The sequence below is a fragment of the Pelophylax lessonae genome (genome assembly GCF_965119305.1).
Source record: "Pelophylax lessonae genome assembly, chromosome: 4".
Lineage (NCBI taxonomy): Eukaryota > Metazoa > Chordata > Amphibia > Anura > Ranidae > Pelophylax > Pelophylax lessonae.
The window spans coordinates 393,634,722-393,778,900 of NC_138771.1; positions in this window are offsets into that span (position 1 = coordinate 393,634,722).

Below are 144,179 nucleotides of genomic sequence, written 5' to 3' on the forward strand. Positions count from 1 at the left end.
AAATGTTTTTCAGACCTTTGGTGAACACATGCATTTATTTTTACTAAAATAGGGTTTTTAGACACTTGGAGGCCAAAATAGAATCATTTTGACCAAAAAAATATTTTCAGATCACTGGTTACGAAATGCAATTATCTTGTCTAAAACCGGCTTTTTAAGATTCTAAAAGACAAAAATACAGTCATTTTGGCCAAAAATGTTTCTCAGACCTTTGTTGAACACATGCATTTATTTTGACTAAAATAGGGTTTTTAGACACTTGGAGACCGAAATAGAGTCATTTTGACCCAAACAAATGTTTCAGGCGATTGGTTACCAAATGCAATTATCTTGTCCAAAACCGGCTTTTTAAGACTCTAAATAGAAGAAAATACAATCATTTTGACTAAATTTTTTCTCAGACCTTTGGTGACCAAATGCAGTTATTTTGACTAAAAGAGGCTTTTTATTCACTTGGAGACCAAAATAGAGTCATTTTGACCAAAAAAATGTTTTCAGATCACTGCTTACGAAATGCAATTATCTTGTCTAAAACCGGCATTTTAAGACTCTAAAAGACAAAATACAGTCATTTTGGCTAAAAAAGTTTTTCAGACCTTTGGTGACCAAATGCAATTATTTTGACTAAAAAAGGATTTTTATTCACTTGGAGACCAAAATAGAGTCATTTTGACCAGAAAAATGTTTTCAGATCACTGGTTACGAAATGCAATTATCTTGTCTAAAACCGGCTTTTTAAGATTCTAAAAGACAAAAATACAGTCATTTTGGCTAAAAATGTTTTTCAGACCTTTGGTGAACACATGCATTTATTTTTACTAAAATAGGGTTTTTAGACACTTGGAGGCCAAAATAGAATCATTTTGACCAAAAAAATATTTTCAGATCACTGGTTACGAAATGCAATTATCTTGTCTAAAACCGGCTTTTTAAGATTCTAAAAGACAAAAATACAGTCATTTTGGCCAAAAATGTTTCTCAGACCTTTGTTGAACACATGCATTTATTTTGACTAAAATAGGGTTTTTAGACACTTGGAGACCGAAATAGAGTCATTTTGACCCAAACAAATGTTTCAGGCGATTGGTTACCAAATGCAATTATCTTGTCCAAAACCGGCTTTTTAAGACTCTAATAGAAGAAAATACAATCATTTTGGCTAAAAATGTTTTTCAGACCTTTGGTGACCAAATGCAGTTATTTTGACCAAAAAAGGATTTTTAGACACTTGGAGACCAAAATAGAATCATTTTGACCAAAAAAATGTTTTCAGATCACTGGTTACGAAATGCAATCATCTTATCTAAAACCGGTTTTTTAAGACTCTTAAAGACAAAAATACAGTCATTTTGGCTAAAAATGTTTCTCAGACCTTTGTTGAACACATGCATTTATTTTGACTAAAATAGGGTTTTTAGACACTTGGAGACCGAAATAGAGTCATTTTGACCCAAACAAATGTTTCAGGCGATTGGTTACCAAATGCAATTTTCTTGTCCAAAACCGGCTTTTTAAGACTCTAATAGAAGAAAATACAATCATTTTGACTAAATTTTTTCTCAGACCTTTGGTGACCAAATGCAGTTATTTTGACTAAAAGAGGCTTTTTATTCACTTGGAGACCAAAATAGAGTCATTTTGACCAAAAAAATGTTTTCAGATCACTGCTTACGAAATGCAATTATCTTGTCTAAAACCGGCATTTTAAGACTCTAAAAGACAAAAATACAGTCATTTTGGCTAAAAAAGTTTTTCAGACCTTTGGTGACCAAATGCAATTATTTTGACTAAAAAAGGATTTTTATTCACTTGGAGACCAAAATAGAGTCATTTTGACCAAAAAATGTTTTCAGATCACTGGTTACGAAATGCAATTATCTTGTCTAAAACCGGCTTTTTAAGATTCTAAAAGACAAAAATACAGTCATTTTGGCTAAAAATGTTTTTCAGACCTTTGGTGAACACATGCATTTATTTTTACTAAAATAGGGTTTTTAGACACTTGGAGGCCAAAATAGAATCATTTTGACCAAAAAAATATTTTCAGATCACTGGTTACGAAATGCAATTATCTTGTCTAAAACCGGCTTTTTAAGATTCTAAAAGACAAAAATACAGTCATTTTGGCCAAAAATGTTTCTCAGACCTTTGTTGAACACATGCATTTATTTTGACTAAAATAGGGTTTTTAGACACTTGGAGACCGAAATAGAGTCATTTTGACCCAAACAAATGTTTCAGGCGATTGGTTACCAAATGCAATTATCTTGTCCAAAACCGGCTTTTTAAGACTCTAATAGAAGAAAATACAATCATTTTGACTAAATTTTTTCTCAGACCTTTGGTGACCAAATGCAGTTATTTTGACTAAAAGAGGCTTTTTATTCACTTGGAGACCAAAATAGAGTCATTTTGACCAAAAAAATGTTTTCAGATCACTGCTTACGAAATGCAATTATCTTGTCTAAAACCGGCATTTTAAGACTCTAAAAGACAAAAATACAGTCATTTTGGCTAAAAAAGTTTTTCAGACCTTTGGTGACCAAATGCAATTATTTTGACTAAAAAAGGATTTTTATTCACTTGGAGACCAAAATAGAGTCATTTTGACCAAAAAAATGTTTTCAGATCACTGGTTACGAAATGCAATTATCTTGTCTAAAACCGGCACTTTAAGATTCTAAAAGACAAAAATACAGTCATTTTGGCTAAAAATGTTTTTCAGACCTTTGGTGAACACATGCATTTATTTTTACTAAAATAGGGTTTTTAGACACTTGGAGGCCAAAATAGAATCATTTTGACCAAAAAAATATTTTCAGATCACTGGTTACGAAATGCAATTATCTTGTCTAAAACCGGCTTTTTAAGATTCTAAAAGACAAAAATACAGTCATTTTGGCCAAAAATGTTTCTCAGACCTTTGTTGAACACATGCATTTATTTTGACTAAAATAGGGTTTTTAGACACTTGGAGACCGAAATAGAGTCATTTTGACCCAAACAAATGTTTCAGGCGATTGGTTACCAAATGCAATTATCTTGTCCAAAACCGGCTTTTTAAGACTCTAATAGAAGAAAATACAATCATTTTGGCTAAAAATGTTTTTCAGACCTTTGGTGACCAAATGCAGTTATTTTGACCAAAAAAGGATTTTTAGACACTTGGAGACCAAAATAGAATCATTTTGACCAAAAAAATGTTTTCAGATCACTGGTTACGAAATGCAATCATCTTATCTAAAACCGGTTTTTTAAGACTCTTAAAGACAAAAATACAGTCATTTTGGCTAAAAATGTTTCTCAGACCTTTGTTGAACACATGCATTTATTTTGACTAAAATAGGGTTTTTAGACACTTGGAGACCGAAATAGAGTCATTTTGACCCAAACAAATGTTTCAGGCGATTGGTTACCAAATGCAATTTTCTTGTCCAAAACCGGCTTTTTAAGACTCTAATAGAAGAAAATACAATCATTTTGACTAAATTTTTTCTCAGACCTTTGGTGACCAAATGCAGTTATTTTGACTAAAAGAGGCTTTTTATTCACTTGGAGACCAAAATAGAGTCATTTTGACCAAAAAAATGTTTTCAGATCACTGCTTACGAAATGCAATTATCTTGTCTAAAACCGGCATTTTAAGACTCTAAAAGACAAAAATACAGTCATTTTGGCTAAAAAAGTTTTTCAGACCTTTGGTGACCAAATGCAATTATTTTGACTAAAAAAGGATTTTTATTCACTTGGAGACCAAAATAGAGTCATTTTGACCAAAAAAATGTTTTCAGATCACTGGTTACGAAATGCAATTATCTTGTCTAAAACCGGCTTTTTAAGATTCTAAAAGACAAAAATACAGTCATTTTGGCTAAAAATGTTTTTCAGACCTTTGGTGAACACATGCATTTATTTTTACTAAAATAGGGTTTTTAGACACTTGGAGGCCAAAATAGAATCATTTTGACCAAAAAAATATTTTCAGATCACTGGTTACGAAATGCAATTATCTTGTCTAAAACCGGCTTTTTAAGATTCTAAAAGACAAAAATACAGTCATTTTGGCCAAAAATGTTTCTCAGACCTTTGTTGAACACATGCATTTATTTTGACTAAAATAGGGTTTTTAGACACTTGGAGACCGAAATAGAGTCATTTTGACCCAAACAAATGTTTCAGGCGATTGGTTACCAAATGCAATTATCTTGTCCAAAACCGGCTTTCTAAGACTCTAATAGAAGAAAATACAATCATTTTGACTAAATTTTTTCTCAGACCTTTGGTGACCAAATGCAGTTATTTTGACTAAAAGAGGCTTTTTATTCACTTGGAGACCAAAATAGAGTCATTTTGACCAAAAAAATGTTTTCAGATCACTGCTTACGAAATGCAATTATCTTGTCTAAAACCGGCATTTTAAGACTCTAAAAGACAAAAATACAGTCATTTTGGCTAAAAAAGTTTTTCAGACCTTTGGTGACCAAATGCAATTATTTTGACTAAAAAAGGATTTTTATTCACTTGGAGACCAAAATAGAGTCATTTTGACCAAAAAAATGTTTTCAGATCACTGGTTACGAAATGCAATTATCTTGTCTAAAACCGGCACTTTAAGATTCTAAAAGACAAAAATACAGTCATTTTGGCTAAAAATGTTTTTCAGACCTTTGGTGAACACATGCATTTATTTTGACTAAAATAGGGTTTTTAGACACTTGGAGGCCAAAATAGAATCATTTTGACCAAAAAAATATTTTCAGATCACTGGTTACGAAATGCAATTATCTTGTCTAAAACCGGCTTTTTAAGATTCTAAAAGACAAAAATACAGTCATTTTGGCCAAAAATGTTTTTCAGACCTTTGGTGAACACATGCATTTATTTTGACTAAAATAGGGTTTTTAGACACTTTGAGACCAAAATAGAGTCATTTTGACCCAAACAAATGTTTCAGGCGATTGGTTACCAAATGTAATTATCTTGTCCAAAACCGGCTTTTTAAGACTCTAATAGAAGAAAATATAATCATTTTGACTAAATTTTTTCTCAGACCTTTGGTGACCAAATGCAGTTATTTTGACTAAAAGAGGCTTTTTATTCACTTGGAGACCAAAATAGAGTCATTTTGACCAAAAAAATGTTTTCAGATCACTGCTTACGAAATGCAATTATCTTGTCTAAAACCGGCATTTTAAGACTCTAAAAGACAAAAATACAGTCATTTTGGCTAAAAAAGTTTTTCAGACCTTTGGTGACCAAATGCAATTATTTTGACTAAAAAAGGATTTTTAGACACTTGGAGGCCAAAAAAGAATCATTTTGACCAAAAAAATATTTTCAGATCACTGGTTACGAAATGCAATTATCTTGTCTAAAACCGGCTTTTTAAGACTCTAAAAGACAAAAATACAGTCATTTTGACTAAAAATGTTTTTCAGACCTTTGGTGAACACATGCATTTATTTTGACTAAAATAGGGTTTTTAGACACTTTGAGACCAAAATAGAGTCATTTTGACCCAAACAAATGTTTCAGGCGATTGGTTACCAAATGTAATTATCTTGTCCAAAACCGGCTTTTTAAGACTCTAATAGAAGAAAATATAATCATTTTGACTAAATTTTTTCTCAGACCTTTGGTGACCAAATGCAGTTATTTTGACTAAAAGAGGCTTTTTATTCACTTGGAGACCAAAATAGAGTCATTTTGACCAAAAAAATGTTTTCAGATCACTGCTTACGAAATGCAATTATCTTGTCTAAAACCGGCATTTTAAGACTCTAAAAGACAAAAATACAGTCATTTTGGCTAAAAAAGTTTTTCAGACCTTTGGTGACCAAATGCAATTATTTTGACTAAAAAAAGGATTTTTAGACACTTGGAGGCCAAAAAAGAATCATTTTGACCAAAAAAATATTTTCAGATCACTGGTTACGAAATGCAATTATCTTGTCTAAAACCGGCTTTTTAAGACTCTAAAAGACAAAAATACAGTCATTTTGACTAAAAATGTTTTTCAGACCTTTGGTGAACACATGCATTTATTTTGACTAAAATAGGGTTTTTAGACACTTGGAGACCAAAATAGAGTCATTTTGACCCAAACAGATGTTTCAGGCGATTGGTTATCAAATGTAATTATCTTATCCAAAACCGGCTTTTTAAGACTCTAATAGAAGAAAATATAATCATTTCGACTAATTTTTTTGTCAGACCTTTGGTGACCAAATGCAGTTATTTTGACTGAAAGAGGCTTTTTAGGCACCTTGAGACCAAAATAGAGTCATTTTGACCAAAAAAATGTTTTCATATCACTGGTAACGAAATGCAATTATCTTGTCTAAAACCGGCTTTTTAAGACTCTAAAAGAAAAAAATAGTCATTTTGGCTAAAAAAGTTTTTCAGACCTTTTTGTGACCAAATGCAATTATTTTGAGTAAAAAAGGCTTTTTAGACACTTGGAGACCAAAATAGAGTAATTTTGACCAAGAAAATGTTTTCAGATCACTGGGAACGAAATGCAATTATGTTGTCTAAAACCGGCTTTTTAAGACTCTAAAAGACAAAAATACAGTCATTTTGGCTAAAAAAGGTTTTCAGACGGTTGGTGAACAAAATGCATTTATTTTGACTAAAAAAGGATTTTAAACACTTGGAGACCAAAATAGACTCATTTTGACCCAAACAAATGTTTCAAGCGATTGGTTACCAAATGCAATTATCTTGTCCAAAAACGGATTTTTAAGACTCTAATAGAAGAAAATACAATCATTTTGACTAAATTTTTTCTCAGACCTTTGGTGACCAAATGCAGTTATTTTGACTAAAAGAGGCTTTTTAGGCACTTGGAAACAAAAATAGAGTCATTTTGACCAAAAAAATGTTTTCAGATCACTGGTTACGAAATGCAATTATCTTGTCTAAAACCGGCTTTTTAAGACTCTAAAAGACAAAAATACAGTCATTTTGGCTATAAAGGTTTTTCAGACCTTTGGTGAACACATGCATTTATTTTGACTAAAAAAGGGTTTTTAGACACTTGGAGACCAAAATAGAGTCATTTTGACCCAAACAAATGTTTCAGGCGATTGGTTACCAAATGTAATTATCTTGTCCAAAACCGGCTTTTTAAGACTCTAATAGAAGAAAATACAATCATTTTGACTAAATTTTTTCTCAGACCTTTGGTGACCAAATGCAGTTATTTTGACTAAAAGAGGCTTTTTAGACACTTGGAGACCAAAATAGAGTATTTTTGACCAAAAAAATGTTTTCATATCACTGGTTACGAAATACAATTATGTTGTCTAAAACCGGCTTTTTAAGATTCTAAAAGACAAAAATACAGTCATTTTGGCCAAAAATGTTTTTCAGACCTTTGGTGAACACATGCATTTATTTTGACTAAAATAGGGTTTTTAGACACTTTGAGACCAAAATAGAGTCATTTTGACCCAAACAAATGTTTCAGGCGATTGGTTACCAAATGTAATTATCTTGTCCAAAACCGGCTTTTTAAGACTCTAATAGAAGAAAATATAATCATTTTGACTAAATTTTTTCTCAGACCTTTGGTGACCAAATGCAGTTATTTTGACTAAAAGAGGCTTTTTATTCACTTGGAGACCAAAATAGAGTCATTTTGACCAAAAAAATGTTTTCAGATCACTGCTTACGAAATGCAATTATCTTGTCTAAAACCGGCATTTTAAGACTCTAAAAGACAGTCATTTTGGCTAAAAAAGTTTTTCAGACCTTTGGTGACCAAATGCAATTATTTTGACTAAAAAAGGATTTTTATTCACTTGGAGACCAAAATAGAGTCATTTTGACCAGAAAAATGTTTTCAGATCACTGGTTACGAAATGCAATTATCTTGTCTAAAACCGGCATTTTAAGACTCTAAAAGACAAAAATACAGTCATTTTGGCTAAAAAGGTTTCTCAGACCTTTGGTGACCAAATGCAGTTATTTTGACAAAAAAAGGATTTTTAGACACTTGGAGACCAAAATAGAATCATTTTGACCAAAAAAATATTTTCAGATCACTGGTTACGAAATGCAATTATCTTGTCTAAAACTGGCTTTTTAAGATTCTAAAAGACAGAAATACAGTCATTTTGGCTAAAAATGTTTTTCAGACCTTTGGTGAACACATGCATTTATTTTGACTAAAATAGGGTTTTTAGACACTTGGAGACCGAAATAGAGTCATTTTGACCCAAACAAATGTTTCAGGCGATTGGTTACCAAATGCAATTATCTTGTCCAAAACCGGCTTTTTAAGACTCTAATAGAAGAAAATACAATCATTTTGACTAAATTTTTTCTCAGACCTTTGGTGACCAAATGCAGTTATTTTGACTAAAAGAGGCTTTTTATTCACTTGGAGACCAAAATAGAGTCATTTTGACCAAAAAAATGTTTTCAGATCACTGCTTACGAAATGCAATTATCTTGTCTAAAACCGGCATTTTAAGACTCTAAAAGACAAAAATACAGTCATTTTGGCTAAAAATGTTTTTCAGACCTTTGGTGAACACATGCATTTATTTTTACTAAAATAGGGTTTTTAGACACTTGGAGGCCAAAATAGAATCATTTTGACCAAAAAAATATTTTCAGATCACTGGTTACGAAATGCAATTATCTTGTCTAAAACCGGCTTTTTAAGATTCTAAAAGACAAAAATACAGTCATTTTGGCCAAAAATGTTTCTCAGACCTTTGTTGAACACATGCATTTATTTTGACTAAAATAGGGTTTTTAGACACTTGGAGACCGAAATAGAGTCATTTTGACCCAAACAAATGTTTCAGGCGATTGGTTACCAAATGCAATTATCTTGTCCAAAACCGGCTTTTTAAGACTCTAATAGAAGAAAATACAATCATTTTGACTAAATTTTTTCTCAGACCTTTGGTGACCAAATGCAGTTATTTTGACTAAAAGAGGCTTTTTATTCACTTGGAGACCAAAATAGAGTCATTTTGACCAAAAAAATGTTTTCAGATCACTGCTTACGAAATGCAATTATCTTGTCTAAAACCGGCATTTTAAGACTCTAAAAGACAAAAATACAGTCATTTTGGCTAAAAAAGTTTTTCAGACCTTTGGTGACCAAATGCAATTATTTTGACTAAAAAAGGATTTTTATTCACTTGGAGACCAAAATAGAGTCATTTTGACCAGAAAAATGTTTTCAGATCACTGGTTACGAAATGCAATTATCTTGTCTAAAACCGGCTTTTTAAGATTCTAAAAGACAAAAATACAGTCATTTTGGCTAAAAATGTTTTTCAGACCTTTGGTGAACACATGCATTTATTTTTACTAAAATAGGGTTTTTAGACACTTGGAGGCCAAAATAGAATCATTTTGACCAAAAAAATATTTTCAGATCACTGGTTACGAAATGCAATTATCTTGTCTAAAACCGGCTTTTTAAGATTCTAAAAGACAAAAATACAGTCATTTTGGCCAAAAATGTTTCTCAGACCTTTGTTGAACACATGCATTTATTTTGACTAAAATAGGGTTTTTAGACACTTGGAGACCGAAATAGAGTCATTTTGACCCAAACAAATGTTTCAGGCGATTGGTTACCAAATGCAATTATCTTGTCCAAAACCGGCTTTTTAAGACTCTAATAGAAGAAAATACAATCATTTTGGCTAAAAATGTTTTTCAGACCTTTGGTGACCAAATGCAGTTATTTTGACCAAAAAAGGATTTTTAGACACTTGGAGACCAAAATAGAATCATTTTGACCAAAAAAATGTTTTCAGATCACTGGTTACGAAATGCAATCATCTTATCTAAAACCGGTTTTTTAAGACTCTTAAAGACAAAAATACAGTCATTTTGGCTAAAAATGTTTCTCAGACCTTTGTTGAACACATGCATTTATTTTGACTAAAATAGGGTTTTTAGACACTTGGAGACCGAAATAGAGTCATTTTGACCCAAACAAATGTTTCAGGCGATTGGTTACCAAATGCAATTTTCTTGTCCAAAACCGGCTTTTTAAGACTCTAATAGAAGAAAATACAATCATTTTGACTAAATTTTTTCTCAGACCTTTGGTGACCAAATGCAGTTATTTTGACTAAAAGAGGCTTTTTATTCACTTGGAGACCAAAATAGAGTCATTTTGACCAAAAAAATGTTTTCAGATCACTGCTTACGAAATGCAATTATCTTGTCTAAAACCGGCATTTTAAGACTCTAAAAGACAAAAATACAGTCATTTTGGCTAAAAAAGTTTTTCAGACCTTTGGTGACCAAATGCAATTATTTTGACTAAAAAAGGATTTTTATTCACTTGGAGACCAAAATAGAGTCATTTTGACCAAAAAAATGTTTTCAGATCACTGGTTACGAAATGCAATTATCTTGTCTAAAACCGGCTTTTTAAGATTCTAAAAGACAAAAATACAGTCATTTTGGCTAAAAATGTTTTTCAGACCTTTGGTGAACACATGCATTTATTTTTACTAAAATAGGGTTTTTAGACACTTGGAGGCCAAAATAGAATCATTTTGACCAAAAAAATATTTTCAGATCACTGGTTACGAAATGCAATTATCTTGTCTAAAACCGGCTTTTTAAGATTCTAAAAGACAAAAATACAGTCATTTTGGCCAAAAATGTTTCTCAGACCTTTGTTGAACACATGCATTTATTTTGACTAAAATAGGGTTTTTAGACACTTGGAGACCGAAATAGAGTCATTTTGACCCAAACAAATGTTTCAGGCGATTGGTTACCAAATGCAATTATCTTGTCCAAAACCGGCTTTTTAAGACTCTAATAGAAGAAAATACAATCATTTTGACTAAATTTTTTCTCAGACCTTTGGTGACCAAATGCAGTTATTTTGACTAAAAGAGGCTTTTTATTCACTTGGAGACCAAAATAGAGTCATTTTGACCAAAAAAATGTTTTCAGATCACTGCTTACGAAATGCAATTATCTTGTCTAAAACCGGCATTTTAAGACTCTAAAAGACAAAAATACAGTCATTTTGGCTAAAAAAGTTTTTCAGACCTTTGGTGACCAAATGCAATTATTTTGACTAAAAAAGGATTTTTATTCACTTGGAGACCAAAATACAGTCATTTTGGCCAAAAATGTTTTTCAGACCTTTGGTGAACACATGCATTTATTTTGACTAAAATAGGGTTTTTAGACACTTTGAGACCAAAATAGAGTCATTTGACCCAAACAAATGTTTCAGGCGATTGGTTACCAAATGTAATTATCTTGTCCAAAACCGGCTTTTTAAGACTCTAATAGAAGAAAATATAATCATTTTGACTAAATTTTTTCTCAGACCTTTGGTGACCAAATGCAGTTATTTTGACTAAAAGAGGCTTTTTATTCACTTGGAGACCAAAATAGAGTCATTTTGACCAAAAAAATGTTTTCAGATCACTGCTTACGAAATGCAATTATCTTGTCTAAAACCGGCATTTTAAGACTCTAAAAGACAAAAATACAGTCATTTTGGCTAAAAATGTTTTTCAGACCTTTGGTGAACACATGCATTTATTTTTACTAAAATAGGGTTTTTAGGACACCTTGGAGGCCAAAATAGAATCATTTTGACCAAAAAAATATTTTCAGATCACTGGTTACGAAATGCAATTATCTTGTCTAAAACCGGCTTTTTAAGATTCTAAAAGACAAAAATACAGTCATTTTGGCCAAAAATGTTTCTCAGACCTTTGTTGAACACATGCATTTATTTTGACTAAAATAGGGTTTAGACACTTGGAGACCGAAATAGAGTCATTTTGACCCAAACAAATGTTTCAGGCGATTGGTTACCAAATGCAATTATCTTGTCCAAAACCGGCTTTTTAAGACTCTAATAGAAGAAAATACAATCATTTTGGCTAAAAATGTTTTTCAGACCTTTGGTGACCAAATGCAGTTATTTTGACCAAAAAAGGATTTTTAGACACTTGGAGACCAAAATAGAATCATTTTGACCAAAAAAATGTTTTCAGATCACTGGTTACGAAATGCAATCATCTTATCTAAAACCGGTTTTTTAAGACTCTTAAAGACAAAAATACAGTCATTTTGGCTAAAAATGTTTCTCAGACCTTTGTTGAACACATGCATTTATTTTGACTAAAATAGGGTTTTTAGACACTTGGAGACCGAAATAGAGTCATTTTGACCCAAACAAATGTTTCAGGCGATTGGTTACCAAATGCAATTTTCTTGTCCAAAACCGGCTTTTTAAGACTCTAATAGAAGAAAATACAATCATTTTGACTAAATTTTTTCTCAGACCTTTGGTGACCAAATGCAGTTATTTTGACTAAAAGAGGCTTTTTATTCACTTGGAGACCAAAATAGAGTCATTTTGACCAAAAAAATGTTTTCAGATCACTGCTTACGAAATGCAATTATCTTGTCTAAAACCGGCATTTTAAGACTCTAAAAGACAAAAATACAGTCATTTTGGCTAAAAAAGTTTTTCAGACCTTTGGTGACCAAATGCAATTATTTTGACTAAAAAAGGATTTTTATTCACTTGGAGACCAAAATAGAGTCATTTTGACCAAAAAAATGTTTTCAGATCACTGGTTACGAAATGCAATTATCTTGTCTAAAACCGGCTTTTTAAGATTCTAAAAGACAAAAATACAGTCATTTTGGCTAAAAATGTTTTTCAGACCTTTGGTGAACACATGCATTTATTTTTACTAAAATAGGGTTTTTAGACACTTGGAGGCCAAAATAGAATCATTTTGACCAAAAAAATATTTTCAGATCACTGGTTACGAAATGCAATTATCTTGTCTAAAACCGGCTTTTTAAGATTCTAAAAGACAAAAATACAGTCATTTTGGCCAAAAATGTTTCTCAGACCTTTGTTGAACACATGCATTTATTTTGACTAAAATAGGGTTTTTAGACACTTGGAGACCGAAATAGAGTCATTTTGACCCAAACAAATGTTTCAGGCGATTGGTTACCAAATGCAATTATCTTGTCCAAAACCGGCTTTTTAAGACTCTAATAGAAGAAAATACAATCATTTTGACTAAATTTTTTCTCAGACCTTTGGTGACCAAATGCAGTTATTTTGACTAAAAGAGGCTTTTTATTCACTTGGAGACCAAAATAGAGTCATTTTGACCAAAAAAATGTTTTCAGATCACTGCTTACGAAATGCAATTATCTTGTCTAAAACCGGCATTTTAAGACTCTAAAAGACAAAAATACAGTCATTTTGGCTAAAAAAGTTTTTCAGACCTTTGGTGACCAAATGCAATTATTTTGACTAAAAAAGGATTTTTATTCACTTGGAGACCAAAATAGAGTCATTTTGACCAAAAAAATGTTTTCAGATCACTGGTTACGAAATGCAATTATCTTGTCTAAAACCGGCACTTTAAGATTCTAAAAGACAAAAATACAGTCATTTTGGCTAAAAATGTTTTTCAGACCTTTGGTGAACACATGCATTTATTTTTACTAAAATAGGGTTTTTAGACACTTGGAGGCCAAAATAGAATCATTTTGACCAAAAAAATATTTTCAGATCACTGGTTACGAAATGCAATTATCTTGTCTAAAACCGGCTTTTTAAGATTCTAAAAGACAAAAATACAGTCATTTTGGCCAAAAATGTTTTTCAGACCTTTGGTGAACACATGCATTTATTTTGACTAAAATAGGGTTTTTAGACACTTTGAGACCAAAATAGAGTCATTTTGACCCAAACAAATGTTTCAGGCGATTGGTTACCAAATGTAATTATCTTGTCCAAAACCGGCTTTTTAAGACTCTAATAGAAGAAAATATAATCATTTTGACTAAATTTTTTCTCAGACCTTTGGTGACCAAATGCAGTTATTTTGACTAAAAGAGGCTTTTTATTCACTTGGAGACCAAAATAGAGTCATTTTGACCAAAAAAATGTTTTCAGATCACTGCTTACGAAATGCAATTATCTTGTCTAAAACCGGCATTTTAAGACTCTAAAAGACAAAAATACAGTCATTTTGGCTAAAAAAGTTTTTCAGACATTTGGTGACCAAATGCAATTATTTTGACTAAAAAAGGATTTTTAGACACTTGGAGGCCAAAAAAGAATCATTTTGACCAAAAAAATATTTTCAGATCACTGGTTACGAAATGCAATTATCTTGTCTAAAACCGGCTTTTTAAGACTCTAAAAGACAAAAATACAGTCATTTTGACTAAAAATGTTTTTCAGACCTTTGGTGAACACATGCATTTATTTTGACTAAAATAGGGTTTTTAGACACTTTGAGACCAAAATAGAGTCATTTTGACCCAAACAAATGTTTCAGGCGATTGGTTACCAAATGTAATTATCTTGTCCAAAACCGGCTTTTTAAGACTCTAATAGAAGAAAATATAATCATTTTGACTAAATTTTTTCTCAGACCTTTGGTGACCAAATGCAGTTATTTTGACTAAAAGAGGCTTTTTATTCACTTGGAGACCAAAATAGAGTCATTTTGACCAAAAAAATGTTTTCAGATCACTGCTTACGAAATGCAATTATCTTGTCTAAAACCGGCATTTTAAGACTCTAAAAGACAAAAATACAGTCATTTTGGCTAAAAAAGTTTTTCAGACCTTTGGTGACCAAATGCAATTATTTTGACTAAAAAAAGGATTTTTAGACACTTGGAGGCCAAAAAAGAATCATTTTGACCAAAAAAATATTTTCAGATCACTGGTTACGAAATGCAATTATCTTGTCTAAAACCGGCTTTTTAAGACTCTAAAAGACAAAAATACAGTCATTTTGACTAAAAATGTTTTTCAGACCTTTGGTGAACACATGCATTTATTTTGACTAAAATAGGGTTTTTAGACACTTGGAGACCAAAATAGAGTCATTTTGACCCAAACAGATGTTTCAGGCGATTGGTTATCAAATGTAATTATCTTATCCAAAACCGGCTTTTTAAGACTCTAATAGAAGAAAATATAATCATTTCGACTAATTTTTTTGTCAGACCTTTGGTGACCAAATGCAGTTATTTTGACTGAAAGAGGCTTTTTAGGCACCTTTGAGACCAAAATAGAGTCATTTTGACCAAAAAAATGTTTTCATATCACTGGTAACGAAATGCAATTATCTTGTCTAAAACCGGCTTTTTAAGACTCTAAAAGAAAAAAATAGTCATTTTGGCTAAAAAAGTTTTTCAGACCTTTTTGTGACCAAATGCAATTATTTTGAGTAAAAAAGGCTTTTTAGACACTTGGAGACCAAAATAGAGTAATTTTGACCAAGAAAATGTTTTCAGATCACTGGGAACGAAATGCAATTATGTTGTCTAAAACCGGCTTTTTAAGACTCTAAAAGACAAAAATACAGTCATTTTGGCTAAAAAAGGTTTTCAGACGGTTGGTGAACAAAATGCATTTATTTTGACTAAAAAAGGATTTTAAACACTTGGAGACCAAAATAGACTCATTTTGACCCAAACAAATGTTTCAAGCGATTGGTTACCAAATGCAATTATCTTGTCCAAAAACGGATTTTTAAGACTCTAATAGAAGAAAATACAATCATTTTGACTAAATTTTTTCTCAGACCTTTGGTGACCAAATGCAGTTATTTTGACTAAAAGAGGCTTTTTAGGCACTTGGAAACAAAAATAGAGTCATTTTGACCAAAAAAATGTTTTCAGATCACTGGTTACGAAATGCAATTATCTTGTCTAAAACCGGCTTTTTAAGACTCTAAAAGACAAAAATACAGTCATTTTGGCTATAAAGGTTTTTCAGACCTTTGGTGAACACATGCATTTATTTTGACTAAAAAAGGGTTTTTAGACACTTGGAGACCAAAATAGAGTCATTTTGACCCAAACAAATGTTTCAGGCGATTGGTTACCAAATGTAATTATCTTGTCCAAAACCGGCTTTTTAAGACTCTAATAGAAGAAAATACAATCATTTTGACTAAATTTTTTCTCAGACCTTTGGTGACCAAATGCAGTTATTTTGACTAAAAGAGGCTTTTTAGACACTTGGAGACCAAAATAGAGTATTTTTGACCAAAAAAATGTTTTCATATCACTGGTTACGAAATGCAATTATGTTGTCTAAAACCGGCTTTTTAAGATTCTAAAAGACAAAAATACAGTCATTTTGGCCAAAAATGTTTTTCAGACCTTTGGTGAACACATGCATTTATTTTGACTAAAATAGGGTTTTTAGACACTTTGAGACCAAAATAGAGTCATTTTGACCCAAACAAATGTTTCAGGCGATTGGTTACCAAATGTAATTATCTTGTCCAAAACCGGCTTTTTAAGACTCTAATAGAAGAAAATATAATCATTTTGACTAAATTTTTTCTCAGACCTTTGGTGACCAAATGCAGTTATTTTGACTAAAAGAGGCTTTTTATTCACTTGGAGACCAAAATAGAGTCATTTTGACCAAAAAAATGTTTTCAGATCACTGCTTACGAAATGCAATTATCTTGTCTAAAACCGGCATTTTAAGACTCTAAAAGACAGTCATTTTGGCTAAAAAAGTTTTTCAGACCTTTGGTGACCAAATGCAATTATTTTGACTAAAAAAGGATTTTTATTCACTTGGAGACCAAAATAGAGTCATTTTGACCAGAAAAATGTTTTCAGATCACTGGTTACGAAATGCAATTATCTTGTCTAAAACCGGCATTTTAAGACTCTAAAAGACAAAAATACAGTCATTTTGGCTAAAAAGGTTTCTCAGACCTTTGGTGACCAAATGCAGTTATTTTGACAAAAAAAGGATTTTTAGACACTTGGAGACCAAAATAGAATCATTTTGACCAAAAAAATATTTTCAGATCACTGGTTACGAAATGCAATTATCTTGTCTAAAACTGGCTTTTTAAGATTCTAAAAGACAGAAATACAGTCATTTTGGCTAAAAATGTTTTTCAGACCTTTGGTGAACACATGCATTTATTTTGACTAAAATAGGGTTTTTAGACACTTGGAGACCGAAATAGAGTCATTTTGACCCAAACAAATGTTTCAGGCGATTGGTTACCAAATGCAATTATCTTGTCCAAAACCGGCTTTTTAAGACTCTAATAGAAGAAAATACAATCATTTTGACTAAATTTTTTCTCAGACCTTTGGTGACCAAATGCAGTTATTTTGACTAAAAGAGGCTTTTTATTCACTTGGAGACCAAAATAGAGTCATTTTGACCAAAAAAATGTTTTCAGATCACTGCTTACGAAATGCAATTATCTTGTCTAAAACCGGCATTTTAAGACTCTAAAAGACAAAAATACAGTCATTTTGGCTAAAAATGTTTTTCAGACCTTTGGTGAACACATGCATTTATTTTTACTAAAATAGGGTTTTTAGACACTTGGAGGCCAAAATAGAATCATTTTGACCAAAAAAATATTTTCAGATCACTGGTTACGAAATGCAATTATCTTGTCTAAAACCGGCTTTTTAAGATTCTAAAAGACAAAAATACAGTCATTTTGGCCAAAAATGTTTCTCAGACCTTTGTTGAACACATGCATTTATTTTGACTAAAATAGGGTTTTTAGACACTTGGAGACCGAAATAGAGTCATTTTGACCCAAACAAATGTTTCAGGCGATTGGTTACCAAATGCAATTATCTTGTCCAAAACCGGCTTTTTAAGCCTCTAATAGAAGAAAATACAATCATTTTGACTAAATTTTTTCTCAGACCTTTGGTGACCAAATGCAGTTATTTTGACTAAAAGAGGCTTTTTATTCACTTGGAGACCAAAATAGAGTCATTTTGACCAAAAAAATGTTTTCAGATCACTGCTTACGAAATGCAATTATCTTGTCTAAAACCGGCATTTTAAGACTCTAAAAGACAAAAATACAGTCATTTTGGCTAAAAAAGTTTTTCAGACCTTTGGTGACCAAATGCAATTATTTTGACTAAAAAAGGATTTTTATTCACTTGGAGACCAAAATAGAGTCATTTTGACCAGAAAAATGTTTTCAGATCACTGGTTACGAAATGCAATTATCTTGTCTAAAACCGGCTTTTTAAGATTCTAAAAGACAAAAATACAGTCATTTTGGCTAAAAATGTTTTTCAGACCTTTGGTGAACACATGCATTTATTTTTACTAAAATAGGGTTTTTAGACACTTGGAGGCCAAAATAGAATCATTTTGACCAAAAAAATATTTTCAGATCACTGGTTACGAAATGCAATTATCTTGTCTAAAACCGGCTTTTTAAGATTCTAAAAGACAAAAATACAGTCATTTTGGCCAAAAATGTTTCTCAGACCTTTGTTGAACACATGCATTTATTTTGACTAAAATAGGGTTTTTAGACACTTGGAGACCGAAATAGAGTCATTTTGACCCAAACAAATGTTTCAGGCGATTGGTTACCAAATGCAATTATCTTGTCCAAAACCGGCTTTTTAAGACTCTAATAGAAGAAAATACAATCATTTTGGCTAAAAATGTTTTTCAGACCTTTGGTGACCAAATGCAGTTATTTTGACCAAAAAAGGATTTTTAGACACTTGGAGACCAAAATAGAATCATTTTGACCAAAAAAATGTTTTCAGATCACTGGTTACGAAATGCAATCATCTTATCTAAAACCGGTTTTTTAAGACTCTTAAAGACAAAAATACAGTCATTTTGGCTAAAAATGTTTCTCAGACCTTTGTTGAACACATGCATTTATTTTGACTAAAATAGGGTTTTTAGACACTTGGAGACCGAAATAGAGTCATTTTGACCCAAACAAATGTTTCAGGCGATTGGTTACCAAATGCAATTTTCTTGTCCAAAACCGGCTTTTTAAGACTCTAATAGAAGAAAATACAATCATTTTGACTAAATTTTTTCTCAGACCTTTGGTGACCAAATGCAGTTATTTTGACTAAAAGAGGCTTTTTATTCACTTGGAGACCAAAATAGAGTCATTTTGACCAAAAAAATGTTTTCAGATCACTGCTTACGAAATGCAATTATCTTGTCTAAAACCGGCATTTTAAGACTCTAAAAGACAAAAATACAGTCATTTTGGCTAAAAATGTTTTTCAGACCTTTGGTGAACACATGCATTTATTTTTACTAAAATAGGGTTTTTAGACACTTGGAGGCCAAAATAGAATCATTTTGACCAAAAAAATATTTTCAGATCACTGGTTACGAAATGCAATTATCTTGTCTAAAACCGGCTTTTTAAGATTCTAAAAGACAAAAATACAGTCATTTTGGCCAAAAATGTTTCTCAGACCTTTGTTGAACACATGCATTTATTTTGACTAAAATAGGGTTTTTAGACACTTGGAGACCGAAATAGAGTCATTTTGACCCAAACAAATGTTTCAGGCGATTGGTTACCAAATGCAATTATCTTGTCCAAAACCGGCTTTTTAAGACTCTAATAGAAGAAAATACAATCATTTTGACTAAATTTTTTCTCAGACCTTTGGTGACCAAATGCAGTTATTTTGACTAAAAGAGGCTTTTTATTCACTTGGAGACCAAAATAGAGTCATTTTGACCAAAAAAATGTTTTCAGATCACTGCTTACGAAATGCAATTATCTTGTCTAAAACCGGCATTTTAAGACTCTAAAAGACAAAAATACAGTCATTTTGGCTAAAAAAGTTTTTCAGACCTTTGGTGACCAAATGCAATTATTTTGACTAAAAAAGGATTTTTATTCACTTGGAGACCAAAATAGAGTCATTTTGACCAGAAAAATGTTTTCAGATCACTGGTTACGAAATGCAATTATCTTGTCTAAAACCGGCTTTTTAAGATTCTAAAAGACAAAAATACAGTCATTTTGGCTAAAAATGTTTTTCAGACCTTTGGTGAACACATGCATTTATTTTTACTAAAATAGGGTTTTTAGACACTTGGAGGCCAAAATAGAATCATTTTGACCAAAAAAATATTTTCAGATCACTGGTTACGAAATGCAATTATCTTGTCTAAAACCGGCTTTTTAAGATTCTAAAAGACAAAAATACAGTCATTTTGGCCAAAAATGTTTCTCAGACCTTTGTTGAACACATGCATTTATTTTGACTAAAATAGGGTTTTTAGACACTTGGAGACCGAAATAGAGTCATTTTGACCCAAACAAATGTTTCAGGCGATTGGTTACCAAATGCAATTATCTTGTCCAAAACCGGCTTTTTAAGACTCTAATAGAAGAAAATACAATCATTTTGGCTAAAAATGTTTTTCAGACCTTTGGTGACCAAATGCAGTTATTTTGACCAAAAAAGGATTTTTAGACACTTGGAGACCAAAATAGAATCATTTTGACCAAAAAAATGTTTTCAGATCACTGGTTACGAAATGCAATCATCTTATCTAAAACCGGTTTTTTAAGACTCTTAAAGACAAAAATACAGTCATTTTGGCTAAAAATGTTTCTCAGACCTTTGTTGAACACATGCATTTATTTTGACTAAAATAGGGTTTTTAGACACTTGGAGACCGAAATAGAGTCATTTTGACCCAAACAAATGTTTCAGGCGATTGGTTACCAAATGCAATTTTCTTGTCCAAAACCGGCTTTTTAAGACTCTAATAGAAGAAAATACAATCATTTTGACTAAATTTTTTCTCAGACCTTTGGTGACCAAATGCAGTTATTTTGACTAAAAGAGGCTTTTTATTCACTTGGAGACCAAAATAGAGTCATTTTGACCAAAAAAATGTTTTCAGATCACTGCTTACGAAATGCAATTATCTTGTCTAAAACCGGCATTTTAAGACTCTAAAAGACAAAAATACAGTCATTTTGGCTAAAAAAGTTTTTCAGACCTTTGGTGACCAAATGCAATTATTTTGACTAAAAAAGGATTTTTATTCACTTGGAGACCAAAATAGAGTCATTTTGACCAAAAAAATGTTTTCAGATCACTGGTTACGAAATGCAATTATCTTGTCTAAAACCGGCTTTTTAAGATTCTAAAAGACAAAAATACAGTCATTTTGGCTAAAAATGTTTTTCAGACCTTTGGTGAACACATGCATTTATTTTTACTAAAATAGGGTTTTTAGACACTTGGAGGCCAAAATAGAATCATTTTGACCAAAAAAATATTTTCAGATCACTGGTTACGAAATGCAATTATCTTGTCTAAAACCGGCTTTTTAAGATTCTAAAAGACAAAAATACAGTCATTTTGGCCAAAAATGTTTCTCAGACCTTTGTTGAACACATGCATTTATTTTGACTAAAATAGGGTTTTTAGACACTTGGAGACCGAAATAGAGTCATTTTGACCCAAACAAATGTTTCAGGCGATGGGTTACCAAATGCAATTATCTTGTCCAAAACCGGCTTTTTAAGACTCTAATAGAAGAAAATACAATCATTTTGACTAAATTTTTTCTCAGACCTTTGGTGACCAAATGCAGTTATTTTGACTAAAAGAGGCTTTTTATTCACTTGGAGACCAAAATAGAGTCATTTTGACCAAAAAAATGTTTTCAGATCACTGCTTACGAAATGCAATTATCTTGTCTAAAACCGGCATTTTAAGACTCTAAAAGACAAAAATACAGTCATTTTGGCTAAAAAAGTTTTTCAGACCTTTGGTGACCAAATGCAATTATTTTGACTAAAAAAGGATTTTTATTCACTTGGAGACCAAAATAGAGTCATTTTGACCAAAAAAATGTTTTCAGATCACTGGTTACGAAATGCAATTATCTTGTCTAAAACCGGCACTTTAAGATTCTAAAAGACAAAAATACAGTCATTTTGGCTAAAAATGTTTTTCAGACCTTTGGTGAACACATGCATTTATTTTTACTAAAATAGGGTTTTTAGACACTTGGAGGCCAAAATAGAATCATTTTGACCAAAAAAATATTTTCAGATCACTGGTTACGAAATGCAATTATCTTGTCTAAAACCGGCTTTTTAAGATTCTAAAAGACAAAAATACAGTCATTTTGGCCAAAAATGTTTTTCAGACCTTTGGTGAACACATGCATTTATTTTGACTAAAATAGGGTTTTTAGACACTTTGAGACCAAAATAGAGTCATTTTGACCCAAACAAATGTTTCAGGCGATTGGTTACCAAATGTAATTATCTTGTCCAAAACCGGCTTTTTAAGACTCTAATAGAAGAAAATATAATCATTTTGACTAAATTTTTTCTCAGACCTTTGGTGACCAAATGCAGTTATTTTGACTAAAAGAGGCTTTTTATTCACTTGGAGACCAAAATAGAGTCATTTTGACCAAAAAAATGTTTTCAGATCACTGCTTACGAAATGCAATTATCTTGTCTAAAACCGGCATTTTAAGACTCTAAAAGACAAAAATACAGTCATTTTGGCTAAAAAAGTTTTTCAGACCTTTGGTGACCAAATGCAATTATTTTGACTAAAAAAGGATTTTTAGACACTTGGAGGCCAAAAAAGAATCATTTTGACCAAAAAAATATTTTCAGATCACTGGTTACGAAATGCAATTATCTTGTCTAAAACCGGCTTTTTAAGACTCTAAAAGACAAAAATACAGTCATTTTGACTAAAAATGTTTTTCAGACCTTTGGTGAACACATGCATTTATTTTGACTAAAATAGGGTTTTTAGACACTTTGAGACCAAAATAGAGTCATTTTGACCCAAACAAATGTTTCAGGCGATTGGTTACCAAATGTAATTATCTTGTCCAAAACCGGCTTTTTAAGACTCTAATAGAAGAAAATATAATCATTTTGACTAAATTTTTTCTCAGACCTTTGGTGACCAAATGCAGTTATTTTGACTAAAAGAGGCTTTTTATTCACTTGGAGACCAAAATAGAGTCATTTTGACCAAAAAAATGTTTTCAGATCACTGCTTACGAAATGCAATTATCTTGTCTAAAACCGGCATTTTAAGACTCTAAAAGACAAAAATACAGTCATTTTGGCTAAAAAAGTTTTTCAGACCTTTGGTGACCAAATGCAATTATTTTGACTAAAAAAAGGATTTTTAGACACTTGGAGGCCAAAAAAGAATCATTTTGACCAAAAAAATATTTTCAGATCACTGGTTACGAAATGCAATTATCTTGTCTAAAACCGGCTTTTTAAGACTCTAAAAGACAAAAATACAGTCATTTTGACTAAAAATGTTTTTCAGACCTTTGGTGAACACATGCATTTATTTTGACTAAAATAGGGTTTTTAGACACTTGGAGACCAAAATAGAGTCATTTTGACCCAAACAGATGTTTCAGGCGATTGGTTATCAAATGTAATTATCTTATCCAAAACCGGCTTTTTAAGACTCTAATAGAAGAAAATATAATCATTTCGACTAATTTTTTTGTCAGACCTTTGGTGACCAAATGCAGTTATTTTGACTGAAAGAGGCTTTTTAGGCACCTTGAGACCAAAATAGAGTCATTTTGACCAAAAAAATGTTTTCATATCACTGGTAACGAAATGCAATTATCTTGTCTAAAACCGGCTTTTTAAGACTCTAAAAGAAAAAAATAGTCATTTTGGCTAAAAAAGTTTTTCAGACCTTTTTGTGACCAAATGCAATTATTTTGAGTAAAAAAGGCTTTTTAGACACTTGGAGACCAAAATAGAGTAATTTTGACCAAGAAAATGTTTTCAGATCACTGGGAACGAAATGCAATTATGTTGTCTAAAACCGGCTTTTTAAGACTCTAAAAGACAAAAATACAGTCATTTTGGCTAAAAAAGGTTTTCAGACGGTTGGTGAACAAAATGCATTTATTTTGACTAAAAAAGGATTTTAAACACTTGGAGACCAAAATAGACTCATTTTGACCCAAACAAATGTTTCAAGCGATTGGTTACCAAATGCAATTATCTTGTCCAAAAACGGATTTTTAAGACTCTAATAGAAGAAAATACAATCATTTTGACTAAATTTTTTCTCAGACCTTTGGTGACCAAATGCAGTTATTTTGACTAAAAGAGGCTTTTTAGGCACTTGGAAACAAAAATAGAGTATTTTTGACCAAAAAAATGTTTTCAGATCACTGGTTACGAAATGCAATTATCTTGTCTAAAACCGGCTTTTTAAGACTCTAAAAGACAAAAATACAGTCATTTTGGCTATAAAGGTTTTTCAGACCTTTGGTGAACACATGCATTTATTTTGACTAAAAAAGGGTTTTTAGACACTTGGAGACCAAAATAGAGTCATTTTGACCCAAACAAATGTTTCAGGCGATTGGTTACCAAATGTAATTATCTTGTCCAAAACCGGCTTTTTAAGACTCTAATAGAAGAAAATACAATCATTTTGACTAAATTTTTTCTCAGACCTTTGGTGACCAAATGCAGTTATTTTGACTAAAAGAGGCTTTTTAGACACTTGGAGACCAAAATAGAGTATTTTTGACCAAAAAAATGTTTTCATATCACTGGTTACGAAATGCAATTATGTTGTCTAAAACCGGCTTTTTAAGATTCTAAAAGACAAAAATACAGTCATTTTGGCCAAAAATGTTTTTCAGACCTTTGGTGAACACATGCATTTATTTTGACTAAAATAGGGTTTTTAGACACTTTGAGACCAAAATAGAGTCATTTTGACCCAAACAAATGTTTCAGGCGATTGGTTACCAAATGTAATTATCTTGTCCAAAACCGGCTTTTTAAGACTCTAATAGAAGAAAATATAATCATTTTGACTAAATTTTTTCTCAGACCTTTGGTGACCAAATGCAGTTATTTTGACTAAAAGAGGCTTTTTATTCACTTGGAGACCAAAATAGAGTCATTTTGACCAAAAAAATGTTTTCAGATCACTGCTTACGAAATGCAATTATCTTGTCTAAAACCGGCATTTTAAGACTCTAAAAGACAGTCATTTTGGCTAAAAAAGTTTTTCAGACCTTTGGTGACCAAATGCAATTATTTTGACTAAAAAAGGATTTTTATTCACTTGGAGACCAAAATAGAGTCATTTTGACCAGAAAAATGTTTTCAGATCACTGGTTACGAAATGCAATTATCTTGTCTAAAACCGGCATTTTAAGACTCTAAAAGACAAAAATACAGTCATTTTGGCTAAAAAGGTTTCTCAGACCTTTGGTGACCAAATGCAGTTATTTTGACAAAAAAAGGATTTTTAGACACTTGGAGACCAAAATAGAATCATTTTGACCAAAAAAATATTTTCAGATCACTGGTTACGAAATGCAATTATCTTGTCTAAAACTGGCTTTTTAAGATTCTAAAAGACAGAAATACAGTCATTTTGGCTAAAAATGTTTTTCAGACCTTTGGTGAACACATGCATTTATTTTGACTAAAATAGGGTTTTTAGACACTTGGAGACCGAAATAGAGTCATTTTGACCCAAACAAATGTTTCAGGCGATTGGTTACCAAATGCAATTATCTTGTCCAAAACCGGCTTTTTAAGACTCTAATAGAAGAAAATACAATCATTTTGACTAAATTTTTTCTCAGACCTTTGGTGACCAAATGCAGTTATTTTGACTAAAAGAGGCTTTTTATTCACTTGGAGACCAAAATAGAGTCATTTTGACCAAAAAAATGTTTTCAGATCACTGCTTACGAAATGCAATTATCTTGTCTAAAACCGGCATTTTAAGACTCTAAAAGACAAAAATACAGTCATTTTGGCTAAAAATGTTTTTCAGACCTTTGGTGAACACATGCATTTATTTTTACTAAAATAGGGTTTTTAGACACTTGGAGGCCAAAATAGAATCATTTTGACCAAAAAAATATTTTCAGATCACTGGTTACGAAATGCAATTATCTTGTCTAAAACCGGCTTTTTAAGATTCTAAAAGACAAAAATACAGTCATTTTGGCCAAAAATGTTTCTCAGACCTTTGTTGAACACATGCATTTATTTTGACTAAAATAGGGTTTTTAGACACTTGGAGACCGAAATAGAGTCATTTTGACCCAAACAAATGTTTCAGGCGATTGGTTACCAAATGCAATTATCTTGTCCAAAACCGGCTTTTTAAGACTCTAATAGAAGAAAATACAATCATTTTGACTAAATTTTTTCTCAGACCTTTGGTGACCAAATGCAGTTATTTTGACTAAAAGAGGCTTTTTATTCACTTGGAGACCAAAATAGAGTCATTTTGACCAAAAAAATGTTTTCAGATCACTGCTTACGAAATGCAATTATCTTGTCTAAAACCGGCATTTTAAGACTCTAAAAGACAAAAATACAGTCATTTTGGCTAAAAAAGTTTTTCAGACCTTTGGTGACCAAATGCAATTATTTTGACTAAAAAAGGATTTTTATTCACTTGGAGACCAAAATAGAGTCATTTTGACCAGAAAAATGTTTTCAGATCACTGGTTACGAAATGCAATTATCTTGTCTAAAACCGGCTTTTTAAGATTCTAAAAGACAAAAATACAGTCATTTTGGCTAAAAATGTTTTTCAGACCTTTGGTGAACACATGCATTTATTTTTACTAAAATAGGGTTTTTAGACACTTGGAGGCCAAAATAGAATCATTTTGACCAAAAAAATATTTTCAGATCACTGGTTACGAAATGCAATTATCTTGTCTAAAACCGGCTTTTTAAGATTCTAAAAGACAAAAATACAGTCATTTTGGCCAAAAATGTTTCTCAGACCTTTGTTGAACACATGCATTTATTTTGACTAAAATAGGGTTTTTAGACACTTGGAGACCGAAATAGAGTCATTTTGACCCAAACAAATGTTTCAGGCGATTGGTTACCAAATGCAATTATCTTGTCCAAAACCGGCTTTTTAAGACTCTAATAGAAGAAAATACAATCATTTTGGCTAAAAATGTTTTTCAGACCTTTGGTGACCAAATGCAGTTATTTTGACCAAAAAAGGATTTTTAGACACTTGGAGACCAAAATAGAATCATTTTGACCAAAAAAATGTTTTCAGATCACTGGTTACGAAATGCAATCATCTTATCTAAAACCGGTTTTTTAAGACTCTTAAAGACAAAAATACAGTCATTTTGGCTAAAAATGTTTCTCAGACCTTTGTTGAACACATGCATTTATTTTGACTAAAATAGGGTTTTTAGACACTTGGAGACCGAAATAGAGTCATTTTGACCCAAACAAATGTTTCAGGCGATTGGTTACCAAATGCAATTTTCTTGTCCAAAACCGGCTTTTTAAGACTCTAATAGAAGAAAATACAATCATTTTGACTAAATTTTTTCTCAGACCTTTGGTGACCAAATGCAGTTATTTTGACTAAAAGAGGCTTTTTATTCACTTGGAGACCAAAATAGAGTCATTTTGACCAAAAAAATGTTTTCAGATCACTGCTTACGAAATGCAATTATCTTGTCTAAAACCGGCATTTTAAGACTCTAAAAGACAAAAATACAGTCATTTTGGCTAAAAAAGTTTTTCAGACCTTTGGTGACCAAATGCAATTATTTTGACTAAAAAAGGATTTTTATTCACTTGGAGACCAAAATAGAGTCATTTTGACCAAAAAAATGTTTTCAGATCACTGGTTACGAAATGCAATTATCTTGTCTAAAACCGGCTTTTTAAGATTCTAAAAGACAAAAATACAGTCATTTTGGCTAAAAATGTTTTTCAGACCTTTGGTGAACACATGCATTTATTTTTACTAAAATAGGGTTTTTAGACACTTGGAGGCCAAAATAGAATCATTTTGACCAAAAAAATATTTTCAGATCACTGGTTACGAAATGCAATTATCTTGTCTAAAACCGGCTTTTTAAGATTCTAAAAGACAAAAATACAGTCATTTTGGCCAAAAATGTTTCTCAGACCTTTGTTGAACACATGCATTTATTTTGACTAAAATAGGGTTTTTAGACACTTGGAGACCGAAATAGAGTCATTTTGACCCAAACAAATGTTTCAGGCGATTGGTTACCAAATGCAATTATCTTGTCCAAAACCGGCTTTTTAAGACTCTAATAGAAGAAAATACAATCATTTTGACTAAATTTTTTCTCAGACCTTTGGTGACCAAATGCAGTTATTTTGACTAAAAGAGGCTTTTTATTCACTTGGAGACCAAAATAGAGTCATTTTGACCAAAAAAATGTTTTCAGATCACTGCTTACGAAATGCAATTATCTTGTCTAAAACCGGCATTTTAAGACTCTAAAAGACAAAAATACAGTCATTTTGGCTAAAAAAGTTTTTCAGACCTTTGGTGACCAAATGCAATTATTTTGACTAAAAAAGGATTTTTATTCACTTGGAGACCAAAATAGAGTCATTTTGACCAAAAAAATGTTTTCAGATCACTGGTTACGAAATGCAATTATCTTGTCTAAAACCGGCACTTTAAGATTCTAAAAGACAAAAATACAGTCATTTTGGCTAAAAATGTTTTTCAGACCTTTGGTGAACACATGCATTTATTTTTACTAAAATAGGGTTTTTAGACACTTGGAGGCCAAAATAGAATCATTTTGACCAAAAAAATATTTTCAGATCACTGGTTACGAAATGCAATTATCTTGTCTAAAACCGGCTTTTAAAGATTCTAAAAGACAAAAATACAGTCATTTTGGCCAAAAATGTTTTTCAGACCTTTGGTGAACACATGCATTTATTTTGACTAAAATAGGGTTTTTAGACACTTTGAGACCAAAATAGAGTCATTTTGACCCAAACAAATGTTTCAGGCGATTGGTTACCAAATGTAATTATCTTGTCCAAAACCGGCTTTTTAAGACTCTAATAGAAGAAAATATAATCATTTTGACTAAATTTTTTCTCAGACCTTTGGTGACCAAATGCAGTTATTTTGACTAAAAGAGGCTTTTTATTCACTTGGAGACCAAAATAGAGTCATTTTGACCAAAAAAATGTTTTCAGATCACTGCTTACGAAATGCAATTATCTTGTCTAAAACCGGCATTTTAAGACTCTAAAAGACAAAAATACAGTCATTTTGGCTAAAAAAGTTTTTCAGACCTTTGGTGACCAAATGCAATTATTTTGACTAAAAAAGGATTTTTAGACACTTGGAGGCCAAAAAAGAATCATTTTGACCAAAAAAATATTTTCAGATCACTGGTTACGAAATGCAATTATCTTGTCTAAAACCGGCTTTTTAAGACTCTAAAAGACAAAAATACAGTCATTTTGACTAAAAATGTTTTTCAGACCTTTGGTGAACACATGCATTTATTTTGACTAAAATAGGGTTTTTAGACACTTGGAGACCAAAATAGAGTCATTTTGACCCAAACAGATGTTTCAGGCGATTGGTTATCAAATGTAATTATCTTATCCAAAACCGGCTTTTTAAGACTCTAATAGAAGAAAATATAATCATTTCGACTAATTTTTTTGTCAGACCTTTGGTGACCAAATGCAGTTATTTTGACTGAAAGAGGCTTTTTAGGCACCTTGAGACCAAAATAGAGTCATTTTGACCAAAAAAATGTTTTCATATCACTGGTAACGAAATGCAATTATCTTGTCTAAAACCGGCTTTTTAAGACTCTAAAAGAAAAAAATAGTCATTTTGGCTAAAAAAGTTTTTCAGACCTTTTTGTGACCAAATGCAATTATTTTGAGTAAAAAAGGCTTTTTAGACACTTGGAGACCAAAATAGAGTAATTTTGACCAAGAAAATGTTTTCAGATCACTGGGAACGAAATGCAATTATGTTGTCTAAAACCGGCTTTTTAAGACTCTAAAAGACAAAAATACAGTCATTTTGGCTAAAAAAGGTTTTCAGACGGTTGGTGAACAAAATGCATTTATTTTGACTAAAAAAGGATTTTAAACACTTGGAGACCAAAATAGACTCATTTTGACCCAAACAAATGTTTCAAGCGATTGGTTACCAAATGCAATTATCTTGTCCAAAAACGGATTTTTAAGACTCTAATAGAAGAAAATACAATCATTTTGACTAAATTTTTTCTCAGACCTTTGGTGACCAAATGCAGTTATTTTGACTAAAAGAGGCTTTTTAGGCACTTGGAAACAAAAATAGAGTCATTTTGACCAAAAAAATGTTTTCAGATCACTGGTTACGAAATGCAATTATCTTGTCTAAAACCGGCTTTTTAAGACTCTAAAAGACAAAAATACAGTCATTTTGGCTATAAAGGTTTTTCAGACCTTTGGTGAACACATGCATTTATTTTGACTAAAAAAGGGTTTTTAGACACTTGGAGACCAAAATAGAGTCATTTTGACCCAAACAAATGTTTCAGGCGATTGGTTACCAAATGTAATTATCTTGTCCAAAACCGGCTTTTTAAGACTCTAATAGAAGAAAATACAATCATTTTGACTAAATTTTTTCTCAGACCTTTGGTGACCAAATGCAGTTATTTTGACTAAAAGAGGCTTTTTAGACACTTGGAGACCAAAATAGAGTATTTTTGACCAAAAAAATGTTTTCATATCACTGGTTACGAAATGCAATTATGTTGTCTAAAACCGGCTTTTTAAGATTCTAAAAGACAAAAATACAGTCATTTTGGCCAAAAATGTTTTTCAGACCTTTGGTGAACACATGCATTTATTTTGACTAAAATAGGGTTTTTAGACACTTTGAGACCAAAATAGAGTCATTTTGACCCAAACAAATGTTTCAGGCGATTGGTTACCAAATGTAATTATCTTGTCCAAAACCGGCTTTTTAAGACTCTAATAGAAGAAAATATAATCATTTTGACTAAATTTTTTCTCAGACCTTTGGTGACCAAATGCAGTTATTTTGACTAAAAGAGGCTTTTTATTCACTTGGAGACCAAAATAGAGTCATTTTGACCAAAAAAATGTTTTCAGATCACTGCTTACGAAATGCAATTATCTTGTCTAAAACCGGCATTTTAAGACTCTAAAAGACAGTCATTTTGGCTAAAAAAGTTTTTCAGACCTTTGGTGACCAAATGCAATTATTTTGACTAAAAAAGGATTTTTATTCACTTGGAGACCAAAATAGAGTCATTTTGACCAGAAAAATGTTTTCAGATCACTGGTTACGAAATGCAATTATCTTGTCTAAAACCGGCTTTTTAAGACTCTAAAAGACAAAAATACAGTCATTTTGGCTAAAAAGGTTTCTCAGACCTTTGGTGACCAAATGCAGTTATTTTGACAAAAAAAGGATTTTTAGACACTTGGAGACCAAAATAGAATCATTTTGACCAAAAAAATATTTTCAGATCACTGGTTACGAAATGCAATTATCTTGTCTAAAACTGGCTTTTTAAGATTCTAAAAGACAGAAATACAGTCATTTTGGCTAAAAATGTTTTTCAGACCTTTGGTGAACACATGCATTTATTTTGACTAAAATAGGGTTTTTAGACACTTGGAGACCGAAATAGAGTCATTTTGACCCAAACAAATGTTTCAGGCGATTGGTTACCAAATGCAATTATCTTGTCCAAAACCGGCTTTTTAAGACTCTAATAGAAGAAAATACAATCATTTTGACTAAATTTTTTCTCAGACCTTTGGTGACCAAATGCAGTTATTTTGACTAAAAGAGGCTTTTTATTCACTTGGAGACCAAAATAGAGTCATTTTGACCAAAAAAATGTTTTCAGATCACTGCTTACGAAATGCAATTATCTTGTCTAAAACCGGCATTTTAAGACTCTAAAAGACAAAAATACAGTCATTTTGGCTAAAAATGTTTTTCAGACCTTTGGTGAACACATGCATTTATTTTTACTAAAATAGGGTTTTTAGACACTTGGAGGCCAAAATAGAATCATTTTGACCAAAAAAATATTTTCAGATCACTGGTTACGAAATGCAATTATCTTGTCTAAAACCGGCTTTTTAAGATTCTAAAAGACAAAAATACAGTCATTTTGGCCAAAAATGTTTCTCAGACCTTTGTTGAACACATGCATTTATTTTGACTAAAATAGGGTTTTTAGACACTTGGAGACCGAAATAGAGTCATTTTGACCCAAACAAATGTTTCAGGCGATTGGTTACCAAATGCAATTATCTTGTCCAAAACCGGCTTTTTAAGACTCTAATAGAAGAAAATACAATCATTTTGACTAAATTTTTTCTCAGACCTTTGGTGACCAAATGCAGTTATTTTGACTAAAAGAGGCTTTTTATTCACTTGGAGACCAAAATAGAGTCATTTTGACCAAAAAAATGTTTTCAGATCACTGCTTACGAAATGCAATTATCTTGTCTAAAACCGGCATTTTAAGACTCTAAAAGACAAAAATACAGTCATTTTGGCTAAAAAAGTTTTTCAGACCTTTGGTGACCAAATGCAATTATTTTGACTAAAAAAGGATTTTTATTCACTTGGAGACCAAAATAGAGTCATTTTGACCAGAAAAATGTTTTCAGATCACTGGTTACGAAATGCAATTATCTTGTCTAAAACCGGCTTTTTAAGATTCTAAAAGACAAAAATACAGTCATTTTGGCTAAAAATGTTTTTCAGACCTTTGGTGAACACATGCATTTATTTTTACTAAAATAGGGTTTTTAGACACTTGGAGGCCAAAATAGAATCATTTTGACCAAAAAAATATTTTCAGATCACTGGTTACGAAATGCAATTATCTTGTCTAAAACCGGCTTTTTAAGATTCTAAAAGACAAAAATACAGTCATTTTGGCCAAAAATGTTTTTCAGACCTTTGGTGAACACATGCATTTATTTTGATTAAAATAGGGTTTTTAGACACTTTGAGACCAAAATAGAGTCATTTTGACCCAAACAAATGTTTCAGGCGATTGGTTACCAAATGTAATTATCTTGTCCAAAACCGGCTTTTTAAGACTCTAATAGAAGAAAATATAATCATTTTGACTAAATTTTTTCTCAGACCTTTGGTGACCAAATGCAGTTATTTTGACTAAAAAAGGATTTTTAGACACTTGGAGACCAAAATAGAGTATTTTTGACCAAAAATTTTTTTTCAGATCACTGGTTACGAAATGCAATTATCTTGTCTAAAACCGGCTTTTTAAGACTCTAAAAGACAAAAGTACAGTCATTTTGGCTAAAAAGGTTTTTCAGACCTTTGGTGACCAAATGCAGTTATTTCGACTAAAAAAGGATTTTTAGACACTTGGAGGCCAAAATAGAGTCATTTTGACCCAAACAAATGTTTCAGGCGATTGGTTACCAAATGCAATTATCTTGTCCAAAACCGGCTTTTTAAGACTCTAATAGAAGAAAATACAATCATTTTGACTAAATTTTTTCTCAGACCTTTGGTGACCAAATGCAGTTATTTTGACTAAAAGAGGCTTTTTATTCACTTGGAGACCAAAATAGAGTCATTTTGACCAAAAAAATGTTTTCAGATCACTGCTTACGAAATGCAATTATCTTGTCTAAAACCGGCATTTTAAGACTCTAAAAGACAAAAATACAGTCATTTTGGCTAAAAAAGTTTTTCAGACCTTTGGTGACCAAATGCAATTATTTTGACTAAAAAAGGATTTTTATTCACTTGGAGACCAAAATAGAGTCATTTTGACCAAAAAAATGTTTTCAGATCACTGGTTACGAAATGCAATTATCTTGTCTAAAACCGGCTTTTTAAGATTCTAAAAGACAAAAATACAGTCATTTTGGCTAAAAATGTTTTTCAGACCTTTGGTGAACACATGCATTTATTTTTACTAAAATAGGGTTTTTAGACACTTGGAGGCCAAAATAGAATCATTTTGACCAAAAAAATATTTTCAGATCACTGGTTACGAAATGCAATTATCTTGTCTAAAACCGGCTTTTTAAGATTCTAAAAGACAAAAATACAGTCATTTTGGCCAAAAATGTTTCTCAGACCTTTGTTGAACACATGCATTTATTTTGACTAAAAAAGGGTTTTTAGACACTTGGAGACCGAAATAGAGTCATTTTGACCCAAACAAATGTTTCAGGCGATTGGTTACCAAATGCAATTATCTTGTCCAAAACCGGCTTTTTAAGACTCTAATAGAAGAAAATACAATCATTTTGACTAAATTTTTTCTCAGACCTTTGGTGACCAAATGCAGTTATTTTGACTAAAAGAGGCTTTTTATTCACTTGGAGACCAAAATAGAGTCATTTTGACCAAAAAAATGTTTTCAGATCACTGCTTACGAAATGCAATTATCTTGTCTAAAACCGGCATTTTAAGACTCTAAAAGACAGTCATTTTGGCTAAAAAAGTTTTTCAGACCTTTGGTGACCAAATGCAATTATTTTGACTAAAAAAGGATTTTTATTCACTTGGAGACCAAAATAGAGTCATTTTGACCAGAAAAATGTTTTCAGATCACTGGTTACGAAATGCAATTATCTTGTCTAAAACCGGCTTTTTAAGATTCTAAAAGACAAAAATACAGTCATTTTGGCTAAAAATGTTTTTCAGACCTTTGGTGAACACATGCATTTATTTTTACTAAAATAGGGTTTTTAGACACTTGGAGGCCAAAATAGAATCATTTTGACCAAAAAAATATTTTCAGATCACTGGTTACGAAATGCAATTATCTTGTCTAAAACCGGCTTTTTAAGATTCTAAAAGACAAAAATACAGTCATTTTGGCCAAAAATGTTTTTCAGACCTTTGGTGAACACATGCATTTATTTTGATTAAAATAGGGTTTTTAGACACTTTGAGACCAAAATAGAGTCATTTTGACCCAAACAAATGTTTCAGGCGATTGGTTACCAAATGTAATTATCTTGTCCAAAACCGGCTTTTTAAGACTCTAATAGAAGAAAATATAATCATTTTGACTAAATTTTTTCTCAGACCTTTGGTGACCAAATGCAGTTATTTTGACTAAAAAAGGATTTTTAGACACTTGGAGACCAAAATAGAGTATTTTTGACCAAAAATTTTTTTTCAGATCACTGGTTACGAAATGCAATTATCTTGTCTAAAACCGGCTTTTTAAGACTCTAAAAGACAAAAGTACAGTCATTTTGGCTAAAAAGGTTTTTCAGACCTTTGGTGACCAAATGCAGTTATTTCGACTAAAAAAGGATTTTTAGACACTTGGAGGCCAAAATAGAATCATTTTGACCAAAAAAATATTTTCAGATCACTGGTTACGAAATGCAATTATCTTGTCTAAAACCGGCTTTTTAAGATTCTAAAAGACAAAAATACAGTCATTTTGGCTAAAAATGTTTTTCAGACCTTTGGTGAACACATGCATTTATTTTGACTAAAATAGGGTTTTTGGACACTTGGAGACCGAAATAGAGTCATTTTGACCCAAACAAATGTTTCAGGCGATTGGTTACCAAATGCAATTATCTTGTCCAAAACCGGCTTTTTAAGACTCTAATAGAAGAAAATACAATCATTTTGACTAAATTTTTTCTCAGACCTTTGGTGACCAAATGCAGTTATTTTGACTAAAAGAGGCTTTTTAGACACTTGGAGACCAAAATAGAATCATTTTGACCCAAACAAATGTTTCAGGCGATTGGTTACCAAATGCAATTATCTTGTCCAAAACCGGCTTTTTAAGACTCTAATAGAAGAAAATACAATCATTTTGGCTAAAAAAGTTTTTCAGACCTTTGGTGACCAAATGCAATTATTTTGACTAAAAAAGGATTTTTAGACACTTGGAGGCCAAAAAAGAATCATTTTGACCAAAAAAATATTTTCAGATCACTGGTTACGAAATGCAATTATCTTGTCTAAAACCGGCTTTTTAAGACTCTAAAAGACAAAAATACAGTCATTTTGACTAAAAATGTTTTTCAGACCTTTGGTGAACACATGCATTTATTTTTACTAAAATAGGGTTTTTAGACACTTGGAGGCCAAAATAGAATCATTTTGACCAAAAAAATATTTTCAGATCACTGGTTACGAAATGCAATTATCTTGTCTAAAACCGGCTTTTTAAGACTCTAATAGAAGAAAATATAATCATTTTGACTAAATTTTTTCTCAGACCTTTGGTGACCAAATGCAGTTATTTTGACTGAAAGAGGCTTTTTAGGCACCTTGAGACCAAAATAGAGTCATTTTGACCAAAAAAATGTTTTCAGATCACTGAAGCCGGTTGTGGACAAGATAATTGCATTTGGTAACCAATCGCCTGAAACATTTGTTTGGGTCAAAATGACTCTATTTCGGTCTCCAAGTGTCTAAAAACCCTATTTTAGTCAAAATAAATGCATGTGTTCAACAAAGGTCTGAAAAACATTTTTAGCCAAAATGACTGTATTTTTGTCTTTTAGAGTCTTAAAAAACCGGTTTTAGACAAGAAGATTGCATTTCGTAACCAGTGATCTGAAAACATTTTTTTGGTCAAAATGATTCTATTTTGTTCTCCAAGTGTCTAAAAATCCTTTTTTGGTCAAAATAACTGCATTTGGTCACCAAAGGTCTGAAAAACATTTTTAGCCAAAATGATTGTATTTTCTTCTATTAGAGTCTTAAAAAGCCGGTTTTGGACAAGATAATTGCATTTGGTAACCAATCGCCTGAAACATTTGTTTGGGTCAAAATGATTCTATTTTGGTCTCCAAGTGTCTAAAAAGCCTCTTTTAGTCAAAATAACTGCATTTGGTCACCAAAGGTCTGAGAAAAAATTTAGTCAAAATGATTGTATTTTCTTCTATTAGAGTCTTAAAAAGCCGGTTTTGGACAAGATAATTGCATTTGGTAACCAATCGCCTGAAACATTTGTTTGGGTCAAAATGACTCTATTTCGGTCTCCAAGTGTCTAAAAACCCTATTTTAGTCAAAATAAATGCATGTGTTCACCAAAGGTCTGAAAAACATTTTTAGCCAAAATGACTGTATTTTTGTCTTTTAGAATCTTAAAAAGCCGGTTTTAGACAAGATAATTGCATTTCGTAACCAGTGATCTGAAAATATTTTTTTGGTCAAAATGATTCTATTTTGGCCTCCAAGTGTCTAAAAATCCTTTTTTAGTCGAAATAACTGCATTTGGTCACCAAAGGTCTGAAAAACCTTTTTAGCCAAAATGACTGTACTTTTGTCTTTTAGAGTCTTAAAAAGCCGGTTTTAGACAAGATTATTGCATTTCGTAACCAGTGATCTGAAAAAAAATTTTTGGTCAAAAATACTCTATTTTGGTCTCCAAGTGTCTAAAAATCCTTTTTTAGTCAAAATAACTGCATTTGGTCACCAAAGGTCTGAAAAACATTTCTAGCCAAAATGACTGTATTTCTGTCTTTTAGAATCTTAAAAAGCCAGTTTTAGACAAGATAATTGCATTTCGTAACCAGTGATCTGAAAATATTTTTTTGGTCAAAATGATTCTATTTTGGCCTCCAAGTGTCTAAAAATCCTTTTTTTGTCAAAATAACTGCATTTGGTCACCAAAGGTCTGAAAAACCTTTTTAGCCAAAATGACTGTATTTTTGTCTTTTAGAGTCTTAAAAAGCCGGTTTTAGACAAGATAATTGCATTTCGTAACCAGTGATATGAAAACATTTTTTTGGTCAAAAATACTCTATTTTGGTCTCCAAGTGTCTAAAAAGCCTCTTTTAGTCAAAATAACTGCATTTGGTCACCAAAGGTCTGAGAAAAAATTTAGTCAAAATGATTGTATTTTCTTCTATTAGAGTCTTAAAAAGCCGGTTTTGGACAAGATAATTACATTTGGTAACCAATCGCCTGAAACATTTGTTTGGGTCAAAATGACTCTATTTTGGTCTCCAAGTGTCTAAAAACCCTTTTTTAGTCAAAATAAATGCATGTGTTCACCAAAGGTCTGAAAAACCTTTATAGCCAAAATGACTGTATTTTTGTCTTTTAGAGTCTTAAAAAGCCGGTTTTAGACAAGATAATTGCATTTCGTAACCAGTGATCTGAAAACATTTTTTTGGTCAAAATGACTCTATTTTTGTTTCCAAGTGCCTAAAAAGCCTCTTTTAGTCAAAATAACTGCATTTGGTCACCAAAGGTCTGAGAAAAAATTTAGTCAAAATGATTGTATTTTCTTCTATTAGAGTCTTAAAAATCCGTTTTTGGACAAGATAATTGCATTTGGTAACCAATCGCTTGAAACATTTGTTTGGGTCAAAATGAGTCTATTTTGGTCTCCAAGTGTTTAAAATCCTTTTTTAGTCAAAATAAATGCATTTTGTTCACCAACCGTCTGAAAACCTTTTTTAGCCAAAATGACTGTATTTTTGTCTTTTAGAGTCTTAAAAAGCCGGTTTTAGACAACATAATTGCATTTCGTTCCCAGTGATCTGAAAACATTTTCTTGGTCAAAATTACTCTATTTTGGTCTCCAAGTGTCTAAAAAGCCTTTTTTACTCAAAATAATTGCATTTGGTCACAAAAAGGTCTGAAAAACTTTTTTAGCCAAAATGACTATTTTTGTCTTTTAGAGTCTTAAAAAGCCGGTTTTAGACAAGATAATTGCATTTCGTTACCAGTGATATGAAAACATTTTTTTGGTCAAAATGACTCTATTTTGGTCTCAAGGTGCCTAAAAAGCCTCTTTCAGTCAAAATAACTGCATTTGGTCACCAAAGGTCTGACAAAAAAATTAGTCGAAATGATTATATTTTCTTCTATTAGAGTCTTAAAAAGCCGGTTTTGGATAAGATAATTACATTTGATAACCAATCGCCTGAAACATCTGTTTGGGTCAAAATGACTCTATTTTGGTCTCCAAGTGTCTAAAAACCCTATTTTAGTCAAAATAAATGCATGTGTTCACCAAAGGTCTGAAGAACATTTTTAGTCAAAATGACTGTATTTTTGTCTTTTAGAGTCTTAAAAAGCCGGTTTTAGACAAGATAATTGCATTTCGTAACCAGTGATCTGAAAATATTTTTTTGGTCAAAATGATTCTTTTTTGGCCTCCAAGTGTCTAAAAATCCTTTTTTTAGTCAAAATAATTGCATTTGGTCACCAAAGGTCTGAAAAACTTTTTTAGCCAAAATGACTGTATTTTTGTCTTTTAGAGTCTTAAAATGCCGGTTTTAGACAAGATAATTGCATTTCGTAAGCAGTGATCTGAAAACATTTTTTTGGTCAAAATGACTCTATTTTGGTCTCCAAGTGAATAAAAAGCCTCTTTTAGTCAAAATAACTGCATTTGGTCACCAAAGGTCTGAGAAAAAATTTAGTCAAAATGATTATATTTTCTTCTATTAGAGTCTTAAAAAGCCGGTTTTGGACAAGATAATTACATTTGGTAACCAATCGCCTGAAACATTTGTTTGGGTCAAAATGACTCTATTTTGGTCTCAAAGTGTCTAAAAACCCTATTTTAGTCAAAATAAATGCATGTGTTCACCAAAGGTCTGAAAAACATTTTTAGTCAAAATGACTGTATTTTTGTCTTTTAGAGTCTTAAAAAGCCGGTTTTAGACAAGATAATTGCATTTCGTAACCAGTGATCTGAAAATATTTTTTTGGTCAAAATGATTCTTTTTTGGCCTCCAAGTGTCTAAAAATCCTTTTTTAGTCAAAATAATTGCATTTGGTCACCAAAGGTCTGAAAAACTTTTTTAGCCAAAATGACTGTATTTTTGTCTTTTAGAGTCTTAAAATGCCGGTTTTAGACAAGATAATTGCATTTCGTAAGCAGTGATCTGAAAACATTTTTTTGGTCAAAATGACTCTATTTTGGTCTCCAAGTGAATAAAAAGCCTCTTTTAGTCAAAATAACTGCATTTGGTCACCAAAGGTCTGAGAAAAAATTTAGTCAAAATGATTATATTTTCTTCTATTAGAGTCTTAAAAAGCCGGTTTTGGACAAGATAATTACATTTGGTAACCAATCGCCTGAAACATTTGTTTGGGTCAAAATGACTCTATTTTGGTCTCAAAGTGTCTAAAAACCCTATTTTAGTCAAAATAAATGCATGTGTTCACCAAAGGTCTGAAAAACATTTTTGGCCAAAATGACTGTATTTTTGTCTTTTAGAATCTTAAAAAGCCGGTTTTAGACAAGATAATTGCATTTCGTAACCAGTGATCTGAAAATATTTTTTTGGTCAAAATGATTCTATTTTGGCCTCCAAGTGTCTAAAAACCCTATTTTAGTAAAAATAAATGCATGTGTTCACCAAAGGTCTGAAAAACATTTTTAGCCAAAATGACTGTATTTTTGTCTTTTAGAATCTTAAAGTGCCGGTTTTAGACAAGATAATTGCATTTCGTAACCAGTGATCTGAAAACATTTTTTTGGTCAAAATGACTCTATTTTGGTCTCCAAGTGAATAAAAATCCTTTTTTAGTCAAAATAATTGCATTTGGTCACCAAAGGTCTGAAAAACTTTTTTAGCCAAAATGACTGTATTTTTGTCTTTTAGAGTCTTAAAATGCCGGTTTTAGACAAGATAATTGCATTTCGTAAGCAGTGATCTGAAAACATTTTTTTGGTCAAAATGACTCTATTTTGGTCTCCAAGTGAATAAAAAGCCTCTTTTAGTCAAAATAACTGCATTTGGTCACCAAAGGTCTGAGAAAAAATTTAGTCAAAATGATTGTATTTTCTTCTATTAGAGTCTTAAAAAGCCGGTTTTGGACAAGATAATTGCATTTGGTAACCAATCGCCTGAAACATTTGTTTGGGTCAAAATGACTCTATTTCGGTCTCCAAGTGTCTAAAAACCCTATTTTAGTCAAAATAAATGCATGTGTTCAACAAAGGTCTGAGAAACATTTTTGGCCAAAATGACTGTATTTTTGTCTTTTAGAATCTTAAAAAGCCGGTTTTAGACAAGATAATTGCATTTCGTAACCAGTGATCTGAAAATATTTTTTTGGTCAAAATGATTCTATTTTGGCCTCCAAGTGTCTAAAAACCCTATTTTAGTAAAAATAAATGCATGTGTTCACCAAAGGTCTGAAAAACATTTTTAGCCAAAATGACTGTATTTTTGTCTTTTAGAATCTTAAAAAGCCGGTTTTAGACAAGATAATTGCATTTCGTAACCAGTGATCTGAAAACATTTTTTTGGTCAAAATGACTCTATTTTGGTCTCCAAGTGAATAAAAATCCTTTTTTAGTCAAAATAATTGCATTTGGTCACCAAAGGTCTGAAAAACTTTTTTAGCCAAAATGACTGTATTTTTGTCTTTTAGAGTCTTAAAATGCCGGTTTTAGACAAGATAATTGCATTTCGTAAGCAGTGATCTGAAAACATTTTTTTGGTCAAAATGACTCTATTTTGGTCTCCAAGTGAATAAAAAGCCTCTTTTAGTCAAAATAACTGCATTTGGTCACCAAAGGTCTGAGAAAAAATTTAGTCAAAATGATTGTATTTTCTTCTATTAGAGTCTTAAAAAGCCGGTTTTGGACAAGATAATTGCATTTGGTAACCAATCGCCTGAAACATTTGTTTGGGTCAAAATGACTCTATTTCGGTCTCCAAGTGTCTAAAAACCCTATTTTAGTCAAAATAAATGCATGTGTTCAACAAAGGTCTGAGAAACATTTTTGGCCAAAATGACTGTATTTTTGTCTTTTAGAATCTTAAAAAGCCGGTTTTAGACAAGATAATTGCATTTCGTAACCAGTGATCTGAAAATATTTTTTTGGTCAAAATGATTCTATTTTGGCCTCCAAGTGTCTAAAAACCCTATTTTAGTAAAAATAAATGCATGTGTTCACCAAAGGTCTGAAAAACATTTTTAGCCAAAATGACTGTATTTTTGTCTTTTAGAATCTTAAAAAGCCGGTTTTAGACAAGATAATTGCATTTCGTAACCAGTGATCTGAAAACATTTGTTTGGGTCAAAATGACTCTATTTCGGTCTCCAAGTGTCTAAAAACCCTATTTTAGTCAAAATAAATGCATGTGTTCACCAAAGGTCTGAAAAACATTTTTAGCCAAAATGACTGTATTTCTGTCTTTTAGAATCTTAAAAAGCCAGTTTTAGACAAGATAATTGCATTTCGTAACCAGTGATCTGAAAATATTTTTTTGGTCAAAATGATTCTATTTTGGTCTCCAAGTGTCTAAAAATCCTTTTTTTGTCAAAATAACTTCATTTGGTCACCAAAGGTCTGAGAAACCTTTTTAGCCAAAATTACTGTATTTTTGTCTTTTAGAGTCTTAAAAAGCCGGTTTTAGACAAGATAATTGCATTTCGTTACCAGTGATATGAAAACATTGTTTTGGTCAAAATGACTCTATTTTGGTCTCCAAGTGAATAAAAAGCCTCTTTTAGTCAAAATAACTGCATTTGGTCACCAAAGGTCTGAGAAAAAATTTAGTCAAAATGATTGTATTTTCTTCTATTAGAGTCTTAAAGAGCCGGTTGTGGACAAGATAATTGCATTTGGTAACCAATCGCCTGAAACATTTGTTTGGGTCAAAATGACTCTATTTCGGTCTCCAAGTGTCTAAAAACCCTATTTTAGTCAAAATAAATGCATGTGTTCAACAAAGGTCTGAAAAACATTTTTAGCCAAAATGACTGTATTTTTGTCTTTTAGAGTCTTAAAAAACCGGTTTTAGACAAGAAGATTGCATTTCGTAACCAGTGATCTGAAAACATTTTTTTGGTCAAAATGATTCTATTTTGTTCTCCAAGTGTCTAAAAATCCTTTTTTGGTCAAAATAACTGCATTTGGTCACCAAAGGTCTGAAAAACATTTTTAGCCAAAATGATTGTATTTTCTTCTATTAGATTCTTAAAAAGCCGGTTTTGGACAAGATAATTGCATTTGGTAACCAATCGCCTGAAACATTTGTTTGGGTCAAAATGATTCTATTTTGGTCTCCAAGTGTCTAAAAAGCCTCTTTTAGTCAAAATAACTGCATTTGGTCACCAAAGGTCTGAGAAAAAATTTAGTCAAAATGATTGTATTTTCTTCTATTAGAGTCTTAAAAAGCCGGTTTTGGACAAGATAATTGCATTTGGTAACCAATCGCCTGAAACATTTGTTTGGGTCAAAATGACTCTATTTCGGTCTCCAAGTGTCTAAAAACCCTATTTTAGTCAAAATAAATGCATGTGTTCACCAAAGGTCTGAAAAACATTTTTAGCCAAAATGACTGTATTTTTGTCTTTTAGAATCTTAAAAAGCCGGTTTTAGACAAGATAATTGCATTTCATAACCAGTGATCTGAAAATATTTTTTTGGTCAAAATGATTCTATTTTGGCCTCCAAGTGTCTAAAAATCCTTTTTTAGTCGAAATAACTGCATTTGGTCACCAAAGGTCTGAAAAACCTTTTTAGCCAAAATGACTGTACTTTTGTCTTTTAGAGTCTTAAAAAGCCGGTTTTAGACAAGATAATTGCATTTCGTAACCAGTGATCTGAAAAAAAATTTTTGGTCAAAAATACTCTATTTTGGTCTCCAAGTGTCTAAAAAGCCTCTTTTAGTCAAAATAACTGCATTTGGTCACCAAAGGTCTGAGAAAAAATTTAGTCAAAATGATTGTATTTTCTTCTATTAGAGTCTTAAAAAGCCGGTTTTGGACAAGATAATTGCATTTGGTAACCAATCGCCTGAAACATTTGTTTGGGTCAAAATGACTCTATTTTGGTCTCCAAGTGTCTAAAAACCCTTTTTTAGTCAAAATAAATGCATGTGTTCACCAAAGGTCTGAAAAACATTTTTAGCCAAAATGACTGTATTTTTGTCTTTTAGAATCTTAAAAAGCCGGTTTTAGACAAGATAATTGCATTTCGTAACCAGTGATCTGAAAATATTTTTTTGGTCAAAATGATTCTATTTTGGCCTCCAAGTGTCTAAAAACCCTATTTTAGTAAAAATAAATGCATGTGTTCACCAAAGGTCTGAAAAACATTTTTAGCCAAAATGACTGTATTTTTGTCTTTTAGAATCTTAAAAAGCCGGTTTTAGACAAGATAATTGCATTTCGTAACCAGTGATCTGAAAACATTTTTTTGGTCAAAATGACTCTATTTTGGTCTCCAAGTGAATAAAAATCCTTTTTTAGTCAAAATAATTGCATTTGGTCACCAAAGGTCTGAAAAACTTTTTTAGCCAAAATGACTGTATTTTTGTCTTTTAGAGTCTTAAAATGCCGGTTTTAGACAAGATAATTGCATTTCGTAAGCAGTGATCTGAAAACATTTTTTTGGTCAAAATGACTCTATTTTGGTCTCCAAGTGAATAAAAAGCCTCTTTTAGTCAAAATAACTGCATTTGGTCACCAAAGGTCTGAGAAAAAATTTAGTCAAAATGATTGTATTTTCTTCTATTAGAGTCTTAAAAAGCCGGTTTTGGACAAGATAATTGCATTTGGTAACCAATCGCCTGAAACATTTGTTTGGGTCAAAATGACTCTATTTCGGTCTCCAAGTGTCTAAAAACCCTTTTTTAGTCAAAATAAATGCATGTGTTCACCAAAGGTCTGAAAAACATTTTTAGCCAAAATGACTGTATTTCTGTCTTTTAGAATCTTAAAAAGCCAGTTTTAGACAAGATAATTGCATTTCGTAACCAGTGATCTGAAAATATTTTTTTGGTCAAAATGATTCTATTTTGGTCTCCAAGTGTCTAAAAATCCTTTTTTTGTCAAAATAACTTCATTTGGTCACCAAAGGTCTGAGAAACCTTTTTAGCCAAAATGACTGTATTTTTGTCTTTTAGAGTCTTAAAAAGCCGGTTTTAGACAAGATAATTGCATTTCGTTACCAGTGATATGAAAACATTGTTTTGGTCAAAATGACTCTATTTTGGTCTCCAAGTGAATAAAAAGCCTCTTTTAGTCAAAATAACTGCATTTGGTCACCAAAGGTCTGAGAAAAAAATTAGTCAAAATGATTGTATTTTCTTCTATTAGAGTCTTAAAGAGCCGGTTGTGGACAAGATAATTGCATTTGGTAACCAATCGCCTGAAACATTTGTTTGGGTCAAAATGACTCTATTTCGGTCTCCAAGTGTCTAAAAACCCTATTTTAGTCAAAATAAATGCATGTGTTCAACAAAGGTCTGAAAAACATTTTTAGCCAAAATGACTGTATTTTTGTCTTTTAGAGTCTTAAAAAACCGGTTTTAGACAAGAAGATTGCATTTCGTAACCAGTGATCTGAAAACATTTTTTTGGTCAAAATGATTCTATTTTGTTCTCCAAGTGTCTAAAAATCCTTTTTTGGTCAAAATAACTGCATTTGGTCACCAAAGGTCTGAAAAACATTTTTAGCCAAAATGATTGTATTTTCTTCAATTAGAGTCTTAAAAAGCCGGTTTTGGACAAGATAATTGCATTTGGTAACCAATCGCCTGAAACATTTGTTTGGGTCAAAATGATTCTATTTTGGTCTCCAAGTGTCTAAAAAGCCTCTTTTAGTCAAAATAACTGCATTTGGTCACCAAAGGTCTGAGAAAAAATTTAGTCAAAATGATTGTATTTTCTTCTATTAGAGTCTTAAAAAGCCGGTTTTGGACAAGATAATTGCATTTGGTAACCAATCGCCTGAAACATTTGTTTGGGTCAAAATGACTCTATTTCGGTCTCCAAGTGTCTAAAAACCCTATTTTAGTCAAAATAAATGCATGTGTTCAACAAAGGTCTGAGAAACATTTTTAGCCAAAATGACTGTATTTTTGTCTTTAAGAGTCTTAAAAAACCGGTTTTAGATAAGATGATTGCATTTCGTAACCAGTGATCTGAAAACATTTTTTTGGTCAAAATGATTCTATTTTGGTCTCCAAGTGTCTAAAAATCCTTTTTTGGTCAAAATAACTGCATTTGGTCACCAAAGGTCTGAAAAACATTTTTAGCCAAAATGATTGTATTTTCTTCTATTAGAGTCTTAAAAAGCCGGTTTTGGACAAGATAATTGCATTTGGTAACCAATCGCCTGAAACATTTGTTTGGGTCAAAATGACTCTATTTTGGTCTCCAAGTGTCTAAAAACCCTATTTTAGTCAAAATAAATGCATGTGTTCAACAAAGGTCTGAAAAACATTTTTAGCCAAAATGACTGTATTGTTGTCTTTTAGAGTCTTAAAAAAACGGTTTTAGACAAGATAATTGCATTTCGTTACCAGTGATATGAAAACATTTTTTTGGTCAAAATGACTCTATTTTGGTCTCAAGGTGCCTAAAAAGCCTCTTTCAGTCAAAATAACTGCATTTGGTCACCAAAGGTCTGAGAAAAAATTTAGTCAAAATGATTATATTTTCTTCTATTAGAGTCTTAAAAAGCCGGTTTTGGACAAGATAATTACATTTGGTAACCAATCGCCTGAAACATTTGTTTGGGTCAAAATGACTCTATTTTGGTCTCAAAGTGTCTAAAAACCCTATTTTAGTCAAAATAAATGCATGTGTTCACCAAAGGTCTGAAAAACATTTTTAGCCAAAATGACTGTATTTTTGTCTTTTAGAATCTTAAAAAGCCGGTTTTAGACAAGATAATTGCATTTCGTAACCAGTGATCTGAAAAATTTTTTTTGGTCAAAAATACTCTATTTTGGTCTCCAAGTGTCTAAAAATCCTTTTTTAGTCAAAATAACTGCATTTGGTCACCAAAGGTCTGAAAAACATTTTTAGCCAAAATGACTGTATTTCTGTCTTTTAGAATCTTAAAAAGCCAGTTTTAGACAAGATAATTGCATTTCGTAACCAGTGATCTGAAAATATTTTTTTGGTCAAAATGATTCTATTTTGGTCTCCAAGTGTCTAAAAATCCTTTTTTTGTCAAAATAACTGCATTTGGTCACCAAAGGTCTGAGAAACCTTTTTAGCCAAAATGACTGTATTTTTGTCTTTTAGAGTCTTAAAAAGCCGGTTTTAGACAAGATAATTGCAATTCGTTACGAGTGATATGAAAACATTGTTTTGGTCAAAATGACTCTATTTTTGTCTCCAAGTGAATAAAAAGCCTCTTTTAGTCAAAATAACTGCATTTGGTCACCAAAGGTCTGAGAAAAAATTTAGTCAAAATGATTGTATTTTCTTCTATTAGAGTCCTAAAAAGCCGGTTTTGGACAAGATAATTGCATTTGGTAACCAATCGCCTGAAACATTTGTTTGGGTCAAAATGACTCTATTTCGGTCTCCAAGTGTCTAAAAACCCTATTTTAGTCAAAATAAATGCATGTGTTCAACAAAGGTCTGAAAAACATTTTTAGCCAAAATGACTGTATTTTTGTCTTTTAGAGTCTTAAAAAACCGGTTTTAGACAAGAAGATTGCATTTCGTAACCAGTGATCTGAAAACATTTTTTTGGTCAAAATGATTCTATTTTGTTCTCCAAGTGTCTAAAAATCCTTTTTTGGTCAAAATAACTGCATTTGATCACCAAAGGTCTGAAAAACATTTTTAGCCAAAATGATTGTATTTTCTTCTATTAGAGTCTTAAAAAGCCGGTTTTGGACAAGATAATTGCATTTGGTAACCAATCGCCTGAAACATTTGTTTGGGTCAAAATAATTCTATTTTGGTCTCCAAGTGTCTAAAAAGCCTCTTTTAGTCAAAATAACTGCATTTGGTCACCAAAGGTCTGAGAAAAAATTTAGTCAAAATGATTGTATTTTCTTCTATTAGAGTCTTAAAAAGCCGGTTTTGGACAAGATAATAACATTTGGTAACCAATCGCCTGAAACATTTGTTTCGGTCAAAATGACTCTATTTTGGTCTCCAAGTGTCTAAAAAGCCTATTTTAGTCAAAATAAATGCATTTTATTCACCAAAGGTCTGAAATCCTTTTTTAGCCAAAATGACTCTTAAAAAGCCGGTTTTAGACATTGTTAGTTGATCTCTGTTCTTACACTTCGTTCCCAGTGATCTGAAAACATTTTTTTGGTCAAAATTACTCTATTTTGGTCTCCAAGTGTCTAAAAAGCCTTTTTTATTCAAAATAATTGCATTTGGTCACAAAAAGGTCTGAAAATTTTTTTTAGCCAAAATGACTATTTTTGTCTTTTAGAGTCTTAAAAAGCCGGTTTTAGACAAGATAATTGCATTTCGTAACCAGTGATCTGAAAACATTTTTTTGGTCAAAATTACTCTATTTTGGTCTCCAAGTGTCTAAAAAGCCTTTTTTTAGTCAAAATAATTGCATTTGGTCACCAGAGGTCTGAAAAACTTTTTTTAGCCAAAATGACTATTTTTGTCTTTTAGAGTCTTAAAAATCCGGTTTTAGACAAGATAATTGCATTTCGTTACCAGTGATATGAAAACATTTTTTTGGTCAAAATGACTCTATTTTGGTCTCCAAGTGTCTAAAAACCCTATTTTAGTCAAAATAACTGCATTTGGTCACCAAAGGTCTGAAAAACCTTTTTAGCCAAAATGACTGTATTTTTGTCTTTTAGAGTCTTAAAAATACGGTTTTAGACAAGATAATTGCATTTCGTAACCATTGATATGAAAACATTTTTTTGGTCAAAATGACTCTATTTTGGTCTCCAAGTGCCTAAAAAGCCTCTTTTAGTCAAAATAACTGCATTTGGTCACCAAAGGTCTGAGAAAAAATTTAGTCAAAATGATTGTATTTTCTTCTATTAGAGTCTTAAAAAGCCGTTTTTGGACAAGATAATTGCATTTGGTAACCAATCGCTTGAAACATTTGTTTGGGTCAAAATGACTCTATTTTGGTCTCCAAGTGTCTAAAAATCCTTTTTTATTCAAAATAAATGCATTTTGTTCACCAAAGGTCTGAAAACCTTTTTTAGCCAAAATGACTGTATTTTTGTCTTTTAGAGTCTTAAAAAGCCGGTTTTAGACAAGATAATTGCATTTCGTTCCCAGTGATCTGAAAACATTTTTTTGGTCACAATTACTCTATTATGGTCTCCAAGTGTCTAAAAAGCCTTTTTTAGTCAAAATAATTGCATTTGGTCACAAAAAGGTCTGAAAAACTTTTTTTGCCAAAATTACTATTTTTGTCTTTTAGAGTCTTAAAAAGCCGATTTTGGACAAGATAATTGCATTTGGTAACCAATCGCTTGAAACATTTGTTTGGGTTAAAATTACTCTATTTTGGTCTCCAAGTGTCTAAAAACCCAATTTTAGTCAAAATAAATGCATGTGTTCACCAAAGGTCTGAAAAACATTTTTAGCCAAAATGACTGTATTTTTGTCTATTAGAATCTTAAAAAGCCGGTTTTAGACAAGATAATTGCATTTCGTAACCAGTGATCTGAAAATATTTTTTTGGTCAAAATGATTCTATTTTGGCCTCCAAGTGTCTAAAAATCCTTTTTTAGTCAAAATAACTGCATTTGGTCACCAAAGGTCTGAAAAACCTTTTTAGCCAAAATAACTGTATTTTTGTCTTTTAGAGTCTTAAAAAGCCGGTTTTAGACAAGATAATTGCATTTCGTAACCAGTGATCTGAAAATTTTTTTTGGTCAAAAATACTCTATTTTGGTCTCCAAGTGTCTAAAAAGCCTTTTTTAGTCAAAATAAATGCATTTTGTTCACCAAAGGTCTGAAAAACTTTTTTAGCCAAAATTACTGTATTTTTGTCTTTAAGAGTCTTAAAAAGCCGGTTTTAGACAACATAATTGCATTTCGTTCCCAGTGATCTGAAAACATTTTTTTGGTCAAAATTACTCTATTTTGGTCTCCAAGTGTCTAAAAAGCCTTTTTTACTCAAAATAATTGCATTTGGTCACAAAAAGGTCTGAAAAACTTTTTTAGCCAAAATGACTATTTTTGTATTTTAGAGTCTTAAAAAGCCGGTTTTAGACAAGATAATTGCATTTCGATACCAGTGATATGAAAACATTTTTTTGGTCAAAATGACTCTATTTTGGTCTCAAGGTGCCTAAAAAGCCTCTTTCAGTCAAAATAACTGCATTTGGTCACCAAAGGTCTGAGAAAAAAATTAGTCAAAATGATTATATTTTCTTCTATTAGAGTCTTAAAAAGCCGGTTTTGGACAAGATAATTACATTTGGTAACCAATCGCCTGAAACATCTGTTTGGGTCAAAATGACTCTATTTTGGTCTCCAAGTGTCTAAAAACCCTATTTTAGTCAAAATAAATGCATGTGTTCACCAAAGGTCTGAAAAACATTTTTAGCCAAAATGACTGTATTTTTGTCTTTTAGAATCTTAAAAAGCCGGTTTTAGACAAGATAATTGCATTTCGTAACCAGTGATCTGAAAATATTTTTTTGGTCAAAAATACTCTATTTTGGTCTCCAAGTGTCTAAAAAGCCTTTTTTAGTCAAAATAATTGCATTTGGTCACCAAAGGTCTGAAAAACTTTTTTAGCCAAAATGACTGTATTTTTGTCTTTTAGAGTCTTAAAATGCCGGTTTTAGACAAGATAATTGCATTTCGTAAGCAGTGATCTGAAAACATTTTTTTGGTCAAAATGACTCTATTTTGGTCTCACAGTGAATAAAAAGCCTCTTTTAGTCAAAATAACTGCATTTGGTCACCAAAGGTCTGAGAAAAAATTTAGTCAAAATGATTGTATTTTCTTCTATTAGAGTCTTAAAAAGCCGGTTTTGGACAAGATAATTGCATTTGGTAACCAATCGCCTGAAACATTTGTTTGGGTCAAAATGACTCTATTTCGGTCTCCAAGTGTCTAAAAACCCTATTTTAGTCAAAATAAATGCATGTGTTCAACAAAGGTCTGAAAAACATTTTTAGCCAAAATGACTGTATTTTTGTCTTTTAGAGTCTTAAAAAACCGGTTTTAGACAAGATGATTGCATTTCGTAACCAGTGATCTGAAAACATTTTTTTGGTCAAAATGATTCTATTTTGGTCTCCAAGTGTCTAAAAATCCTTTTTTGGTCAAAATAACTGCATTTGGTCGCCAAAGGTCTGAAAAACATTTTTAGCCAAAATGATTGTATTTTCTTCTATTAGAGTCTTAAAAAGACGGTTTTGGACAAGATAATTGCATTTGGTAACCAATCGCCAGAAACATTTGTTTGGGTCAAAATGACTCTATTTTGGTTTCCAAGTGTCTGAAAACCCTATTTTAGTCAAAATAAATGCATGTGTTCAACAAAGGTCTGAAAAACATTTTTAGCCAAAATGACTGTATTGTTGTCTTTTAGAGTCTTAAAAAAACGGTTTTAGACAAGATAATTGCATTTCGTTACCAGTGATATGAAAACATTTTTTGGTCAAAATGACTCTATTTTGGTCTCCAAGTGCCTAAAAAGCCTCTTTTAGTCAAAATAACTGCATTTGGTCACCAAAGGTCTGAGAAAAAATTTAGTCAAAATGATTGTATTTTCTTCTATTAGAGTCTTAAAAAGCCGGTTTTGGACAAGATAATAACTTTTGGTAACCAATCGCCTGAAACATTTGTTTGGGTCAAAATGACTCTATTTTGGTCTCCAAGTGTCTAAAAAGCCTATTTTAGTCAAAATAAATGCATTTTGTTCACCAAAGGTCTGAAATTCTTTTTTAGCCAAAATGACTGTATTTTTGTCTTTTAGAGTCTTAAAAAGCCGGTTTTAGACAAGATAATTGCATTTCGTAACCTGTGATCTGAAAACATTTTTTTGGTCAAAATGACTCTATTTTGGTTTCCAAGTGCCTAAAAAGCCTCTTTTAGTGAAAATAACTGCATTTGGTCACCAAAGGTCTGAGAAAAAATTTAGTCAAAATGATTGTATTTTCTTCTATTAGAGTCTTAAAAAGCCGTTTTTGGACAAGATAATTGCATTTGGTAACCAATCGCTTGAAACATTTGTTTGGGTCAAAATGAGTCTATTTTGGTCTCCAAGTGTCTAAAATCCTTTTTTAGTCAAAATAAATGCATTTTGTTCACCAACGGTCTGAAAACCTTTTTTAGCCAAAATGACTATTTTTGTCTTTTAGAGTCTTAAAAAGCCGGTTTTAGACAAGATAATTGCATTTCGTTACCAGTGATATGAAAACATTTTTTTGGTCAAAATGACTCTATTTTGGTCTCAAGGTGCCTTAAAAGCCTCTTTCAGTCAAAATAACTGCACTCTTCTTCGAGAGCGGCTTTGATAGCCAGGAGTTCCCGGTCCCCGACATCATAGTTTTTCTCCGCGGGAGAGAGTTTCCGGGAAAAGAAGGCTATTGGGTGAGTTAAGTCTCTAGTTCCCTGTCTTTGGGAGATGACTGCCCCGACCGCAACGTCCAATGCGTCTACCTCCAGGAGATAGGGTAAGGCAGGATCCGGGTGACTTAGGATAGGGGCAGAGGTAAAATGTTTTTTAAGAACCGAGAAGGCGGACTGAGCTTCTGGGGTCCACTGGAAGTGGACGTTCTTCTTAAGGTCAGTAAGGTGAGTAATAGGGGCTATGATGTTAGAGAACCCCTTAATGAACCTCCTATAAAAATTAGTGAAGCCAATGAAGCGCTGTACTCCCTTTTTGTCTGATGGAGGTGGCCAGTCCAGAATTGCAGAGACCTTCTGAGGATCCATATCTATTCCTTCTGTGGAAATTATTAACCCCAGAAACGGGATACTGTTCTGCTCAAAAACGCACTTCTCGGCCTTGGCTTAGAGACCATGCTGGCGAAGGCGACCGAGGAGCAGTCTTCCATTCGTCGCCCTCTCGGATGCGCACCAAGTTGTACGCCCCACGAAGATCCAGCTTAGTAAACAGGATGGCAGATCTGAGTCTCTGAAAGAGTTCGGGGACTAGAGGAAGGGGATAACGGTTTTTAATAGTAACTTTATTTAAATCCCTATAATCGATGCAGGGTCGGAGGGTGTGATCCTTCTTCTCTACGAAGAAGATACCTGCCCCTGCTGGAGAGGTAGAGGGACAGATGAACCCCTTCTTCAGACTTTCATCTACATAGTCCTTTAAGACGTCCAGCTCACATTCAGAAAGTGGGTAAATCCGGCCGAACGGGATTTCGGCTCCTGGGAGCAAGTCGATGGGGAAGTCATATGGACGGTGGGGGGCAAGGTCTCTGCTCCCCGTTTGCTGAATACATCCAGGAAATCATGGTATGCTTTGGGCACCACAGAACATACATCAGGTTCGGATTCAAGACAGAACAGAGTCTTGGGGAATTCAGGAGGAGCGGGTAGACAGGAATTCTTGCAGTAAAGAGATGGGAACTGGATGGTGCCTGTGATCCAATTGACTTGCGGGTTATGTGCTTGCAACCACGGTAATCCCAGGATAATGGGAAATGAGGATGTGATAACATCCAGGCTAATCAGTTCCTTATGGCCGGAGGAGGAGACCATAGGAAGGGGAAAAGTTTCTTGGGTCACGGGCCCGGATTTGATGAGGGAGCAACGGACAGACTTAAAGAGTCAACCAGTGCATTGAGCAATATCTACGTTGCTATACATCATACCTACAGGATGATTGGGTGGATCTCCTCCCTCTGGCGGAATTTGCTTACAACAATGCAACCCACAGTACTACTAAGCAAAGTCCGTTCTACTTGAATTATGGGTTTCATCCCACTCTTCTTCCACCACGCATTCTGCCATCAAGTAACCCAGTAGCCTCGGATTATCTTACCCAAATAAAAGACTCTCTGGGTTTACTCAATACCACTATATCACACGCTCATAAGTCAACAAAAAAGGTACTACGACCTTCGTAGAAGACCTTCTCCTCGGTATGCTATTGGGGACCTTGTTTGGCTATCAACAAGAAACTTAAGATTAAAAATACCTAGCAAAAAACTTGGACCTCTATTTTTGGGACCCTTCCCAATTAAGAAACTTATTGGAAAAGCTGCAGTACAGCTCACCTTACCAGCAGATCTTAAGATCCATCCCATCTTCCATGTGTCGCTACTGAAGCCCCATGTTCCTAACCAAGGAATAAGGCCTACCATCTTGCCTCCACCTCCAATACAAGTTGAAGGCGGAGAAGAATATGAGATCAAAGAGATTTTGGATTCTCGCATCCATAGAGAAAGACTCCAGTATCTTATAAGATGGAAGAACTATGGACCCCAAGACGACACCTGGTTGGATACCTCTGATGTTCATGCACCTAGGCTTATACGAAGGTTTCACTCGAAATACCCAGAGAAACCAGTGCTATAGGCCTTCCGGAGCCGGCCTTAAGGGGGGTACTGTAAGATTCTGGTACCTCTGGTACCCTTAATAAATTATTTCCTTCCAAATATGCATCCCACCTTTCTTACTAGGTGGTACGCATACACCTTTAAGACAGATGATGTCATCGCTGAGCGCCGCAGAGCGGCTATTTCAACCGCCGGCGTTCTCACTCACATCGTTCGTTCAACCTGCCTTGTGTATCCACATGCCTTAAAGCCTGTCTTGCTGTCGGAACCTCCAGCTGGTTGCTTCTACCTGGAGCAGACCGGAACCTCGCTACTGATCCCTGTATCTCCCTACCGGATCTTCCCCTCTCTACTGGACCCCTCTACTACTAACATTTACTAGTGATAAGTACCCCACAGGGGAATCCTCCATAACCTACTTACACTATCTATCATCTGCACTGTTGCATAGATTGCTAGCTCTTGAGCCTACTACCATCTACTATCTGCACTGTTACATAGATTGCTAGCTCTTGAGTCTACTACCATCTATCATCTGCACTGTTACATAGATTGCTTGCTCTTAAGTCTACTACCATCTATCATCTGCACTGCTACATAGATTGCTAGCTCTTGAGTCTACTACCAGCTATCCCTGCACTGGGTTAGTCTATCCTGTAATTGTCATCTGCTGTCCTTACCACCTCGATTACTAACCTATCTGCACCTCTACCTAATACCATCTAGTACTCTCCTGAACAAACCTATCAAGTACTTACCATCTCTATCACTGTTCACACCTGTCCCTTCAGCACAACACCTTCATACTGTCATATACATTCTACCACTCCAGGAACATCTTATTGAGTGTATATATATCTGTATGTTGAAGCTGACAGGCCCACAGTGATGAGTCTGGAGAGTTGGATCTGGTTATTCAACACATCTCTACATGACTACTGAGTGGAGATTTTGCAGCTGCATATCCAACCTACTACAAAAACGCAGGAGCGTTACATGGGGTCACCCAGGTCCAACGTGTTTCGCCGACTCTGCAGACTCTGACTTAAAAAGGCTTTTTAGACACTTGGAGACCAAAATAGAGTCATTTTGACCAAAAACTTTTTTTCAGACCATTGGAGCCCAAATGGCCAGTTTTAGACAAATCAAGTCTAAAAACTGATTTTTAAGGCTCTAAAAGCTTTTGGCTTTTCCTTTATTCGTTGGCTTTCTTTTTGTTTCTCCCGAGGTGCCATATTGCCATGGCCAAGTTCAAAGGGGTCGAGGTTGGCATTTGTGATCGCCTACGGATACATCACCCTGAAAGCGCCCAAGCTTGTCTGATCTCAGAAGCTAAGCAGGGTTGTGCCTGGTTAGAACCTGGATGGGAAACCGCCTGGGAATACCAGGTGCTGTAGGCTTTTGGCTTTTCCTTTATTCGTTGGCTTTCTTTTTGTTTCTCCTGAGGTGCCATCTTGCCATGGCAAAGTTCAATGGGGTAGAGGGTGGCAGTGGTTATTGCCTACGGCCACATCACCCTGAATGTGCCCTATCTCGTCTGATCTCGGAAGCTAAGCAGGGTCGGGCCTGGTTAGTAACTGGATGGGAGACTGCCTGGGAATACCAGGTCCTGTAAGGCTTTTGGCTTTTCCTTTTTTGTTTTTTATTTAAAATTTTGTAATATAACACGTGAGTATCAACAACAGAAAAGGTACAATTAAATACAGACATTATGCAAATTAGGTCACTCATAGTATGGGTAACCTGAACTGGGGAAGGGCAGGGTGGGGGGAGGGGAGTCCAGAGTCAAAAGAGCATGGAAACTGATGGGGAATGTGAGAGTGGGGGAGAGTTCTTGGGCGAGTCCTGGAACGTAAATGTATATTGATCCATAGAGGGGTCGGATTTGGGGAAGGAGTACTTGACGTAATTGTCCCATTTCTGTAGAAATGATTTCCGTGAGGATGGGGCTGAAAAATCTGTGTTGAGGCGGTCAATGGAAAGAAGTGTGGAAAGCTCTGATCTGACCCGGGAAACTAAGGGGGAGTCGTGGAGATCCAATTAGTTAGGATTGTCCTTCTGGCCACCAGTAAAGAGGTAAGGATCCACAGACGATGTGGCGAGGCAGGGGTGCTAGACCACTTTTGGAGGCGTTTGTCCCAGTAACCGAACAGGAGCAATATAGGGTCTTTGGGTATGTGCCACTTTGTCACTTCCCTGATGAAGGTCAGTACCTGGTCCCAGAATGTCGTGATTAGGGATGATCGAACGGTTCGGGTCGACCATTGGTTCGGCCCGAACATTGGGTGTTCGAGGTTCGGCCGAATTTAGAACTTTTTGCCCAAAAAGTTCGGAATTCGGCAACCAGAACCGACCAAAATGCAATGGGACAGAAAATGGGCTTTAAAAGCCCGTGATTGGACCAGAACCATCAGTAAAAGCCAATTGAGGGGGCAGGAGAATGCTAGGAATGTGATTGGAGTGACTAGGGGGTCCATAGTCCAATCATTAGTGAATACGCCCCCCCAGTATATAAGATCGCCCTCGCCAAATTCCTAGCATTCTTGTACGGGACTTGAAAGAGAGTGGAATGCTGTTCTGTTCTAATGTGTTACAAAGTGTCATTTAGCTATTTTTAGTGTGAGGAAAGGGATATCTAGTGTAGTTAGAGTGCTCCTTTTACACTTTAGTTAGCTTCAAAAATTTAGTTTCTGTAGGGAAAGTGTTAAGTGTAAGGGGACCGTAGTGTAGTGTAGGGTTAACTGACAGTGACTGATATGGAAGGGTGACAAAACCCCTCCATAGCAGGGTGACCGCTATAGAGAAATGATCATTTCTCTGAGTTGCTTCGGAACTGGAATATGGCTTCTCACCAGCCAAGCATTTTTAATGCTGCAGGGGCTGCCACTGCCAGTGCTTTTTTGAGGACATGTTTGATGTCAGACATGACATCTGAACATGTGTATAGGGGGTATATACACACATATATGTCTGTATATATTTCAAAAGTTCGATCATCCCTACTAACCAGGCCCGACCCTGCTTATCCTCCCAGATCAGACGAGATCAGGCGCGTTCAGGGTGATGTGGCCATAGGTGATTATCACTGCCACCCTCGAACCCTTTGAACTTGCCCATGGCAAGATGGCAACTCAGGAGAAACAAAAAGAAAGCCAACGAATAAAGGAAAAGCCAAAAGCCTACAGCACCTGGTATTCCCAGGTGGTCTCCCATCCAGGTACTAACCAGGCCCGACCCTGCTTAGCTTCCGAGATTAGTCAAGATCGGGTGCGTTCAAGGTGATGTGGCCGTAGGCGATCACCACTGCCACCCTCGACCCCTTTGAACTTGGCCATGGCAAGATGGCACCTCAAGTTATTCGTTGGCTTTCTTTTTGTTTCTCCTGTGTGAATGCCTAATTTACCTCTAGCCATCAAATACACTATGTTCTTTGCTGTCAGTTAAACCCATGTGAGCTAAGTTTTGGGGCCTATACAGGCTGACACTTACTTCTGTATCCTGTGAAAGCCTAATGTACTTCCAGCCATCAAATACTACGTTCTGTGCTATCAGTTAAACCCATGTGAGCTAAGTTTTGGGGCCTATACAGGCTGACACTTACTTCTGTATCCTGTGAAAGCCTAATGTACCTCCAGCCACCAAATACTACGTTCTTAGTTGTCAGGTAAACTGATGTGGGCTAATTTTTGGGGCCTTTTATGGCCGACACTTACTTCTTTATCCTGTGAATGCCTAATGTACCTTCAGCCACAGAATACTACGTTCTTAGCTGTCAGGTAAACCCATTTGGGCTACTTTTTTGGGGCATTTTATGCCCGAAACGTACTTCTTTATCCTGTAAATGCCTAATGTACCTTCAGCCACAGAATACTATATTCTTAGCTGTCAGGTAAACCCATGTGGGCTATTTTTTGGGGCCTTTTATAGCCGACACTTACTTCTGTATCCAGTGAATGCGTAATGTACCTTCAGCCAAAGAATACTACGTTCTTAGCTGTCAATTAAACCCATGTGGGTTAATTTTTTGGGGTTATACCGGCCGACACTTACTTCTGTACCCTGTGAATGCCTAATATACCTTCAACCACCAAATACTACATTCTTAGCTGTCAGGTAAACAGATGTGGGCTAATTTTTGAGGCCTTTTACGGCCGACACTTACTTCTGTATCCTGTGAATGCATTTGGTCACCAAAGGTCTGAAAAAAATGTTTTAGTCAAAATGACTGTATTTTTGTCTTTTAGAGTTTTAAAAAGCCGGTTTTAGACCAGATAGCTGCATTTTGTTCTCCAAAGGCCTGAAAATGTTTTTGGTCAAAATGACTCTATTTTGGTCTCCAAGTGTCTTAAAAGCCTTTTTTAGTCAAAATAACTGCATTTGGTCACCCAAGGTCTGACAATTTTTTTTAGTCAAAATGACTATTTTTGTCTTTTAGAGTCTTAAAAAGCCGGTTTTAGACAAGATTACTGTATTTTGTCTCCAATGGTCTGAAATTTTTTTTAGTCAAAATGACTGTATTTTGGTCTCCAAGTGTCTAAAAAGCCTATTTTAGTCAAAATAACTGCATTTGGTCACCAAAGGTCTGAAAAACAATTTTGGTCAAAATGACTGTATTTTTGTCTTTTAGAGCCTTAAAAAGCTGGGTTTCTACAAGATTTGTCTAAAATCGGCCATTTGGGCTGCAATGGCCTGAAAAAAATGTTTTGTCAAAATGACTCTATTTTGGTCTCCAAGTGTCTAAAAAGCCTTTTTTTAGTCAAAATAACTGCATTTGGTCACCAAACGTCTGAAAAAAATGTAGTCAAAATGACTACATTTATGTCTTGTAGAGCCTTAAAAAGCTGGTTTTAGGCAAGATTTTAGACATTTGGCTCCAATGGCCTGAAAAAATGTTTTTGGTCAAAATGACTTTATTTTGGTCTCCAAGTGTCTAAAAAGCCTTTTTTAGTCAGAATAACTGCATTTGGTCATCAAAGGTCTGAAATTTTTTTTCTCAAAATTACTCTATTTTTGTCTTTTTGAGCCTTATAAAGCCGGTTTTAGACAAGGTTTTAGACATTTGGGCTCCTATGGCCTGAAAACATTTTTTTGGTCAAAATGACTCTATTTTGGTCTCCAAGTGTCTAAAAAGCCTTTTTGTTAGTCAGAATAACGGCATTTGGTCACCAAAGGTCTGAAAAAATATTTAGTCAAAATTACTGTATTTTTGTCTTTTAGAGCCTTAAAAAGCCTTTTTTTAGACATGATAACTTTATTTGGGCTCCAATGGCCTGAAAAATTGTTTTTGGTCAAAATGACTCTATTTTGGCCTCCAAGTGTCTAAAAAGCCTTCTTTAGTCAAAATAACTGCATTTAGTCACCAAAGGTCTGACAACATTTTTTAGTCAAAATGACTGTATTTTTTGTCTTTTAGAGTCTTTAAAAGCCGGTTTTAGACAAGATAACTGCATTTGGTCTCCAATGGTCTGAAATTTTTTTTGTCAAAATGAATGTATTTAGTATTCTGTGGCTGAAGGTACATTAGGCATTCACAGGATACAGAAGTAAGTGTCGGCCTGTATCGGCCCCAAAAATTAGCCATGGGTTGAACTGACAGCTAAGAACGTAGTATTCTGTGGCTGAAGGTGAGTGTCAGGTAAACCCATGTGGGCTAATTTCTGGGGCCTTTTATGGCCGACACTTACTTCTGTATCCTGTGAATGCCTAATGTACCTTCAGCCACAGAATACTACGTTCTTTGCTGTCAGTTAAACCCATGTGAGCTAATTTTTGGGGCCTATACAGGCCGACACTTACTTCTGTATCATGTGAATGCCTAATGTACCTCCAGCCATTAAATACTACGTTCTTTGCTGTCAGTTAAACCCATGTGAGCTAATTTTTGGGGCCTATACAGGCCGACACTTACTTCTGTATACTGTGTGAATGCCTAATGTACCTCCAGCCACCAAATACTACGTTCTTAGTTGTCAGGTAAACTGATGTGGGATATTTTTTGGGGCCTTTTATGGCCGACGCTTACTTCTTTATCCAGTGAATGCCTAATGTACCTTCAGCCACAGAATACTACATTCTTAGCTGTCAGGTAAACCCATGTGGGCTAATTTTTGGGGCCTTTTACGGCCGACACTTACTTCTGTATCACGTGAATGCCTAATGTACCTTCAGCCACAGAATACTACGTTCTTAGCTTTCTTTTTTGTATTTATTGTTCTTTATTTCAATTTCAAGGAGAATTACAACACAAAGTATAATATATACCTCCAAGGCATAAACAAAAAGAGAACGAGAACCACAATACAAGCCCCCATCCTCTTCCCAGTACACAATGTGTTCACATTCAAAGAAATATTCATCATTTTCCAGGGTACCAATAGTGCTCGCAATAAGAAAGAGAAAAAAATTCCTTGACGAGGAAACAGTTTGTCCAGATCGCAAGGCTCTTACCCAATCTTCCTTTTCACTCTTCCCTCTCCCTTCCTCTCCAAACATCACTGCTGCCCCCTTTAATCTACCTCTGTATTGTGTCTTCCGAGAAGACAGCTATGGAGTTCATCTTTCCGTCTCCTACACTATTCTTTTCTCCTTTCCACTCTTTTCCCCTCCCTCCCTACCCTCCCCCCTTCCCTCACTCATACTATCAGACAAACATCCACTCACAAAAAAAACAAAAAAAAAAAACATTTTTTATAAATTTTTTCTCCTCGTAATTAAGTTCCAGATACCCCATATCGCCTTATATTGTTCGTATTTGTTTTGTGAGGAAAGTACTAAATCCTCCATTTTATTTATATGCTCTAATTTTCGTGCCCATTCAGATACTGAGGGGGGATTTGTCCTCCTCCAGTATTGCGGTATGCATGCTCTTGCAGCATTCATCATATGAGGTAATATCGATCTTTCATATTTCTTCCTTGATAGCCCCGATATCTGCAAGAGGCAAAAGGCTGCATCTCCCTCAATTCTATAATCCGTTATTTTCTGAATTATACCCCCTACTTCCGACCAGTATTTCTTTATATCTGGGCAATTCCAGAAAATATGGTACAACGTACCCTCTCCCTCCCCACATCTCCAGCACCTATCAGATTCCTGGGGATACCACTTATGTAATTTATCTGGTGTATTATACCATCTGGTTAAGATCTTATAATTTGTTTCCTGAATTTTAGTGCACTTTGTTGGCCCGAATGTTAACCTACATATTCTCTGTACCTGTGCTATTGTTATATCCCTATTTAAATCTGATTTCCACTTTTCCACCCAATTTAAATTTGGTTGTTCTATTGGGGTATGTAAATTAAGTTGCGCTAATATGATCTATGGAGGTATAAAGTCCACAAAGTCCCAATGTTGATAACAAATGGAAAGTATCCTTGGTAGGGTCCTGAGCCCGACTCCCTTAAGAGTGTACGCTTACCAGATTGAGGCAAAATTGAAGCGGATATGCTTAATCTTGTCAATTTGATAGAAGATCCAGGCCCGTGTAAGCAATGAACTCGGAGGTCATTGGATCATGTAAAAATACAAATAAACGCAATAGCGTAAAACCCAACGACTAAATAGTATCACCTTGAGTGTGACTTATAATAGAAATTGGGAAAAGTGTAAGAAGCTACCACCAAGATAGCTAGGGAAAAAAAATTGTTTGGAGTGTGAAACCGTACCAAAATAAATGTGAAATAAAGTGAAAAAAATTTCAGTTGGAGTTGCCTCTAGCCAGACCAAATGATCTAATAAACCCAAGTGAATAATAACAATACTGAAGATAAGTGCTTGGACCATCACCAGCTAGACAAGCCTCTTACCAAAATCAAGTAAAAGCAAGTGTGTATAAGTAACTCCAAGTGACACAGGATGCAATGTCAGAAAAACACCAGTAGGGGTCGCCTCTTACCAGACTTTAATTCAATCAAGTGTGTATGGAAATCACTAGTCAAGGTCCAACCAAGAATTCTGGGACAGATCCTCACTTTCAGCCATGCGAATGGCCAATCAAAAAGGAAGAAAAGAGGCTCCCATAGCGTAAAACCATACAATTTATTAAAAGACAAAAGAATAACACTTACAGTGCAAACGAAAAATCAGGCAGGAAATGTGCAGCCGCCGGCCGGACGGCTTCGCTCGCCCGCACTCTCTAGATCGCTGTTGGATGACGTCAGTACGCCGTGCCCTGACGACGTTTCGTCACAGATGACGTTTTTAAAGGTGCGGACGGCGTACTGACGCCATCTATTTATGCAGAACGATGGATCCAAAAACCGGAAGCGAGCGAGCACCGCTCCGCCATCTTAAGTGGGGGAATCCAGATCCGAGCGGTAACAAGCGTGCAACCGGAGATTGACACCCAAAAAACTTATTATAAACCAATCTGGGAGTTATGATACCCCACAGGTGGCTAAACATATATGTTAGTATAGCAAAAAAAACAACAAAATAACGATAAACATGACCACTATTGGAGCATCCGGTAGATCACCATCTAGTGGCCAGAAAACAATATGGCAGTGATATGAACTTTGAAAATCACAACAGAACAACAACTTATTTGACATGCCAAATTAATAGAAAACCATATTCAAATAAGTATGAATTACATATGTAGCTAATCTTGTATTGAACCAGTTAAACATACTTCAGTAATTAATGAACACATAAGTATCCAGTAAAGTGAATCTAAACCCATATGATAGCATTAGGGTCCTATAGAGTACAGGCGCATATAGATCGACTAAATGCGATTGTGGTTGTTCTGTAGTGATATAAGTATATTGTAAACAGTAAACATTAAAATGAATAAAAATATAATAAATTAAAACTGGGAACCCAAAACAAACTAAATATAGTCAAGCATTGTCTATAAACGCATTTAATTCGATGTCTACATTGAGTCCAAACGGTACATATGTTTTGACTCGATGTATCCAGGTCATCTCCAGCTTTGAGATACCTCTGACTAGAGGTTCACCTCTCCAGTGGGGTACAAATTTGTCTATCCCTAGGAATAAAGTATTCCTGGGATTTTTGTCATGGACAAGGGCATAATGTCTACTAAGTGTCGGCCATAAAAGGCACCAGAAATTATTTTTTTTTCAAATTTTATTTTTATTTATTCAAATCCAGTTACATATACATGTTATTCCTTACATTTTAACTTCCAATAACATATCTTAACAAAAAAAAAAAAAAAAGGACATTCTATAATTATATCATAACTGTTTTTGAATCAACCTTTTCTTCCCATTTCCCTCCCTCTTTCCCCTCTTCTCCAAAAAAAAAAAAAAAAAAAAACACTAAATAAATTCCTCTCCCCTCTCTTCCCAATTGGCCTTTCATGGGGACCATAGAGATCACAATATACCTCTTGCCATCTTTTATCTAGTCAGCCAGTTATTGTTCTATCATTAATAATTGACATTCCTCTGACTTCACATACTCTTTCCATTGTTTCCATTTCTTCTCATATTTATCTGATTGCTGGCAGGCAGATAGTACCAGATTCTCTAGATTATTTATTTCCTCAACCTTCTTTAACCACATTTTTATATTGGGGGGATCAGTATCTCTCCACTTAAGAGGTATACATGTTTTTGCTGCATTTATAAAATGTGGCATAATAGATTGTTTATATCCTTGGATAGGTGTGCTGGGTGCATGGAACAGGAAGAGAGCTGGTTCTTTAGAAATTTGGCAGTTCATGATTTTCTGTATCATCCTCCAAATCTGTTCCCAGAATATCTCTACTCCGGGACAAGACCAAAATATGTGAAACGTTGTCCCTCTCCCTGTCCCACACCTCCCGCATCGGTCTGTATTTGTCCCAGAGATCTTATTCATTTTTGCTGGGGTATAGTACCATCTGGTTAATATTTTGTAGTTTAATTCTTGTATTCTAACACATCTTTCAAATTATATCTTTATTTCTTTAAATTCAGTTACATAAACATTTACTACATGTTAACTTCCAAAATTATAATGTACAAAACATCTATGTCCCGCATTCGGGACAAATATCTTTCATAATATTCTATAACTGAACCCAAATCTCCCCTTTTTCCTTATCTTTTCCCTCTTTTCCCTTCCCCCCTCTCCTCCGAGGTCCTAACAACAGACAGACTACAAAAAAAAAAAAAAAAAAAAAAAAAAAGAAGGGATAGTTAATACTCTGTTATTCTAATTTATCTATTTTCTGTATGCTAATGGGCTGGTTCTTGCTCTATGATTACAGATTGGCCTTCCTCTGAATTAGTATAATCTATCCACTGTTTCCATTTCTTCTCATATTTATCCGTTTGTTGGCGGGCTGATAGAACCAATTTCTCCAGGCTGCTTATCTCCTCCACTTTCCTCATCCACATGTTTATATTAGGTGGCTTAGTCTCTCTCCATCTAAGGGGTATGCATATCTTTGCTGCGTTTACTAGATGGGGCATAATAGATTTTTTATAATTTTGCACCGGTTTACTGGGGGCGTGGAGCAGAAAGAGAGATGGTTCTTTAAGAAAATTGCATTTCATAATCTTCTGTATTGTCCTCCAGATCTGTTCCCAAAACACCTCTAGTTCAGGACATGTCCAGAATACATGAAGCATTGTCCCTCTCCCCGCTCCACATCTCCAGCAGCGGTCAGTATTTGCTACAGAAATTTTATTCAATTTAACTGGGGTATAATACCATCTGGTAAAGATCTTATAATTCAGTTCTTGAATTCTCACACACATTGAAGTTGAAAATACTGACTTAATTATTTGATTTTCTTGTTCTATTGAAAATATGGTACCCATTTCCCTTTCCCATTCCCTCAGGAACGGAAGTTTTCGCAGTTCTGCTGATGTCATTATCAGGGAGTACAATTTTGATATAGTATGTTCCAAAATCCCATTCTGGCTACATATTTTTTCAAAAGGTAATACAATTTTGTCCCCCTGAGAAGGCATCTGCAACGTCCCTAGAAAGTGGCGTAATTGAAATGCTCTCCATAAATCTAGGCCAAAATGGCCTGAGACACTTGTTAGTTCCTCCATGGTTACCCATCCTGTCTCTGAGATGAAATCTGATATCTGGAATATTCCTCTCTCTGCTAATGTCTTAAATTTCTTATCCTGATATCCTATCTCAAAGTGGGGGTTACCCAAGACTGGATACAGGATGGAATTCTCCCGTATGAGTTTTTCCTGTTTGAATATTTTCGCGCATATTTTAATTGTGTTTCCTATAATAGGATGATTCTTCATGGATGCTGGTATAATTTTATAGCACCATGGAGCTCTTTTCAATAAGATCTCACATTGTGCCTGCTCTAAGTTTGGCCATGTCTTATATTTCCCATGACGGCACCAGTCAATCACTCTTCCCAGTTGAATAGCTTGGTAGTATTTCCTCATGTTCGGAACTGCCAGACCCCCCTCTGATTTTGATTTAAATAGATATTTTTTCCCTATTCTCGGACGTTTTGATTTCCAGATGAAATTCATTATCATGGTTTCGATCTGTGACAGGAATCGAGATGGGATATGGATGGGAAGTGCCTGGAACATGTATAGAAATTTTGGTAGTACACTCATTTTGACTATATTGCACCTGCCGATCCATGAATACATTCCCCCTTTCCATTTTTGCAATAATAGGTTTATTGATTTTAGTAAAGGGTTGAAATTTAAGCTAAATAGTTGTGCTATTTTTGGTGTAATCCGTGTTCCAAGATATTTTAGGGCCTTCTTTGTCCAATTCAACTTAAAATTTACATATAATTGTTGTTGAAGTGCCTCTGACAGTTCTATTCCCATTGTTTCGGACTTAATAAAGTTTATCTTCATATTCGATTGAATACCGTATCTCTCCAATTCATATAACAAATTGGGAAGTGATATAGTTGGATTTGTAATCGAGAATAAGACATCATCCGCGTACGCTGATATTTTATATTGGTCCTTCCCCACTTTGATACCCGAGATATCAGGATTCATGCGAATTTTGCAGAGAAAGGGTTCCAGTGACAATACGAACAGGAGTGGAGACAGGGGGCACCCCTGTCTTGTACCATTTGCAATTAAGAATTCTGAGGAGAGAACTCCATTTACCTTTACTCTAGCCGATGGAATTGAGTAACTCTGTTTTATCCATTTTAGCATTTTCTCTCCTATTCCTATATAGCGTAGGACAGCAAACATATACTCCCACCTAACCCTGTCGAACGCTTTCTCTGCGTCAGTATTTAACAGGACCGTTGGTATCTTATTCTGATGTATTATGTGTTCAGTAACTTGGTCGTGTTGTCCCTTGCCTCTCGGGTTGGGACAAATCCAACCTGATCTAAATGGATCAATTTTGTCAGGTATTTCTGCAATCTTACTGCTATAATCTTTGTAAAAATTTTGAAATCAGTATTCAACAATGAAATTGGTCTGTAGCTTTTACAGGAAGAAGGGTCTTTCCCTTCTTTGGGGATTACCGTTATATGAGCATGTATGGTTTCTTTGGGGATACTATTCCCTGCCCCCCATGAGTTAAACATATCTCTCATGAATTCTTTCAGGTATGGGATTAGCTTTTTATAATAGTGTATAGTAAATCCGTCAGGACCAGGTGCCTTCCCTACTTTGATATTTTTAATAGTTTCCATTATCTCCGCTGCTGTAATTGGAGATTCAAGAATCTTACTCTCTTCTTCTGACAATTGGGACATTTGTGAAGTTTGTACATATTCCTCCAACTGTGTATATGGAACTATCGGGGTTTTCAAATTATATAGGGTTTCATAATACTTTTTGAATTCTTGAGTTATCTGTTTAGGATAGGTGAATCTCTGTCCTGCATCATTTACTATATGTGGTATATAAGATGTCAGGTTTTGGTCTCTAAGCGATCTTGCCAAAAGCCTTCCACATTTGTCCCCTGATTCATAGATATTTTTTTTAGTTTTCTGAATTGCAGCTTTGGCTCTGAAAGATAGGAGTTCATTAATATCCCTTCTTATTTTTAAAAGTTCTGCCTTTCCCTCTGTTGTCGGTGCGTGCTTGTGTTTTGCTTCTGCTTTATGTAAGGATTGGAGTAAATGGTTTAATTGTTTATTTCGTTGTTTTTTGATCCTGGACCCATGTTTAATTAATATCCCGCGTATGACTGCTTTGTGAGTTTCCCATATTATACCTGGATCTGAGTCTTCCGTGGTATTAGTCAGAAAAAAGAATTCTATTTCTGATTCTACCTCTGCCATAGTCTCTCGGTCCTGTAAAAGACTTTCGTTCAATCTCCAAGTTGTTTCTCTCCTTTCTCTTTTGTTTGGTAACTCATAAGTTATTATAATTGGGGCATGGTCGGACCAAGTCACTGAACCTATCTTTATATCTTTTATAGCGTGTAGTTGACTGTGTGGAATTAGAAAATAATCTATGCGGGAGTATTGTTGATGTAGGGAGGAATAAAATGAGTAGTCTCTTTCTCCTGGATGTCTAAGACGCCATGCGTCTATTAATTGCCCTTCCTGTAATATTTTGGCAAACTTTTTTTGTACCCTAACAGGGATTGAGGATACTCCCCGTGATGTATCCTCTGATGGAATCAGAGGGATATTCAAGTCTCCCCCTATTATTACTTGTCCTTCTCTAAACTCATTGAGTATATCCATCCCTTTACCCAGGAATCCATCCTGTTTTGTGTTTGGGACATACATGTTGACTAATGTAACTACGGTCTCCCGTATAGTCCCTTTTATAAATAAGTAACGGCCATTTGGGTCATTCAAGATTTGCTTACATTTCCAAGGCAGATTCCTTGATATCAGGATGGATACACCCCTTGACCTTGCCTCCGAGTTAGTTGCGTGGTAGACTATAGGGAAAAAATTATTGCCTAGCCTTGGGCATTTATCCTCTCTGAAATGTGTCTCCTGAACCATTGCTATATCCACCTTTGATCTTTTCAAGTCATCTAATAAGATTTTCCTTTTTTCAGGCACATTAAGGCCCTTTGCATTAATAGATAAAATTTGTATATTTTCCATTGTATTAACGGAAAAAAGTAAAGATAAAAGAAGAGGTAAAAAAAAAAAAAAAAAAAAAAAAAAAGTTTTTTTATATCAAAACTTAAAACCCCCCAAAGGATGAGGGAGGAAAGGGGAAAGTACCCACTTGATCTCTCAGTTATAAGAGGTCACTAAATAGCTTTGCGCTGAGTTGCTCCTCCAATTATTATTGGTTCTTTGAGCAGTTTCCTAAATGGGGTTATGGTTGGATTAGGCTAGAGAGCGAAAGAAAAAAAACAGAAAAAACAATAAGAGGAACTCTCCCCTCCCGCTCCCGGGTCCCGACACAGATCATTTCCATAGTCTAATGGCATTTATTTATATACAATCACTCTCTCCTTCGAACCCTCCCTCCTCTCCATACATCTCTATCTCGCTCTTTAAGCTGAGGCTGGGAGGATGAGAGAAAAAAAAAAAGAAAAAAAAAAAATATATAATAAAAATAATCCCCCCCCTCCTTCTCAAAACCAGAAAAGAGGAAGGGGGGTGGGGGGGAGGGGGGGAAAAGGGCAGGCAGAGGGGAAAACCCTCCCCCCTCCCATCCCCCCCCCACCCCCCCACCCAGCCTCCCTCCAGGGCCCTGTTTCATACCTCCTTCATCATTCACTGGTTCCCTCCCCTCCCTTAGTATTCCAGTCATTGAACTATTAGTTAAATCCTCCTCCATCCTCCAAAAAAAAAAAAAAAGCAGGTGAGTGAACCCCCCCGTCTCCCTGTTTTATCACCCTCTTAGGGACCCCCTTAGTTCGGTCCTATTAAACTATTAAGTGCTTAATCTAAAAAAAAAAAAAAAAAAAAAAAAAAAAAAACAAGAGGTGCTGTGCAATAAAATAAAGTATAGATTGAATATTTATATTGTGTTTGTTTTGTGAAAACCACTTCTCCCTTTCTTATCTCTTATTCCTTCTAATTCCTCTATTTACTTAGTGTATTCAATTGTCTATTCATTTTGTGTAAAAAAAAACCGTACCCACATCAAAGAATAACAAAAAAAAAAAAAAAAAAAAAAAAAAGGGGGGGGGGAATCCCAAAAAAAAAACAGAAAAAACCCCCACCAAAAACTCTCACCCTCTTTACTCAAAAGAGAACCATATCTCCCCACCTCTACAATCGTGTACGTGTTTCTAGTGATATTTATGAAAAAACACCAAATAGCAAAACCAAACCAAAACAAAGCAAAAAACAAAAAATAAAAATAAAAGAAAAAAAAAATACAAGGAAAAAACCCTCCTTCAGCTTATATGATCAGTTGAATCCATGCAAAAGTTCATATTCTGTCCTAAGGGGTTAGGAACTCTACCCTCTGTCCCTTACCAGAAAAAAGAAAAAAGGGGGTGAGGTGTATATATCTTCAACAGTTGAGCAACAAGGTACAACATATTATTCACCCCTAGACAAGAAAGAAAAAAAGAATGGGGGATAAAATTGCGGAGAGAGGGGGATGCCAGGAGAACATAATATAAATTATAGGAATATGGCTTCCCTCTCCCCCTTCCAAAAAAAAAAAAAAAAAAGAAAAAAAGGGGGGGGGGAGGTCAGATTTCCCCTTACCCCCCACCCCATCCCCCTCTCCTCTCCATCTTAATCCTCAGTTTATCCAGGTTTCTCAAGCATGTATTGTCCTATTTCCGTCCAGCCTCCTTTCACGGGGTCCCCCACTTGGGTACCCCCTTGTTCTTGGGGGAATTGCAAGCCAGTCTTGTACTTGTACAGGTTCAGTACCAAGAAATTCAAATAAATTATGCAGGTCTTCTGGGGTACGAAGAACAAACGAGTTGCGTTCCTTAAAGAAAGTCACTGCTAATGGGTATCCCCATCTGTACTTGAATCCTAGCTGTTTTGCTCTTTCCAGCACTGGCCGTAATAAAGCTCTACGATATAAAGTGGATTTAGACAGGTCCGGAAGTATCTTTATTTTGGCCCCTACAATTTCAACAGTACCTGTATCCCAGGCTTTACGGAGGATCTCCTCTTTCTGTCTATAATAGTGTGTTTTACACACAATGTCTCGGGGTCTGTTGGGGTCAGTGCTTCTAAACCCCGCAACTCTGTGGACCCTGTCTATTTCCATGGGGGCCGTAGGGTGAGAGGTAGAAGCTAACAATCTTAGAAAAATATCTCTCACCTTCTCCTGTAGGTTTTCCCCTTCCTCCTCAGGGACACCTCTCAACTTCAAGTTACCCCTGCGGCTCCGGTCTTCCAGGTCTTCCATGTATAGTTGCATATTGATAGTAGCTTCAAACAGTGCTTCTGTAGTTTTCCTTATTCCAGCCACTTGTTCTTTAACTGCAGTGATCTCAGTTTCCTTTGATACAACTCTGTTTGATAACTGTGTCATGTCTTTACGGAGCTCTTGCATGTCTGTCCGGTGTGTCTCCTCAATCCGCATAATCAAAGCCTCTATTTCCGCTTTTGTTGGAAGTGCTTTCAATAGGTCTTTGATATCCGGACTCTCCAGCTCCTGTTGTTTAGTGGGGTCTGGTCCAGCTTCCCTCACTGCTGTTGCCCCCGAGCTTGTAGTTTCCTCCGGCAGCTTTTCCCCTCTCTCTGCGTGATGTATATCTTGTGTATTCAGTTTGATCTGTGTGGTCTGTGTGCCCGCACGTGCCGCCGCCATCTTGGCTTCAGGCGTTCCAGGCAGCTGATGGGAAAAGTACTGTTTGATGTCTCCTGATCTCCTCTGCGGGTGGCGCCTTTCCGCAGCCGAGCGGTCGCTGGTCGAGCGGGTTACCGGGCGGGTCCTGGCCGGTTTGCTTGTTTGCATGCCACGCTAGCAGTGCCGTGTCGGGCCGGTCCGGGAGCGTGGCGATCGGGAGCTTCGCTCAGACGTCCTCACATCACGCCCTCTCCAAGCCACTCCCCCCTAACACATCTTGAGGTTGAAAATACTGATTTGATTATTTGCTTTTCCCGTTCTAACGAGAAAGTAGTATCCATTTCTTTTTCCCATTCCCTTAAAAACGGTAATTTACGTCGTTCTACTGATGTGGTTAATAAAGCATATAGTTTAGATATTGTATGGTCCAACATTCCTTGCTGGTTACAAATTTTTTCATAGGTTGTTAAATCCTTATCTCCTTGAGTGGGGAGTTGTAGAGACCCTAAAAAATGACGTAGTTGAAAAGCCCTCCATAAATCCAGGCCAAAAGGGCCCAAAGGGTCCATTAACTCATCTATTGTTACCCACCTTGACTCTGATAGAAAATCAGATATTTGAAAAATTCCTTTTTCCAACAGGGTTTTGAACTTCCTATCTTGGTATCCCGTGACAAAACAGGGGTTCCCCAGTATTGGACACAACAAGGAATTTTCCCGTATCAATCTCTCCTGTTCAAATATTTTTGCACATATTTTGACCGTGTTTCCTATGATAGGGTGTTTCTTAATGGAGGCTGGTATTGTTTTACAACACCATGGGGCTCTTTTAAGCGGGATTTTGCATTGTAACTGTTCTAAATTTGACCATAACTTATATTCTCCATGTCTACACCAGTCTATCACTCTTCCCAGTTGTATAGCTTGGTAATATTTCTTCATGTTTGGGACAGCTAATCCACCCTCTGCTCTAGATTTAATTAGATACCTTTTCCCTACTCTCGGATGTTTGGATTTCCATATAAAATTCATTATCGAGGTTTCAATTTGCCTAAAGTACCGAGGTGGAATATATATGGGAAGTGCCTGGAAGATATACAAAAACTTTGGCAGTATACTCATTTTAACTATGTTACATCTTCCAATCCAGGAGTACATGCCTCCTTTCCATTTCTGTAACAATAGATCTACTGTTTTAATTAAAGGAATAAAGTTCTGTGTGAATAATTGAGAAATTCTGGGTGTGATCAGTGTTCCCAAATATTTTAGAGCTGTCTTTGTCCAATTTAATTTAAAACTTGAACTTAATTGTTGTTGAAGTGTCCCTGAGATCTCTAAACCCATTGTTTCGGACTTAGAAAAATTTATTTTCATGTTAGATTGAGCTCCATATATTTCTAATTCATGTAACAAATTGGGGAGTGATATGACTGGGTTGGTGACCGAAAACATTACATCGTCTGCGTATGCTGATAGTTTATATTGTTCCTTGCCTACTTCAATGCCTGAAATATCCGGGTTCGCTCGAACTCTACACAGAAAAGGTTCTAGTGATAATACAAACAAAAGAGGGGACAGGGGACACCCCTGTCTTGTTCCATTTGCAATCGGGAATTCTGTTGATATTATTCCGTTTACCTTTACTTTTGCTGTAGGCATTGAGTAGCTCTGTGTTATCCATTTAAGCATTTTCTCTCCTATCCCTATGTACCGGAGCACCGCAAACATATACTCCCATCTAACCCTGTCGAACGCTTTTTCTGCGTCGGTGTTAAGCAAGATACTCTGTGTTTTATTTTGATGTATTATGTACAGTAAATTCAGCAATTTAGTCGTGTTGTCCCTCGCCTCTCGAGTTGGAACGAATCCCACCTGGTCCAGATGGATCAACTTCTTCAGATATTTCTGTAATCTTGTAGCTAAGATCTTGGTAAAGATCTTAAAGTCTATGTTCAAAAGCGATATCGGTCTATAGCTTTTGCATGAGGTGGGGTCCTTCCCCTCCTTCGGAATTACCGATATATGTGCATGTATTGTTTCTTTAGGGATTCTGTTCCCTATTCCCCATGCATTGAACATTTCAATCATGAATTCTTTCAAATATGGTATTAACTTTTTATAATATTGAATAGTGAATCCATCTGGACCAGGTGCTCTCCCTGCTTTAGTGTTTTTTATAGTTTCCATTAATTCTACCGATGTAATTGGTAATTCAAGTATATTACTTTCTTCCTCCGTTAACTGTGGCATTTTTGACGTACATACATATTCCTCTATTCGATCTTGTGTGATTGTAGGGGTTTGAAGGTTATACAATGCTTCATAATACTTTTTGAATTCTTCTACTATCTCTTTGGGGTAGGTAATTTTTTTCCCAGCGTCAGTTACTATATTTGGTATATATGTTATTAGGTTTTGCTCTCTGAGAGATTTAGCCAATAACTTCCCACACTTATCCCCTGCTTCATAGAAGATCCTTTTGGATTTCTGAATTGCCGCTTTGGCTTTAAATGAAAGAAGTTCATTAATATTATTCATTACTTTTGTAAGTTCTATTTTCCCTTCAGCTGACGGTGCATGTTTGTGTTTTGCTTCTATTTTATGTAAGGAATAAAGTAAAAGGTCTAGTTGTTTCGTTCGTTGTTTTTTGATCCTTGCTCCGTGTTTAATAAGAATGCCTCTTATGACTGCTTTATGAGCTTCCCATATGATCCCTGGGTCTGTGTCTTTGATAGTATTAGTTTGAAAAAAAAACTTTATTTCTGATTCTACCTCTGTCATGGTCTCTTGATCTTGTAATAGATTTTCGTTTAGTCTCCAAGTTGTCTCTCTTCTTTGTTGTTTATTAGGTAGTTCATAGGTAATTATAATTGGGGCATGGTCTGACCAGGTTATTGAACCTATCATTGTGTCTTTTATAGAATGTAATTGATTATGTGGAATTAAAAAATAATCTATACGGGAGTATTGTTGATGTAAATTAGAGTAGAATGAATAGTCCCTTTCTCCTGGGTGCATCAGGCGCCATACGTCTATTAATTGTTCCCTATATAGTATTTTTGCAAACTGTTTTTGAACTCTTGGAGGAATTGAGGATGTACCTCGTGACGTGTCCTCAGATGGAATCAAAGGGATATTCAAATCTCCACCTATTATTAGTTGTCCCTCTCTGAAATCGTTAAGTTTGTCCATACTTCCCCTCAGGAAAATATCTTGTTGTAGGTTTGGGACATATAAATTAGCCAATGTAACTTCAGTTTCTCGTATAGTCCCTTTTATAAACAAATACCTCCCATTTGGGTCACTCAAAGTCTGTATACATTTCCATGGTAAATTTCCTGAGAGGAGAATGGACACGCCCCTTGACCTTGATTCTGAGTTCGTGGAATGGTATACTATAGGAAAGTAGACATTACCCAGTTTAGGACACTTATCCTCACGAAAATGTGTCTCCTGTATCATGGCAATGTCTACCTTCAACCTTTTCAAGTCGTCTAACAAGATTCTCCTTTTTTCTGGAGTGTTAAGACCTTTTGCGTTCACTGATACTATTCGTACAGTCTCCATTACTCAAACCAAAAGAGAAGGCGAGAGGAGGGGAAAAAAAAAAAGGAAAAAAAATTGGGGAACAGGGGAAATTCCCACCCTTGACCTCTTTACTATAAAGAGGTCACTATTGAGCTTTAAGCTAAGTTGCTCATCCAATTAATTATTGGTTCCTGAGCAAATTCCTATGTGGGGCAGTGGTTGGAGTAGGCCAGAGAGTTGAGACACTCCCTTCCCCCTCCCAGCCCCGGCCCGTTCTATATCTATGATTTGTCGGCATGCAGGTATGGTTTTAATTTTAATATTTACATATTTATCCCACCCCTCACCCCTAATCCCCCCCCATCCCACTCCATAAGAATGGGGGAGAGGGGGAGGAGAGAAGGGAGAGAGGGGGGGAGGAAAAGAGGACAAAACAACAAAAAATAAAAAGGGAGGAGGGGGGGAGAGAGACAATATACCCTGTATTTCTAACCTGGTATTGTCCCTTAACTAACTACTTTATATTAGTATTCTGCTTTATTTATTTAGCTGAGCCTCCCCTTAAAGACAAAAAACCATTGACCATAAAGCAAAAATCGTATAACTTTGAAAAAACCCACCTCCCCTCTCTCTCACGTCTCCAAGTAAAATTTTACTATACAGGCCACTCCATGTGTATATTGGTCTCTATCTTTGCCATTCAGTATTGGATCTCTCAAAAAAAAAAAAGGGAGACCAAAGAGGTGGAGGGGAGGGGGAGAGAGGGAGGGAAAAAGGGGGTCCAGCCAGATATACCCCCCTACTTGCCCTTGTTCATAAATATATTTAATCATTAACATATTATCTAGAGACTAGCACTAACAATAATATTCTATTCCTACTTCATCTAACATTATTCACATATAGCAACTAGTGCCGGCGATAATGATAATAATAATAATAAAAAAAAAAAAAGGGGGTCCCCTCGTCGTCCACTCACTTTCACCTTCTTTAAGGACCATTACTTATGGTCTTAGTGTATCATCATTAAAAAAAAAAGGAAGAAGGAAAAGTGATATTACCACTATTCCTAAGCTCGTGATTTTAAACTGTGAAGTTACTCTCTACTCGCTACTTCAATCCTCTTCCCATTTCCTCTTGTGTGTTTTATCTATTCATTGTAAAAAAAAAAAAAAAGGGAAAAAAAAAGGGGAAAAAAAACCACAAACAGAAAAAAGTGGGAAAAAAACCCCACATACAATCACAAACAAAAAAAAAAAAAAAAAAAAAAAAAAAAGGAAAAATGTGACACAAAAACACAAAGAAAAAAAAAAAAAACACCCCACTTATTTCGTGTTTTATGTTATATCTGTGAAATTTTAAAAGAAAAAATTAAATGAGGGTTCAGTAAGGGAGACTGAGGGTTCCACCTCTCCATTCTCTAACCAATACCTCATCCAGTCGAAAGAGTAAACAACCAAAAAAAAAAAGGAAAAAAGGACCGGGGCTAAAGAAAAAAAAAAAATAAAAAGAAAAGGGGGAGAAGGGGAGGGGGGGAGTCCTATTCGGACTCTTCATGCACATACACATAAACATTTTTACCAAATTTCCCCTTCATTCCTGTGGGGGTACCAAACCTTCAAAAAAAAAGAAAAAAAAAAGGAGGTAAAAGGAGGGATGTGCCAATATACTGTATGCCCTTCCCCCTTCAAAAAAAAAGGGATCCCTAAAGTCCTATATTCCCCCCCCCTCGACCCAGTCCTCTGTTCATCAGGGTCACTTAAACTTAAGCTTTTCTATTTTCGTCCATTTACTTTATCCCGCGGTCTCCCGTATGGTTGTCCCATTGTTCTAGGGGAGATTGTCAGCCAGTTCTCCACCTGTACAGCTTCCACTTTCAAAAATTCAAATAAGTCAGGCAGGTCTGCTGGGGTTCGAAGCAGAAATGAATCTCTCTCTTTGAAAAAAGTTACTGCTAGTGGGTAACCCCATCTATATTTGAATCCTTGCTGCTTCGCTCTTTCTAGCACAGGACGTAATAATGATCTTCTGTATAATGTAGTTTTAGACAGATCTGGGAGTATTTTAATTCTAGCCCCCTCATACTCAATTGAGCTTAAGTCCCATGCCTTACGGAGAATCTCCTCCTTTTGCGCATAATAATGTACTTTACATATAATGTCCCGTGGTCTGCTAGGATCAGCAAATCTGGACCCTGCTATTCTATGGACTCTGTCTATTTCCAACTGCGCTACTGTCTGTGACTGTGAAACTGGGGCTAGAACTTTAAGAAAAATGTCTTTCACCTTCTCTTGTAAATTCTCTCCCTCTGTCTCCGGTAGCCCCCTCAGCTTCAGGTTCCCCCCTGCGACTCCTGTCTTCTAGGTCTTCCATATGTAATTGCATATTGATCAGTGCATCTGAAAGTGCCTCTGTGGTTTTCCCAACCTCTGTCATTTGCTCCTTCACTGTTGCAATTTCCATCTCTTTTGCACTGACCTTACTGGAGAGCTGGGTCATGTCAGCACGGAGCTCCTGCATATCCCGTCGGTGTGTCTCTTCAATCCGCATAATCAACGCTTCTATCTCCAGTTTCGTAGGTAATGCTTTCAGTAGCTCCTTAATCTCTGGACTCTCTGATCCCTGTTGCTTTCCAGTCGTTTCCCTGCCCTCTCCTTCCACAGATGCTGCTGGTTCCATCGTATCTCCACCTGCCGTTTTCTCAGTTTTGTCTGCCGCCTGCGCTGCCTGTGCAGCCTGTTCACTCTGTGTACTCTGTTTGGTCTGAGTTCCGCCACGTGCAGACGCCATCTTGATTTCGGAGATCCCAGCTAACTGCTGTGGAAAGTATTTCTGAATATCTCCCGATCTCCTCTGTACTTGGCGGCGCTCCGCCGCAGCGCGGTCACTGGCCGAGCGGGTCACTGGGCGCGTCCTTGCCCAGTTGCCTGTTAGCATGCCGGTTCAACTTGCGTACCATGCCGGTCTGGGAGGGGTACATGCGGGAGCTCCTCAAGCGCACATCCTCACATCTCCGCCTCTCCGAGCCACGCCCCACCACCCGGCACCAGAAATTAGCCCACATGGGTATACCTGACACTTACCTTCAGCCACAGAATACTTCGTTCTTAGCTGTCAGTTAAACCCATGTGGGCTAATTTTTGGGGCCTATACAGGCCAACACTTACTTCTGGATGGGAGAGTCTTAAAAAGTCGGTTTTAGTCAAGATAGCTGAATTTTGCTCTCCAATGGCCTGAAAATGTTTTTGGTCAAAATGACTCTGATTTGGTCTCCAAGTGTCTTAAAAGCCTTTTTTAGTCAAAATAACTGCATTTGGTCACCAAAGGTCTAAAAAAAATTTTTGTCAAAATGACTGTATTTTTGTCTTTTAGAGCCTTAAAAAGCTGGGTTTAGACAAGATTTGTCTAAAATCTGCAATTTGGGCTCCAATGGCCTGAAAAAATGTTTTGGTCAAAATGACTCTATTTTGGTATTCAAGTGTCTAAAAATCATTTTTTAGTCAAAATAACTGCATTTGGTCACCAAACTTCTGAAATTTTTTTTAGTCAAAATGACTACATTTATGTCTTGTAGAGCCTTAAAAAGCCGGTTTTAGACAAGATTTTAGACATTTGGCTCCAATGGCCTGAAAAATATTTTTTGGTCAAAATGACTCTATTTTGGTCTCCAAGTGTCTTAAAAGCCTTTTGTAGTCAGAAAAACTGCATTTGGTCACCAAAGGTCTGAAAATTTTTTTGTCAAAATTACTCTATTTTTGTCTTCTAGAGCCTTAAAAAGCCAGTTTTAGACAAGATAACTTTATTTGGGATCCAATGGCCTGAAATTTTTTGGTCAAAATGACTCGATTTTGGTCTCGAAGTGTCTAAAAAGCCTTTTTAGTCACAATAACGGCATATGGTCAACCAAAGGTCTAAATTTTTTTTAGTCAAAATGACGGTATTTTTGTCTTTTAAGAGCCTTAAAAAGCCGGTTTTAGACACGATTTGTCTAAAACCGGCCATTTGGGCTCCAATGGCCTGAAAAAATTTCTTTGGTCAAAATGACTCTATTTTGGTCTCCAAGTGTCTAAAAAGCCTTTTTTTAGTCAAAATAACTGCATTTGGTCACCAAAGGTCTAAAAAAAAATTTAGTCAAAATTACTGTATTTTTGTCTTTTAGAGCCTTAAAAGGCTGGGTTTAGACAAGATTTGTCTAAAATCTGCAATTTGGGCTCCAATGGCCTGAAAAAATGTTTTGGTCAAAATGACTCTATTTTGGTATTCAAGTGTCTAAAAATCATTTTTTAGTCAAAATAACTGCATTTGGTCACCAAACTTCTGAAATTTTTTTTAGTCAAAATGACTACATTTATGTCTTGTAGAGCCTTAAAAAGCCGGTTTTAGACAAGATTTTAGACATTTGGCTCCAATGGCCTGAAAAATATTTTTTGGTCAAAATGACTCTATTTTGGTCTCCAAGTGTCTTAAAAGCCTTTTGTAGTCAGAAAAACTGCATTTGGTCACCAAAGGTCTGAAATTTTTTTTGTCAAAATTACTCTATTTTTGTCTTCTAGAGCCTTAAAAAGCCGGTTTTAGACAAGATAACTTTATTTGGGATCCAATGGCCTGAAATTTTTTTTGTCAAAATGACTCGATTTTGGTCTCGAAGTGTCTAAAAAGCCTTTTTAATCACAATAACGGCATATGGTCAACCAAAGGTCTAAATTTTTTTTAGTCAAAATGACGGTATTTTTGTCTTTTAAGAGCCTTAAAAAGCCGGTTTTAGACACGATTTGTCTAAAACCGGCCATTTGGGCTCCAATGGCCTGAAAAAATTTCTTTGGTCAAAATGACTCTATTTTGGTCTCCAAGTGTCTAATAAGCCTTTTTTTAGTCAAAATAACTGCATTTGGTCACCAAAGGTCAGAAAAAAATATTTAGTCAAAATTACTGTATATTTTGTCTTTTAGAGCCTTAAAAAGCCGGTTTTAGACAAGATAACTTTATTTGGGCTCCAATGGCCTGAAAAATTGTTTTTGGTTAAAATGACTCTATTTTGTTCTCCAAGTTTCTAAAAAGCCTTTTTTAGTCAAAATAACGACATTTGGTCACCAAAGGTCTGAAAAAGAAATCTAGTCAAAATGACTGTATTTTTGTCTTTTAGAGCCTTAAAAAGCCGGTTTTAGACAAGATTTGTCTAAAACTGGCCATTAAGTCTCCACTGGCCTGAAAATATTTTTTGGTCAAAATGACTCTATTTTGGTTTCCAAGTGTCCAAAAAGCCTTGTTTAGTCAAAATAACTGCATTTAGTCACCAAAGGTCTGACAAATTTTTTTAGTCAAAATGACTGTATTTTTGTCTTTTAGAGTCTTTAACCACCTCAATACTGGGCACTTAAACCCCCTTCCTTCCCAGACCAATTTTCAGCTTTTAGAGCTGTTGCATTTTGAATGACAATTGTGCGGTCATGCAACACTGTACCTAAACCAAATTTGTGTCATTTTTTCCCCACAAATAGAGCTTTCTTTTGGTGGTATTTGATCACCACCAGGTTTTTTCTTTTTTGGTGCACAAATAAAAAAATACCGAAAAGTTTGAAAAAAAAAAAAGTTTTTTGTTTAGGTTATAAAATTTTGTAAATGGATACGTTTTTTCCTGCACTAAAGAGCACTGATGACGCCACACTCACAGGCACTGATGAGGAGACACTGATGGGGTGGCACTGATGGGGTGGCACTGATGGGGTGGCACTGATATGCAGCACTGATGGGCACTGATAGGTAGCACTGATATGCAGCACTGATGGGCACTGATATGTGGCACTGATAGATAGCACTGATATGCAGCATTGGTGGGCACTGATAGGCAGCGCTGATGGGCACTGATAGGCAGCACTGATGGGGACTGATCGGCGGCACTGATGGGCCCTGATAGGTGGCACTGATGGGCGGGACTGATCGGCACTGATGAGGGGCACTGATGGGCACTGATAGGCAGCACTGGTGGGCAATAATGGGCACTGGTGGGCGGCACTGATAGATGGCAATAATGGGCACTGGTGGGCAGCACTGATAGATGGCATTGGTGGGCAGCACTGATAGGGGGGCACCACTGGCAGGCTCTCTGAGCCCCGTTTGCCATCCCTGGTGGCCATGGTGGGCATCCCTGGTGGTCATGGGTGGGCATCCCTGGTGGCTCTAGTGGCACCCCCTCCCCCAGGGCTGCACTGGTAATCTGATTACCAGCACAGACCCCCCCTGTGATCAGTGAGTAATCAGAAATACTCACTGATCATTCCGGCTGCAGAATAGATCCTCTCCTCTTCTCCTCACTGACAGCATCTGTCAGGAGGAGAAGAGATCTAAGCCGTTACAATGGCTGTATTGACATTACATGACGGCTGTGATTGGACACAGCCATCATGTGATCAGGAGGGCCAATCACAGGGCCCTCCTGCCGAGTCTTGTTGCTCTGTGTCCTCTCCTTCTGAAGGACGTTCCGGAACGTCCATTCAGAAGGACGAGACTCCCGCCCGGCCATATATCTACAATGGCCCAGTTGTAAGGTGGTTAAAAGCCGGTTTTAGACAAGATAACTGCATTTGGTCCCCAATGGTCTGAAATTTTTTTGTCAAAATGAATGTATTTAGTATTCTGTGGCTGAAGGTACATTAGGCATTCACAGGATACAGAAGTAAGTGTCGGCCATAAAAGTCCCCAAAAATTAGCCTGACAGCTAAGAACGTAGTATTTGGTGGCTGAAGGTACATTAGGCATTTACAGGGTACATTAGTAAGTGTTGGCCTGTATCGGCCCCAAAAATTAGCCCACGTGGGTTTAACTGACAGCTAAGAACGTAGTATTCAGTGGCTGAAGGTGAGTGTCAGATAAACCCATGTGAGCTAATTTTTGGGGCCTATACAGGCTGACACTTACTTCTGTATCCTTTGAATGCCTAATGTACCTCTAGCCATCAAATACTACGTTCTTTGCTGTCAGTTAAACCCATGTGAGCTAATTTTTGGGGCCCATACAGGCTGACACTTACTTCTGTATACTGTTTGAATGCCTAATGTACCTTCAGCTATAGAATACTATGTTCTTAGCTGTCAGTAAAACCCATGTGGGCTAATTTTTGGGGACTATACAGGCCGACACTTACTTCTATATCCTGTGAATGCCTAATATACCTTCAGCCACCAAATACTACATTCTTAACTGTCAGTTAAACCCATGTGAGCTCATTTTTGGGGTCTATACATGCCGACACTTACTTCTGTATACTGTGTGAATGCCTAATATACCTCTAGCCATCAAATACTACATTCTTTGCTGTCAGTTAAACCCATGTGAGCTATTTTTTGGGGCCTATACAGGCCGACCCTTTCTTCTGTATACCGTGTGAATGCCTAATGTACCTCCAGCCATCAAATATACTACGTTCTTTGCTGTCAGTTAAACCCATGTGAGATAATTTTGGGGCCTATACAGGCCGACACTTACTTTTGTATACTGTGTGAATGCCTAATGTACCTCCAGCCATCAAATACACTACGTTCTTTGCTGTCAGTTAAACCCATGTGAGCTCATTTTTGGGGCCTATACAGTCCGACACTTACTTCTGTATCATGTGAATGCCTAATGTACCTCCAGCCATTAAATACTACGTTCTTTGCTGTCAGTTAAACCCATGTGAGCTAATTTTTGGGGCTTATAGAGGCCGACACTTACTTGTGTATACTGTGTGAATGCCTAATGTACCTCCAGCCACCAAATACTACGTTCTTAGTTGTCAGGTAAACTGATGTGGGCTATTTTTTGGGGCCTTTTATGGCCGACACTTACCTCTTTATCCAGTGAATGCCTAATGTACCTTCAGCCACAGAATACTACTTTCTTAGCTGTCAGGTAAACCCGTTTGGGTTCATTTTTGGGGCCTTTTATGGCCGACACTTACTTCTTTATCCTGTAAATGCCTGATGTACCTTCAGCCACAGAATACTACATTCTTAGCTGTCAGGTAAACCCATGTTGGCTATTTTTTGGGGCCTTTTATGGCCGACACTTACTTCTGTATCCAGTGAATGCCTAATGTACCTTCAGCCAAAGAATACTACGTTCTTAGCTGTCAATTAAACCCATGTGGGCTAATTTTTGGGGTTATACAGGCCATCACTTACTTCTGTACCCTGTGAATGCCTAATATTCCTTCAGCCACCAAATACTACGTTCTTAGCTGTCAGGTAAACCCATGTGGGCTAATTTTTGGGGCCTTTTACGGCCGACACTTACTTCTGTATCCTGTGAATGAAAAAATAATTTATTCCAGATGACTGTATTTTTGTATTTTAGAGTCTTAAAAAGACAGTTTTAGTCAAGATAGCTGCATTTTGCTCTCCAATGGCCTGAAAATGTTTTTGGTCAAAATGACTCTATTTTGGTCTCCAAGTTTTTTAAAAGCCTTTTTTAGTCAAAATAACTGCATTTGGTTACCAAAGGTCTGAAAAAATTTTTTAGTCAAAATTACTATATTTTTGTCTTTTAGAGACTTAAAAAGCCGGTTTTAGACAAGATTACTGTATTTTGTCTCCAATGGTCTGAAAAAAATTTTTTGGGGTCAAAATGACTGTATTTTGGTCTCCAAGTATCTTAAAAGTCCATTTTATTCAAAATAACTGCATTTGGTCACCAAAGGTATGAAAAACAATTTTAGTCAAAATGACTGTATTTTTGTATTTTAGAGCCTTAAAAAGCCGGTTTTAGTCAAGATAGCTGCATTTTGCTCTCCAATGGCCTGAAAATGTTTTTGGTCAAAATGACTCTGATTTGGTCTCCAAGTGTCTTAAAAGCCTTTTTTAGTCAAAATAACTGCATCTGGTCACCAAAGGTCTGAAAATTTTTTTAGTCAAAATTACTATATTTTTGTCTTTTAGAGTCTTAAAAAGCCGGTTTTAGACAAGATTACTGTATTTTGTCTCCAATGGTCTGAAATTTTTTTGGGTCTAAATGACTGTATTTTGGTCTCCAAGTGTCTAAAAAGTCTATTTTAGTCAAAATAACTGCATTTGGTCACCAAAGGTATGAAAAACAATTTTAGTCAAAATGACTGTATTTTTGTATTTTAGAGTCTTAAAAAGCCGGTTTTAGTCAAGATAGCTGAATTTTGCTCTCCAATGGCCTGAAAATGTTTTTGGTCAAAATGACTCTGATTTGGTCTCCAAGTGTCTTAAAAGCCTTTTTTAGTCAAAATAACTGCATTTGGTCACCAAAGGTCTAAAAAAATTTTTAGTCAAAATGACTGTATTTTTGTCTTTTAGAGCCTTAAAAAGCTGGGTTTAGACAAGATTTGTCTAAAATCTGCAATTTGGGCTCCAATGGCCTGAAAAAATGTTTTGGTCAAAATGACTCTATTTTGGTATTCAAGTGTCTAAAAATCATTTTTTAGTCAAAATAACTGCATTTGGTCACCAAACTTCTGAAATTTTTTTTAGTCAAAATGACTACATTTATGTCTTGTAGAGCCTTAAAAAGCCGGTTTTAGACAAGATTTTAGACATTTGGCTCCAATGGCCTGAAAAATATTTTTTGGTCAAAATGACTCTATTTTGGTCTCCAAGTGTCTTAAAAGCCTTTTGTAGTCAGAAAAACTGCATTTGGTCACCAAAGGTCTGAAATTTTTTTTGTCAAAATTACTCTATTTTTGTCTTCTAGAGCCTTAAAAAGCCGGTTTTAGACAAGATAACTTTATTTGGGATCCAATGGCCTGAAATTTTTTTTGGTCAAAATGACTCGATTTTGGTCTCGAAGTGTCTAAAAAGCCTTTTTAGTCACAATAACGGCATATGGTCAACCAAAGGTCTAAAATTTTTTTAGTCAAAATGACGGTATTTTTGTCTTTTAAGAGCCTTAAAAAGCCGGTTTTAGACACGATTTGTCTAAAACCGGCCATTTGGGCTCCAATGGCCTGAAAAAATTTCTTTGGTCAAAATGACTCTATTTTGGTCTCCAATTGTCTAAAAAGCCTTTTTTTAGTCAAAATAACTGCATTTGGTCACCAAAGGTCAGAAAAAAATATTTAGTCAAAATTACTGTATATTTTGTCTTTTAGAGCCTTAACCGCTTGCCGACTGGGCACAGTATATTTACTGCGGCAGTCGGCCCCGGCCAGGCAGAGTGACGTAGGTCTACGTCGCTCGCCTGTCACTCCTTCCAGAGCCAATAGCGGGCGGGCGCGCGCCCGCCGAGGCGCGCGCCCGCCTCGGCTCGTTCACGGAGGAGTGCGGGAGTGTGACTGGCGGACCCGATGTCCGCCGGTCACACTACGATCGCCGCTACAGCGGGAGAAAGACAGAGCGGCTTGTGTAAACAAGCCACCTGTCAGTTCTCCCTGTGTAAAAGTGAAGATCAAACAGTTCTACTATGTAGAACTGTTGATCTTTGTTTTTACACTAGTAGACCTATCCCTACACAGTTAGAATCACGCCCCTAGGACACACTTAACCCCTCCCTGTCCAATACTGTTAACCCCTTCCCTGCCAGTGTCATTTTTGCAGTAACAGTGCATATATATAGCACTGATTACTGCAGTAATGTCACTGGTACCCCCAAAAGTGTCAAAAATGTCAGTCAAGGGTCCGATCTGTCCGCCGCAATGTCGCAGTACCGCAAAAAAAATTGCAGATCGCCGCCATTACTCGTTAAAAAAAAACACCAAAAATGACAAAAATCTTTCCCTTTGTTAGTAAACGCAATAACTTTTGCGCAAACCAATCAAAATACGCTTTTTGCGATTTTTTTTACCAAACATAGGTAGCGTAAAACAAATTGGCCGAAAATTTTAAAAAATTTTGATTTTTACATTTTTTTTGGGGGGAATTTCATATAAAATTACGCTCTTTTTTTGTTTATAGCGCGTGATCAAAAAATCGCACAGGTGATCAAATACCACCAAAAGAAAGCTCTGTTTGTGGGAAAAAAAGGACGTGAAATTCGTTCAGGTACAGCGTCGCACGACCGCGCGATTGTCCGTTAAAGTCACGCAGTAAAAAATCGCAAAATAACCCCTGGTCTTTTAGCAGGAAAATCCTCCGGTGGTAAAGTGGCTAAAAAGCCGGTTTTAGACAAGATAACTTTATTTGGGCTCCAATGGCCTGAAAAATTGTTTTTGGTTAAAATGACTCTATTTTATTCTCCAAGTTCTAAAAAGCCTTTTTTAGTCAAAATAACGACATTTGGTCACCAAAGGTCTGAAAAAGAAATCTAGTCAAAATGACTGTATTTTTGTCTTTTAGAGCCTTAAAAAGCCGGTTTTAGACAAGATTTGTCTAAAACTGGCCATTAAGTCTCCACTGGCCTGAAAATATTTTTTGGTCAAAATGACTCTATTTTGGTTTCCAAGTGTCCAAAAAGCCTTCTTTAGTCAAAATAACTGCATTTAGTCACCAAAGGTCTGACAAATTTTTTTAGTCAAAATGACTGTATTTTTGTCTTTTAGAGTCTTTAACCACCTCAATACTGGGCACTTAAACCCCCTTCCTTCCCAGACCAATTTTCAGCTTTTAGCGCTGTTGCATTTTGAATGACAATTGTGCGGTCATGCAACACTGTACCTAAACCAAATTTGTGTCATTTTTTCCCCACAAATAGAGCTTTCTTTTGGTGGTATTTGATCACCACCAGGTTTTTTCTTTTTTGGTGCACAAATAAAAAAATACCGAAAAGTTTGAAAAAAAAAAGTTTTTTGTTTAGGTTATAAAATTTTGTAAATGGATACGTTTTTTCCTGCACTAAAGAGCACTGATGACGCCACACTCACAGGCACTGATGAGGAGACACTGATGGGGTGGCACTGATGGGGTGGCACTGATATGCAGCACTGATGGGCACTGATAGGTAGCACTGATATGCAGCACTGATGGGCACTGATATGTGGCACTGATAGATAGCACTGATATGCAGCATTGGTGGGCACTGATAGGCAGCGCTGATGGGCACTGATAGGCAGCACTGATGGGGACTGATCGGCCGCACTGATGGGCACTGATAGGTGGCACTGATGGGCGGGACTGATCGGCACTGATGAGGGGCACTGATGGGCACTGATAGGCAGCACTGGTGGGCAATAATGGGCACTGGTGGGCGGCACTGATAGATGGCAATAATGGGCACTGGTGGGCAGCACTGATAGATGGCATTGGTGGGCAGCACTGATAGGGGGGCACCACTGGCAGGCTCTCTGAGCCCCGTTTGCCATCCCTGGTGGCCATGGTGGGCATCCCTGGTGGTCATGGGTGGGCATCCCTGGTGGCTCTAGTGGCACCCCCTCCCCCAGGGCTGCACTGGTAATCTGATTACCAGCACAGACCCCCCCTGTGATCAGTGAGTAATCAGAAATACTCACTGATCATTCCGGCTGCAGAATAGATCCTCTCCTCTTCTCCTCACTGACAGCATCTGTCAGGAGGAGAAGAGATCTAAGCCGTTACAACGGCTGTATTGACATTACATGACGGCTGTGATTGGACACAGCCATCATGTGATCAGGAGGGCCAATCACAGGGCCCTCCTGCCGAGTCTTGTTGCTCTGTGTCCTCTCCTTCTGAAGGACGTTCCGGAACTTCCATTCAGAAGGACGAGACTCCCGCCCGGCCATATATCTACAATGGCCCAGTTGTAAGGTGGTTAAAAGCCGGTTTTAGACAAGATAACTGCATTTGGTCCCCAATGGTCTGAAATTTTTTTGTCAAAATGAATGTATTTAGTATTCTTTGGCTGAAGGTACATTAGGCATTCACAGGATACAGAAGTAAGTGTCGGCCATAAAAGTCCCCAAAAATTAGCCTGACAGCTAAAAACTTAGTATTTGGTGGCTGAAGGTACATTAGGCATTTACAGGGTACATTAGTAAGTGTTGGCCTGTATCGGCCCCAAAAATTAGCCCACATGGGTTTAACTGACAGCTAAGAACGTAGTATTCAGTGGCTGAAGGTGAGTGTCAGATAAACCCATGTGAGCTAATTTTTGGGGCCTATACAGGCTGACACTTACTTCTGTATCCTTTGAATGCCTAATGTACCTCTAGCCATCAAATACTACGTTCTTTGCTGTCAGTTAAACCCATGTGAGCTAATTTTTGGGGCCCATACAGGCCGACACTTACTTCTGTATACTGTTTGAATGCCTAATGTACCTTCAGCTACAGAATACTATGTTCTTAGCTGTCAGTAAAACCCATGTGGGCTAATTTTTGGGGACTATACAGGCCGACACTTACTTCTATATCCTGTGAATGCCTAATGTACCTTCAGCCACCAAATACTACATTCTTAACTGTCAGTTAAACCCATGTGAGCTCATTTTTGGGGTCTATACATGCCGACACTTACTTCTGTATACTGTGTGAATGCCTAATATACCTCTAGCCATCAAATACTACATTCTTTGCTGTCAGTTAAACCCATGTGAGCTATTTTTTGGGGCCTATACAGGCCGACCCTTTCTTCTGTATACCGTGTGAATGCCTAATGTACCTCCAGCCATCAAATATACTACGTTCTTTGCTGTCGGTTAAACCCATGTGAGATAATTTTGGGGCCTATACAGGCCGACACTTACTTTTGTATACTGTGTGAATGCCTAATGTACCTCCAGCCATCAAATACACTACGTTCTTTGCTGTCAGTTAAACCCATGTGAGCTCATTTTTGGGGCCTATACAGTCCGACACTTCTGTATCATGTGAATGCCTAATGTACCTCCAGCCATTAAATACTACGTTCTTTGCTGTCAGTTAAACCCATGTGAGCTAATTTTTGGGGCTTATAGAGGCCGACACTTACTTGTGTATACTGTGTGAATGCCTAATGTACCTCCAGCCATTAAATACTATGTTCTTTGCTGTCAGTTAAAACCATGTGAGCTAATGTTTGGGGCCTATACAGGCCGACACTTACTTCTGTATACTGTGTGAATGCCTAATGTACCTCCAGCCACCAAATACTACGTTCTTAGTTGTCAGGTAAACTGATGTGGGCTATTTTTTGGGGCCTTTTATGGCCGACACTTACCTCTTTATCCAGTGAATGCCTAATGTACCTTCAGCCACAGAATACTACTTTCTTAGCTGTCAGGTAAACCCGTTTGGGTTCATTTTTGGGGCCTTTTATGGCCGACACTTACTTCTTTATCCTGTAAATACCTGATGTACCTTCAGCCACAGAATACTACATTCTTAGCTGTCAGGTAAACCCATGTTGGCTATTTTTTGGGGCCTTTTATGGCCGACACTTACTTCTGTATCCAGTGAATGCCTAATGTACCTTCAGCCAAAGAATACTACGTTCTTAGCTGTCAATTAAACCCATGTGGGCTAATTTTTGGGGTTATACAGGCCATCACTTACTTCTGTACCCTGTGAATGCCTAATATACCTTCAGCCACCAAATACTACGTTCTTAGCTGTCAGGTAAACCCATGTGGGCTAATTTTTGGGGCCTTTTACGGCCGACACTTACTTCTGTATCCTGTGAATGAAAAAATAATTTATTCCAAATGACTGTATTTTTGTATTTTAGAGTCTTAAAAAGACAGTTTTAGTCAAGATAGCTGCATTTTGCTCTCCAATGGCCTGAAAATGTTTTTGGTCAAAATGACTCTATTTTGGTCTCCATGTTTTTTAAAAGCATTTTTTAGTCAAAATAACTGCATTTGGTTACCAAAGGTCTGAAAAAATTTTTTAGTCAAAATTACTATATTTTTGTCTTTTAGAGTCTTAAAAAGCCGGTTTTAGAAAAGATTACTGTATTTTGTCTCCAATGGTCTGAAAAAAATTTTTGGGGGTCAAAATGACTGTATTTTGGTCTCCAAGTATCTTAAAAGTCCATTTTATTCAAAATAACTGCATTTGGTCACCAAAGGTATTAAAAACAATTTTAGTCAAAATGACTGTATTTTTGTATTTTAGAGCCTTAAAAAGCCGGTTTTAGTCAAGATAGCTGCATTTTGCTCTCCAATGGCCTGAAAATGTTTTTGGTCAAAATGACTCTGATTTGGTCTCCAAGTGTCTTAAAAGCCTTTTTTAGTCAAAATAACTGCATTTGGTCACCAAAGGTCTGAAAATTTTTTTAGTCAAAATTACTATATTTTTGTCTTTTAGAGTCTTAAAAAGCCGGTTTTAGACAAGATTACTGTATTTTGTCTCCAATGGTCTGAAAAAAATTTTTTGGGGTCAAAATGACTGTATTTTGGTCTCCAAGTATCTTAAAAGTCCATTTTATTCAAAATAACTGCATTTGGTCACCAAAGGTATGAAAAACAATTTTAGTCAAAATGACTGTATTTTTGTATTTTAGAGCCTTAAAAAGCCGGTTTTAGTCAAGATAGCTGCATTTTGCTCTCCAATGGCCTGAAAATGTTTTTGGTCAAAATGACTCTGATTTGGTCTCCAAGTGTCTTAAAAGCCTTTTTTAGTCAAAATAACTGCATTTGGTCACCAAAGGTCTGAAAATTTTTTAGTCAAAATTACTATATTTTTGTCTTTTAGAGTCTTAAAAAGCCGGTTTTAGACAAGATTACTGTATTTTGTCTCCAATGGTCTGAAATTTTTTTGGGTCTAAATGACTGTATTTTGGTCTCCAAGTGTCTAAAAAGTCTATTTTAGTCAAAATAACTGCATTTGGTCACCAAAGGTATGAAAAACAATTTTAGTCAAAATGACTGTATTTTTGTATTTTAGAGTCTTAAAAAGCCGGTTTTAGTCAAGATAGCTGAATTTTGCTCTCCAATGGCCTGAAAATGTTTTTGGTCAAAATGACTCTGATTTGGTCTCCAAGTGTCTTAAAAGCCTTTTTTAGTCAAAATAACTGCATTTGGTCACCAAAGGTCTAAAAAAAATTTTAGTCAAAATGACTGTATTTTTGTCTTTTAGAGCCTTAAAAAGCTGGGTTTAGACAAGATTTGTCTAAAATCGGCAATTTTGGCTCCAATGGCCTGAAAAAATGTTTTGGTCAAAATGACTCTATTTTGGTATTCAAGTGTCTAAAAATCATTTTTTAGTCAAAATAACTGCATTTGGTCACCAAACTTCTGAAATTTTTTTTAGTCAAAATGACTACATTTATGTCTTGTAGAGCCTTAAAAAGCCGGTTTTAGACAAGATTTTAGACATTTGGCTCCAATGGCCTGAAAAATATTTTTTGGTCAAAATGACTCTATTTTGGTCTCCAAGTGTCTTAAAAGCCTTTTGTAGTCAGAAAAACTGCATTTGGTCACCAAAGGTCTGAAAATTTTTTTGTCAAAATTACTCTATTTTTGTCTTCTAGAGCCTTAAAAAGCCGGTTTTAGACAAGATAACTTTATTTGGGATCCAATGGCCTGAAATTTTTTTTGGTCAAAATGACTCGATTTTGGTCTCGAAGTGTCTAAAAAGCCTTTTTAGTCACAATAACGGCATATGGTCAACCAAAGGTCTAAATTTTTTTTAGTCAAAATGACGGTATTTTTGTCTTTTAAGAGCCTTAAAAAGCCGGTTTTAGACACGATTTGTCTAAAACCGGCCATTTGGGCTCCAATGGCCTGAAAAAATTTCTTTGGTCAAAATGACTCTATTTTGGTCTCCAAGTGTCTAAAAAGCCTTTTTTTAGTCAAAATAACTGCATTTGGTCACCAAAGGTCAGAAAAAAATATTTAGTCTAAATTACTGTATATTTTGTCTTTTAGAGCCTTAAAAAGCCGGTTTTAGACAAGATAACTTTATTTGGGCTCCAATGGCCTGAAAAATTGTTTTTGGTTAAAATGACTCTATTTTATTCTCCAAGTTCTAAAAAGCCTTTTTTAGTCAAAATAACGACATTTGGTCACCAAAGGTCTGAAAAAGAAATCTAGTCAAAATGACTGTATTTTTGTCTTTTAGAGCCTTAAAAAGCCGGTTTTAGACAAGATTTGTCTAAAACTGGCCATTAAGTCTCCACTGGCCTGAAAATATTTTTTGGTCAAAATGACTCTATTTTGGTTTCCAAGTGTCCAAAAAGCCTTCTTTAGTCAAAATAACTGCATTTAGTCACCAAAGGTCTGACAAATTTTTTTAGTCAAAATGACTGTATTTTTGTCTTTTAGAGTCTTTAACCACCTCAATACTGGGCACTTAAACCCCCTTCCTTCCCAGACCAATTTTCAGCTTTTAGCGCTGTTGCATTTTGAATGACAATTGTGCGGTCATGCAACACTGTACCTAAACCAAATTTGTGTCATTTTTTCCCCACAAATAGAGCTTTCTTTTGGTGGTATTTGATCACCACCAGGTTTTTTCTTTTTTGGTGCACAAATAAAAAAATACCGAAAAGTTTGAAAAAAAAAAGTTTTTTGTTTAGGTTATAAAATTTTGTAAATGGATACGTTTTTTCCTGCACTAAAGAGCACTGATGATGCCACACTCACAGGCACTGATGAGGAGACACTGATGGGGTGGCACTGATGGGGTGGCACTGATATGCAGCACTGATGGGCACTGATAGGTAGCACTGATATGCAGCACTGATGGGCACTGATATGTGGCACTGATAGATAGCACTGATATGCAGCATTGGTGGGCACTGATAGGCAGCGCTGATGGGCACTGATAGGCAGCACTGATGGGGACTGATCGGCCGCACTGATGGGCACTGATAGGTGGCACTGATGGGCGGGACTGATCGGCACTGATGAGGGGCACTGATGGGCACTGATAGGCAGCACTGGTGGGCAATAATGGGCACTGGTGGGCGGCACTGATAGATGGCAATAATGGGCACTGGTGGGCAGCACTGATAGATGGCATTGGTGGGCAGCACTGATAGGGGGGCACCACTGGCAGGCTCTCTGAGCCCCGTTTGCCATCCCTGGTGGCCATGGTGGGCATCCCTGGTGGTCATGGGTGGGCATCCCTGGTGGCTCTAGTGGCACCCCCTCCCCCCCGGGCTGCACTGGTAATCTGATTACCAGCACAGACCCCCCCCTGTGATCAGTGAGTAATCAGAAATACTCACTGATCATTCCGGCTGCAGAATAGATCCTCTCCTCTTCTCCTCACTGACAGCATCTGTCAGGAGGAGAAGAGATCTAAGCCGTTACAACGGCTGTATTGACATTACATGACGGCTGTGATTGGACACAGCCATCATGTGATCAGGAGGGCCAATCACAGGGCCCTCCTGCCGAGTCTTGTTGCTCTGTGTCCTCTCCTTCTGAAGGACGTTCCGGAACGTCCATTCAGAAGGACGAGACTCCCGCCCGGCCATATATCTACAATGGCCCAGTTGTAAGGTGGTTAAAAGCCGGTTTTAGACAAGATAACTGCATTTGGTCCCCAATGGTCTGAAATTTTTTTGTCAAAATGAATGTATTTAGTATTCTGTGGCTGAAGGTACATTAGGCATTCACAGGATACAGAAGTAAGTGTCGGCCATAAAAGTCCCCAAAAATTAGCCTGACAGCTAAAAACTTAGTATTTGGTGGCTGAAGGTACATTAGGCATTTACAGGGTACATTAGTAAGTGTTGGCCTGTATCGGCCCCAAAAATTAGCCCACATGGGTTTAACTGACAGCTAAGAACGTAGTATTCAGTGGCTGAAGGTGAGTGTCAGATAAACCCATGTGAGCTAATTTTTGGGGCCTATACAGGCTGACACTTACTTCTGTATCCTTTGAATGCCTAATGTACCTCTAGCCATCAAATACTACGTTCTTTGCTGTCAGTTAAACCCATGTGAGCTAATTTTTGGGGCCCATACAGGCCGACACTTACTTCTGTATACTGTTTGAATGCCTAATGTACCTTCAGCTACAGAATACTATGTTCTTAGCTGTCAGTAAAACCCATGTGGGCTAATTTTTGGGGACTATACAGGCCGACACTTACTTCTATATCCTGTGAATGCCTAATGTACCTTCAGCCACCAAATACTACATTCTTAACTGTCAGTTAAACCCATGTGAGCTCATTTTTGGGGTCTATACATGCCGACACTTACTTCTGTATACTGTGTGAATGCCTAATATACCTCTAGCCATCAAATACTACATTCTTTGCTGTCAGTTAAACCCATGTGAGCTATTTTTTGGGGCCTATACAGGCCGACCCTTTCTTCTGTATACCGTGTGAATGCCTAATGTACCTCCAGCCATCAAATATACTACGTTCTTTGCTGTCAGTTAAACCCATGTGAGATAATTTTGGGGCCTATACAGGCCGACACTTACTTTTGTATACTGTGTGAATGCCTAATGTACCTCCAGCCATCAAATACACTACGTTCTTTGCTGTCAGTTAAACCCATGTGAGCTCATTTTTGGGGCCTATACAGTCCGACACTTACTTCTGTATCATGTGAATGCCTAATGTACCTCCAGCCATTAAATACTACGTTCTTTGCTGTCAGTTAAACCCATGTGAGCTAATTTTTGGGGCTTATAGAGGCCGACACTTACTTGTGTATACTGTGTGAATGCCTAATGTACCTCCAGCCATTAAATACTATGTTCTTTGCTGTCAGTTAAAACCATGTGAGCTAATGTTTGGGGCCTATACAGGCCGACACTTACTTCTGTATACTGTGTGAATGCCTAATGTACCTCCAGCCACCAAATACTACGTTCTTAGTTGTCAGGTAAACTGATGTGGGCTATTTTTTGGGGCCTTTTATGGCCGACACTTACCTCTTTATCCAGTGAATGCCTAATGTACCTTCAGCCACAGAATACTACTTTCTTAGCTGTCAGGTAAACCCGTTTGGGTTCATTTTTGGGGCCTTTTATGGCCGACACTTACTTCTTTATCCTGTAAATGCCTGATGTACCTTCAGCCACAGAATACTACATTCTTAGCTGTCAGGTAAACCCATGTTGGCTATTTTTTGGGGCCTTTTATGGCCGACACTTACTTCTGTATCCAGTGAATGCCTAATGTACCTTCAGCCAAAGAATACTACGTTCTTAGCTGTCAATTAAACCCATGTGGGCTAATTTTTGGGGTTATACAGGCCATCACTTACTTCTGTACCCTGTGAATGCCTAATATACCTTCAGCCACCAAATACTACGTTCTTAGCTGTCAGGTAAACCCATGTGGGCTAATTTTTGGGGCCTTTTACGGCCGACACTTACTTCTGTATCCTGTGAATGAAAAAATAATTTATTCCAAATGACTGTATTTTTGTATTTTAGAGTCTTAAAAAGACAGTTTTAGTCAAGATAGCTGCATTTTGCTCTCCAATGGCCTGAAAATGTTTTTGGTCAAAATGACTCTATTTTGGTCTCCATGTTTTTTAAAAGCATTTTTTAGTCAAAATAACTGCATTTGGTTACCAAAGGTCTGAAAAAATTTTTTAGTCAAAATTACTATATTTTTGTCTTTTAGAGTCTTAAAAAGCCGGTTTTAGACAAGATTACTGTATTTTGTCTCCAATGGTCTGAAAAAAATTTTTTGGGGTCAAAATGACTGTATTTTGGTCTCCAAGTATCTTAAAAGTCCATTTTATTCAAAATAACTGCATTTGGTCACCAAAGGTATGAAAAACAATTTTAGTCAAAATGACTGTATTTTTGTATTTTAGAGCCTTAAAAAGCCGGTTTTAGTCAAGATAGCTGCATTTTGCTCTCCAATGGCCTGAAAATGTTTTTGGTCAAAATGACTCTGATTTGGTCTCCAAGTGTCTTAAAAGCCTTTTTTAGTCAAAATAACTGCATTTGGTCACCAAAGGTCTAAAAAAAATTTTAGTCAAAATGACTGTATTTTTGTCTTTTAGAGCCTTAAAAAGCTGGGTTTAGACAAGATTTGTCTAAAATCGGCAATTTGGGCTCCAATGGCCTGAAAAAATGTTTTGGTCAAAATGACTCTATTTTGGTATTCAAGTGTCTAAAAATCATTTTTTAGTCAAAATAACTGCATTTGGTCACCAAACTTCTGAAATTTTTTTTAGTCAAAATGACTACATTTATGTCTTGTAGAGCCTTAAAAAGCCGGTTTTAGACAAGATTTTAGACATTTGGCTCCAATGGCCTGAAAAATATTTTTTGGTCAAAATGACTCTATTTTGGTCTCCAAGTGTCTTAAAAGCCTTTTGTAGTCAGAAAAACTGCATTTGGTCACCAAAGGTCTGAAAATTTTTTTGTCAAAATTACTCTATTTTTGTCTTCTAGAGCCTTAAAAAGCCGGTTTTAGACAAGATAACTTTATTTGGGATCCAATGGCCTGAAATTTTTTTTGGTCAAAATGACTCGATTTTGGTCTCGAAGTGTCTAAAAAGCCTTTTTAGTCACAATAACGGCATATGGTCAACCAAAGGTCTAAAATTTTTTTAGTCAAAATGACGGTATTTTTGTCTTTTAAGAGCCTTAAAAAGCCGGTTTTAGACACGATTTGTCTAAAACCGGCCATTTGGGCTCCAATGGCCTGAAAAAATTTCTTTGGTCAAAATGACTCTATTTTGGTCTCCAAGTGTCTAAAAAGCCTTTTTTTAGTCAAAATAACTGCATTTCGTCACCAAAGGTCAGAAAAAAATATTTAGTCAAAATTACTGTATATTTTGTCTTTTAGAGCCTTAAAAAGCCGGTTTTAGACAAGATAACTTTATTTGGGCTCCAATGGCCTGAAAAATTGTTTTTGGTTAAAATGACTCTATTTTATTCTCCAAGTTCTAAAAAGCCTTTTTCCTGTCTGTCTCCATGGCAGCCTACGTGTGGGTTAACCCCGCCTCCACTCCAAGGGTATAGGACCCCCCTCCCATAAATTTCAGCTCTCAGGTACAGCAGGTTTTCATTTTTTGTCCTCCTCCAAGGACCTACACTTCTGATGTCTTACTACGTCCAGCTTACCTTAGGATACTTTGGATGGTGTCTGCATGTCCAGAGCCCAGCCACGGGTGGGTGAGTGACATTTAAAATCCCCTGCTCTCTGCGGTCGACTGAAGCTTGATTGGCATTCTCTGACATGGGTCTGAAGATTCGCATTGCTTCCCTTCATGGCAGCGGTATTTGTTATTTATGTACACTTTGTTTGTCTCTTTTTCTATCACTGTACAATTTGTTTGTTTGGCCCAATGGCGCTGGAACGCTTCCTGCGTTCCAGCAAACCCTTCCTGCGTTCCAACAAACCCTTCCTCTTCCTCCTCTGCTTCTAGCGTCCAATCGGTAGACGCTTCGTGGTCCCGCGCATGCGCAGTGCGCCGCGAGCGAAGTCGAGGCTTGGTTCGCACATGCGCATTAGCGATCACGGCCGCATCACCGCTGACGTCATTCCGGCGGGAGATTTAAACAGCTGACGATTCCCCTGTACTTTGGGAATGTACTGTGGGCGTTGCGGCAGCTTCCCAGTGTCTCTGGATTCCTTGCTACAGGTATGTGCAATGGAGACTTGACTGCAGAGGGGGGGGGGGGGCGGAGGGTTGTCACCTCACAATGTATCACTGACATGGTGTCTGATATGTATTACCTTTCTTTATCAGTCTGGTTGTTTGGCCTGAAGTATGGATCCTGCGTCACCGCCCTCCTGTGGCCAGCCCTCTCACAACAGGTGGGTGTTGGCATTTTTCAGAGGGGGGGGCGGGGAGGGCTTGCTGGTCCCTAGGTCATGGCTAAATCCAGTGTCTCCCCGATTTTCTCTTTTTTCCATCAGCTCTCCCAGGCCTGATTTACCACAAGAAAGAGACCCTGTCAGACCTCGTGGGAGTTCATCCTCCAGATCTAAACGCCGTGAATCTCCATCAGGGAGTAGGCAACAAGGGAGACGCTCCAATTCCTCCCCCAGACACCATACACGATACCAGAGTCACCGCACACACCAGAGAGCCTGTTGGGGTTGTGGGGCGCATGTCCCGGAGGACAAGTCCCTATGTGAGCCATGTTTTGCTCATGCAGCCGGTGAGAGGGGGCAAAAGGATCAAAGATTGGAATCTCTAGTGCCCACACCATCTTAATTAGATTGACTCGCCCAGCCACCGACAAGGGAACTTTGCAGCAGAGGTACGAGGTTCAGTGTGATATACTGGGTAGGATCAGGAGACACCTGGATCCCCAAATATTTGAAGCAGTCAACCACTCGCACTGTGGATGCACAGTCCGGAAGAGGCTGAGTTATGGGATCAAGGGGCATTAAAACTGATTTATCCCAATTTATGGAAAATCCCGACAGGGACCCAAAATAGTCAATAAGGGACATTACCGCCCGCAAGGATTCCCCTGTATCACCTAGATAGAGCAGTGTGTCATCCGCATAGAGCGAGATAACGTCTGCATGGGAGCCCCTTCTGAACCCCACTATGTCAGGGGAGGACCGAATCCGCGCCGCTAAGGTCTCCAGTGCCATGGCAAACAGCAATGGAGATAGTGGGCAGCCCTATCTAGTCCCCCTGTGCAAACAGAAGGGTCCAGAAAGCTCCCCTTTCACCCTCAGTCTGGCCGTGGGGGCAGCGTACAGTACCCGCACCCAGTTCAGAAAGTTCTCTCCCACACCAAAGCATTTGAGAACTTCCCATAGGTACACCCATTCAACACTATCGAATGCCTTAGCGGCATCTAGCGAAAAGGGTTGTCTACTGGGATCTGAAGGTTCAGAAATAGTCGGCGGAGATTAAGTGCCGTCGATCTGGTCAGGATAAACCCCGATTGATTCCTATGGACAACCCCCTGGACAACAGAGGACAGCCTAGTGGCCAGTATCTTAGCTAGAATTTTAACATCCGTTGTGAGTAGAGATATGGGCCTTTAGGAATCCGCCAAAAGCGGATCCTTGCCGGGCTTCAGCAGGAAAACAACTATAGCTTCGGACATAGAGGCAGGAAGGTGGCTGTTAGGGATACAAGAGGTATTACTGATTACTGCATAAATGTCACTGGTAACCCCAAAAGTGTCAAAAATGTCAGTCAAGGGTCCGATCTGTCCGCCGCAATGTCGCAGTACCGCAAAAAAAATCGCAGATCGCCGCCATTACGCGTTAAAAAAAAAAACAACAAAAATGACAGAAATCTTTCCCTTTGTTAGTAAACGCGATAACTTTTGCGCAAACCAATCAAAATACGCTTTTTGCGATTTTTTTTACCAAACATAGGTAGCATAAAACAAATTGGCCGAAAATGTTAAAAAATTTTGATTTTTACATTTTTTTTGGGGGAATTTCATATAAAAAAATGTGAAAAATATTGCTATTTTTGCAAAATTGACGCTCTTTTTTTGTTTATAGCGCGTAATCAAAAAATCGCACAGGTGATCAAATACCACCAAAAGAAAGCTCTGTTTGTGGGAAAAAAGGACGCCAAATTCGTTTAGGTACAGTGTCGCACGACCGCGCAATTGTCCGTTAAAGTCACGCAGTGCCGAATCGCAAAATACCCCCTGGTCGGAATGGGGGTAAAATCTTCCGGGGCTTAAGTGGTTAAGGCTCTAAAAGACAAAAATACAGTCATGTATATTGGTATATTTATTAGGCAGTACGATGTGGCAGGTTTCTAACATGCCTAATTTAGCTCTAGCCATCAAATACACTATGTTCTTTGCTGTCAGTTAAACCCATGTGAGCTAAGTTTTTGGGCCTATACAGGCTGACACTTACTTCTGTATCCTGTGAAAGCCTAATTTACCTCCAGCCATCAAATACTACGTTCTGTGCTGTCAGTTAAACCCATGTGAGCTAATGTTTGGGGCCTATAAAGGCCGACACTTACTTCTGTCTACTGTGAATGCCTAATGTACCACCAGCCATCAAATACACTACGTTCTTTGCTGTCAGTTAAACCCATGTGAGCTAATTTTTGGGGCCTATACCGTCCGACACTAACTTCTGTATACTGTGTGAATGCCTAATGTACCTCCAGCCAACAAATACTACGTTCTTAGTTGTCAGGTAAACTGATGTGGGCTAATTTTTGGGGCCTTTTATGGCCGACACTTACTTCTTTATCCTGTTAATGCCTAATGTACCTTCAGCCACAGAATACTACGTTCTTAGCTGTCAGGTAAACCCATTTGGGCTAATTTTTTGGGCCTTTTATGGCCGACAATTACTTCTTTATCCTGTAAATGCCTAATGTACCTTCAGCCACAGAATACTATGTTCTTCGCTGTCAATTTTTGTCTTTTAGAGCCTTAAAAAGACGGTTTTAGACAAGATTTTAGTCATTTGGCTCCAATGGCCTGAAAATTGTTTTTGGTTAAAATAACTATTTTGGTCTCCAAGTGTCTTAAAAGCCTTTTTTAGTCAAAATAACTGCATTTTGTCACCAAAGGTCTGAAAAACTTTTTTAGTCAAAATGACTGTATTTTTGTCTTTTAGAGTCTTAAAAAGCCAGTTTTAGACAAGATAACTGCATTTTGCTCTTCAATGGCCTGAAATTTTTTTTGGTCAAAATGACTATTTTGGTCTCCAAGTGTCTAAAAATCCTTTTTTTAGTCAAAATAACGGCATTTGGTCACCAAAGGTTTGAACATTTTTTTAGTCAAAATGGGCTCCAATGGCCTGAAAAGATATTTTCAGTCAAAATTACTCTATTTTGGTCTCCAAGTTTCTTAAAATCCTTTTTTAGTCAAAATAACTGCATTTGGTCACCAAAGGTCAGAAAAAAAATTCAGTCAAAATGACTATATTTTTGTCTTTTAGAGCCTTAAAAAGCCGGTTTTAGACAAGATTTTAGACATTTGGCTCCAATGGCCTGAAAAAAATGTTTTGGTCAAAATGACTCTATTTTGGTCTCCAAGTGTCTAAAAACCTTTTGTTAGACAAAATAACGGCATTTGGTCACCAAAGGTCTGAAAATTTTTTTCGTCAAAAGGACTGTATTTTTGTCTTCTAAAACTGGCCATTTGGGCTCCAATGGCCTGAAAAAAAGTTTTTGGTCAAAATGACTCTATTTTGGTCTCCAAGTGTCTAAAAAGCCTTTTTAAGTCAGAGTCTGCAGAGTCGGCGAAACATGTTGGACCTGGGTGACCCCACTACTCTAGGATATGGTTCAAAATTTTATTGATCACATATTTTCTATATTGACTGTCTTTTGATGCCTTTGCATCTGTGTCTTTTTTAACAATTTTGTACACATGTATTAATAAAATCATTATATATTAAATTGGTCTTCTATTTATCTATTCATGCCAAGTAACTCCTGCCTACAAAGTCCCAGGTTGGGTGTTTCCTCAGAATACATAGTTCCCTGTGGGGCTCATTTAGGGTCTGGTGTATTGGAACACCAATACCACTTGATACACTTTTTTCTCATATGTCCTTAGGGATGTGGCAGGACCTTTCTTGGCTTACTGGCATTTAGGGTCGGCACCTAACATTTTCTACTTACTTCTGCATCCTGTGAATGCCTAATGTACCTTTAGCCACAGAATACTACATTCTTAGCAGTCAGGTAAACCCATGTGAGCTAATTTTTGGGGCCTATACAGGCCGACACTTACTTCTGTATACTGTGTGAATGCCTGATGTACCTCTAGCCATCCAATAATACGTTCTTTGCTGTCAGTTAAACCCATGTGAGCTAATTTTTGGAGCCTATACAGGCCGACACTTCTGTATACTGTGAATGCCTAATGCTCTTTTGACCCTGGACCCCCCTCCCCCCGCCCTGCCCTTCCCCAGTTCAGGTTACCCATACTATGAGTGACCTAATTTGCATAATGTCTGTATTTAATTGTACCTTTTCTGTTGTTGATACTCACGTGTTATATTACAAAATTTTAAATAAAAAAAAAAAAGGAAAAGCCAAAAGCCTTACAGCACCTGGTATTCCCAGGCGGTCTCCCATCCAGGTACTAACCAGGCCGGACCCTGCTTAGCTGCCAAGATCAGACGAGATAGGGCACGTTCAGGGTGATGTGGCCGTAGGCGATCACCCCTGCCACCCTTGACCCCTTTGAACTTGGCCATGGCAAGATGGCACCTCAGAAGAAACAAAAAGAAAGCCAACGAATAAAGGAAAAGCCAAAAGCCTACAGCACCTGGTATTCCCAGGCGGTTTCCCATCCAGGTTCTAGAGAGACCCTAGAGAATAAAATGGAGATCGTTGCAATATTTTTTATCACACCATATTTGCGCAGCAGTCTTCCAAATGCGATTTTTTTGAAAAAAATTCACTTTTTTGAACTAAAAAATAAGAAAACAGTAAATTTAGCCCAATTTTTACCATAATGTGAAAGATAATGTTACGCCGAGTAATTAGATACCCAACATGTCATGCTTCAAAATTGCGCATTCTCACAGAATGGCGCCAAACATTGGTACTTAAAAATCCCCATAGGCAACATTTTAAAAATTTCTGCAGATTACTAGCTTAGAGTTACAGAGGAGGTCTAGGGCTCAAATTATTGCTCTCGCTCTAACGATCGCGGCGATACCTCACATGTATGGTTTGAACACCGTTTACATATGTGGGCGGGACTTGCATATGCGTTTGCTTCTGCGCGCGAGCTAACGGGGACAGGGCTCTTTAATTTCTTTTTTTCCTATTTATTTTATTTATTATTTTTTTATTTTTACACAGTTTAAAAAAAAAATGTTTTGATCATTTTTATTCCTATTACAAGGAATGTAAACATCCCTTGTAATAGAAATAGACATGACAGGTCCTCTTTATTGTGAGATCTGGGGTCAAAAAGACCTCACACCTCACAACTGCACTAAAAAAGAAAAAAAAATTGTTGAAAGAGGAAAAAACAAAAAGAAAAAAAAAGTGGCCCTTTAAACCGGTTGCTAGGCAACGTCTTTTGACGTAGCTCCGGTCCTCCAAGACCATAGAGTCGAGTGAGGGCCATCTTTCCAATCTTTGATCCTTTTGCCCCCTCTCACCGGCTGCATGAGCAAAACATGGCTCACATAGGGACTTGTCCTCCGGGACATGCGCCCCACAACCCCAACAGGCTCTCTGGTGTGTGCGGTGACTCTGGTATCGTGTATGGTGTCTGGGGGAGGAATTGGAGCGTCTCCCTTGTTGCCTACTCCCTGATGGAGATTCACGGCGTTTAGATCTGGAGGATGAACTCCCACGAGGTCTGACAGGGTCTCTTTCTTGTGGTAAATCAGGCCTGGGAGAGCTGATGGAAAAAAGAGAAAATCGGGGAGACACTGGATTTAGCCATGACCTAGGGACCAGCAAGCCCTCCCCGCCCCCCCCTCTGAAAAATGCCAACACCCACCTGTTGTGAGAGGGCTGGCCACAGGAGGGCGGTGACGCAGGATCCATACTTCAGGCCAAACAACCAGACTGATAAAGAAAGGTAATACATATCAGACACCATGTCAGTGATACATTGTGAGGTGACAACCCTCCGCCCCCCCCCCCTCTGCAGTCAAGTCTCCATTGCACATACCTGTAGCAAGGAATCCAGAGACACTGGGAAGCTGCCGCAACGCCCACAGTACATTCCCAAAGTACAGGGGAATCGTCAGCTGTTTAAATCTCCCGCCGGAATGACGTCAGCGGTGATGCGGCCGTGATCGCTAATGCGCATGTGCGAACCAAGCCTCGACTTCGCTCGCGGCGCACTGCGCATGCGCGGGACCACGAAGCGTCTACCGATTGGACGCTAGAAGCAGAGGAGGAAGAGGAAGGGTTTGTTGGAACGCAGGAAGGGTTTGCTGGAACGCAGGAAGCGTTCCAGCGCCATTGGGCCAAACAAACAAATTGTACAGTGATAGAAAAAGAGACAAACAAAGTGTACATAAATAACAAATACCGCTGCCATGAAGGGAAGCAATGCGAATCTTCAGACCCATGTCAGAGAATGCCAATCAAGCTTCAGTCGACCGCAGAGAGCAGGGGATTTTAAATGTCACTCACCCACCCGTGGCTGGGCTCTGGACATGCAGACACCATCCAAAGTATCCTAAGGTAAGCTGGACGTAGTAAGACATCAGAAGTGTAGGTCCTTGGAGGAGGACAAAAAATGAACACCTGCTGTACCTGAGAGCTGAAATTTATGGGAGGGGGGTCCTATACCCTTGGAGTGGAGGCGGGGTTAACCCACACGTAGGCTGCCATGGAGACAGACAGGAAAAAGGCTTTTTAGAACTTGGAGAATAAAATAGAGTCATTTTAACCAAAAACAAATTTTCAGGCCATTGGAGCCCAAATAAAGTTATCTTGTCTAAAACCGGCTTTTTAAGGCTCTAAAAGACAAAATATACAGTAATTTTGACTAAATATTTTTTTCTGACCTTTGGTGACGAAATGCAGTTATTTTGACTAAAAAAAGGCTTTTTAGACACTTGGAGACCAAAATAGAGTCATTTTGACCAAAGAAATTTTTTCAGGCCATTGGAGCCCAAATGGCCGGTTTTAGACAAATCGTGTCTAAAACCGGCTTTTTAAGGCTCTTAAAAGACAAAAATACCGTCATTTTGACTAAAAAAATTTTAGACCTTTGGTTGACCATATGCCGTTATTGTGACTAAAAAGGCTTTTTAGACACTTCGAGACCAAAATCGAGTCATTTTGACCAAAAAAAATTTCAGGCCATTGGATCCCAAATAAAGTTATCTTGTCTAAAACCGGCTTTTTAAGGCTCTAGAAGACAAAAATAGAGTAATTTTGACAAAAAAAATTTCAGACCTTTGGTGACCAAATGCAGTTTTTCTGACTACAAAAGGCTTTTAAGACACTTGGAGACCAAAATAGAGTCATTTTGACCAAAAAATATTTTTCAGGCCATTGGAGCCAAATGTCTAAAATCTTGTCTAAAACCGGCTTTTTAAGGCTCTACAAGACATAAATGTAGTCATTTTGACTAAAAAAAATTTCAGAAGTTTGGTGACCAAATGCAGTTATTTTGACTAAAAAATGATTTTTAGACACTTGAATACCAAAATAGAGTCATTTTGACCAAAACATTTTTTCAGGCCATTGGAGCCCAAATTGCCGATTTTAGACAAATCTTGTCTAAACCCAGCTTTTTAAGGCTCTAAAAGACAAAAATACAGTCATTTTGACTAAAATTTTTTTTAGACCTTTGGTGACCAAATGCAGTTATTTTGACTAAAAAAGGCTTTTAAGACACTTGGAGACCAAATCAGAGTCATTTTGACCAAAATCATTTTCAGGCCATTGGAGAGCAAAATGCAGCTATCTTGACTAAAACCGGCTTTTTAAGGCTCTAAAATACAAAAATACAGTCATTTTGACTAAAATTGTTTTTCATACCTTTGGTGACCAAATGCAGTTATTTTGAATAAAATGGACTTTTAAGATACTTGGAGACCAAAATACAGTCATTTTGACCCCAAAAAATTTTTTTCAGACCATTGGAGACAAAATACAGTAATCTTGTCTAAAACCGGCTTTTTAAGACTCTAAAAGACAAAAATATAGTAATTTTGACTAAAAAATTTTTTCAGACCTTTGGTAACCAAATGCAGTTATTTTGACTAAAAAAGGCTTTTAAAAAACATGGAGACCAAAATAGAGTCATTTTGACCAAAAACATTTTCAGGCCATTGGAGAGCAAAATGCAGCTATCTTGACTAAAACTGTCTTTTTAAGACTCTAAAATACAAAAATACAGTCATTTGGAATAAATTATTTTTTCATTCACAGGATACAGAAGTAAGTGTCGGCCGTAAAAGGCCCCAAAAATTAGCCCACATGGGTTTACCTGACAGCTAAGAACGTAGTATTTGGTGGCTGAAGGTATATTAGGCATTCACAGGGTACAGAAGTAAGTGATGGCCTGTATAACCCCAAAAATTAGCCCACATGGGTTTAATTGACAGCTAAGAACGTAGTATTCTTTGGCTGAAGGTACATTAGGCATTCACTGGATACAGAAGTAAGTGTCGGCCATAAAAGGCCCCAAAAAATAGCCAACATGGGTTTACCTGACAGCTAAGAATGTAGTATTCTGTGGCTGAAGGTACATCAGGCATTTACAGGATAAAGAAGTAAGTGTCGGCCATAAAAGGCCCCAAAAATGAACCCAAACGGGTTTACCTGACAGCTAAGAAAGTAGTATTCTGTGGCTGAAGGTACATTAGGCATTCACTGGATAAAGAGGTAAGTGTCGGCCATAAAAGGCCCCAAAAAATAGCCCACATCAGTTTACCTGACAACTAAGAACGTAGTATTTGGTGGCTGGAGGTACATTAGGCATTCACACAGTATACAGAAGTAAGTGTCGGCCTGTATAGGCCCCAAACATTAGCTCACATGGTTTTAACTGACAGCAAAGAACATAGTATTTAATGGCTGGAGGTACATTAGGCATTCACACAGTATACACAAGTAAGTGTCGGCCTCTATAAGCCCCAAAAATTAGCTCACATGGGTTTAACTGACAGCAAAGAACGTAGTATTTAATGGCTGGAGGTACATTAGGCATTCACATGATACAGAAGTAAGTGTCGGACTGTATAGGCCCCAAAAATGAGCTCACATGGGTTTAACTGACAGCAAAGAACGTAGTGTATTTGATGGCTGGAGGTACATTAGGCATTCACACAGTATACAAAAGTAAGTGTCGGCCTGTATAGGCCCCAAAATTATCTCACATGGGTTTAACTGACAGCAAAGAACGTAGTATATTTGATGGCTGGAGGTACATTAGGCATTCACACGGTATACAGAAGAAAGGGTCGGCCTGTATAGGCCCCAAAAAATAGCTCACATGGGTTTAACTGACAGCAAAGAATGTAGTATTTGATGGCTAGAGGTATATTAGGCATTCACACAGTATACAGAAGTAAGTGTCGGCATGTATAGACCCCAAAAATGAGCTCACATGGGTTTAACTGACAGTTAAGAATGTAGTATTTGGTGGCTGAAGGTACATTAGGCATTCACAGGATATAGAAGTAAGTGTCGGCCTGTATAGTCCCCAAAAATTAGCCCACATGGGTTTTACTGACAGCTAAGAACATAGTATTCTGTAGCTGAAGGTACATTAGGCATTCAAACAGTATACAGAAGTAAGTGTCGGCCTGTATGGGCCCCAAAAATTAGCTCACATGGGTTTAACTGACAGCAAAGAACGTAGTATTTGATGGCTAGAGGTACATTAGGCATTCAAAGGATACAGAAGTAAGTGTCAGCCTGTATAGGCCCCAAAAATTAGCTCACATGGGTTTATCTGACACTCACCTTCAGCCACTGAATACTACGTTCTTAGCTGTCAGTTAAACCCATGTGGGCTAATTTTTGGGGCCGATACAGGCCAACACTTACTAATGTACCCTGTAAATGCCTAATGTACCTTCAGCCACCAAATACTAAGTTTTTAGCTGTCAGGCTAATTTTTGGGGACTTTTATGGCCGACACTTACTTCTGTATCCTGTGAATGCCTAATGTACCTTCAGCCACAGAATACTAAATACATTCATTTTGACAAAAAAATTTCAGACCATTGGGGACCAAATGCAGTTATCTTGTCTAAAACCGGCTTTTAACCACCTTACAACTGGGCCATTGTAGATATATGGCCGGGCGGGAGTCTCGTCCTTCTGAATGGACGTTCCGGAACGTCCTTCAGAAGGAGAGGACACAGAGCAACAAGACTCGGCAGGAGGGCCCTGTGATTGGCCCTCCTGATCACATGATGGCTGTGTCCAATCACAGCCGTCATGTAATGTCAATACAGCCGTTGTAACGGCTTAGATCTCTTCTCCTCCTGACAGATGCTGTCAGTGAGGAGAAGAGGAGAGGATCTATTCTGCAGCCGGAATGATCAGTGAGTATTTCTGATTACTCACTGATCACAGGGGGGGGTCTGTGCTGGTAATCAGATTACCAGTGCAGCCCGGGGGGGAGGGGGTGCCACTAGAGCCACCAGGGATGCCCACCCATGACCACCAGGGATGCCCACCATGGCCACCAGGGATGGCAAACGGGGCTCAGAGAGCCTGCCAGTGGTGCCCCCCTATCAGTGCTGCCCACCAATGCCATCTATCAGTGTTGCCCACCAGTGCCCATTATTGCCATCTATCAGTGCCGCCCACCAGTGCCCATTATTGCCCACCAGTGCTGCCTATCAGTGCCCATCAGTGCCCCTCATCAGTGCCGATCAGTCCCGCCCATCAGTGCCACCTATCAGTGCCCATCAGTGCGGCCGATCAGTCCCCATCAGTGCTGCCTATCAGTGCCCATCAGCGCTGCCTATCAGTGCCCACCAATGCTGCATATCAGTGCTATCTATCAGTGCCACATATCAGTGCCCATCAGTGCTGCATATCAGTGCTACCTATCAGTGCCCATCAGTGCTGCATATCAGTGCCACCCCATCAGTGCCACCCCATCAGTGTCTCCTCATCAGTGCCTGTGAGTGTGGCATCATCAGTGCTCTTTAGTGCAGGAAAAAACGTATCCATTTACAAAATTTTATAACCTAAACAAAAAACTTTTTTTTTTCAAACTTTTCGGTATTTTTTTATTTGTGCACCAAAAAAGAAAAAACCTGGTGGTGATCAAATACCACCAAAAGAAAGCTCTATTTGTGGGGAAAAAATGACACAAATTTGGTTTAGGTACAGTGTTGCATGACCGCACAATTGTCATTCAAAATGCAACAGCGCTAAAAGCTGAAAATTGGTCTGGGAAGGAAGGGGGTTTAAGTGCCCAGTATTGAGGTGGTTAAAGACTCTAAAAGACAAAAATACAGTCATTTTGACTAAAAAAATTTGTCAGACCTTTGGTGACTAAATGCAGTTATTTTGACTAAAGAAGGCTTTTTGGACACTTGGAAACCAAAATAGAGTCATTTTGACCAAAAAATATTTTCAGGCCAGTGGAGACTTAATGGCCAGTTTTAGACAAATCTTGTCTAAAACCGGCTTTTTAAGGCTCTAAAAGACAAAAATACAGTCATTTTGACTAGATTTCTTTTTCAGACCTTTGGTGACCAAATTAGTTATTTTGACTAAAAAAGGCTTTTTAGAACTTGGAGAATAAAATAGAGTCATTTTAACCAAAAACAATTTTTCAGGCCATTGGAGCCCAAATAAAGTTATCTTGTCTAAAACCGGCTTTTTAAGGCTCTAAAAGACAAAATATACAGTAATTTTGACTAAATATTTTTTTCTGACCTTTGGTGACCAAATGCAGTTATTTTGACTAAAAAAAGGCTTTTTAGACACTTGGAGACCAAAATAGAGTCATTTTGACCAAAGAAATTTTTTCAGGCCATTGGAGCCCAAATGGCCGGTTTTAGACAAATCGTGTCTAAAACCGGCTTTTTAAGGCTCTTAAAAGACAAAAATACCGTCATTTTGACTAAAAAAAATTTAGACCTTTGGTTGACCATATGCCGTTATTGTGACTAAAAAGGCTTTTTAGACACTTCGAGACCAAAATCGAGTCATTTTGACCAAAAAAAATTTCAGGCCATTGGATCCCAAATAAAGTTATCTTGTCTAAAACCGGCTTTTTAAGGCTCTAGAAGACAAAAATAGAGTAATTTTGACAAAAAAATTTTCAGACCTTTGGTGACCAAATGCAGTTTTTCTGACTACAAAAGGCTTTTAAGACACTTGGAGACCAAAATAGAGTCATTTTGACCAAAAAATATTTTTCAGGCCATTGGAGCCAAATGTCTAAAATCTTGTCTAAAACCGGCTTTTTAAGGCTCTACAAGACATAAATGTAGTCATTTTGACTAAAAAAAATTTCAGAAGTTTGGTGACCAAATGCAGTTATTTTGACTAAAAAATGATTTTTAGACACTTGAATACCAAAATAGAGTCATTTTGACCAAAACATTTTTTCAGGCCATTGGAGCCAAAATTGCCGATTTTAGACAAATCTTGTCTAAACCCAGCTTTTTAAGGCTCTAAAAGACAAAAATACAGTCATTTTGACTAAAATTTTTTTTAGACCTTTGGTGACCAAATGCAGTTATTTTGACTAAAAAAGGCTTTTAAGACACTTGGAGACCAAATCAGAGTCATTTTGACCAAAAACATTTTCAGGCCATTGGAGAGCAAAATTCAGCTATCTTGACTAAAACCGGCTTTTTAAGACTCTAAAATACAAAAATACAGTCATTTTGACTAAAATTGTTTTTCATACCTTTGGTGACCAAATGCAGTTATTTTGACTAAAATAGACTTTTTAGACACTTGGAGACCAAAATACAGTCATTTAGACCCAAAAAAAATTTCAGACCATTGGAAACAAAATACAGTAATCTTGTCTAAAACCGGCTTTTTAAGACTCTAAAAGACAAAAATATAGTAATTTTGACTAAAAAATTTTCAGACCTTTGGTGACCAAATGCAGTTATTTTGACTAAAAAAGGCTTTTAAGACACTTGGAGACCAAATCAGAGTCATTTTGACCAAAAACATTTTCAGGCCATTGGAGAGCAAAATGCAGCTATCTTGACTAAAACCGGCTTTTTAAGGCTCTAAAATACAAAAATACAGTCATTTTGACTAAAATTGTTTTTCATACCTTTGGTGACCAAATGCAGTTATTTTGAATAAAATGGACTTTTAAGATACTTGGAGACCAAAATACAGTCATTTTGACCCCAAAAAATTTTTTTCAGACCATTGGAGACAAAATACAGTAATCTTGTCTAAAACCGGCTTTTTAAGACTCTAAAAGACAAAAATATAGTAATTTTGACTAAAAAAATTTTCAGACCTTTGGTGACCAAATGCAGTTATTTTGACTAAAAAAGGCTTTTAAGACACTTGGAGGCCAAATCAGAGTCATTTTGACCAAAAACATTTTCAGGCCATTGGAGAGCAAAATGCAGCTATCTTGACTAAAACCGGCTTTTTAAGGCTCTAAAATACAAAAATACAGTCATTTTGACTAAAATTGTTTTTAATACCTTTGGTGACCAAATGCAGTTATTTTGAATAAAATGGACTTTTAAGATACTTGGAGACCAAAATACAGTCATTTTGACCCCAAAAAATTTTTTTCAGACCATTGGAGACAAAATACAGTAATCTTTTCTAAAACCGGCTTTTTAAGACTCTAAAAGACAAAAATATAGTAATTTTGACTAAAAAATTTTTTCAGACCTTTGGTAACCAAATGCAGTTATTTTGACTAAAAAAGGCTTTTAAAAAACATGGAGACCAAAATAGAGTCATTTTGACCAAAAACATTTTCAGGCCATTGGAGAGCAAAATGCAGCTATCTTGACTAAAACTGTCTTTTTAAGACTCTAAAATACAAAAATACAGTCATTTGGAATAAATTATTTTTTCATTCACAGGATACAGAAGTAAGTGTCGGCCGTAAAAGGCCCCAAAAATTAGCCCACATGGGTTTACCTGACAGCTAAGAACGTAGTATTCTTTGGCTGAAGGTACATTAGGCATTCACTGGATACAGAAGTAAGTGTCGGCCATAAAAGGCCCCAAAAAATAGCCAACATGGGTTTACCTGACAGCTAAGAATGTAGTATTCTGTGGCTGAAGGTACATCAGGTATTTACAGGATAAAGAAGTAAGTGTCGGCCATAAAAGGCCCCAAAAATGAACCCAAACGGGTTTACCTGACAGCTAAGAAAGTAGTATTCTGTGGCTGAAGGTACATTAGGCATTCACTGGATAAAGAGGTAAGTGTCGGCCATAAAAGGCCCCAAAAAATAGCCCACATCAGTTTACCTGACAACTAAGAACGTAGTATTTGGTGGCTGGAGGTACATTAGGCATTCACACAGTATACAGAAGTAAGTGTCGGCCTGTATAGGCCCCAAACATTAGCTCACATGGTTTTAACTGACAGCAAAGAACATAGTATTTAATGGCTGGAGGTACATTAGGCATTCACACAGTATACACAAGTAAGTGTCGGCCTCTATAAGCCCCAAAAATTAGCTCACATGGGTTTAACTGACAGCAAAGAACGTAGTATTTAATGGCTGGAGGTACATTAGGCATTCACATGATACAGAAGTGTCGGACTGTATAGGCCCCAAAAATGAGCTCACATGGGTTTAACTGACAGCAAAGAACGTAGTGTATTTGATGGCTGGAGGTACATTAGGCATTCACACAGTATACAAAACTAAGTGTCGGCCTGTATAGGCCCCAAAATTATCTCACATGGGTTTAACTGACAGCAAAGAACGTAGTATATTTGATGGCTGGAGGTACATTAGGCATTCACACGGTATACAGAAGAAAGGGTCGGCCTGTATAGGCCCCAAAAAATAGCTCACATGGGTTTAACTGACAGCAAAGAATGTAGTATTTGATGGCTAGAGGTATATTAGGCATTCACACAGTATACAGAAGTAAGTGTCGGCATGTATAGACCCCAAAAATGAGCTCACATGGGTTTAACTGACAGTTAAGAATGTAGTATTTGGTGGCTGAAGGTACATTAGGCATTCACAGGATATAGAAGTAAGTGTCGGCCTGTATAGTCCCCAAAAATTAGCCCACATGGGTTTTACTGACAGCTAAGAACATAGTATTCTGTAGCTGAAGGTACATTAGGCATTCAAACAGTATACAGAAGTAAGTGTCGGCCTGTATGGGCCCCAAAAATTAGCTCACATGGGTTTAACTGACAGCAAAGAACGTAGTATTTGATGGCTAGAGGTACATTAGGCATTCAAAGGATACAGAAGTAAGTGTCAGCCTGTATAGGCCCCAAAAATTAGCTCACATGGGTTTATCTGACACTCACCTTCAGCCACTGAATACTACGTTCTTAGCTGTCAGTTAAACCCATGTGGGCTAATTTTTGGGGCCGATACAGGCCAACACTTACTAATGTACCCTGTAAATGCCTAATGTACCTTCAGCCACCAAATACTAAGTTTTTAGCTGTCAGGCTAATTTTTGGGGACTTTTATGGCCGACACTTACTTCTGTATCCTGTGAATGCCTAATGTACCTTCAGCCACAGAATACTAAATACATTCATTTTGACAAAAAAATTTCAGACCATTGGGGACCAAATGCAGTTATCTTGTCTAAAACCGGCTTTTAACCACCTTACAACTGGGCCATTGTAGATATATGGCCGGGCGGGAGTCTCGTCCTTCTGAATGGAAGTTCCGGAACGTCCTTCAGAAGGAGAGGACACAGAGCAACAAGACTCGGCAGGAGGGCCCTGTGATTGGCCCTCCTGATCACATGATGGCTGTGTCCAATCACAGCCGTCATGTAATGTCAATACAGCCGTTGTAACGGCTTAGATCTCTTCTCCTCCTGACAGATGCTGTCAGTGAGGAGAAGAGGAGAGGATCTATTCTGCAGCCGGAATGATCAGTGAGTATTTCTGATTACTCACTGATCACAGGGGGGGTCTGTGCTGGTAATCAGATTACCAGTGCAGCCCTGGGGGAGGGGGTGCCACTAGAGCCACCAGGGATGCCCACCCATGACCACCAGGGATGCCCACCATGGCCACCAGGGATGGCAAACGGGGCTCAGAGAGCCTGCCAGTGGTGCCCCCCTATCAGTGCTGCCCACCAATGCCATCTATCAGTGCTGCCCACCAGTGCCCATTATTGCCATCTATCAGTGCCGCCCACCAGTGCCCATTATTGCCCACCAGTGCTGCCTATCAGTGCCCATCAGTGCCCCTCATCAGTGCCGATCAGTCCCGCCCATCAGTGCCACCTATCAGTGCCCATCAGTGCCGCCGATCAGTCCCCATCAGTGCTGCCTATCAGTGCCCATCAGCGCTGCCTATCAGTGCCCACCAATGCTGCATATCAGTGCTATCTATCAGTGCCACATATCAGTGCCCATCAGTGCTGCATATCAGTGCTACCTATCAGTGCCCATCAGTGCTGCATATCAGTGCCACCCCATCAGTGCCACCCCATCAGTGTCTCCTCATCAGTGCCTGTGAGTGTGGCGTCATCAGTGCTCTTTAGTGCAGGAAAAAACGTATCCATTTACAAAATTTTATAACCTAAACAAAAAACTTTTTTTTTTCAAACTTTTCGGTATTTTTTTATTTGTGCACCAAAAAAGAAAAAACCTGGTGGTGATCAAATACCACCAAAAGAAAGCTCTATTTGTGGGGAAAAAATGACACAAATTTGGTTTAGGTACAGTGTTGCATGACCGCACAATTGTCATTCAAAATGCAACAGCGCTAAAAGCTGAAAATTGGTCTGGGAAGGAAGGGGGTTTAAGTGCCCAGTATTGAGGTGGTTAAAGACTCTAAAAGACAAAAATACAGTCATTTTGACTAAAAAAATTTGTCAGACCTTTGGTGACTAAATGCAGTTATTTTGACTAAAGAAGGCTTTTTGGACACTTGGAAACCAAAATAGAGTCATTTTGACCAAAAAATATTTTCAGGCCAGTGGAGACTTAATGGCCAGTTTTAGACAAATCTTGTCTAAAACCGGCTTTTTAAGGCTCTAAAAGACAAAAATACAGTCATTTTGACTAGATTTCTTTTTCAGACCTTTGGTGACCAAATGTCGTTATTTTGACTAAAAAAGGCTTTTTAGAACTTGGAGAATAAAATAGAGTCATTTTAACCAAAAACAATTTTTCAGGCCATTGGAGCCCAAATAAAGTTATCTTGTCTAAAACCGGCTTTTTAGCCACTTTACCACCGGAGGATTTTCCTGCTAAAAGACCAGGGGTTATTTTGCGATTTTTTACTGCGTGACTTTAACGGACAATCGCGCGGTCGTGCGACGCTGTACCTAAACGAATTTCACGTCCTTTTTTTCCGACAAACAGAGCTTTCTTTTGGTGGTATTTGATCACCTGTGCGATTTTTTGATCACGCGCTATAAACAAAAAAAGAGCGTAATTTTTGCAAAAACAACAATATTTTTCACTTTTTTTTATATGAAATTCCCCCCAAAAAAAATGTAAAAATCAAAATTTTTTAAAATTTTCGGCCAATTTGTTTTACGCTACCTATGTTTGGTAAAAAAAATCGCAAAAAGCGTATTTTGATTGGTTTGCGCAAAAGTTATTGCGTTTACTAACAAAGGGAAAGATTTTTGTCATTTTTGGTGTTTTTTTTTTTAACGAGTAATGGCGGCGATCTGCGATTTTTTTTGCGGTACTGCGACATTGCGGCGGACAGATCGGACCCTTGACTGACATTTTTGACACTTTTGGGGGTACCAGTGACATTACTGCAGTAATCAGTGCTATATATATGCACTGTTACTGCAAAAATGACACTGGCAGGGAAGGGGTTAACAGTATTGGACAGGGAGGGGTTAAGTGTGTCCTAGGGGCGTGATTCTAACTGTGTAGGGATAGGTCTACTAGTGTAAAAACAAAGATCAACAGTTTTACATAGTAGAACTGTTTGATCTTCACTTTTACACAGGGAGAACTGACAGGTGGCTTGTTTACACAAGCCGCTCTGTCTTTCTCCCGCTGTAGCGGCGATCGTAGTGTGACCGGCGGACATCGGGTCCGCCAGTCACACTCCCGCACTCCTCCGTGAACGAGCCGAGGCGGGCGCGCGCCTCGGCGGGCGCGCGCCCGCCCGCTATTGGCTCTGGAAGGAGTGACAGGCAAGCGACGTAGACCTACGTCACTCTGCCTGGCCGGGGCCGACTGCCGCAGTAAATATACTGTGCGCAGTCGGCAAGCGGTTAAGGCTCTAAAAGACAAAATATACAGTAATTTTGACTAAATATTTTTTTCTGACCTTTGGTGACCAAATGCAGTTATTTTGACTAAAAAAAGGCTTTTTAGACACTTGGAGACCAAAATAGAGTCATTTTGACCAAAGAAATTTTTTCAGGCCATTGGAGCCCAAATGGCCGGTTTTAGACAAATCGTGTCTAAAACCGGCTTTTTAAGGCTCTTAAAAGACAAAAATACCGTCATTTTGACTAAAAAATTTTTAGACCTTTGGTTGACCATATGCCGTTATTGTGACTAAAAAGGCTTTTTAGACACTTCGAGACCAAAATCGAGTCATTTTGACCAAAAAAAATTTCAGGCCATTGGATCCCAAATAAAGTTATCTTGTCTAAAACCGGCTTTTTAAGGCTCTAGAAGACAAAAATAGAGTAATTTTGACAAAAAAAATTTCAGACCTTTGGTGACCAAATGCAGTTTTTCTGACTACAAAAGGCTTTTAAGACACTTGGAGACCAAAATAGAGTCATTTTGACCAAAAAATATTTTTCAGGCCATTGGAGCCAAATGTCTAAAATCTTGTCTAAAACCGGCTTTTTAAGGCTCTACAAGACATAAATGTAGTCATTTTGACTAAAAAAAATTTCAGAAGTTTGGTGACCAAATGCAGTTATTTTGACTAAAAAAGGCTTTTAAGACACTTGGAGACCAAATCAGAGTCATTTTGACCAAAAACATTTTCAGGCCATTGGAGAGCAAAATTCAGCTATCTTGACTAAAACCGGCTTTTTAAGACTCTAAAATACAAAAATACAGTCATTTTGACTAAAATTGTTTTTCATACCTTTGGTGACCAAATGCAGTTATTTTGACTAAAATAGACTTTTTAGACACTTGGAGACCAAAATACAGTCATTTAGACCCAAAAAAATTTCAGACCATTGGAGACAAAATACAGTAATCTTGTCTAAAACCGGCTTTTTAAGACTCTAAAAGACAAAAATATAGTAATTTTGACTAAAAAAATTTTCAGACCTTTGGTGACCAGATGCAGTTATTTTGACTAAAAAAGGCTTTTAAGACACTTGGAGACCAAATCAGAGTCATTTTGACCAAAAACATTTTCAGGCCATTGGAGAGCAAAATGCAGCTATCTTGACTAAAACCGGCTTTTTAAGGCTCTAAAATACAAAAATACAGTCATTTTGACTAAAATTGTTTTTCATACCTTTGGTGACCAAATGCAGTTATTTTGAATAAAATGGACTTTTAAGATACTTGGAGACCAAAATACAGTCATTTTGACCCCAAAAAAATTTTTTCAGACCATTGGAGACAAAATACAGTAATCTTGTCTAAAACCGGCTTTTTAAGTCTCTAAAAGACAAAAATATAGTAATTTTGACTAAAAAATTTTTTCAGACCTTTGGTAACCAAATGCAGTTATTTTGACTAAAAAAGGCTTTTAAAAAACTTGGAGACCAAAATAGAGTCATTTTGACCAAAAACATTTTCAGGCCATTGGAGAGCAAAATGCAGCTATCTTGACTAAAACTGTCTTTTTAAGACTCTAAAATACAAAAATACAGTCATTTGGAATAAATTATTTTTTCATTCACAGGATACAGAAGTAAGTGTCGGCCGTAAAAGGCCCCAAAAATTAGCCCACATGGGTTTACCTGACAGCTAAGAACGTAGTATTTGGTGGCTGAAGGAATATTAGGCATTCACAGGGTACAGAAGTAAGTGATGGCCTGTATAACCCCAAAAATTAGCCCACATGGGTTTAATTGACAGCTAAGAACGTAGTATTCTTTGGCTGAAGGTACATTAGGCATTCACTGGATACAGAAGTAAGTGTCGGCCATAAAAGGCCCCAAAAATGAACCCAAACGGGTTTACCTGACAGCTAAGAAAGTAGTATTCTGTGGCTGAAGGTACATTAGGCATTCACTGGATAAAGAGGTAAGTGTCGGCCATAAAAGGCCCCAAAAAATAGCCCACATCAGTTTACCTGACAACTAAGAACGTAGTATTTGGTGGCTGGAGGTACATTAGGCATTCACACAGTATACAGAAGTAAGTGTCGGCCTCTATAAGCCCCAAAAATTAGCTCACATGGGTTTAACTGACAGCAAAGAACGTAGTATTTAATGGCTGGAGGTACATTAGGCATTCACATGATACAGAAGTAAGTGTCGGACTGTATAGGCCCCAAAATTGAGCTCACATGGGTTTAACTGACAGCAAAGAACGTAGTGTATTTGATGGCTGGAGGTACATTAGGCATTCACACAGTATACAAAAGTAAGTGTCGGCCTGTATAGGCCCCAAAATTATCTCACATGGGTTTAACTGACAGCAAAGAACGTAGTATATTTGATGGCTGGAGGTACATTAGGCATTCACACGGTATACAGAAGAAAGGGTCGGCCTGTATAGGCCCCAAAAAATAGCTCACATGGGTTTAACTGACAGCAAAGAATGTAGTATTTGATGGCTAGAGGTATATTAGGCATTCACACAGTATACAGAAGTAAGTGTCGGCATGTATAGACCCCAAAAATGAGCTCACATGGGTTTAACTGACAGTTAAGAATGTAGTATTTGGTGGCTGAAGGTATATTAGGCATTCACAGGATATAGAAGTAAGTGTCGGCCTGTATAGTCCCCAAAAATTAGCCCACATGGGTTTTACTGACAGCTAAGAACATAGTATTCTATAGCTGAAGGTACATTAGGCATTCAAACAGTATACAGAAGTAAGTGTCAGCCTGTATGGGCCCCAAAAATTAGCTCACATGGGTTTAACTGACAGCAAAGAACGTAGTATTTGATGGCTAGAGGTACATTAGGCATTCAAAGGATACAGAAGTAAGTGTCAGCCTGTATAGGCCCCAAAAATTAGCTCACATGGGTTTATCTGACACTCACCTTCAGCCACTGAATACTACGTTCTTAGCTGTCAGTTAAACCCATGTGGGCTAATTTTTGGGGCCGATACAGGCCAACACTTACTAATGTACCCTGTAAATGCCTAATGTACCTTCAGCCACCAAATACTACGTTCTTAGCTGTCAGGCTAATTTTTGGGGACTTTTATGGCCGACACTTACTTCTGTATCCTGTGAATGCCTAATGTACCTTCAGCCACAGAATACTAAATACATTCATTTTGACAAAAAAATTTCAGACCATTGGGGACCAAATGCAGTTATCTTGTCTAAAACCGGCTTTTAACCACCTTACAACTGGGCCATTGTAGATATATGGCCGGGCGGGAGTCTCGTCCTTCTGAATGGACGTTCCGGAACGTCCTTCAGAAGGAGAGGACACAGAGCAACAAGACTCGGCAGGAGGGCCCTGTGATTGGCCCTCCTGATCACATGATGGCTGTGTCCAATCACAGCCGTCATGTAATGTCAATACAGCCATTGTAACGGCTTAGATCTCTTCTCCTCCTGACAGATGCTGTCAGTGAGGAGAAGAGGAGAGGATCTATTCTGCAGCCGGAATGATCAGTGAGTATTTCTGATTACTCACTGATCACAGGGGGGGTCTGTGCTGGTAATCAGATTACCAGTGCAGCCCTGGGGGAGGGGGTGCCACTAGAGCCACCAGGGATGCCCACCCATGACCACCAGGGATGCCCACCATGGCCACCAGGGATGGCAAACGGGGCTCAGAGAGCCTGCCAGTGGTGCCCCCCTATCAGTGCTGCCCACCAATGCCATCTATCAGTGCTGCCCACCAGTGCCCATTATTGCCATCTATCAGTGCCGCCCACCAGTGCCCATTATTGCCCACCAGTGCTGCCTATCAGTGCCCATCAGTGCCCCTCATCAGTGCCGATCAGTCCCGCCCATCAGTGCCACCTATCAGTGCCCATCAGTGCCGCCGATCAGTCCCCATCAGTGCTGCCTATCAGTGCCCATCAGCGCTGCCTATCAGTGCCCACCAATGCTGCATATCAGTGCTATCTATCAGTGCCACATATCAGTGCCCATCAGTGCTGCATATCAGTGCTACCTATCAGTGCCCATCAGTGCTGCATATCAGTGCCACCCCATCAGTGCCACACCATCAGTGCCACCCCATCAGTGTCTCCTCATCAGTGCCTGTGAGTGTGGCGTCATCAGTAGTGTTGAGCGAACACGGACTGTATTATTCGTGTTCGTACCGAATAATTGGATTTTTTGTACCCGAACACGGACACGGACACTTTACTGTATGTTCGGGTAAAAATCCGTGTTCGGTCGTTTTATTTCCGGGTTTTGCATGCTTTGGCGCTCTTTTTATGGCGGGCTTTCAACAGCCAATCAACAATCGTTTAACTGGTGTGCCTTAAGCCATCCCAGCCATGCCTGCAAATGTCTCAGTAGCTGTGATTGGCCGTCTGAAGCATGTGACCAAGTCTTTATAAGTTCGAGGCAGCCGCAGCGGCGTCATTATGCTGCTTAGATTCAGGGACAGAGCACACATCAACGTGCTGGCTGCTGATTAGGGAAAGATAGGCAGGAAAAAACCATTTGTGTCCGGATAGAATTGAGGGACAGGTCGGAGTGTTTAGGCAGGGCGAGTTGTAGGCATTTTAGGGATAGAGTCTGCTGAATTATATAGGGTCAGTGTCTTCTACAAACTACAATCGATATTGCTGTGTGGGGGGTGGGGTCTGCACTCAATCCTGATCTACGATCTCTTCTCAATCCTGTTAGGGACAGAGTCTGCTGAATTTTAGGGAAACTGTGTTCTACAAACTACAATCGATATTGCTGTGTGGTGTGGGATTGGAGATAGGCAGGTGTCAGTGATCCACATCCATTTTTCTGTGTGTGAGCTGCAGTGAACACAATCTTTTTGGGCTGCAGTGAACACAATCTTTTTGGGCTGCAGTGAACACAATCTTTTTGGGCTGCAGTGAACACAATCTTTTTGGGCTGCAGTGAACACAATCTTTTTGGGGTGCAGTGAACAAAATCTTTTTGGGGTGCAGTGAACACAATCCTTTTTGGTGTGCAGTGAACACAATCTTTGTGGGGTGCAGTGAACAAAATCCTTTGTGGGGTGCAGTGAACACAATCTTTTTGGGGTGCAGTGAACAAAATCCTTTTTGGGGTGCAGTGAACAACATCCTTTTTGGGGTGCAGTGAACACAATCTTTTTGGGGTGCAGTGAACAAAATCCTTTGTGGGGTGCAGTGAACACAATCTTTTTGGGGTGCAGTGAACACAATCTTTTTGGGGTGGAGTGAACAACATCCTTTTTGGGGTGCAGTGAACAAAATCCTTTTTGGGGTGCAGTGAACAAAATCATTTTTGGGGTGCAGTGAACACAATCTTTTTGGGGTGCAGTGAACACAATCTTTGTGGGGTGCAGTGAACACAATCTTTTTGGGGTGGAGTGAACAACATCCTTTTTGGGGTGCAGTGAACAACATCCTTTTTGGGGTGCAGTGAACACAATCTTTTTGGGGTGCAGTGAACACAATCTTTGTGGGGTACAGTGAACAGAATCTTTGTGGGGTGCAGTGAACACAATCTTTGGGGGGTACAGTGAACACAATCTTTGTGAGGTGCAGTGAACACAATCTTTGTGGGGTGCAGTGAACACAATCATTGTGGGGTGCAGTGAACTCAATCTTTGTGGGGTACAGTGAACACAATCTCATACTGAAGGTTTGAGGGTGCTGCCTGTTCCATACTCCCCCTACTCCTCATCTAGCCTTTTAGGGGTACAAACAATAGTAATTGGGGCCTAGTGTGGTTGTGTACGTGTGATATACATACACTTTTTTGGGATCATATTTTCTATTCCGCTATTTAATCAAAAACCTTTGGGGATCAGTTAAATTGGGGGATAGTCTGTGTTGGTACGTGTGAGAGAGATCCACCTTTCCAAGTTGTTGGGGTTCATCTCATACTTCTGAAGGTTTGAGGGTGCTGCCTGTTCCATACTCCCCCTACTCCTAGCCTTTTAGGGGTACAAACAATAGTAATTGGGGCCTAGTGTGGTTGTGTACGTGTGATATACATACACTTTTTTGGGATCATATTTTCTATTCCGCTATTTAATCAAAAACCTTTGGGGATCAGTTAAATTGGGGGATAGTCTGTGTTGGTACGTGTGAGAGAGATCCACCTTTCCAAGTTGTTGGGGTTCATCTCATACTTCTGAAGGTTTGAGGGTGCTGCCTGTTCCATACTCCCCCTACTCCTAGCCTTTTAGGGGTACAAACAATAGTAATTGGGGCCTAGTGTGGTTGTGTACGTGTGATATACATACACTTTTTTGGGATCATATTTTCTATTCCGCTATTTAATCAAAAACCTTTGGGGATCAGTTAAATTGGGGGATAGTCTGTGTTGGTACGTGTGAGAGAGATCCACCTTTCCAAGTTGTTGAGGTTCATCTCATACTTCTAAAGGTTTGAGGGTGCTGCCTGTTCCATACTCCCCCTACTCCTAGCCTTTTAGGGGTACAAACAATAGTAATTGGGGCCTAGTGTGGTTGTGTACGTGTGATATACATACACTTTTTTGGGATCATATTTTCTATTCCGCTATTTAATCAAAAACCTTTGGGGATCAGTTAAATTGGGGGATAGTCTGTGTTGGTACGTGTGAGAGAGATCCACCTTTCCAAGTTGTTGGGGTTCATCTCATACTTCTGAAGGTTTGAGGGTGCTGCCTGTTCCATACTCCCCCTACTCCTAGCCTTTTAGGGGTACAAACAATAGTAATTGGGGCCTAGTGTGGTTGTGTACGTGTGATATACATACACTTTTTTGGGATCATATTTTCTATTCCGCTATTTAATCAAAAACCTTTGGGGATCAGTTAAATTGGGGGATAGTCTGTGTTGGTACGTGTGAGAGAGATCCACCTTTCCAAGTTGTTGGGGTTCATCTCATACTTCTGAAGGTTTGAGGGTGCTGCCTGTTCCATACTCCCCCTACTCCTAGCCTTTTAGGGGTACAAACAATAGTAATTGGGGCCTAGTGTGGTTGTGTACGTGTGATATACATACACTTTTTTGGGATCATATTTTCTATTCCGCTATTTAATCAAAAACCTTTGGGGATCAGTTAAATTGGGGGATAGTCTGTGTTGGTACGTGTGAGAGAGATCCACCTTTCCAAGTTGTTGGGGTTCATCTCATACTTCTGAAGGTTTGAGGGTGCTGCCTGTTCCATACTCCCCCTACTCCTAGCCTTTTAGGGGTACAAACAATAGTAATTGGGGCCTAGTGTGGTTGTGTACGTGTGATATACATACACTTTTTTGGGATCATATTTTCTATTCCGCTATTTAATCAAAAACCTTTGGGGATCAGTTAAATTGGGGGATAGTCTGTGTTGGTACGTGTGAGAGAGATCCACCTTTCCAAGTTGTTGGGGTTCATCTCATACTTCTGAAGGTTTGAGGGTGCTGCCTGTTCCATACTCCCCCTACTCCTAGCCTTTTAGGGGTACAAACAATAGTAATTGGGGCCTAGTGTGGTTGTGTACGTGTGATATACATACACTTTTTTGGGATCATATTTTCTATTCCGCTATTTAATCAAAAACCTTTGGGGATCAGTTAAATTGGGGGATAGTCTGTGTTGGTACGTGTGAGAGAGATCCACCTTTCCAAGTTGTTGGGGTTCATCTCATACTTCTGAAGGTTTGAGGGTGCTGCCTGTTCCATACTCCCCCTACTCCTAGCCTTTTAGGGGTACAAACAATAGTAATTGGGGCCTAGTGTGGTTGTGTACGTGTGATATACATACACTTTTTTGGGATCATATTTTCTATTCCGCTATTTAATCAAAAACCTTTGGGGATCAGTTAAATTGGGGGATAGTCTGTGTTGGTACGTGTGAGAGAGATCCACCTTTCCAAGTTGTTGGGGTTCATCTCATACTTCTGAAGGTTTGAGGGTGCTGCCTGTTCCATACTCCCCCTACTCCTAGCCTTTTAGGGGTACAAACAATAGTAATTGGGGCCTAGTGTGGTTGTGTACGTGTGATATACATACACTTTTTTGGGATCATATTTTCTATTCCGCTATTTAATCAAAAACCTTTGGGGATCAGTTAAATTGGGGGATAGTCTGTGTTGGTACGTGTGAGAGAGATCCACCTTTCCAAGTTGTTGAGGTTCATCTCATACTTCTGAAGGTTTGAGGGTGCTGCCTGTTCCATACTCCCCCTACTCCTAGCCTTTTAGGGGTACAAACAATAGTAATTGGGGCCTAGTGTGGTTGTGTACGTGTGATATACATACACTTTTTTGGGATCATATTTTCTATTCCGCTATTTAATCAAAAACCTTTGGGGATCAGTTAAATTGGGGGATAGTCTGTGTTGGTACGTGTGAGAGAGATCCACCTTTCCAAGTTGTTGAGGTTCATCTCATACTTCTGAAGGTTTGAGGGTGCTGCCTGTTCCATACTCCCCCTACTCCTAGCCTTTTAGGGGTACAAACAATAGTAATTGGGGCCTAGTGTGGTTGTGTACGTGTGATATACATACACTTTTTTGGGATCATATTTTCTACTCCGCTATTTAATCAAAAACCTTTGGGGATCAGTTAAATTGGGGGATAGTCTGTGTTGGTACGTGTGAGAGAGATCCACCTTTCCAAGTTGTTGGGGTTCATCTCATACTTCTGAAGGTTTGAGGGTGCTGCCTGTTCCATACTCCCCCTACTCCTAGCCTTTTAGGGGTACAAACAATAGTAATTGGGGCCTAGTGTGGTTGTGTACGTGTGATATACATACACTTTTTTGGGATCATATTTTCTATTCCGCTATTTAATCAAAAACCTTTGGGGATCAGTTAAATTGGGGGATAGTCTGTGTTGGTACGTGTGAGAGAGATCCACCTTTCCAAGTTGTTGAGGTTCATCTCATACTTCTGAAGGTTTGAGGGTGCTGCCTGTTCCATACTCCCCCTACTCCTAGCCTTTTAGGGGTACAAACAATAGTAATTGGGGCCTAGTGTGGTTGTGTACGTGTGATATACATACACTTTTTTGGGATCATATTTTCTATTCCGCTATTTAATCAAAAACCTTTGGGGATCAGTTAAATTGGGGGATAGTCTGTGTTGGTACGTGTGAGAGAGATCCACCTTTCCAAGTTGTTGGGGTTCATCTCATACTTCTGAAGGTTTGAGGGTGCTGCCTGTTCCATACTCCCCCTACTCCTAGCCTTTTAGGGGTACAAACAATAGTAATTGGGGCCTAGTGTGGTTGTGTACGTGTGATATACATACACTTTTTTGGGATCATATTTTCTATTCCGCTATTTAATCAAAAACCTTTGGGGATCAGTTAAATTGGGGGATAGTCTGTGTTGGTACGTGTGAGAGAGATCCACCTTTCCAAGTTGTTGAGGTTCATCTCATACTTCTGAAGGTTTGAGGGTGCTGCCTGTTCCATACTCCCCCTACTCCTAGCCTTTTAGGGGTACAAACAATAGTAATTGGGGCCTAGTGTGGTTGTGTACGTGTGATATACATACACTTTTTTGGGATCATATTTTCTATTCCGCTATTTAATCAAAAACCTTTGGGGATCAGTTAAATTGGGGGATAGTCTGTGTTGGTACGTGTGAGAGAGATCCACCTTTCCAAGTTGTTGGGGTTCATCTCATACTTCTGAAGGTTTGAGGGTGCTGCCTGTTCCATACTCCCCCTACTCCTAGCCTTTTAGGGGTACAAACAATAGTAATTGGGGCCTAGTGTGGTTGTGTACGTGTGATATACATACACTTTTTTGGGATCATATTTTCTATTCCGCTATTTAATCAAAAACCTTTGGGGATCAGTTAAATTGGGGGATAGTCTGTGTTGGTACGTGTGAGAGAGATCCACCTTTCCAAGTTGTTGGGGTTCATCTCATACTTCTGAAGGTTTGAGGGTGCTGCCTGTTCCATACCCCCCCTACTCCTAGCCTTTTAGGGGTACAAACAATAGTAATTGGGGCCTAGTGTGGTTGTGTACGTGTGATATACATACACTTTTTTGGGATCATATTTTCTATTCCGCTATTTAATCAAAAACCTTTGGGGATCAGTTAAATTGGGGGATAGTCTGTGTTGGTACGTGTGAGAGAGATCCACCTTTCCAAGTTGTTGGGGTTCATCTCATACTTCTGAAGGTTTGAGGGTGCTGCCTGTTCCATACCCCCCCTACTCCTCATCTAGCCTTTTAGGGGTACAAACAATAGTAATTGGGGCCTAGTGTGGTTGTGTACGTGCGAGATACATACACTTTTTTTGATCATATTTCCTATTCCGCTATTCAATAAAAACCTTTGAGGATCAATTGAATTGCGGGATAGTCTGTGTCGGTACGTGTGAGAGAGATCCACCTTTCCAAGTTGTTGGGGTTCATCTCATACTTCTGAAGGTTTGAGGGTGCTGCCTGTTCCATACCCCCCCTACTCCTCATCTAGCCTTTTAGGGGTACAAACAATAGTAATTGGGGCCTAGTGTGGTTGTGTACGTGCGAGATACATACACTTTTTTTGATCATATTTCCTATTCCGCTATTCAATAAAAACCTTTGAGGATCAATTGAATTGCGGGATAGTCTGTGTCGGTACGTGTGAGAGAGATCCACCTTTCCAAGTTGTTGGGGTTCATCTCATACTTCTGAAGGTTTGAGGGTGCTGCCTGTTCCATACCCCCCCTACTCCTCATCTAGCCTTTTAGGGGTACAAACAATAGTAATTGGGGCCTAGTGTGGTTGTGTACGTGCGAGATACATACACTTTTTTTGATCATATTTCCTATTCCGCTATTCAATAAAAACCTTTGAGGATCAATTGAATTGCGGGATAGTCTGTGTCGGTACGTGTGAGAGAGATCCACCTTTCCAAGTTGTTGGGGTTCATCTCATACTTCTGAAGGTTTGAGGGTGCTGCCTGTTCCATACCCCCCCTACTCCTCATCTAGCCTTTTAGGGGTACAAACAATAGTAATTGGGGCCTAGTGTGGTTGTGTACGTGCGAGATACATACACTTTTTTTGATCATATTTCCTATTCCGCTATTCAATAAAAACCTTTGAGGATCAATTGAATTGCGGGATAGTCTGTGTCGGTACGTGTGAGAGAGATCCACCTTTCCAAGTTGTTGGGGTTCATCTCATACTTCTGAAGGTTTGAGGGTGCTGCCTGTTCCATACCCCCCCTACTCCTCATCTAGCCTTTTAGGGGTACAAACAATAGTAATTGGGGCCTAGTGTGGTTGTGTACGTGCGAGATACATACACTTTTTTTGATCATATTTCCTATTCCGCTATTCAATAAAAACCTTTGAGGATCAATTGAATTGCGGGATAGTCTGTGTCGGTACGTGTGAGAGAGATCCACCTTTCCAAGTTGTTGGGGTTCATCTCATACTTCTGAAGGTTTGAGGGTGCTGCCTGTTCCATACCCCCCCTACTCCTCATCTAGCCTTTTAGGGGTACAAACAATAGTAATTGGGGCCTAGTGTGGTTGTGTACGTGCGAGATACATACACTTTTTTTGATCATATTTCCTATTCCGCTATTCAATAAAAACCTTTGAGGATCAATTGAGTTGCGGGATAGTCTGTGTCGGTACGTGTGAGAGAGATCCACCTTTCCAAGTTGTTGGGGTTCATCTCATACTTCTGAAGGTTTGAGGGTGCTGCCTGTTCCATACCCCCCCTACTCCTCATCTAGCCTTTTAGGGGTACAAACAATAGTAATTGGGGCCTAGTGTGGTTGTGTACGTGCGAGATACATACACTTTTTTTGATCATATTTCCTATTCCGCTATTCAATAAAAACCTTTGAGGATCAATTGAATTGCGGGATAGTCTGTGTCGGTACGTGTGAGAGAGATCCACCTTTCCAAGTTGTTGGGGTTCATCTCATACTTCTGAAGGTTTGAGGGTGCTGCCTGTTCCATACTCCCCCTACTCCTCATCTAGCCTTTTAGGGGTACAAACAATAGTAATTGGGGCCTAGTGTGGTTGTGTACGTGTGATATACATACACTTTTTTTGGATCATATTTTCTATTCCGCTATTTAATTTAACTGGGCCTCCATGCGAGACCTGTGTGCCTTGTTGCGCTGTTTTGAGTACTCCACCAACATGGCCAGTGGCAATGACGCTGTTCTCAGCTTAACTATCCCACTTCTATGCCTCCTTGAAAAAACAATTCGGGCGATGATGGAAGAGGATGTGGCACAGGATGAGGAGGAGGAGGAGGATGAAGAGGTAACATTTCCAAGGCTTTCAGGGCAGTCATTCGCAAGGGGCTCCGAGGGTGGGTTCCTGCACACGCAAACGCCAGGGACGCAATTGTCCAGCAGGGGCACAGTTCTGGAGGATGAGGAGGATGAGGAGGAGGAGGAGCTGGAGGAGGAGATGGAACCATGTTCACAGCAGGGTGGCACCCAGGCCAGCTCATGGCCATCACTGGTGCGTGGCTGGGGGGATACAGAGGACACGGACCATACACCTCCCACAGAGGACAGCCTTTCGTTGCCTCTGGGCAGCCTGGCACACATGAGCGATTACATGCTGCAGTGTCTCCACAACGACCGCCGAGTTGCCCACATTCTAACTTGTGCTGATTACTGGGTGGCCACGCTGCTGGATCCCCGTTACAAGGACAACGTACCGTCCTTAATTCACTCACTGGAGCGCGATCGCAAGATGCGCGAGTACAAGCGCACGCTGGTAGACGCCATGCTGCTGGCATTCCCATCTGACAGCGGGGCCACAGTGGAAGCACAAGGCAGAGGAGGAGGAGGAGGAGGTCGCCAACGCAACCAGGGCACCGCCAGCACCTCAGAAGGCAGGGTTAGCATGGCCGAAATGTGGAAAAGCTTTGTCAGCACGCCACAACAAACAGCAGCACCAGCAGCTCAGATGGAACGTCTTAGCAGGAGGCAGCATTTTACCAACATGGTGGAGCAGTATGTGTGCACACGCCTACATGTAGTGAATGACGGGTCTGCCCCCTTCAACTTCTGGGTCTCCAAATTGGGCACATGGCCTGAGCTTGCCCTTTACGCCTTGGAGGTGCTGGCGTGCCCTGCAGCCAGTGTATTATCTGAACGGGTATTTAGCACGGCTGGGGGCGTTATAACAGACAAGCGCAGCCGCCTGTCCAGAGACAATGTGGACAAGCTCACGTTCATTAAAATGAACCAGGCATGGATCCCACGGGACTTTTCCGTACCTTATGCAGAATAGCAATGGATACCGACCTTACCCACCCATTGTTCCATTTTTGCTCTTTCTCACTCTTTTGGGGTGTACCCTCATTTAAAATTTGTGAAAAGAAGCAGTGTTGGCTACCTCGTCCTCCTCCTCAGGGCCAGATTAATGTAGGGGCTATTGGAGCTGCAGCTCCAGGCCCCTACCTTTTATATAGGCCCCGGGTTGGCCATATTCACTGTTACCGCTCTTCTGTCACTTGTAAACACAGAAGTCTGGCTTCTATGCTCGCTTCCCCAGGCAGCACCCTCAGAACCTCCCCACACAGCGTGAAGGCCGGACAAGGAGGGACAGTTGGCGATGCATGGATGTGTTTATGGGCTTCAGAGACAGCATCCCATGTTGAATTAGGCATGCATGGCTGCACCCTTCCTCCTCTGGGTGCATGGCAAGGCACGGCCCTAAGGCCCTTCAAAATCCTCAGCACCAAGCCCATGATGCTGTTAATCCGGCCCTGGTCCTCCTCCACCGCCGCTTCCACCTACACCGCCCATAGGTGTGCGCAGCCTATTGCATTAAGGTGTGCACCCCAAAGTTGAAATACACATGCATGTGTTTGCCAGCAGGGAGAGTAATGTATCGGGGCCATGTACCTGTAGGCAAGGAGAAATAGAGCAGAGCAGGTCCCAGGGAGATCTTTCCCATCTCCTCACTGGCAATGCTATGTGCCCTAGGTGATTAGGGTGTGCCCAGGCACACCCAGCACACCCTGTGCGCACGCCTATGTCACCGCCACATCCACCACCACCTTAACCTCCCTCCTACTCCATATGGGCCTCGTCCTTCAGAGATGAAGAAGAACATTGTTTTATTTTTCTGTTTTTTTTTGTTGTTTTAAGTTATTTCCCTATCCACATTTGTTTGCAGAGCACTTGCCATGCTCTTAATTACGTTTTGCTGCCATTTGCAGCACTCTAGCCCTTTCCTTTGGTGTTTTAGAGCCATTTTAGTGCCTTAAAGTTCGGGTCCCCATTGACTTCAATGGGGTTCGGTGTCCGGGAAAAGTTCGGTAAAAGTCCGGGACACGGACCCGGACTTTTTTTTAAAGTTCGGCCGAACCCGTCGAACACGGACATCTAGGTGTCCGCTCAACCCTAGTCATCAGTGCTCTTTAGTGCAGGAAAAAACGTATCCATTTACAAAATTTTATAACCTAAACAAAAAACTTTTTTTTTTTTCAAACTTTTCGGTATTTTTTTATTTGTGCACCAAAAAAGAAAAAACCTGGTGGTGATCAAATACCACCAAAAGAAAGCTCTATTTGTGGGGAAAAAATGACACAAATTTGGTTTAGGTACAGTGTTGCATGACCGCACAATTGTCATTCAAAATGCAACAGCGCTAAAAGCTGAAAATTGGTCTGGGAAGGAAGGGGGTTTAAGTGCCCAGTATTGAGGTGGTTAAAGACTCTAAAAGACAAAAATACAGTCATTTTGACTAAAAAAATTTGTCAGACCTTTGGTGACTAAATGCAGTTATTTTGACTAAAGAAGGCTTTTTGGACACTTGGAAACCAAAATAGAGTCATTTTGACCAAAAAATATTTTCAGGCCAGTGGAGACTTAATGGCCAGTTTTAGACAAATCTTGTCTAAAACCGGCTTTTTAAGGCTCTAAAAGACAAAAATACAGTCATTTTGACTAGATTTCTTTTTCAGACCTTTGGTGACCAAATGTCGTTATTTTGACTAAAAAAGGCTTTTTAGAAACTTGGAGAACAAAATAGAGTCATTTTAACCAAAAACAATTTTTCAGGCCATTGGAGCCCAAATAAAGTTATCTTGTCTAAAACCGGCTTTTTAAGGCTCTAAAAGACAAAATATACAGTAATTTTGACTAAATATTTTTTTCTGACCTTTGGTGACCAAATGCAGTTATTTTGACTAAAAAAAGGCTTATTAGACACTTGGAGACCAAAATAGAGTCATTTTGACCAAAGAAATTTTTTCAGGCCATTGGAGCCCAAATGGCCGGTTTTAGACAAATCGTGTCTAAAACCGGCTTTTTAAGGCTCTTAAAAGACAAAAATACCGTCATTTTGACTAAAAAAAATTTAGACCTTTGGTTGACCATATGCCGTTATTGTGACTAAAAAGGCTTTTTAGACACTTCGAGACCAAAATCGAGTCATTTTGACAAAAAAAATTTCAGGCCATTGGATCCCAAATAAAGTTATCTTGTCTAAAACCGGCTTTTTAAGGCTCTAGAAGACAAAAATAGAGTAATTTTGACAAAAAAATTTTCAGACCTTTGGTGACCACATGCAGTTTTTCTGACTACAAAAGGCTTTTAAGACACTTGGAGACCAAAATAGAGTCATTTTGACCAAAAAATATTTTTCAGGCCATTGGAGCCAAATGTCTAAAATCTTGTCTAAAACCGGCTTTTTAAGGCTCTACAAGACATAAATGTAGTCATTTTGACTAAAAAAAATTTCAGAAGTTTGGTGACCAAATGCAGTTATTTTGACTAAAAAATGATTTTTAGACACTTGAATACCAAAATAGAGTCATTTTGACCAAAACATTTTTTCAGGCCATTGGAGCCCAAATTGAAGATTTTAGACAAATCTTGTCTAAACCCAGCTTTTTAAGGCTCTAAAAGACAAAAATACAGTAATTTTGACTAAATTTTTTTTTAGACCTTTGGTGACCAAATGCAGTTATTTTGACTAAAAAAAGGCTTTTTAGACACTTGGAGACCAAAATAGAGTCATTTTGACCAAAGAAATTTTTTCAGGCCATTGGAGCCCAAATGGCCGGTTTTAGACAAATCGTGTCTAAAACCGGCTTTTTAAGGCTCTTAAAAGACAAAAATACCGTCATTTTGACTAAAAAAAATTTAGACCTTTGGTTGACCATATGCCGTTATTGTGACTAAAAAGGCTTTTTAGACACTTCGAGACCAAAATCGAGTCATTTTGACCAAAAAATTTCAGGCCATTGGATCCCAAATAAAGTTATCTTGTCTAAAACTGGCTTTTTAAGGCTCTAGAAGACAAAAATAGAGTAATTTTGACAAAAGAATTTTCAGACCTTTGGTGACCAAATGCAGTTTTTCTGACTACAAAAGGCTTTTAAGACACTTGGAGACCAAAATAGAGTCATTTTGACCAAAAAATATTTTTCAGGCCATTGGAGCCAAATGTCTAAAATCTTGTCTAAAACCGGCTTTTTAAGGCTCTACAAGACATAAATGTAGTCATTTTGACTAAAAAAAATTTCAGAAGTTTGGTGACCAAATGCAGTTATTTTGACTAAAAAATGATTTTTAGACACTTGAATACCAAAATAGAGTCATTTTGACCAAAACATTTTTTCAGGCCATTGGAGCCCAAATTGCAGATTTTAGACAAATCTTGTCTAAACCCAGCTTTTTAAGGCTCTAAAAGACAAAAATACAGTCATTTTGACAAAATTTTTTTTTAGACCTTTGGTGACCAAATGCAGTTATTTTGACTAAAAAAGGCTTTTAAGACACTTGGAGACCAAATCAGAGTCATTTTGACCAAAAACATTTTCAGGCCATTGGAGAGCAAAATTCAGCTATCTTGACTAAAACCGACTTTTTAAGACTCTAAAATACAAAAATACAGTCATTTTGACTAAAATTGTTTTTCATACCTTTGGTGACCAAATGCAGTTATTTTGACTAAAATAGACTTTTTAGACACTTGGAGACCAAAATACAGTCATTTAGACCCAAAAAAATTTCAGACCATTGGAGACAAAATACAGTAATCTTGTCTAAAACCGGCTTTTTAAGACTCTAAAAGACAAAAATATAGTAATTTTGACTAAAAAAATTTTCAGACCTTTGGTGACCAAATGCAGTTATTTTGACTAAAAAAGGCTTTTAAGACACTTGGAGACCAAATCAGAGTCATTTTGACCAAAAACATTTTCAGGCCATTGGAGAGCAAAATGCAGCTATCTTGACTAAAACCGGCTTTTTAAGGCTCTAAAATACAAAAATACAGTCATTTTGACTAAAATTGTTTTTCATACCTTTGGTGACCAAATGCAGTTATTTTGAATAAAATGGACTTTTAAGATACTTGGAGACCAAAATACAGTCATTTTGACCCCAAAAAATTTTTTTCAGACCATTGGAGACAAAATACAGTAATCTTTTCTAAAACCGGCTTTTTAAGACTCTAAAAGACAAAAATATAGTAATTTTGACTAAAAAATTTTTTCAGACCTTTGGTAACTAAATGCAGTTATTTTGACTAAAAAAGGCTTTTAAAAAACTTGGAGACCAAAATAGAGTCATTTTGACCAAAAACATTTTCAGGCCATTGGAGAGCAAAATGCAGCTATCTTGACTAAAACTGTCTTTTTAAGACTCTAAAATACAAAAATACAGTCATTTGGAATAAATTATTTTTTCATTCACAGGATACAGAAGTAAGTGTCGGCCGTAAAAGGCCCCAAAAATTAGCCCACATGGGTTTACCTGACAGCTAAGAACGTAGTATTTGGTGGCTGAAGGTATATTAGGCATTCACAGGGTACAGAAGTAAGTGATGGCCTGTATAACCCCAAAAATTAGCCCACATGGGTTTAATTGACAGCTAAGAACGTAGTATTCTTTGGCTGAAGGTACATTAGGCATTCACTGGATACAGAAGTAAGTGTCGGCCATAAAAGGCCCCAAAAAATAGCCAACATGGGTTTACCTGACAGCTAAGAATGTAGTATTCTGTGGCTGAAGGTACATCAGGTATTTACAGGATAAAGAAGTAAGTGTCGGCCATAAAAGGCCCCAAAAATGAACCCAAACGGGTTTACCTGACAGCTAAGAAAGTAGTATTCTGTGGCTGAAGGTACATTAGGCATTCACTGGATAAAGAGGTAAGTGTCGGCCATAAAAGGCCCCAAAAAATAGCCCACATCAGTTTACCTGACAACTACGAACGTAGTATTTGGTGGCTGGAGGTACATTAGGCATTCACACAGTATACAGAAGTAAGTGTCGGCCTGTATAGGCCCCAAACATTAGCTCACATGGTTTTAACTGACAGCAAAGAACATAGTATTTAATGGCTGGAGGTACATTAGGCATTCACACAGTATACACAAGTAAGTGTCGGCCTCTATAAGCCCCAAAAATTAGCTCACATGGGTTTAACTGACAGCAAAGAACGTAGTATTTAATGGCTGGAGGTACGTTAGGCATTCACATGATGCAGAAGTGTCGGACTGTATAGGCCCCAAAAATGAGCTCACATGGGTTTAACTGACAGCAAAGAACGTAGTGTATTTGATGGCTGGAGGTACATTAGGCATTCACACAGTATACAAAAGTAAGTGTCGGCCTGTATAGGCCCCAAAATTATCTCACATGGGTTTAACTGACAGCAAAGAACGTAGTATATTTGATGGCTGGAGGTACATTAGGCATTCACACGGTATACAGAAGAAAGGGTCGGCCTGTATAGGCCCCAAAAAATAGCTCACATGGGTTTAACTGACAGCAAAGAATGTAGTATTTGATGGCTAGAGGTATGTTAGGCATTTACACAGTATACAGAAGTAAGTGTCGGCATGTATAGACCCCAAAAATGAGCTCACATGGGTTTAACTGACAGTTAAGAATGTAGTATTTGGTGGCTGAAGGTACATTAGGCATTCACAGGATATAGAAGTAAGTGTCGGCCTGTATAGTCCCCAAAAATTAGCCCACATGGGTTTTACTGACAGCTAAGAACATAGTATTCTGTAGCTGAAGGTACATTAGGCATTCAAACAGTATACAGAAGTAAGTGTCGGCCTGTATGGGCCCCAAAAATTAGCTCACATGGGTTTAACTGACAGCAAAGAACGTAGTATTTGATGGCTAGAGGTACATTAGGCATTCAAAGGATACAGAAGTAAGTGTCAGCCTGTATAGGCCCCAAAAATTAGCTCACATGGGTTTATCTGACACTCACCTTCAGCCACTGAATACTACGTTCTTAGCTGTCAGTTAAACCCATGTGGGCTAATTTTTGGGGCCGATACAGGCCAACACTTACTAATGTACCCTGTAAATGCCTAATGTACCTTCAGCCACCAAATACTACGTTTTTAGCTGTCAGGCTAATTTTTGGGGACTTTTATGGCCGACACTTACTTCTGTATCCTGTGAATGCCTAATGTACCTTCAGCCACAGAATACTAAATACATTCATTTTGACAAAAAAATTTCAGACCATTGGGGACCAAATGCAGTTATCTTGTCTAAAACCGGCTTTTAACCACCTTACAACTGGGCCATTGTAGATATATGGCCGGGCGGGAGTCTCGTCCTTCTGAATGGAAGTCCCGGAACGTCCTTCAGAAGGAGAGGACACAGAGCAACAAGACTCGGCAGGAGGGCCCTGTGATTGTCCCTCCTGATCACATGATGGCTGTGTCCAATCACAGCCGTCATGTAATGTCAATACAGCCGTTGTAACGGCTTAGATCTCTTCTCCTCCTGACAGATGCTGTCAGTGAGGAGAAGAGGAGAGGATCTATTCTGCAGCCGGAATGATCAGTGAGTATTTCTGATTACTCACTGATCACAGGGGGGGTCTGTGCTGGTAATCAGATTACCAGTGCAGCCCTGGGGGAGGGGGTGCCACTAGAGCCACCAGGGATGCCCACCCATGACCACCAGGGATGCCCACCATGGCCACCAGGGATGGCAAACGGGGCTCAGAGAGCCTGCCAGTGGTGCCCCCCTATCAGTGCTGCCCACCAATGCCATCTATCAGTGCTGCCCACCAGTGCCCATTATTGCCATCTATCAGTGCCGCCCACCAGTGCCCATTATTGCCCACCAGTGCTGCCTATCAGTGCCCATCAGTGCCCCTCATCAGTGCCGATCAGTCCCGCCCATCAGTGCCACCTATCAGTGCCCATCAGTGCCGCCGATCAGTCCCCATCAGTGCTGCCTATCAGTGCCCATCAGCGCTGCCTATCAGTGCCCACCAATGCTGCATATCAGTGCTATCTATCAGTGCCACATATCAGTGCCCATCAGTGCTGCATATCAGTGCTACCTATCAGTGCCCATCAGTGCTGCATATCAGTGCCACCCCATCAGTGCCACCCCATCAGTGTCTCCTCATCAGTGCCTGTGAGTGTGGCGTCATCAGTGCTCTTTAGTGCAGGAAAAAACGTATCCATTTACAAAATTTTATAACCTAAACAAAAAACTTTTTTTTTCAAACTTTTCGGTATTTTTTTATTTGTGCACCAAAAAAGAAAAAACCTGGTGGTGATCAAATACCACCAAAAGAAAGCTCTATTTGTGGGGAAAAAATGACACAAATTTGGTTTAGGTACAGTGTTGCATGACCGCACAATTGTCATTCAAAATGCAACAGCGCTAAAAGCTGAAAATTGGTCTGGGAAGGAAGGGGGTTTAAGTGCCCAGTATTGAGGTGGTTAAAGACTCTAAAAGACAAAAATACAGTCATTTTGACTAAAAAAATTTGTCAGACCTTTGGTGACTAAATGCAGTTATTTTGACTAAAGAAGGCTTTTTGGACACTTGGAAACCAAAATAGAGTCATTTTGACCAAAAAATATTTTCAGGCCAGTGGAGACTTAATGGCCAGTTTTAGACAAATCTTGTCTAAAACCGGCTTTTTAAGACTCTAAAAGACAAAAATACAGTCATTTTGACTAGATTTCTTTTTCAGACCTTTGGTGACCAAATGTCGTTATTTTGACTAAAAAAAGCTTTTTAGAACTTGGAGAATAAAATAGAGTCATTTTAACCAAAAACAATTTTTCAGGCCATTGGAGCCCAAATAAAGTTATCTTGTCTAAAACCGGCTTTTTAAGGCTCTAAAAGACAAAATATACAGTAATTTTGACTAAATATTTTTTTCTGACCTTTGGTGACCAAATGCAGTTATTTTGACTAAAAAAAGGCTTTTTAGACACTTGGAGACCAAAATAGTGTCATTTTGACCAAAGAAATTTTTTCAGGCCATTGGAGCCCAAATGGCCGGTTTTAGACAAATCGTGTCTAAAACCGGCTTTTTAAGGCTCTTAAAAGACAAAAATACCGTCATTTTGACTAAAAATTTTTTAGACCTTTGGTTGACCATATGCCGTTATTGTGACTAAAAAGGCTTTTTAGACACTTCGAGACCAAAATCGAGTCATTTTGACCAAAAAAAATTTCAGGCCATTGGATCCCAAATAAAGTTATCTTGTCAAAACCGGCTTTTTAAGGCTCTAGAAGACAAAAATAGAGTAATTTTGACAAAAAAAATTTCAGACCTTTGGTGACCAAATGCAGTTTTTCTGACTACAAAAGGCTTTTAAGACACTTGGAGACCAAAATAGAGTCATTTTGACCAAAAAATATTTTTCAGGCCATTGGAGCCAAATGTCTAAAATCTTGTCTAAAACCGGCTTTTTAAGGCTCTACAAGACATAAATGTAGTCATTTTGACTAAAAAAAAATTCAGAAGTTTGGTGACCAAATGCAGTTATTTTGACTAAAAAATGATTTTTAGACACTTGAATACCAAAATAGAGTCATTTTGACCAAAACATTTTTTCAGGCCATTGGAGCCCAAATTGCCGATTTTAGACAAATCTTGTCTAAACCCAGCTTTTTAAGGCTCTAAAAGACAAAAATACAGTCATTTTGACTAAAATTTTTTTTAGACCTTTGGTGACCAAATGCAGTTATTTTGACTAAAAAAGGCTTTTAAGACACTTGGAGACCAAATCAGAGTCATTTTGACCAAAAACATTTTCAGGCCATTGGAGAGCAAAATTCAGCTATCTTGACTAAAACCGGCTTTTTAAGACTCTAAAATACAAAAATACAGTCATTTTGACTAAAATTGTTTTTCATACCTTTGGTGACCAAATGCAGTTATTTTGACTAAAATAGACTTTTTAGACACTTGGAGACCAAAATACAGTCATTTAGACCCCCCAAAAAAATTTCAGACCATTGGAGACAAAATACAGTAATCTTGTCTAAAACCGGCTTTTTAAGACTCTAAAAGACAAAAATATAGTAATTTTGACTAAAAAAATTTTCAGACCTTTGGTGACCAAATGCAGTTATTTTGACTAAAAAAGGCTTTTAAGACACTTGGAGACCAAATCAGAGTCATTTTGACCAAAAACATTTTCAGGCCATTGGAGAGCAAAATGCAGCTATCTTGACTAAAACCGGCTTTTTAAGGCTCTAAAATACAAAAATACAGTCATTTTGACTAAAATTGTTTTTCATACCTTTGGTGACCAAATGCAGTTATTTTGAATAAAATGGACTTTTAAGATACTTGGAGACCAAAATACAGTCATTTTGACCCCAAAAAATTTTTTTCAGACCATTGGAGACAAAATACAGTAATCTTTTCTAAAACCGGCTTTTTAAGACTCTAAAAGACAAAAATATAGTAATTTTGACTAAAAAATTTTTTCAGACCTTTGGTAACTAAATGCAGTTATTTTGACTAAAAAAGGCTTTTAAAAAACTTGGAGACCAAAATAGAGTCATTTTGACCAAAAACATTTTCAGGCCATTGGAGAGCAAAATGCAGCTATCTTGACTAAAACTGTCTTTTTAAGACTCTAAAATACAAAAATACAGTCATTTGGAATAAATTATTTTTTCATTCACAGGATACAGAAGTAAGTGTCGGCCGTAAAAGGCCCCAAAAATTAGCCCACATGGGTTTACCTGACAGCTAAGAACGTAGTATTTGGTGGCTGAAGGTATATTAGGCATTCACAGGGTACAGAAGTAAGTGATGGCCTGTATAACCCCAAAAATTAGCCCACATGGGTTTAATTGACAGCTAAGAACGTAGTATTCTTTGGCTGAAGGTACATTAGGCATTCACTGGATACAGAAGTAAGTGTCGGCCATAAAAGGCCCCAAAAAATAGCCAACATGGGTTTACCTGACAGCTAAGAATGTAGTATTCTGTGGCTGAAGGTACATCAGGTATTTACAGGATAAAGAAGTAAGTGTCGGCCATAAAAGGCCCCAAAAATGAACCCAAACGGGTTTACCTGACAGCTAAGAAAGTAGTATTCTGTGGCTGAAGGTACATTAGGCATTCACTGGATAAAGAGGTAAGTGTCGGCCATAAAAGGCCCCAAAAAATAGCCCACATCAGTTTACCTGACAACTAAGAACGTAGTATTTGGTGGCTGGAGGTACATTAGGCATTCACACAGTATACAGAAGTAAGTGTCGGCCTGTATAGGCCCCAAACATTAGCTCACATGGTTTTAACTGACAGCAAAGAACATAGTATTTAATGGCTGGAGGTACATTAGGCATTCACACAGTATACACAAGTAAGTGTCGGCCTCTATAAGCCCCAAAAATTAGCTCACATGGGTTTAACTGACAGCAAAGAACGTAGTATTTAATGGCTGGAGGTACGTTAGGCATTCACATGATGCAGAAGTGTCGGACTGTATAGGCCCCAAAAATGAGCTCACATGGGTTTAACTGACAGCAAAGAACGTAGTGTATTTGATGGCTGGAGGTACATTAGGCATTCACACAGTATACAAAAGTAAGTGTCGGCCTGTATAGGCCCCAAAATTATCTCACATGGGTTTAACTGACAGCAAAGAACGTAGTATATTTGATGGCTGGAGGTACATTAGGCATTCACACGGTATACAGAAGAAAGGGTCGGCCTGTATAGGCCCCAAAAAATAGCTCACATGGGTTTAACTGACAGCAAAGAATGTAGTATTTGATGGCTAGAGGTATGTTAGGCATTTACACAGTATACAGAAGTAAGTGTCGGCATGTATAGACCCCAAAAATGAGCTCACATGGGTTTAACTGACAGTTAAGAATGTAGTATTTGGTGGCTGAAGGTACATTAGGCATTCACAGGATATAGAAGTAAGTGTCGGCCTGTATAGTCCCCAAAAATTAGCCCACATGGGTTTTACTGACAGCTAAGAACATAGTATTCTGTAGCTGAAGGTACATTAGGCATTCAAACAGTATACAGAAGTAAGTGTCGGCCTGTATGGGCCCCAAAAATTAGCTCACATGGGTTTAACTGACAGCAAAGAACGTAGTATTTGATGGCTAGAGGTACATTAGGCATTCAAAGGATACAGAAGTAAGTGTCAGCCTGTATAGGCCCCAAAAATTAGCTCACATGGGTTTATCTGACACTCACCTTCAGCCACTGAATACTACGTTCTTAGCTGTCAGTTAAACCCATGTGGGCTAATTTTTGGGGCCGATACAGGCCAACACTTACTAATGTACCCTGTAAATGCCTAATGTACCTTCAGCCACCAAATACTACGTTTTTAGCTGTCAGGCTAATTTTTGGGGACTTTTATGGCCGACACTTACTTCTGTATCCTGTGAATGCCTAATGTACCTTCAGCCACAGAATACTAAATACATTCATTTTGACAAAAAAATTTCAGACCATTGGGGACCAAATGCAGTTATCTTGTCTAAAACCGGCTTTTAACCACCTTACAACTGGGCCATTGTAGATATATGGCCGGGCGGGAGTCTCGTCCTTCTGAATGGAAGTCCCGGAACGTCCTTCAGAAGGAGAGGACACAGAGCAACAAGACTCGGCAGGAGGGCCCTGTGATTGTCCCTCCTGATCACATGATGGCTGTGTCCAATCACAGCCGTCATGTAATGTCAATACAGCCGTTGTAACGGCTTAGATCTCTTCTCCTCCTGACAGATGCTGTCAGTGAGGAGAAGAGGAGAGGATCTATTCTGCAGCCGGAATGATCAGTGAGTATTTCTGATTACTCACTGATCACAGGGGGGGTCTGTGCTGGTAATCAGATTACCAGTGCAGCCCTGGGGGAGGGGGTGCCACTAGAGCCACCAGGGATGCCCACCCATGACCACCAGGGATGCCCACCATGGCCACCAGGGATGGCAAACGGGGCTCAGAGAGCCTGCCAGTGGTGCCCCCCTATCAGTGCTGCCCACCAATGCCATCTATCAGTGCTGCCCACCAGTGCCCATTATTGCCATCTATCAGTGCCGCCCACCAGTGCCCATTATTGCCCACCAGTGCTGCCTATCAGTGCCCATCAGTGCCCCTCATCAGTGCCGATCAGTCCCGCCCATCAGTGCCACCTATCAGTGCCCATCAGTGCCGCCGATCAGTCCCCATCAGTGCTGCCTATCAGTGCCCATCAGCGCTGCCTATCAGTGCCCACCAATGCTGCATATCAGTGCTATCTATCAGTGCCACATATCAGTGCCCATCAGTGCTGCATATCAGTGCTACCTATCAGTGCCCATCAGTGCTGCATATCAGTGCCACCCCATCAGTGCCACCCCATCAGTGTCTCCTCATCAGTGCCTGTGAGTGTGGCGTCATCAGTGCTCTTTAGTGCAGGAAAAAACGTATCCATTTACAAAATTTTATAACCTAAACAAAAAACTTTTTTTTTCAAACTTTTCGGTATTTTTTTATTTGTGCACCAAAAAAGAAAAAACCTGGTGGTGATCAAATACCACCAAAAGAAAGCTCTATTTGTGGGGAAAAAATGACACAAATTTGGTTTAGGTACAGTGTTGCATGACCGCACAATTGTCATTCAAAATGCAACAGCGCTAAAAGCTGAAAATTGGTCTGGGAAGGAAGGGGGTTTAAGTGCCCAGTATTGAGGTGGTTAAAGACTCTAAAAGACAAAAATACAGTCATTTTGACTAAAAAAATTTGTCAGACCTTTGGTGACTAAATGCAGTTATTTTGACTAAAGAAGGCTTTTTGGACACTTGGAAACCAAAATAGAGTCATTTTGACCAAAAAATATTTTCAGGCCAGTGGAGACTTAATGGCCAGTTTTAGACAAATCTTGTCTAAAACCGGCTTTTTAAGACTCTAAAAGACAAAAATACAGTCATTTTGACTAGATTTCTTTTTCAGACCTTTGGTGACCAAATGTCGTTATTTTGACTAAAAAAAGCTTTTTAGAACTTGGAGAATAAAATAGAGTCATTTTAACCAAAAACAATTTTTCAGGCCATTGGAGCCCAAATAAAGTTATCTTGTCTAAAACCGGCTTTTTAAGGCTCTAAAAGACAAAATATACAGTAATTTTGACTAAATATTTTTTTCTGACCTTTGGTGACCAAATGCAGTTATTTTGACTAAAAAAAGGCTTTTTAGACACTTGGAGACCAAAATAGTGTCATTTTGACCAAAGAAATTTTTTCAGGCCATTGGAGCCCAAATGGCCGGTTTTAGACAAATCGTGTCTAAAACCGGCTTTTTAAGGCTCTTAAAAGACAAAAATACCGTCATTTTGACTAAAAATTTTTTAGACCTTTGGTTGACCATATGCCGTTATTGTGACTAAAAAGGCTTTTTAGACACTTCGAGACCAAAATCGAGTCATTTTGACCAAAAAAAATTTCAGGCCATTGGATCCCAAATAAAGTTATCTTGTCAAAACCGGCTTTTTAAGGCTCTAGAAGACAAAAATAGAGTAATTTTGACAAAAAAAATTTCAGACCTTTGGTGACCAAATGCAGTTTTTCTGACTACAAAAGGCTTTTAAGACACTTGGAGACCAAAATAGAGTCATTTTGACCAAAAAATATTTTTCAGGCCATTGGAGCCAAATGTCTAAAATCTTGTCTAAAACCGGCTTTTTAAGGCTCTACAAGACATAAATGTAGTCATTTTGACTAAAAAAAAATTCAGAAGTTTGGTGACCAAATGCAGTTATTTTGACTAAAAAATGATTTTTAGACACTTGAATACCAAAATAGAGTCATTTTGACCAAAACATTTTTTCAGGCCATTGGAGCCCAAATTGCCGATTTTAGACAAATCTTGTCTAAACCCAGCTTTTTAAGGCTCTAAAAGACAAAAATACAGTCATTTTGACTAAAATTTTTTTTAGACCTTTGGTGACCAAATGCAGTTATTTTGACTAAAAAAGGCTTTTAAGACACTTGGAGACCAAATCAGAGTCATTTTGACCAAAAACATTTTCAGGCCATTGGAGAGCAAAATTCAGCTATCTTGACTAAAACCGGCTTTTTAAGACTCTAAAATACAAAAATACAGTCATTTTGACTAAAATTGTTTTTCATACCTTTGGTGACCAAATGCAGTTATTTTGACTAAAATAGACTTTTTAGACACTTGGAGACCAAAATACAGTCATTTAGACCCCCCAAAAAAATTTCAGACCATTGGAGACAAAATACAGTAATCTTGTCTAAAACCGGCTTTTTAAGACTCTAAAAGACAAAAATATAGTAATTTTGACTAAAAAAATTTTCAGACCTTTGGTGACCAGATGCAGTTATTTTGACTAAAAAAGGCTTTTAAGACACTTGGAGACCAAATCAGAGTCATTTTGACCAAAAACATTTTCAGGCCATTGGAGAGCAAAATGCAGCTATCTTGACTAAAACCGGCTTTTTAAGGCTCTAAAATACAAAAATACAGTCATTTTGACTAAAATTGTTTTTCATACCTTTGGTGACCAAATGCAGTTATTTTGAATAAAATGGACTTTTAAGATACTTGGAGACCAAAATACAGTCATTTTGACCCCAAAAAATTTTTTTCAGACCATTGGAGACAAAATACAGTAATCTTGTCTAAAACCGGCTTTTTAAGACTCTAAAAGACAAAAATATAGTAATTTTGACTAAAAATTTTTTTCAGACCTTTGGTAACCAAATGCAGTTATTTTGACTAAAAAAAGGCTTTTAAAAAACTTGGAGACCAAAATAGAGTCATTTTGACCAAAAACATTTTCAGGCCATTGGCGAGCAAAATGCAGCTATCTTGACTAAAACTGTCTTTTTAAGACTCTAAAATACAAAAATACAGTCATTTGGAATAAATTATTTTTTCATTCACAGGATACAGAAGTAAGTGTCGGCCGTAAAAGGCCCCAAAAATTAGCCCACATGGGTTTACCTGACAGCTAAGAACGTAGTATTTGGTGGCTGAAGGAATATTAGGCATTCACAGGGTACAGAAGTAAGTGATGGCCTGTATAACCCCAAAAATTAGCCCACATGGGTTTAATTGACAGCTAAGAACGTAGTATTCTTTGGCTGAAGGTACATTAGGCATTCACTGGATACAGAAGTAAGTGTCGGCCATAAAAGGCCCCAAAAAATAGCCAACATGGGTTTACCTGACAGCTAAGAATGTAGTATTCTGTGGCTGAAGGTACATCAGGCATTTACAGGATAAAGAAGTAAGTGTCGGCCATAAAAGGCCCCAAAAATGAACCCAAACGGGTTTACCTGACAGCTAAGAAAGTAGTATTCTGTGGCTGAAGGTACATTAGGCATTCACTGGATAAAGAGGTAAGTGTCGGCCATAAAAGGCCCCAAAAAATAGCCCACATCAGTTTACCTGACAACTAAGAACGTAGTATTTGGTGGCTTGAGGTACATTAGGCATTCACACAGTATACAGAAGTAAGTGTCGGCCTCTATAAGCCCCAAAAATTAGCTCACATGGGTTTAACTGACAGCAAAGAACATAGTATTTAATGGCTGGAGGTACATTAGGCATTCACATGATACAGAAGTAAGTGTCGGACTGTATAGGCCCCAAAAATGAGCTCACATGGGTTTAACTGACAGCAAAGAACGTAGTGTATTTGATGGCTGGAGGTACATTAGGCATTCACACAGTATACAAAAGTAAGTGTCGGCCTGTATAGGCCCCAAAATTATCTCACATGGGTTTAACTGACAGCAAAGAACGTAGTATATTTGATGGCTGGAGGTACATTAGGCATTCACACGGTATACAGAAGAAAGGGTCGGCCTGTATAGGCCCCAAAAAATAGCTCACATGGGTTTAACTGACAGCAAAGAATGTAGTATTTGATGGCTAGAGATATATTAGGCATTCACACAGTATACAGAAGTAAGTGTCGGCATGTATAGACCCCAAAAATGAGCTCACATGGGTTTAACTGACAGTTAAGAATGTAGTATTTGGTGGCTGAAGGTATATTAGGCATTCACAGGATATAGAAGTAAGTGTCGGCCTGTATAGTCCCCAAAAATTAGCCCACATGGGTTTTACTCACAGCTAAGAACATAGTATTCTGTAGCTGAAGGTACATTAGGCATTCAAACAGTATACAGAAGTAAGTGTCGGCCTGTATGGGCCCCAAAAATTAGCTCACATGGGTTTAACTGACAGCAAAGAACGTAGTATTTGATGGCTAGAGGTACATTAGGCATTTAAAGGATACAGAAGTAAGTGTCAGCCTGTATAGGCCCCAAAAATTAGCTCACATGGGTTTATCTGACACTCACCTTCAGCCACTGAATACTACGTTCTTAGCTGTCAGTTAAACCCATGTGGGCTAATTTTTGGGGCCGATACAGGCCAACACTTACTAATGTACCCTGTAAATGCCTAATGTACCTTCAGCCACCAAATACTACGTTCTTAGCTGTCAGGCTAATTTTTGGGGACTTTTATGGCCGACACTTAC